Genomic DNA, 142,185 nt, shown 5'->3' with positions numbered 1-142,185 from the left:
GGACAGCTGGGGGTCCTGGGTTCAACCATGGGTACCTTGTGTGTGACCTCAGGGCGGTTTGTCATTCTACTTCGACCCTGGGCAGTTGTGAGAGCTGTTTTGGAAGAGCTGCAAAGCATTCTACAGGAATGGGCCGGGCACCCTTGCCACCGTGCATGAAGCTGCCCTGTGCTCCTGGCCACCTCCCAGCTCTGGGAGAGTGAAGTCCCTGTCTGGCAGCAGACCAGCCTTCCCCCAGCTGTAAGCTCTCCTCCTACCCTGCCTGCACAGAATAACCCCCTCCAGAAGTCTCATGGCACGGCTTTTATGCTCTGTCACATTTTTGGAACATATGGTTTTAAATAATTCAATTTACTTTTTCATGTATTTTGCTGTGACTTTTTTTCTGCTGTCCCTTTTCTCCTTCCTCCTCACTCTGCATTCTCCTGGGTGGATAATGCACAGATGACTGGATAAGGGGGTTCAGTGACATGAGACCCAGTCCTGCACCCTGTCATCTTGTGCCCCACAAGGTGTGCAAGGGAGGCCTCACCATTAGCATTGGGAAAGAGGGGTCAACAGAGGAAATGTGAAGATTGGGAAGGGAAAATATGACATGCACAGAATGCAACCTTAGATGTGTGGGCAAACTTTGGAGCAGACCAGCACAAGGTCTGTCTCTGGTACCTGGGGAGCAGGATTCAGGCCAGTAATAGCTGCTCTCTATGTGAGATTATTCCCAACCCTCATTAGGATCCTCTTGCATGGAGGAGTGCACTGGGGTGCATGGCAGTGTGGGGTACAGCCAGGAGCAGGAAAGCATTTTGTACCCTTGTGGAGTCTGAATGTCTCGTGCTGGACCATGTTCTTACCCAGTTTTTGTGAGTCTTGGCTCTTACTCAGGTCTGCCCTGTGTGTTAACTGGATCCTTTCTTTTCTCACTCCAGAATGAAGTGAATTTAGAGCTAAAAACGAGGCAAGAAACAAGGCCTTGAAATCTCCGAAAGGTAGGAGAGACTTCAGACTGCAATGGGTATGTCTCTATGCCCTCCTGGGTTCTCTTTTCCTCTCTGTGTCTCTCACACTTATGGCCTGCTCACTGTGGCCACGTCTGCACTAGAACTTCTGGGGTTGGACTGTTGTTACTCATGAAGAGAGATGGAAACAGAAGAAGGTCAAGTGCAGACATGGCATATGTGTGTCCTAATCCTGTCTTTGTCTTTGTACAGCAGTTGTTCTGGGCACCTGGTTTTGTCACTGAGGGTTTTCCTCAATACCTGCTCTGCTGCCTCTATCTTTACAGCTAAAAAAGTGTGCAAAGATTCTGGTGAAAGGGAACTGCTTTATGCTTATGCTTTATGCTTTGTGCTGGGGGAGATGGATATAAGGTCCTTTCACTGAATAGGATGCAGTCTCCATCTACTGTGAAGTTTTGCTGAGCTCAGTTCACATAATTCAAATGGTGATATTCATGTTCTCCTCCTCTTCTGGCACATTTTTAGCTATTCAGACTGCAGAACCATGGTGGTAGTGTGGAAGCATTTCTGTGCCTCCAACAGAATCGGGGCTTTCCTGGGTTTTCCCTTTACCTAGACCCCCATGGGCTGTCTTATAAAGAAAAACCCCAGCTTCACAGTCTCCTAGAGCTGGGTGGTCACTTAGTCTGTGCCTGGTAAGAGTTAGAGGTCTAGAGCCCAGGGGAATGGAAGATGATATTGTCTCTTAAATGCCTTATCTCCATGTGCTGGGTAAGACACTCCCTATGCCAACCTCAGATAATGGATACTGAGAAGTCCCTGCCATGCTGAGGCAGTTCCTGCTGTCCCTAGCTCCTCTTCCTGGCCCCAGGAAGACCATAAAGTTCCTTGAGTGTCACCTGAAGAGTTCCCACTCTCTCCCCGTGTCTCTGCTCTGTCCCCCTGCATCACCAACCACATCTGGCCTCTTGCATTGTAACATCTCATGCTCCCCTCCATCCCCAGGCACCAAGACAGGTCTGAGGGCAGGAGAGGCCGTGGGGAGGGTGGGAAGTGCTCTACCTTGTGAGACATTACTCAGAGGTGCCAGGAGCACTCACTGCGGTGTGTGCATTTGGAGCATCCCTGCAGCAGTGGGGACACCCAATGCCCAGTTTTGGGGAGCTCGTGGACTGAGTCCGAGCAGCATCTGAGGGGCCCAGGCTGGCTGGGGTGGGAGGGGGCCCCAGGCTGGGCTGGGCAGTGTCAGAGGTGACCGGTGGAAGGCCAGTGTTATGTAAATACTGCTGCTGTAACATGGCAGGCCTGAATGGCCCTATGCATCCATCCATCATTGCTGGGGAACAGAAGCCTCCCTTGGAGCACGGGGGGCCAGCAGTGTGGGGCATGCAGACACAGGCAGCATGTGCCCTACTCATAAACTGTTTGTTTTCTTTTTGTGTCTCTCGTTTCGGGGCACCCCACCGAGAGCAACTCTCTGTTTTGTCCTTGCAACCTCTCCCCAGCCTTCCCCCCACCACTTCAGGCCTTCCTTTTCCTCCCTTCTTTCCCCAGCCCTTAAAAAATGGAGGGGAAAAAAAGGGGGAAAAAAAGTCCCCAGTTCACATTGCGGCTTCTTTCTCTGACTTCAAAGGCTCCTCATCATTGTTTGGGATCGGCAGGCAGTGGCCCTGAAAACGTGATCACAGCCGGGCACAGTGTAGGTCACCACTGAGCGCCATGCTCCAAGTGCTGAAAGGAACAGGCAGATTCTTCCCTTTTCATGCTTCACAACCCTGGTTACAGCACTCTGCCTCGCCCGCGTGCTCCTCGCTGCATGGCTATTCTTGCTCTTTTCTCTTCCTTTTCCTCCTGCCCTCTCTCTCTCTGTTTCTCTCAGGTCCCTCGTTTCTCCATTTGTTTGCTCTCATCCTGCCCCTCTCTGTGCCTGGCAACCCACACTTCTCACACTTTCTTCTATTCTTTCCATTACTTTTTTTTTTTCTCACTGTCTCCTGCCTGGCATTGCTGCCACTTCTCTCTGTTATATGAATCACTATTTTATTTCTCCCTTTTCCCTCTTCTAAAGGTCAGGTTGGAGGTTGATTTCCTCATGCTCCCTGTTCCTGTTTAGTAGCAGTCTTCCTCTGACATTTGCCCGCATTTCTGTCTTGACCTGTGATATCTCACTTGCTGTGCCCAAAACTACGGCAGTTCTGTAATTTCTGGATTAGTCCTAGACAGCTGACAGCCTTCCCTGAAAAGGTGTGAGCCAACTGCTTTCACGTGCAGTGCGTTATCTTCCAAAATTTAGCCTGGCCTCACGTGGGGAGGTTGCCTGCCATCATTGTCATCTTCCAAACTTGCTCTTTGGCTTTGCTGGTTAACCTGAAGGAGTGAGCAGGTAGGGCTACTGTTGTAGGTGGATTTGGAAAGCCAGGCACTGACTTCATATGTATCCCAGGGAAACATTTAAATCTTGTAGGTCTGATGTGGAACATGACATTAACGGTAGTGCTGAGGGCAGAGTTAGACAGGGATAAGGCAGAGGAAGACAGGCCCAACAGTTTAATGGGCATCCATTAAACACTACCACAGTGGATTTCAATGAGGGAGCAACACTTTGTTGTGCTGAAGCTTGGGCGTCTTTGGCAGCACAGTGAGGCACAGTCAGATGGCAACTCCTTGCCTGCAGAACATCTCCCAGCAATATCAGGAGCTTCATTTTGCTGCAGGGGAAGAGCACAGGACTCTGCACCCCTCCAGAACCCATGTAAGGAACAGCCGCCCTCTCTCCACCCCTGGAAGCAGAGATCATGGTGCTTGTGCCTCTGGTGATTTGTGAGGTTGTTTTAATGCCGAGGAGCCCACCAGGACTTGTCTCTTGCTAAATAGGCATATTAAGGGACATTGCAGCAGGGGTTATAGAGTAATAATTTGTTCTAATGAGCCGGTGTCACGTTCTCCCTGGCTGAGCTGTGCCCGAGCAGGAGCCGTGGTAGGAAAGGGGCTCTGCTCGCTGACCTGTCAGCCCAGGTTAATGAAGTACTGCTCTGCTTGGGGGTCAGGGAGCAGGAGTTCAGCCAGTCAGCAGCGACTCAGGGGCTGGAGGGGAAGGATGGGGCTCTTCCCTGAGCTGAATGCCCTGGGGAAAGCCTGTGCCGTGCTGGATGGAGCAGCAGGATGTGCATTATGGCACTGGGATTTCCATGCTGTGCTGATGGTTTGAGTGCTACAGCAGCCCGCCTCATCAAACTGTCTGCAGGCAGGTGTGAAACTGCTACAGCTGGGCACTGGCTGGGGCTTGTCCTCTGGCCTTGCAGGAAAGCCCCCTGGGAAGGAGGCTGGAAAAGTAAGAGAGCACCTATGTTACAGATGCTTACAGACATGAAGGGATAGGTGCAGGGAAGTGCCCAGTGGTGATGATCAGTGTCTAGCTAGGAAGTCCACAGAGAGATGGTGCTCATCCTTACCTTTGTGTGCAGAGAGTATGAACAGCCAGAAGTTTTCTTTGTCCTTCTTGTTGCCTTTTTCTCCTCCCATGATGCTCCCCCATGGCTTGCTGAGATCCCTTGCCTTGCAAACCTAATCCATTTTTTTCATTCCTTCTGGGTACCTGGGCAGGAAAGACACAGGAACTTTTGCCAGTACCCCAGTGACCACCCTTAGGGAGCAGGTTGGTGGCAGAACAGCCTGGGCAGCTGCAGTTTGAACAGGGCTCCACATCCTGCAGGAGACAGCAGGAAGAGCCACAAACAGGGGGTCTGGCCCAGCTGCTGCCTTGGGTATCCATGGCCTGCCTTGCTTCTGTGAATGACACGAGCCCATCCATGCTGAGGCAGGATGCTGCCCTTGGCCACCCCAGCAGCCTGAGGTCTACAGTGCAAGTCTTGTATACCATCTTTCTCCTTCTCCTCCTCCCACTCTTTGCTCCCCCCCTGCTTCTCTTTGCTTTTCCCTGTCTCCATCTCTCTCTCCCTTTCATCTACTCAGAAGGCTTTACTCTACTTCCTTGTCACCCTAATTGATTGCATTAACCTTTCAGCGTATTGGATTTCCCCAGCACCGTGCAGAGAGCACTGTGCAATATGCTGATAATCCGGGCTGTAATGGACAGGGAGCAGTCAACGAGCCCCTGCTCCAACAGGTTCTGCTGACAGCTTCTTCTCTGGGAGGGGGAGAGGAGTGAGCCAGGGGGACCTGGGGCATGGCTGTCCTGCAGCCCGTGCAGACCTGGCCTCAGTGCTCCCCCCTGAGCAGGCTTGTGTTAGCTTGTGGGAGTGGAGTCCTTGAAAAAGGATCCGGCTTGGGAAGCAGGGAAGAGATGTTATATTTGACCTATGACTGTAATTTCTCCTAGTGTTTGAGCACCATTCTTCCTTATCTGCTTGGTCTACAGCTTTCTTCCATCTGTTCAATACTAAATTAATGTACGCTTTACATTTAGGCACTTGTTGCTAGTGGCAGGATGAGACGACAGTATCACGGAATCTTCCTGTTTTCACATCATGCTTGCCTCTGCCTTTTCGTTTAGGATGAGGATACAAGGGAGATGGACGCTTTCCCTCAGATTTCAAAGAAAAGCGTAGGAAGATTGTGTTGATAAGAAAGACAGCACCAAGGTGCAGAGAGATCAGTAGAGAGAATTATACCTCAGGCTTGGCCTTGGATAAATCCTTTCGCTTTCTGGTACCTCATTTTCACCCAGGATGTTGGAGGTGTTTTGGTGCTGCAGTCTGCTGGAGGGTTTGGGAAGATGGAGGGCAGTTATTGCTGTTCACTGGGCAAGGGATGAGAAAGTGGCTGCAGACAGGCAGTGAAGCTACACAGCCAATTGTAGCTGCTCACACTGCCTGTGAGGCAGGAAATAAACCCACAAGATCAGTGGCAGGAGCATGTGAGCCTGTGAAAGGCTTGGCAAACTGCTGGTGGTCAGGGCAGAGCCAAGAGATGTTTTGGCACCCTTTATTTTAAAGAATTGGAATGATGGATCTGCCATAGTCTCCTGGCCATGGTTCCCCCTGTAAAGTCTCCTCACCATAGGCTCAGTTCAGCACAGTGCTTTGAGCATTAGGTTGAGTTTTGCTTAAGCCAGAATCGTTTAAGCAAATATTTAGGAGCTCCATTTGACATGGACCATAGGATGAGACCTAGACTCTTGTTGAGGCCCTTTTGTCATTCTCCTTTTCAAACAAGATTTAGCACAATATGGTTCTTCATTTATGGTTACAGCTCAAGGTGTAATAAACAGCAGTAGTGGAAGGGTTGCTCATCACTTCATAGGTCTTTAGCTCGTGTTACTTCATCTTGTTAAAAGCAGTTACTTTGAAGGTACCCACTCTCCCAAGGGGATGTTTAGAGCTAGCCTTTAGAAACTTGGCAAGTTCCTGAGCACACCAGGAGGAGGGGACAGGGCTGTACCATGCAAGGTAAAGGTAAATCTCCAGTTTTTCCAGGAAGAAGCATGAAATGACAGGAGTCAAAGGAAGGAAAAACTTTGTTCCAGGCAATCATTCTGAAAAGTGGGAGACTCCTTACAAGCTAGAGGGTAGTTAGAGTAGGGACTTTATTTTTAGGTTAAATAAAGAAGAACTAGGAGCAGGAAGCAAAGGATGAGAAATCTCAAACAAGCTAGAGAGAAAGCTTGAGGGAGAGCAGCAACTCCTAAATGGAAGGGTAAACAGGCACTCCGAGGCATTAACTTAATTGATTGTTCTGCAACAGGCTGAATGCTGTGTTACTCTGTCACCGTGGCAACAACCCAAAAAAATTGTCAGCCTGTTTGGATGAAGTGAAGCGAAACATTCTCTAATTTGCGGTGATCCGGGTGTTTGTTTTCCTTCCGAAGAGGCGGGGGCTCTATTGATCTATTGTTTGCACAGAGCTTTTTTTTTTTCACAGTGATAGGGGAAAGCAGGAGCCCTGGTGTGTGCTCCCGGGGCAGGTAAGGCAGCAGGGGTGTCTCTGCTGTCTTTCCAGATCTGCCCCTGCAGGGTGGCCATGCAAAGCCAACGGAGGCTCCAGTGGTAGGTGCTATCCTGAAGAAGATGGAGGACAGGAGAAGGTGTTTGGGTGTGAAGAATTTGTGCCAAAAGTGTTTGGCTCTGATAAACCTGTGCCAGACCATAAACTGCTTTGGTCCATCCTGTTCTCATCCCTTTGGGCTCTTGCAGTTCACAGAATCACAGAACCACAGAGTGATGGAATATCTGAGCTGGGGGGAATCCACATGGGATCATCAAATCCAGCTCTTGGCTTTGCCTTGGACAGCCCCAAAAGTCACACCAGGTCTGTCTGTATTGCAGTCTCTGGTGTTAGGTGGAGGCAGCTACAACTGCCTTGGGGACAAGAGCAGCTGTCCCCCTACCAGCTCTCTTTCCAGATCCATGCTATTCCATGTTATGTGTGCAGACCTGTGTCTATGCACAGCCTGTGCTTGTAGGAACGTATCATTGCACACCTGGGGGAGTGACAGGAATCGTGTTTATCCTTATCCCATGGCTGTGGGAGCATAATGAAGTCCCCGCTTTGAGCTCTTTGTTACAGCAGAGATGAAATCCGTGGGCCAAAGGAGGAGGGATTTTGTCTCCTGGGATATGGAGTCAGTGTACTCCAAGGGGCTGTGCAGGACAGGAGATGGGGATGGCCACAGTGGGATGGGTGACTTGCTGCAGGCACAGCCTGGGGCAGAGCGAGGGGAGCCACACAGATGGGAAGAGGTACCACAAGTTGAGCAGTGACCTGTTCCCCTCGTCAGCAGTGTCTGGCCCTGCACAGCCCTGGGGGCCAAGCAGGAGCTCTTGGGGATGCCACTCACTGTCAGCACATGCTTGGTTTCAGAGTGAAATGTCTCTGCAGTACTTGCTTTGGCTGGGATTTGTTCAGTCAGAGTGGGAAAGTGCAGGGGACAAGGAAGCAAGCCCACATGGCCAAGGGTGAGCAGCAAGGCCTTGTGCCAAAGACATGATGCCAAGAGACAGGGGCTGTGGCAGGGGGGGAAAGCTGGCAGAAGGGTGTGTTACAGCTCTGCAGTGGGGGGAACAGGCAACAGTGGCTTGGAGCCAGTAGGAGAATGAGTGGCAGAGGTGGTTCTGGGCCAGCAAAGGAGAGTAGAGTTTCCTTGTAGGGGATCAGTAGGAGGGACAGGACTGACCTTCCTTATGCTTGGCCCTGCAGAGAGGTTTCATCCTCCTGTTTGGGGTTTTCTGCACTCTTGCGGCCTTTGGGCACCCTGCAGGCAGTCTCACATTTCCCATACAGGCTGATCATCCTCATTGCTCCTCAGCAGTGCCCCAGCCCATGCATAGCTGGTCCAGCTGCTCTACGAGGGCTGTCTAGTTGATCCCTAAGATTTCAGGGAGAGCAGTGGAATATGTTGGTGTCAGCTGCTGGAGAGTGTTGTTTTGTGGGGTATGCAGGGGGGAAACCCCAGCGTGTATTCCTGTACTCTTCCTGCCTCCTTCCCAGATCCTTTCTCCATTGTCCTAAGGGGTTTTCTTCCTCTGTTTGTGCTGGTTTTGCTTTATCACCCTTTTTCTCTTCTCTCTCTCTCTTCCCTTCTCATCTATTTCATTCCTTCCATACAGTTTTTAACTCTTCTGCTCTGTTCCTCTTTTTCACAGCGTAGATGTGGCTTGGGGATAAGTGACTGTGGCTGATGGGTGAGCAGTGTTCTGAGGCACTGTGTCCCACTAGAGCATCTGCCCCTGTGCTCCTGGTGTGTGTGTGGGGTAGGGGCACCATGGGCATGGGAGAGGGGAGCGCTACATGTCTCTTGGGAGAAAGCTGAGCTGCCAGTGAAAGTTTGGTGGTTATCAGTGTCAGGAGAAGCTAAATAACCCTGTAACTGGTATGAAGGGGAATTCACGGTCTAGTGAGCGCTGAAAATTTGAAAGGACTTTGAGACAGACAGAGTGTGGAGAGGGGAATACGGCTCGCCCATGGCTCAGGGAGTGGTGTGTTGCTGGAGCAGTGCAAGGACATGTGCTAATGCCATCCAGATCATCAGCCATGGCAAACCACCTTTTGGGGGGCTGGGCAGAACAGGGAGGGTGCTCAGGACTACAGGTTCAGAGACAAATGAGACACGCACACATTAACACGGCAAGAACACTCTCAGAGAATGTCTGTGGGCAGCCACATCTGACTGCACAGCCCTGTACACATGTGTCCACTGCCCACACAGTGCCACAAGGCCATACCCACGCAGGCAGGTACACATCTCTGCGTGTCATCCTGTGTGGAGGTGCTTCCACAGCTCCATAAACATGGGGTCACAGGCACACCCAAGCTGCCAATGCAGTGCTCTGCCGCCTGTGTCAGCTCACAGTCGTGCCAAATTCCTTTTTGGTGTAACTGCACTCCAGTCAGGCAGCACAGACAGATTTATCCCAGCTTATCTTGGACGTCTCTGTGGTTACCTGCTCTGAGCAGGAGAAGACTTGTGGGAAATCTATTCTCCTTCCAGCTGGAAGAGGCTGATGTCTTAGAGAACCAGAAGATGTGCAGAGAGGAAACCCCCTTCAGCTCTTCACCTGGAGCTGGTAATCTCCTGCACCAAATCCCTGGAACAGGGGAATTGCATTTGAAGCTCAGCCAGTGGTGATTTAGTGTTAGACATTTGCAAAAGAGACTTTGATTAATTCGCAGTAAAATCAAGTAGCACTTGGGTGCCAGCATCACATTCCAGGGTGAGACAGCGACCAAGGTGCTCGCTGGGCAGGCTGCCAGGTGCCTGAGCAATCCCCGCGGAGGTGGCAGCGCCATTCAACCCACAGCCTCTCCCTGCTTGGGCTTCTTAATTATTAATTTATTTTTCTCCCTTCCTTGGCAAAAAAATACTATTTGGTAACGACCTCAAATTGCAAAATGCTGATGATTTGGAGAATGTGTCACAGAAGCTCCAGGGTGATAAAGGGGAGACGAATCCCAGCCAACAATCCGGCTCAGCCAGTTTGCCTATTTATTAAAGAAAAAGCCCAGATCATTAACTTTTTTGTTGTTGTTCTGTTTGCGGGCAACTCCCTGCTGGCAACTTTCGGGTGCCCAGTAAATTAAACCAAGTATCGGCCTGGTTCAGGGCAACCTGAGCTTCTGTTTAGAGCTGTGAGAAAACTGGCTTCGTTTATGTTAGCACGTGAATAAACCCTTTAGGGTACCATGCAAAAGTGTTCTCTGGAATATAAAAGTAGTGTCAGAAAATCCTTACTCTTGCTGCCTCGTGGAGGGTCAGATATTGTAACTGGAGAGCTGAGCCTCTCTTTTCCTCCCCCTGCTTGTTCACACAGTTGATTGCCCCTCGACACCTCACTGTGCCATGCTGGTCCCCAGAGAAGCAGGGCTGGAAGGGAGCATCTGTAGGCACAGGCTTTATTGGTTTCCCCATTTGCCTGCTTGGTTTGGTTGTTGAATAAAGAACAGTTTAGGGATGGGCTTGCCTGCCTGGTGCCTCTGTGAACTCCAAGAGTTCCCTGTGCTATCAGGGAAGGGTGATTACGTCCCCCTCCTCTGGAACATCCCACGTGTTCACTGAAGTAGTGCTTCAAGCTAAATCAGTTTGCTGAGGGCTCCAGCTTCCCTTAATTCAGTGTCAGGACCAGGCTTGCATGCCATTATTCAAGAAGTTTTATCAGAAGCACAAAGCTAGCATCTGCCCTCCTGCTTCCCTCTGGGCATCACCAGGTCTCCTGCCCTGGCTTTGGCACACGGAGACTCGAGGGACTGCCTCACCAAGCCCATTTGCAGGCAGAGCTCGTTCCAGCTCCTAGAGAGTCTCGGCTGTTTCACTTGCTGAAACACCGGGAGCACAGTGGCTTGTCACTGGTGCCTGGCACAGCAGCTCAAAAAACCTGCCAGAACCGAGGAGCTCGTGTGGGAGAAGGGAGAAAAGATGCTGCTCAGATTGCTAGCCTCTCCCCTTCCCTCTTCCAACCCAGCTCAGCTGAACTAGGGCTGGATTTTAGGTTATAATCTCAGATGATATCCACACACTTTCTCCCAGAGGTAGCCACCTTCTTCCTTGGCCTGGCTCATGTCCCTCTACACTCATTTATCTGGTGAAGCCTGCCCAGACCCGTGTTCACGTGGATGCTGATGGGAGGAGAAGGGTATTTTTCAAGGTTTCTGCTGGGTTTTTTTCTTCTGAAATATAAGGATGTGCAATTTTTTTAGTTTCAATTTAGCATTGGAGAATTTTATAATTTAGTAATTAAAATCTCTGATAGGCTTTAGAAATTGCAGCTAATTGAATTTAATGGGAAGATGATTTTCAATTTTATTTGATTACCCAGACCCCTGGCATTGGTATTTATGGGAAAAAAATGGGAAATGTGCTGTGTGGGCTAAGATGGCATAATTGAATTAGGGCTAATCGGATTTCTTCGTCATGAATTTCACTATAATTTTCCTATAATTTTCCATTAGATATCTAGTTTACAAATATTCACAAAGAAATGAAGCTCTTTCGGAATGGAGATTGCTGGCTAACAGGATTACAGGGACGATAGCTCGGCACTGCCAGCCCGGGCTCCTTCAGTAATGCAATCGCTGCGTCTGCCTCACACTTACCGCCCGCCGCTGCTCCCGCACCCCGCGCTGCGCCAGGGCTGGGCAGGCTCGGCACGGCTCGGTGTCCCTGTGCCCTGTGTGTCCCTGTGCCCTGTGTGCCCGTGCCCTGTGTGCCCGTGCCCTGCTCGGTGTCCCTGTGCCCTGTGTGTCCCTGTGCCCTGTGTGCCCGTGCCCTGCTCGGTGTCCCTGTACCCTGTGTGTCCCTGTGCCCTGTGTGCCCGTGCCCTGCTCGGTGTCCCTGTGCTCTGTGTGCCCGTGCCCTGCTCAGTGTCCCTGTGCCCTGTGCGTCCCTGTGCCCTGTGTGCCCGTGCCCTGCTCGGTGTCCCTGTGCCCTGTGTGTCCCTGTGCCCTGTGTGCCTGTGCCCTGCTCTCTGTCCCCGTGCCCTGCTCGGTGTCCCTGTGCCCTGTGTGTCCCTGTGCCCTGTGTGCCCGTGCCCTGCTCAGTGTCCCTGTGCCCTGTGTGTCCCTGTGCCCTGTGTGCCCATGCCCTGCTCGGTGTCCCTGTGCCCTGTGCGTCCCTGTGCCCTGCTCTCTGTCCCCGTGCCCCTCGGTGGCACACGGATCCCATGCCCAGCACTCAGGTCCCTGCGGGGCCGTGCGTCCTGCCTCTCTCGGAGCCACGGGCAGGCACGCTGGCACATCCCTGTGTCAGCAGCGTTGAAGCTCAGGTGGCCCCGTTGCACAAGCAGGCCCAGCCCACGTGGATACACGCGGACTGCATCTCGGGCAGCTCCCGGAACGCGCCCACCACCACTTTGCTTGCGTACGAGGGGACACTTTGCCTTCCCTCCCTGCGCTCTGGTGAGGATCCTGCTGCCACATCCCAGAGCAGGAAGAGCAGTGAGCCCCACTGTGTGCAGTCCTGGGTCTGCTGCTCATTTTTTACCTCCTCCATGATCTCCCCTCACTGTCACTTCTAATGAATGAGTGACTGCTCTGCTGGGGACAGTCCCTGACAGTGCTCTGTACCTGCCTCAGTGCCCCGCATGGGAGCAAGAGTGACATAGCCTCTGCCTGTGATGGGGAAGGTAGAGCAGAGCAGACAATGTGCCAGGTTCCCTCTGCTTTCCCTCCTTTCTCCTCTTGCCCCTGCCCAAGCCACATCAAATCCAGAGTGAATTTATGGAGACCAGGCCTACTCCACAGTGTCAGAGTCCTGTAAAATCCAGCCTGTCTCCTGACCTGCCCCATCTCTCTTGCATGCTGGGAGCCTTTACTGATCTGCCCAGCCCACATCAGGACAAAGTTGCTGGGGCAGCAAGTCATTGGCCTGTAGAGTAGGTAGAATGGCAGCGCCTCTCTACCCAGTGCCCCTTGACATCTCCATGCCCAGTAGGCCTTCCACATGGGTCCAGAGCAGGACAGTCTCTGCTAAAACATCCATGACAATCCAGCCCTGTCCTGGGTGCTGCAGGACCATGTACAGGGCTTCCTGTGTCTGTGCATTTACATGTGACTCCGTGTGTGCCACATGGCATGTGTTCACGTTTTCTTTTGCATCCAAGCATGTCTCTGCAGGAACACAAGCTGCCTTGCAGATCCTCTAGTCAGAAATCACCATTTCGCTTTGTGCTTGCCCCATGCACTGCACAAATAGGTCTTTGCCAGTCTGGGGACCATCTTTGCACAGCAATTTCCTATCCCAGCTGCCTGCTTTGCCAAGCCCATGCTCAGGGGCTTTGTGGGGTTCAGGATGGTTCAGGGTGGTATTTGCTGGTTTTGCAGGCAGAGCACCTGCTTTTGAGTGCCAGGTACCTTCCCTATTGGACCTGCTGCCTGGGTACGACTATGCCCTTACCTCCTCACCCTGAAATCCCCAGGCTGCACTCTTAATTGCTGCAGTAAATTGTAACTAATTGTTAGTGCATTCAAACCCCTGCCACTCCTTCCCCCCAAGTCTTCCTGGGCCCCTGTGGAGCACATGCCCTATACGTTCAGTGCTGTATGCCCCGTTCCCAGCACAGTCATTCCCTCTGGGCAGTGGTCAAGAAATGAGCAGCGTTGGCTTCCAGCAGATGCTGGAAGCTGTGGAGTGTCTGAAAAAGCAATAGCCACATGGTGGGGAGCTGGTGTCAAACAGTTTGAGTAAGGCCAAAGGAACAGTAAATGGCAGAATCGCTCCCAGCAGAACCTTCCCCAGCACGCTGAGACTTAGCACAGCTGCTTTGGCAAGGGGTTCTGGGAGCCATGTGCCAATAATGTGATTGAAACTGAATTGAGAAGGAAGGAGGGAAAGAGAAGGAAAGGGAAAGAAAGCATGGATTGTCTGCTCCTGCCGCCCAGGCCCCGAGGCCTCTGGGCACCTCCCTTGACGAAACAGAAATCAAACAAAATTACAGAAATAGGGCAAGAGCATTTGCCTAATAGACTCCCCAAGCAGGAGCAGGAGGAGGGGCACAGCACTGCCAGATCTCCAACCTGCAATCTGAGAGCCAGCGCCCTGATCCCACATGAATCCAGAGCATAGTCCCAAGCCCCCAGGCCAGCTCCAGCTAAGGAGGGAGAAACTGCCAAGAAAGTGGGCTAAGCATAAAAAACAAAGGTAGAAGAGACACAAAAAGGGGGATGTCCCACATCTCAGTGTGACTCACCCTCTGCTCAGCCCTGGCACACTGTCTGCGGGGAAAGCATTAAACTGTAATAATAATAAATTAATCATCCTTCCCCCTCCCATTGCACTTTTCATCTTAGGATCTCTGAGCACCTGGCAAACATTAATTACCAAGAGCTCCTGTTGCCCCTGGGAGGGTAGAAAGGGACACCGAGAGATCTCTTCACCTGCCACAGAAGGGCAGACGTGGCTGGAGAGGGCAGGGCTCTCGCCATGGCACGGAAGTGCAGTTCAGAGCAGGGTGAGGGGTGCTGACTTCCCTCGGGTGCTCCTGGAGAGCAGGGGGTCCAGGAGCCTCTTCATGCCAGGGCATGGTCAGAGGCAGCTTTTCCTCAGAGCAGATCCATACCCTGGAGGAACAAGGGAAGGAGGGGAGATGCTACCCTCATGGGGGGCACAGGAGCAGAAAGCTTCAGAGCCCTTGAGAGAGGAAAGAACCAACTCTCCTTGGGTAAGAGGCAAAGGAGGGAGTATGGGGAAATAAAAACTGATCCTGTGACAGGAGATCGCTGAGATAGGAAATCAGGCCTTGCCATTGCGTCAGCTGCAGGGCGTGGATTTCACCTGAAAAAACACCTTGGCAAGTTGTTCCTGCAAGGAGGAGTGGGAGGGACAGTGGGAAGTCTGTGGAGGGGATCCTCCAGGTGTGTTTAGGTTGTGTATGTGGGTTCGTGTGTGTCATGGTGTATGGATATGTGTGTATTTGAATGTCAGTGAGCACAGAGTATCATTTTCTTTGTGGAGGGCATATGCATGTTGCATGTGCACGCTGGGATGGGAGGGGTAGGGAGCTTTGTATACTGATGTGTGAACGTGCTCAGCTCGGAGCATGTAGAAGAACAGGTATGTTTAGAGGGTCTGTGGGGCTGTGTATGTGTAGTCAGATATCCGCTTTAGAAAGCGTGTTCCTCTTTATGAGAGTTGGAGATACAGCTGAGGCCCACTCTCAGGCAACAGTGGTGGTGAGCAGAACTGCCACTCCTTAAAATATAAAGGTCACAAGAGAAGCAAAAATGAAGACATCTGACATAAAGTGCAGTGAACTTATGGGACCTGTCAGCAAACTCAAACCTGGAAGGAAGTGTTGAGTCCAAACTGAGCTATTACAGAGCCTACACAAACAATTCTGGTTCTGTCAATTACTTTGCAGGGTGGGATATTCCTTGGCAGGAGCTGTAGTGCCTGACTGAGGTGCAGGGACCAGGGCAGGCTCTGCTGAGGTTTATGGGTGATGTTGGCTGGTACTTGTGTTGGGGCCGAGTGAAGTGCAGACAGGCAGGATTTTAAAGGCAGCACTGGATGACAGTGCTGACCGGAGCTGATGGTGCGGTTAGAAACCAGCAAGTGGGGAAGTCGGGGCAGTGCTGATAAAGCAGGAGCTTGACTGCACCAGGTTGGAAGGCGAGTCCCGTTCAGGGCTCTGTTGAGGAGTGCTGCTGGCTGGGCAGCCCCCAGGCAGGGCACACTTGCCTCGTGCCTGACACTGCTGTCCCCGCGTGCTTCCAGACTCGGAAGGTCCCTGGGTCGCTCCATTTCACTAGACTTTGTTTAGATACTTTTTCTGAGAGAAGCTAGAATATTTGTGGTTTCCACAAATTACTCCCCTCTCCTCTTCCCTCTCCCTGCCCTCTGGCCTGCTTCGCTGCCTGTGCATTTTTGCCCATGCAAATGCAGCACTACTGAGGTGATGAGCTACAGTTTGTGTTGCGTCTCTGGGCTCAGGACACTATCTGGGTGCAGCACATCCTGGTGCACGGAGCCAAACAAACCTGGGCTCCTTCCAGCCCTGCGACTAACCTGTCCAGCCACTTCTGGCAAGTCACTTCCCTCACTGGTGCCTCAGTTTCCCCATCCCTAGTGGGGTAATGATGCTGGCCTCCTTTGGGAAGCACATAAAGTTCTGCTTATAAAAAGGATTTAAGAGCCGGTAAGTCCATGGGCAGCTCCGTGTGAGCCCCGGAGAGGAGCCCAGCTCTGCCAAAATCCTGGAGCCAAACGTGGTGTGTTCACAAAAACAGCCTACAACCTGCTCAAAATACCTATTTAATCAGGTAAATAATCTGCTCGTTTGTTTTAAAGAAAGAGGCTTATATCTGTGTTTACCCAACACGCCTCTCAGAACCTCCCTCGCATTCTTTGCTACTTAGAAAAATAAAGCCCAAAAAAAAAAAAAAAAAAAAAGAGGAAAATCACTGCAAAAGAGGGGGGCCCCCCCACCTCCCGTGTGCCCGGTGTTCAGGGGTAGAGCGGCGTGATCTTCCTGAGGGCCACTGGGCAAGATGCGCCCGGGCTTGGGGCACCCGCAGGTGGCGGCCACCAGTGCCCCGAGGGCTCCCGTTCTCTTCGGTGCGCTCGCCGCACCGCACGGCCGAGCACGGACCCGCGCGGGACGGCGGCGCCGGGGCACTCCGCTGAGCCCAGTACCTGGGGCACCGGCACCGCTCGTCCGGCCCCCTGCGCCCCCCTCCATCCCCTCGCGGTTTGCTCCGCGCCGGCGGCTCCGTCCCCGCCGCTCCGGGGCTTCCGGAGGAGCCAGCGCCGCGGCCGCGGGGCGGGTGGCGGGGACGGCCGGCAGCGATGGCAGCGGCGGCAGCGGGGCACCGCGGGACCAGGAACCAGGCTGATCCCGCCGGGCGGCCCTGCGTGCGGGGCAGCCCCGCGCTCCTTCCCCGCCGCGCCGGCACCGCCGCGGGCTGCGCGGGGGCCACGCTCCGGGGCCGCCCGAGGTAGCCCCGCCGCCGCTGCCCCGCTGCCCCCGCAGCCGGCCCGACCCAACCCGGCCCGGCCCCGCACCTGCCCCCGGCGGGCCCGGAGAGGGGGCGGGTCCGGCGGCCGCCAGTCACCGCCCCCCGCGGCGGCGCGCCCGCCCCCGGCCCCGCTGCCAAAGTGACTCGGGGAGGACCGGCACGGCAATGACATCAGTGCTTTAAACAACTTGTTATTCGGGAGCAATCAGCTGCAATTAGGTATTAATTAAGTATTATGAAAGTTGATTATTTAAGTGAATTCGGCTTTCGTCTCTCCGACTATGGTAAGTACAGCACAATTGTCCTTTTCCTGCCCCCAGCCCCCCGCCCGCCTCTCGGCGGAGCCCCCGGCCGGTGCGGCCGCCGGTGCCGGTGGCCCCGCGCCGGGCGGAGCGGAGCGGAGCGCTGTCCGCCCCGGCCGCTGCTCCGCGGTTCCGCCGCCCCTCGGCCGCGGGGCCGGCGCTGCGGGCAGCGCAGCCTCTCCGGCCGCGGGGCCGCCGCCGCCGCACCGAAACTTTTGTTGGCGGGTGCGCGGTGCAGAGCTGCGGGCCGGGCGGAGCGGGGCGCGGGGGCGGCACCAGGTGCGGGGCGCTGCGGCGGGGGGCTTGCCGCTTCTTTCACTTCGCTTCTTTCACTTATTTTACGGAAGTTGCTCCCGCGCCCGCCGCCGCTTCGGCCCCGCTCTCCCGGCCGCGCCGAGGTGAGCCGGGGGCTCTGCTCCCTCCGCCGGTCCTTCCCGGCAGCGCGGCCCCCGCGGGCCGGGGCAGCGGGGCGAGCAGCGGGCTGGCCATGAGAGGATGCCGAGTGGAAGTTTACGGGGGTTTTTTAAATTATCCTGCCTTTGTATTTGTTGTAAGTTGTGTGGGTTGTTTTCTCTTTCATTTTTTCCCCCCCTCCTGAGCTCTGGCGTGTCGGTGGTAAAGGTTGCTTGTCAGGTTCCTGTACTGCCTAAATGAAAAGGAATTTAATTTATTTGGGACAAGGCAGTGTCAGATGAAGAGGCTGCTTATTACATTTAATGAGTTGTTGTTTTTTTGGCTTTTTTTCAGCCTGGGCATATCTGGGATGGGTTTGTTTTTGTCCTTCCATGTGAGGTGTATGAGACCTCCCCCACCCCTCACATCATGCAGGGAGGAGGAAAGGTGGCCAGGCTGGGGCAATGTTTTGGTTTTAGATTACAGGCCCTAGTATTGGGGTTGGGCGTGTTTTAGATTGTAGTTTTTTGTGGCTTGTCCACTGGTTTTTGATCAGGTATCAGGATGGGGGAGTAGGTGCTGGGCTGGGCTGGGTTAGGCTGGTAGCTCTGCTGGGTGTGATGGTGGACAGGTGTCCAGTCCATCAGGCTGGAGTGTGATTGCAACCAGGAACTGAGGGGCTCAAAGTATTGGTGGTTGGTTTTTCAGTCCTTGGACCATCTGGATCAGAGTCTCATTCAGATTTGACAAAATGTGCAAATTCAGAGTTTGGTAGGAATCAGTCCCTTGGGTGATGATACCTTGGCCTGTACTGGCTAACACAGCTGTACTTGATTCTCCGAAATGGTGTAAACTATTCTTTGCCATGTAAAAACCAAATGGCAGCCATGAGCCAAACAGGCCTGTGCTGGCGATGGGCCATGGTCCAGGTAATTACTGCCAGAGTGTGTGTGTGTGTGTGTTGGTTTTTTTAATAAGGAATAAGATGGTAATAAACTGGTTGATGATTGACCAGGCCTGAACTATGTACTCTGATATTGTGAGTGAGAGGATAATTTTGTCGTCGTTTATTCCATTTATTTACTTATTTATACCATTGATATCAGGAACCGAGTGGCTCCGGAGCCACTTTCACCATGAGCACGACGTGCCGGCTCTACTTGGGTCCAGCCGTGGGCGAGCGGCTGCCTCCCTTCTAGATCAAGGAGCTGGGATGCTGCGTGGGCAGCCCGGGAGTTAAGGATGTGGTGAAACTGCAGGAGGGCAAATGCTTTAAAGAGCGATAAACAGTGATTTACCCCGATCTCCATCTCGAGGGCTCGGCCGGGGCGGCCCCGGCAGGGCAGGGCTGTGCCCCGGCCCTGCAGTGCCCTCTGCCGGCTGGAGCGCTGCCCGCTGCCCCGGGGGCTGCCCCGAGCTGGGGCTGCCCGGGCGACGCCTTCCCCTCCCCAAAAAAGGGACCCTCCTTCGCCTCGGAGCTGCTGTGGGTGCTCGGCCTTGCCGCCCAGGTAACACGTGGGTCTTGGTCTCTGGTATGGGAACCGAGGCTGCAGTGAGCCATGGAAATGAGGATCGGGGAGATCTCTTGAAGTCAGCATTACAGTCTGTGTGTGGGTGAACCCGTCTTGTCATGATCTTGGGGCAAAGACCTGCCCCATAATCACCACCTCTAGCCCTTATCTACTTGGGCCAGTTTATCTCCCTCGGTCGCTGCCTCTTGAATTCTCTCCAAGCCCTCCGGCAGTGACTCTCCAGAGGCAGTGCCCGAGGGCTGCTCACAAGAGCTGCCAGCTGGCAGAGGCAGGTCCAGAGGGGTTTCATTCCCAGAGGACTCGGTGTGTGGGGTCTGACAGTCTGCTCTTGCTGAGGGCTTTCTCAGCTCAGTCGATCCTTGCATGGACCTTCTAGGACCAGAAGTGTTAGTAGTGGTCAAGGGCTGAAAAGAATTTGTGGACTGAGTCCATCTGCGCAGGAATGTGGCAAGATGTTCCCTACATGTGACTTTCTGGGAGTCTGGTTTTAAATACCTTGACTAACCGGGTACTTGTCACTTCCTTTGGGAAGCTGTTCCTCCGCCTAGTTATCCTGGATATGAGATTACAGGAACTGATCTCAGAATGAGGACCAAGACACCTATGGTGAATGGATGGAAGACTACCCAATTTCCCACTCAAAGGGTCATTTTGTGTCTTTGTCAAATCACTGCTGTTGTTTGAAACACCCAGTGGATAAAAACACCTTTGGGCTGGTGACAACTTTTTCTTTTTCCTTTTTTTTTTCTTTTTGTTTTTTGACCAGATTTTTTGGGGGACATTGACTCAGTCAAAATCGGTGTCATTCCTGAACTCATGCTCTGCAAAAGGTTCCCAGGGCAGTTGGTTTGGGTGTTCATGTCCTTTTCCAGTAGTTCTGTGAGATACTTGTTGGGTGGAAAGCATTCAAGGGCTAAAGCCTACCGAATGAAGATTGTTCCTTGGGAGAAGGATTTAGCAGGGCAGGGATTAACCTTCCCATCGTGGAATAAGCAGCACCCAGCTTTTACTTGGAGAACATGCTTCAAAGCTGCTTGAAGTCCATAGCAGTGTTTCTACTGCTTTGGCTCTATAGAGAGATAACTCACAGAAAGGCCAGAAAGTTGATCTCTGAAATTAACTCCTGTTTCCTTACCTGTATTCTGTCTGCTGGGTCTAATGAGTCCTTTTAAACCAGATCTGCCACTGACAGAGTGGGGTCTGCTGATATGTGCAGGTACTACACAGTTCTGCTCTGAGACACTGAGAACCAGAGGGGAAGAGGCAACTTGTACTGAAACTGGCTGGGAATGGTACGGATACCTTGACTGGAGGTGATCACATATGGAAACTACATATTAAATATCATCAGTTTCTGTTTTCTTGAACTCCTTACGCTTCTGGACCTGGAGTACTCCTTCCTGCGATTGGAAAATACCATCTGAGCTTGGAATTTATCTCAGGGCTTTGCCTACACAGCCTTTTCTGCCTCACCTTTTGCACTTGGCTATCCTCACAGCGAGAACCTTTGTGGCCACTTTGACACTCCCTCTGACATCAAATCCTACCCCTGGGCTGCTGGGCAGCCTACAGTTTAGGTGCCCTCTGAAAAGTTGGTTGAAAGTGTCTGGAAAGTAATGAAAAGTCCTGTAGTAGGTGAAGATAACCAGTGCCTGTGCTGCATCTCCCACCTCCACCTGGGCTCCCTCCCTCCCTCCCTCGCAGGGTTTGAAGATGCAGCCGTTCCCAAGGTTTGGAGAGCTCAGGTGCCACCCAGGGCTCAGCTCCCAGAAGTGCTGACATTGCTGGGGCTGTGCTAGCTGATCCAGCTGAGGTTTGGGAGAACCAATGTCCTCGTCCTCAGCTGCACTTTGCAAAGCAAAGAGGGGGCAGAGGAGGCTTGGCTGGAAGCAGGGGAGGGGCAGAACCTCCAGCCAAAAGTCCCACGCGGCCCCGTCTCCTCCCCTCCGGTTCAATGCGGACTGGATCAATTTGGACGTCTTCAGCAATAAAAAATGCCGATGTCGTCCTAATTCACTAGGCCCCGAGATGACAGCAAATTTACATTTTTTAATTAAACTAGCAGCCAGTTTTTATGAGAGGGGGCTGGGTTATGCAAATCAAATGGTTGTGTACGAAAGATTAGGAGAGTTTGGGAATAAATTCCACAAATGCTAATAAAAAAAAGAGAGAAAATGAGAGGGGGGAGAGAGAGGGACATTGTTCCATTAGCCCCTTTTAGGCTGATTTCCCTAGGGAGAAAGCTATGGGGGGTGAGAGATGGAGGCAGCTTTCAGAGACAGGTAAAATCCATTTCAAGGATAGAGAGCCCCTTGGACCAGGACCTTGTTGCTCCCTGTTTCCTCTCTGAGGGCTTGCAGGGGAGAAGGAGGCAGAAATTGGTGACAAAAGAAAAACTTGCTGGTTTCTAATCCCCATTTCTGCTTGACCAGTGATCTACAGGCTGGAACAGCAGTCGGGACTGGCCTGAGGATGTGGAAGGTGCGCAGTGCTCAGGTGCTGGAGGGGCTGGGTGGGTAAAGGGCTGGGCCAGGTCACCGTGGTGCTGCAAGAGGGTGGATGTGGCAGGGTGACAGGGCAGTCCCCATATGGGCAAAGCCCAGGGGCTACACAAAACTTCTCTGGATAGGGCCCATCTTTGAGCTGACAGATGGTCACAGGGCAGGGCTACAGCTGGGATTGGTACCCTTGGGCTTCTTCTCCTTTGTGCAGCTCTTGTGGGTGGGCTTCTGGTCCCTGGCAGGAGCTGCTGGTTGGAACAGGCGGTAGCACTGATCAAGGTGAGGGTCTAGGCTGCTGTTCCATGTAAATGTGGGCTTTATCTGCAGAGCAGAGTGTGTTTTGGAGGGGGATGGTGATGCTTTTCCCTCACCCAAACTGTGGAGCCTCTTTGTTGCCCATCTGTAGAGCTCTCAAGGCTGACTCCAGCTGTCAACTTCCAGTGTGCTAACCTGGCACCAGTCTTCATCTCTTTCTCAAGACACTTTCCATCTTTCTTCATGTGGTGATTCCAGAAAATAAAAGTTTGTCAAGTCCCTTCAGGAAGAAATAGTTACAGTGAATAAAAACCATGCATTTCGCTCATGTAAAATATGTTCTTGTAGAAGTTTCCCAAAGAATTCCAAGTTCTCTTTGCTTTTGGGAGTTTGGTGTGGTGGCTAGGTACCAAAGCAATTGTTTGCTCTGTTATGGAGAAACAAAACCAGAAAATTTCTGGAGGCTGGGAAACTGCTTAAAGCTTCCAGTCCTAAGGCAGTTTCATGCTTGGAATAAAAGCTGAACAACCCATGTAGGCTGGCAAGAGAGAGCAAAGGGTGGAGAACAGGAGATACAAGGAAAAAGGATGGATGGGAAGACTAAGGTCACTGGGTGCATTTTATGACAATCCCCTGAGGATTTGGTGCCTCGCTAGAGAGCTTTGCCACCCATTCCTGGTTTTAGGGTGTGAAATGATGATTCACCAACGTGCTCATGTTTTGCTTTGGAGAGGTGACATTTTGGCAGAGCCTCTCTTGTGAAATCAGTGAAAACACCAAGCTGTGGTGGTGCATTTCTGGAGGTGTTCCCCACACCCAACACCTACATCCCCCTCACCCTGTCCTGAACATGCATGTCTGCCCCAGACACTCACCCGCCTCCACGCTCTCGGACACTGAGGAGCCGCCGGTGTGCTTGAACTTTGTGTTCCCCAGGTTGCTCTCTCAAGACATTGCTATGATGATCACTCTGGTTCTGTGCACTTGCATCATTGTTGCATCTTTCTTGGCCGCAAGGGAAATGGAGTGTGGTCTCTGCCCTGTGTGTTGGGTGTCTCTGTGCTCCCACCACTCTGCAGTGAAGCCCTCACGGTTCTGCTGCTGGGGCTAGCGGTGGCTTTGGCGTCAGCTTGGTCCAGAGCCTCAGACAGGCTGTTCAGGGGCTTTCTGTAACACGAGTTTCTGAGCTGAACTAGGGCCAAGTTCAGCCTAAATCTAGCAAAGAGCTCCAGAACAGGTCTGTGAGACGTGGCAGAGTCTGAGGATTTGGTGTAGGATTAATAACTCCTAATCTATAACGTGGGCATAATCATCCTCCCTTGTGCAGCCCAGAGCCAGGGCTGGGTGCTCGGGGATGGAGATAAGGGAATGAGGCCTGGCTGCTGTCCATGGCTGGGTGTGGGGGTCGGGCAGGAGCGCTCCCCCCTCCAGCCGGGGTGGGGTGCCGGGGGTGTGGGAGAGCCGAGCCCGCTCCGCTTCCCGGGAGCTCCTGCACCCGCCTGCCCCACGGCACCCTTGGCATCCCAGCAGCCCTGGCCCAGGGTGGGTTGTCATGGACCTGCCAGGGGACCTCTCCAGGACCTGGGCTGGCAGGTGAAGAGCTCCAGCTGGGCTGTTCTGTTGGGATGGTGCAGTGGTGTCAGCCCTGCTCCCAAAACTGGATGGGCCAGGGCAGAGCAGAGGAAGAACCAGGAACTTTCAGCTTCCATACATGGGAAACTGTCAAAAGCCAGGTAGCAACACCAGCTTTTGTCTGGTATTTCCAGAAAAACCCGGCAGGACCTGGCATCCCAGGGCATAATTTATTATGGAAAAATAAAATAATAAAGTACCAATCCCTTTGAGGCCTGAGTCATAGAAGCATCCTCATTAAAGCAGCTCCACCTCTCTGCCTGGTGTTTGCCAGTTCCATGCCTGTATGAATCCATTCCCTGAACTGCCTCACCCAGGGCAGTCCTCCTCCTCCTCCTCCTGCTGCTGTCTGTGCTCCCCCAGCCCACCTCTCTCTCCTCCAGCACCCCTTCCCCTGTCTGGAGGAGCTCACGCAGTCCCCCATCTCAAGCCAGCTTTTCCCCATGCCCCCCTTCTTTGGGCCAGGTGGATGTTTTGTTGGTGTGCGTTGTAGACAAATGTCTTCATCTTTTCACCCACCCGCCTCCTACCCCTGTGCTATCAAGTTCTCTGGGCATGGCCCTGGCTCCCACATGCCCTTTCTCCTGGCCATGTGGTGGTGTGAAGGTGTTTGTGGTATCTTCCCATGGCTCGAAGCTCTCTTCCAAGTGGCCCTGTGCAAGCAGGGAAAGGAGAGGAAGCTGTTCTGGGGTAATTACCATCTGCATGTCCCGAAGGCAGGCAGCAGATGTTAGCAGAGGAGGTCTGGATTGGAAGAGGGTGAGGGAACAGAGGCTGGGGAAGGGGGGTCTGATTTTTCTTCTCGATTGCATATGAATATTTCTCACTGAAACTCAGTAGGACAAGAATCCCATTTCTGCAAAGTTGAACCATGCGCTTGGAAACTTGGGGGAAAGCTCCTGTGCTCGCTCTTGCTGTGTTTTCTGTCACTCACTCTGCTTTTCTCAGCCTTTTTTTATGCTGCACTATTTAACTTTTCTTACTAAATAGCTTTCCTTTATGTCCTCCTTCCTTTCCATATTCCCACAGACCTGTCACTCTTTGTCACTCTCCTGGACTTCCATTCTGTCTTTGATTCTGTCTTGCTTTCCCTTTCCTTCCCCCACCCCTTTCCATTGTCTTACTCTATTTTTCATTTTCCCATTTGTCTCTGGGCTGATATTCAGATGAGCAAACTTCTTCCAGTTAAAGGAGGTCATGAATATTAGGATTTTTCTATCAAACAATGAAATATGGCTCAAATTACCCTAAAGAATAGGGCCCTTTTCATAAACCACCTGCTGTTTTTTTTTGAAAGAAAGCACAACCACTCGCCTGTGTGCTCCAAGCAGTTGTCTCACATCTCTACCTCGCCAAGCTTTGCTGTTCCAATTTCTCCTGCTGAATTTGTTGCTCTTGGTGGAGTAAGTCTGCTCTTCCCAGACTGCCAGCACCCATTGAGTCTGGGTTTGGACAGGTTGGGACAGGATAGGGATTCTGGCAGGATCCTCACTACTTTAAATGTTGGTTTGTGATTGTGCTTTTTTGATTGCGGTGTGCATATTTTGGGGTTTTATTTTTGTTTTCGACAAACTACTTTCTGGTTTGAAACTCATTTAGTCTGAACCTCTTGACTTGAGTGAGGGCTCTCATTCAGATGTTGGCACCCAGTGGGGCATGGAAACACATGGACCCCCCCACCTTCTCCTTGTCTTGCTGCTGTGGACCAACCATCGCTCCCCAGCAGGAGGAGGCTGTGGCTGTCCTGCTCACGCCTGGACACCAACCCAGGCTGTGGTCATTTCCTCCTGGCTCTCGTGGTCCTGTCCCTTTCCTCCCTGCCACATAGCTTCAGGAAAGGACCTCTGAGCGCAATGGCCGCAGCTGCCTCTGGAAAAGCCAAGTTTGTGCTGTGTGAGATCCTCCATTCCTTGTGGTCCTGGCCATGCTTAACTGGAGAGTGCTGTGCCTTTACCAGGGCAGCACCAGTGCAGCTTGGCCGTTCAGCAGGGACGTGCAGAGTGGTGGAGCTGTGCTCCAGGGAGCTGGAGAACTGCAAGCAGAAGAGCCTCTGTGCTCCTTTGGGAGTTGCCACGGAGGGTAATGCCAGAGACAGGGACAATGGAGGACACCAGCTTGTCTCAGACTTGTGTTTTGTTTTCAGTCCAGCCTATTTATACTCTTCATCGTTGCTATTTTTTACCAGTTACATGAATGTGTCTTGTCCTCGCCGTCTTCCATCTTCCGTCAGCAAACCTTGCCATTTTCTGCGTGTCTTTGCTGGGAAGCTCATGGCACCATTCCTCCTGGGCAGAGACCACACTTCTCTGAGGAGGCACCTCTCACTGGTGTGCTCATTCCAGGAGCCTGGTCCAGCCTTTCTACCTTCTCCCACCTGCATTTCCCTGGACACAAACTGCATACACGGCCTGGGCTGTGTGAACACCAAGTTTGTTTTGCCAGGGTGACCTGTTTAATCATCTCATTTTCTGGTGGCCGTTTATTCCTCGTTTCCACGGTTACAGCCCCATTAAGAGGAGAAGCAATAAGGCAGCGAGTCAAACAGGTAATAAAAACATTAAAGCCATGTGCGCGTTGGGAGGGAGGGAGGGCGAGCGGCACTCAGTGAGACGAGACGGGCCGTGCCAGGGAGACAGAAGGGTCACAGGAGCCTGTGCACAGTGACACCCAGCTCAGTGCCCAGCCTCTGCAGGGGCCTGACAGCCAGCAAAGTGTCCTACAGCATCCCATAGCATTCTGCCCTGCTCTGCTGGAGCGTGCTGACACTCAGGACAATGTCACTGCCCGCCAGCGTGCTGCTCTCCCCATTGCTGTGCTGCTAAGGCAGAGTTGCAAGTAGACAAAAGCACTCAAAATTATAGTTATTTTATTCTGTATTTTCCTTCAGGGTTGTGACTGTCTGGCAAAACTTGTAACTTTCTGTTTAGTTCTCGTGATGCTGGTGGACCCAAACGTTTGTCCCTGTAACAGCTCTACTGTGGCACTTGCCAAGGTACCTGCTCTTGCTGGTGTTGGCTGTGCTGCTCCCCTGCAGAGCCATGGCTCTGCACAGTTCCTGAAGTGGAACTGACTGTTCCACATGCTACACCGAGGTTTTTGTGGCCAGCTACCTTAGCCAGCACAACCCAGAGTACTGTGACACTGGTCTGAGGCTTTCTGAGGTACAAATACCTGTTTATGGAAGGAAGTTTCTGCAGCCTCCAGGTGAAGGTCAGATGCCATGGAAACGGGATAGCCAGTTTCTGCTCCACAGCAGCCACTGCCAGCAGTGGGCTTGGGAGTGGGTGGGAGCTGCTCACCTGGGAGCAGCAGGGGATGCCTTCTAGGCCATATGTAGAAATCAGGGGAGAGCTGTGGAGGGCAGGCAGCACCGCTGGGAATTAGCTCTCTCCTGCTAGGAGGAATCCCCAGGTTTCTGGCTTTTTAATGTGGACTCCTAAAAGGAAAGTAGCAAAATGAAGAAAACTAAAGCAGCGACGCTGGAGTGAGGAGAAGGCAGAGCCCTGGTATCTCAAGAGAAAGAAGAGAACTGTTTTCAACTCACTTCCCTCCAGGCAGTGGTCCTCAGTGGAACCCTTCAGGCCTCTTGGAAGGTGGGAGCCTCTTGATACTATATGTTTGTTATCCCAAAACTGACTTGGCCAGCAAGGACATGGTGGCCTCTCTTCCTTTGGGAAATTTTGGGCTAGGTGTGCTCCTGGATGTAAAACCATGACCTGACTGGCAAAAGCCAGCAAAGTTACTTTTCCCTATAATTTCTCAGTGGCCGTGGAGGCCAAGCAGCATTGGATCTTAGATGGTGAGATGTTTGGTCTGAAGTGGCAGGTCGCTGCCATGAAGGAGCAGGTGCCCACAGGCTGAGAGGATTCTGACCTGTGATTAAGGGTGAGTTTCACTGTGGATGAAAAGAGGTTAAATATAGCAGTCCCGCTCATATAGGTGGCACAGCACTGACAGCAAAACAGAAATATTCAGAAAAGCAAACTATAAAGAGAGCAAGAAAATAGTGACACAACTGCAGTGAAATTGGGTGCTTTACCTGCTAGCTCTCTATTGAAAGAGTCTGCCCTGTCACAGCCCCGTTTTGCCCTGGTGGAATTTTTTATTTATTTCTGACATTGTTTTGGGTTTTAGAGTTTCTTTTCTCCAGGCTTTATCAGAAAGCATATTTGTGGTGAGAGCCTGTGAAAGGACCTGGCTTACTGAGTAAATGTTCAATGTGGAAATGAGCTGCATGACCTTGAGGTGGGGGAGAGGGAGGAAAGCTGACAGAAATTCATAAAAAGCTGAAAAAGTAAAGAACAAGGGGAAGGGAGGAGAGAGGAAAAAAGATAAAAGGCCTGGCCAGACTGGGAGAAGTCACACAAGAGAGGAATAATGGTCTTTCTTGTTACAGCAGTGACTGGACCTGTCGTATTAGGCATCTTAAAGAGCCCAATTCTAAGTCATGCTGAGCACTGACACTTTGAAAAATAGGCCCATTTAAGGTGACTCAAGTTGGGCAACAAAAGTCAGTAGTCACTTTAGATCATCTTGGACTGTGTTCAGAAGGGTGAATTTTATCCTTGGCAAAAGGCCAGTGGGAGGCCCTTCTGTGTACTGTTCCCATTCCCAGAATAGGACTTGGGGTGGCTCCTGGAGCTTGTGCCCCTTTGGGGCAGGGGCAGAACCCACTCTTCTCAGGTTTTTGGCTGAGCCCTCCCTGTGCAGGAGGCAGTGGTCACTGCCTGGGCTCATGTGTCAGCCCAGTTGCCTTTGGGCACAGAAACTGGGCTTGGATTTATTTGTGGAATTTCTGGGGGGGGGGAGGGGGGCTGAGGGTGTCCGGAGAAGGAGCTGGATGGAGCAAAGCATCTGTCCTCAGTGCAGGAGTGGACAGGAGCAGCAGTGCAGGTTTCCCAAGCATCCCTGGAGTTCCTCAAGTGTGTGAGATTGAGATGGAGACACTTGCTTTTGAAAACTAATGAGGATGTAGATCAGAAAAGACCAACAAAACACTGTTGCAAGGAAGAAAATTTGAGTGGAAACACGCTACTGTCACTACCAGAGATGAAAGTGTGGGGTCCAAGTGTGCTCTGGGGCTTGGCTTTCCAGAGCTGCCTTGTGTGGGCTTGATGGTTTTTACTTCAGTCCCACATCTAGTCCTGGAGGGTCTAAAGTGGATTTTAAAATTGTGTTGTAGGGATTGGAGAGAGATTGAGCACCAGGTTTCTGCAGGTTTGTATTCTTCTAGTATGTCCTTAGTGTCTGGATGACACCAGCTCCAGCTCCCCATGTCCTGCAGTCCTTGGCTCTGGTGCCATTTCCATGGATGGATCTGGGCACACAAGGACCTGGCACGCAGCAGTCAGGGGGCTGGAGCAGAAACCCTTGTGTTCTTCAGGGAACCAATGGCTTCCGCTACTTTTTTTGTTGTTTGAACGCATGAAAAAAGTGTAAGTGCGCATAGGCTCCCCTTACAGCTCATTCTATTGGAATTTCTTTTACTCCCCAAATTCCCTTCAAGAGGGAATTTGTCTGACTTCAGTGGCATCAGCTGGTGTGTGGGGCAAGGACTGTGCTGAAACAGAGCCCTCATTTGTGTTGAAACAGGGCTAATCACCATTCTTTGGTTAAACCTGAATAGCTGCACTAATACACATATACATAATCATATACACATCTTTAAATTTTAGTTCATTTAGGTGGGGGGGTCGATTTCTTTCCATAAGCCTGAAAATTGTAGAGTAAGATTTTCATCTTTGCTGCTGGTATGGGAAAGCTCTAATGTATGGAGGGGAGCATTTTTTGTTTTCTTTCCAATTGGAGTGTGTGAAATAGGGAAAAGTCTTGTCTAGTGATGATCTCAAAATAATTTCTCTAGCAGTGCAATGTGATGTCAGACAGACATCAGTATGTGACTGGGTGGGAAGTGCAGACAGTGGGGGCACAAGTGCCTGACACAGGGGAAAACCATCAGTCCATGACTTTGGGAGGAACTGGAGCAAAGTCACCAGCACAGATGCCAGAGCAAGGAACTGTAACTGTACATTTAATAGCTTTGGATGTTTGCTTTTATGTGACAGTTGCTGCTCAAGCAAACAGATTGGAGAATTCTAGACTTGCCTGGATTTCAGGGATTTTATTTATATGTATTCAGCATGGGACATGAGTGGCATGGGAGCATAGGGGTTGTTTCAGTAGGAGAAGGGCCCTGTACCCTGCTCCTCCCTGTCCCTGTGTACCTTGATTTTGTGGCCTGAGCCTTCCCCTCTCACTCCTGTCTCTTACTCTTCCCTGAGGTCACTGTCCCTCCAAACCCACCTCACTCACCTGCACCCTCTGCCCCCAGCATCGTCCCACACTCCCGGAGCATCCTCTGTCCTATTCTCCCGCTCCCTGATGTGCTGACCTGCTCCTGCAGAAGCCCTGCCCCGTGCCAAAAGCCCCATCTGGAAGTCAAACAACCATGCCTGGAGTGCTGGCCCTGCCCGGCCTCCCCTGCCCAGCTTGGGGTGCAGCTGGAACTGTCCCGTGAGAGCTGCAAGGCAGAGGCATGTTTTCACAGTTTATTCTCCAAAAGGAGAGCCTGCAGGGGGTGAGGGGCAGACTCCTTGCAGCGAAGGTGTTAACAAATAGCAGGTGATTAAACATGACAAGCAGTGACATTTCTGTGTGGGGTTCTCAGTACCAGCAATGCCAAGAATGAAGCTATAAACCCTGACATTTTGTGTTATGCACTGAGGTTTTTAATAGACATCTTTCTCTCCCTCACCCCTGTTTGTTTCTTTTATTCCTCTATTCTCTTCTTCTCCCTTCCTCACTCTTCCTGATCCTCACCCTGGCTCTGCCCCATCCCAAGTGCCCCCACCTCCATTTCCCATCCCTCCCTCCCCGCTCTTATCTTTGCTCTCTTGCTTCACCAGACTCATTTGTTCGATGTCCTTCACTTTAGCTTTGTTTCTCTCTTCCTCCCTATTTTCTTGTTACACTTTCCCAAGATTTTTTGCTTTTCACGGCATCATTCACCCTTCCTTACTCTTCTCTTCCTCCTCTTAGCCGCGGTCTGTGCCATATGCACACGCTGGCAGTCTCTCACCGAGGCACTCCCACACTCTTGCACGCACGCTGCTTCTTCCCGCACACTTCCCTGCTCCCCCACGCTCCTGCTCTCTCCTGCTCTGTCTCTCACATACGCTCGCACTTGCTCTTTTCTTTCTGTGCTTCCCCTCTCCTGCTCTTCTTTGTTACTCCCTTCTGCTGTCATCCTCCCTCTGTCTGTTCTTTTCCACTCTCTCCCCTTCTCCCTCCCTTTCCTTTCTCTTTTTGGGGTCTGATGTAATACTCTAACCATGGACAGGCAGGCCAGTTGCTTGTCAGGGAGCAGGTGTCCCACCCGAGTGATGTTTTTGTTAATAACATTTTTTCCCTGACTCAGAAGCCATCATTTTGGAGATTGGTTCGTGGGGTTTTTTTAAGGACAGGAGATGAGGAGGCTGAGCTCTTGGGAACAGTTGCTGGGTTTGTACTAAAAGGACTGCAACAGTTGTTCTGCTGTGCAAGAAAGGTTGGAACAACTGCAGATTCTACCCCCTCCTCCCCCCCCCCCCCCCCCACAAAGGGCATTTGGAGGTGACACCCAGTGCACCGTCCCCCTTGCAGCCAGCTCTAATTGGAGCTGACAAGCTGCCAGTCATTCTTGGCTTTGGAAATGGGGCACTTGTGCCACTGGAGTTGGCCCTACCCAGCCCTCACTAATAGAAAAAGCAATTTCCTCCTCTTCTGCCTTCTCTTGGTAGTGTTACAGGCACAAAATTAGCAAAATTCCAGAGTGACCAGAGCAGCCAAACGTGGGGCTCTCCTCCAGCAGGTCACCTGGTCTCGGGGGCTCAGTAGTTGTGGCCCAACTCCGTGACCTGAACACAAGAAAGGGGTGGGTGGTGGTCACTGGCTCCTTGGTCCATAACCTGTCTGCCTCACTGTGTCTTACCAGGCTGTGATCCCTTTCATGCAGAGGCTGAGAGGCAGGGCAAGATGCTTCCCAGTAGGCAGGATGGAAATGGTGTGGGCAGGCCCATCAGAGCCCGTCCTCTCTGCTGAATCAGCCGTGCTATTGCCACCAATGCCAAGACCTTCCTGTCTGGCTGGCCCCAGTGAGAGCCACACTGCAGAAGCCATCAGGAAGTGCCTCCTGGGGACTGGAGGCATCTCCAGAGGCTCTTTGAGCAGCACAGCGATCCTTCTCACACAGCTGCAGAGTCTCTGTCTCTCCCCAGGTCCCTGGGGAAGATCTGTAGGGAGCTGCTGGAGAATTACCAGGCTCTGTGCCGTGCACCTGGGATGTACCATCCCATCGCTGCAGCTGACACCTCTGCACTGAGAGCACCCAGGGTGGACAGAGAGGACAAAGGCTGGGGCAGCTCCTATGGGCAGGAGGTCTCCAGGTCCTCAGTGCAAAGGGCTCAGCAGGTATTTGAAATGAGTTCAGACTAAACTGCAGCTTCAGTCCCAGTATTTCCTCTTCCTTGACTCTTCTCTCATTCTAAAAATCAAAATACTTCCCCATAAAGAACCACCTTCCCATAAAAGGGCCTCTCCCTCCCTGTCTGCCCAGGTCTTATTGATCAAGCACCACAGACGGTGGCTGCAGCTTCAGTTGCCAAGTAGGGCAGATCAATAGAGACTCAGGATGGGATTTTTGGCAGCTGGAACATATATTTGTTTCTCCTTCCATCCCACCATCCCTCTGGGAAATGGTCGGTGTCACAGTGAAAGCAGGTGGAGCAAAGCTCTGTCCTCCCACTTTCCGCTCACCTTGTCTGTCCTCTGTGCTGCAGCCCTGGGACCAGAGGCCTCTGTGGGAGCGTCTGCGAGGCTGCAGAGAATGTGGGGCATGTGTGCAGACAGAGCAGTCCCACGCTGTGCTGGCTCCCCTGGCCCCTCTCTGCTGCTTACCTTTGGCAATGGCCAAGTTCACTGTTTTGTATACTGGGATAATCCCATGGGTCATTCCAGGCTCCCCAAAAACAGTATTGGCCTTTATTGTTTGCCCAGTCTCTTTCCAGAGATGGGGAGAGCAAGGCACACTGATGGGAAGTGACTTCCTGAAGGCCAGAGGGACTTGGTGCTGGAGTTGGGGTTCAGGGCCGTGTTTCTGGCTGTCCCTTAGCAGCACTCAGCCCCTTGGCCATGGGCTTGGGACAGTGCTTCTCCACTCAGAGCTTTCCCAGGCTGCCCTGTCTGTGTGGGACCAAAAGCTGTGGGCTGGTCTCCAGCATGAACTGGGGGAATGAGATGCAGAGGGGGGCACTGGGGACGACAGGGGTGCTGTGAAGACTTGCCTTGCTCCATGCTGTCTGAAGAGCAGTTGGCTCTGCCATAAGATATCCTTAACCCTCACTAGCTCTCCTGGCTGCCCAACCTCTGGCAGGTGCTGAGCGCCGTGCACAGAGAAGTTAATGAAATGAGTATTTTGGGGAGGGGGGAGGGAGGCTCTGTACTGCACCCTGGGGCCCTGGGTTTATTAATGGTGACCTGCCATTAAAGACTAAAGTGCTAACCTGGTCATATTTAGCAGCTTTCAGTGGTATCCCAGTGGTCTCTGCCTGCAATATCAACTCCTGCTTTCCCCCGCAGCCCCAGCTCGGCAGGAGCTGACTCCAGAGTTTCTCTGCTACAATGAGTCTGGTGGGCAGCACTAAGAAGTCTCTGTGCTGCTGCTGCCAGAGAGATTTCCACCTCCTTCTGCTGCTTCACATAGCTTCCCCCTCTTACTGCCAGGTCTTGCCAGGCGGCGCTTGGAAAAGAGGACCAAGTCCTGGCATTTTCATGATCTCTTTTATACAGACAAAGCCTGGGGGTCACTAGGAGAGGGAGATGTGCCAGCATGAAGCTCAGGGGGTTTGCCCATGAAGAAGAGGCATTCTCCAGCTCTGCAAAGCATTTCCACAGAGCTCTCTGAGAAGGCGCTGGCAAATTATCCCTCTGAGGTGGCAGGCTGGGAAGCGAGGCAGCAGCTCTGCCAGACCTGATTAAAACAGGACTCGAGGCTAACAGCTTCAGGTCAGACAGGAGGGCTGCTCCCACTGCCGCTGTCCCTCTTGCTCCAATCTAAGAGGGATGTGGAAAACCCAAGCTTGGGGGGGGATGTCCCCTAGGGGATATCAGCAGTTGGATATTGCAGTGACAGGCACTTTAGAAAGATGCTGGGAGCTGCTGCTGCTGCTGCTGGTCCAGGCAGGGATCAGTGTTAGCAGAAGAAAAAAAAGCCCTAGAGTTTCCTTGAAGCTAATTCTGCTCTTGATGCTCCCCCAGAAGCAAGATCCTGCTGTGCTCTGTGTGCCAACTGAGATTATTGCTTTCCCTGATCACTTCTTCCTGGATTAAAAACTCAGCACAGAGTATTTTGCAGTGTGTTATTCCAGGATACCCACTAGAAGCTCGACACGGTGCAGACTCTGGCAGAGATACCAGGGAATCATGAGGCAGCTCCAGCTCAGGCTGCTCCTGCTGCTCAGATCAGGAGGTGGGGGAGCACCTGCCCCCTCGCACTCGTTTAGCCTGAGCTGAGGGCACAGAGAGCAAGGCTGTAGGGATTTTCCTCTCTCCGGAGAGCCCCGTAAGCCCCAGATCCCATGTCCTCGCAGCCCTGGCCTTCACGTGGGCATGTTTGTCAGCGTGGGCTGCAGGCCATCCCCAGCAGAGCCAGCGAGGGCAGGGGCCCTGTTCCAGCACTGAGCTCCTGCCTCCCAGCAGGACGAGTGCCGGCTTGGCAGCCAGGCTGGGGGCAATCCTCGCTCTCTCCTTTGGCTCTGTGCCCCAGCTGATCTGCAGCCAGGTTTTGCTGTAATCCCTACATCCTGTTGCAGGTCCTTAATCAGCTGGAAAAAACCCCAAAACTGTTGTGGTTAAAGCTCCCTGCTGCCAGGTGGTGGGGAGGGGTGGGCAGCAGCCTTTCCAGGCACCAGGTGGGAGACTGGAAGGGTTGGGAGAGATTGCAGTTGCCTTGGTAGGGGATGGAAGCAGAGAAAAGGGTGTTTGTTTCTGCTGGGGGTCTCTGCAGACCCACTCGTGCTGTCCCCCTGCCGAGTGGATGGGTCTGGGTTTGAGGCACTGATTGCTCCTGTTCTCCCACTGCCAGCTCAGCTACAGACGCTGCCCCTTCAGCCCTCACTGGGCAGGATTGGAAACTCTCCGGGTTGTTGTTGAGTTGGTTTTTTCACATTTAATGCATAGAATAACACTGATGGGTCTGAACAGCTCCAGCCAGGCGACGAGGGGAAAGAATAACAAGCTCCTGAATGTCAGGCAAAATTATGGGCCATTGCTATTTAGGGTGAGTCTGGTGGATTTAGGGCCTCTCTGTTCTATTGTCCTGGCTGCTCTGAGCATTGGAGCAGGCGAGACACAGGTCGGGAATTTTATTGCAGAGCGTGTTCAGGGGAAGGCTGGTTCTGAGCATTTCCGGAGTGAAACAGCAGCAGTGGGGGAGAGGGGACCGTTTCTGTTGGAACGTTGGTAGGATGTGATACTGGAGCCTGGAGACGTGGTTATCCACCAGAGAACAGAACCTCTGTGCATCGTGGTTTCTGTCTGGATTCAGCTCCAGATGTTCATCACACTCCCCAAGTCTGTGCAGGATTGGTCTCTGTTTGTCAGACCTGGGGTGGCTGTCCAGCTACTGCATCCCTTGGCAGACCCTGCTGGTCCCCACTGCATCTCAAGAGCACATGGCTCCTTGTCTTCCCTTGTGAAGCATTCAGGAATGTAGTTTATATGAAAAACTGTTCCTATATGTATTTGTTGAATGGGAATTAGGTGTTTTGGTGTCATCTTTTGGATTCCTTTTGGCTGGCACTGGTGATGTAACCAGGGCTGGCACTGCACTCACATTGCCTGGGTTTAGGGTAAGGGCCCAGCTGAACACCATAAGCATAGAAGGAGGCTGAAAGGCTGAAGAAGGTGTTAATACAGTGTGATAGAAGTGGATCATCCATGGGAAAGTGAAGTCTTCACAAATCCTGAACAGGGTGTACCCTAAGTTTCCAGATTTTGGCAAATCCATTCTGTCCCATGACAGGTTGGGGAGGAGTGGCAGAGAGCAAGAAAGCCATTCAAGCCTGGCTGTCTGCATAGGTGTGAGGCTCAGCAGGGTGAATTCTTTGCTTCTTTGGGGCTCTTTTTTATTTGACTGGATTAAAAAGCCTGTTTGAGTTTCTTAAACCATTTAATCTAAAATCCCCAGGTAGTTGCGCCATTGGATTCAGTTTTAGGCTTATAAACAAAATAGGTCTGTGTTTGTCTCTTCTTCATTTTGTTCTAAAGAAGAAGGATTTGACCTGTCCTCCCTGGAGCTGGGCAGGAGTTGAGCTTCTGGTGCCTGTGAATCCCTGCGAGCTTTCTGAAGGGTGGGAAAGTACAGAGCCTGGTGAGACCTTCCTGCAGCTCCAGGTTAGATGTACATGTGCCCTGGGCAGGTGCTGGGAGGAGGGAGCAAGGGCTGGGCTCCACTGCCTGGTCCTCAGGGCTCAGTACCTGCACAGAGTACTGAGTGCAGGTAAAATTCCAGTAGAATCACTGCTCTGCTATTAGTTTGGGTACGTGGAAAAGGAGAAGACTGTAGGAGATGGGAGGAAAGCATGGAATGGTCTGGATAATTCTAGTTCCTGTAGTCCTTTGAGAGGAGCTGCTTCTCCTCTGCTCCCAGAGTGTCCAGCTCCTACCAGGGTTTCCTCCTGCTTCCATCCTCTCTACCCAGTCTCCTCTTGTCTTCTCTACATTGCCATGTGGCTTATTGCTGCCACTGCCTGTGCTTCAGAGGAGGTTCCATTGTCCCCAAAATGGGACAGCTCAAGATTTGTTCACAGAAGAGAGGTACTACTGATGCCTGTGGCAGCTGCAAGAATGTCACAGGTCTGTGGCCCACAGTGCCAGATGCTCCAAAGGAAGATACAGAAAGAACCCAGAGCAGGCAAATGTAAGATGATCTGTCCCTGTGTCCCCTCAAAGTGCTTTCCATGTGTCAGAGATCACCTCGAGTCAGTGATGCCTGCACACGTTTATGGGGTGACAGTGGCAATGCTCAAACCAACTGCAGTGGGAGCAGTGTCCCTTCCAGGTCCTGTCCCCAGTGCTGGGAGCACAGCAGAGGTGCTGGACCATCCAGCTCCCTCCTGCAGCCATGGAAAAGCTCGTTCCAGCATGGCCACAGAAGGGCCAGGAGGGCAGGCTGTCCTCACCTCTTGTGGTCTTTGCTGCCAGCAGAGAGGCCTCCCGTGTCCCGGGCTCTCCGGGAGATGCTCTGTGGAAGGGGAAGGTGGGAACAAGACTGTATCCTTCCCACCTTCCTTCTGCCAAGGAGCTGAAGACAGACAGAGAGACAGGCATCTGTCCGATGGCAGCTGGAATAGGAGGGAACCCTGTTGGCTTTGCCGAGGGAGCCTCTTTCTATATGGAAATGAAGAATTTAGGCTAATGGAGCTCAACCATCTCTAATTTTGCGATGGCAGGAGGATTTTGATTGAAAGTAATTAAGCAAGCTAGCTGTAAAATTAATTAAAGCAAAAGGGGGGGATTTTTTTATTGGATTGGATAGCGATATAGCGGCTGTCAAATGGGGGACGGATGGGGGTGACCTGAATTCTCTGCCCTCCCTCCTCCCACTCGGGACGTTTATGTCACTTTAATCTCCTTACAGCGGCTGGTGTGCATTTGTTTGAAATAATCAAGGAAATATGGTCAGAAATTGTCAGCTTTCAGATCTAATTTACCTGACAGCCCTGCGCAGACCAGTAAGCCTCTGTGTGCGCGTGTGTGTGTGTGCTACATGCGGCTGTGTGGTCATGGAGGACTCCTTGTCTCCCCTCTCCTCTGTTTTTGTTCATTGTGTCTTCTCTTGATTCTTAGCAAAAATAATTCTGACATATCTGGGGCCACCCAGCACCTTGCAGGAAAAAGAAATAAGTTTGACGATTTTCCTGCAGTCCCGTCTCCACCCCCCCCTTCCCATCACTATCTCCTCCCAACCTGCTGCCTCATCCTTGCGCCATAACCAGCTTTAGGGTTTAGGCAATATAGGATTAGGGGAGGTGGCTGTAATTCTTTATTCCAGATGGCTGGCAACTGCTAAACCCACTGTCACAAGCACCGAGTTATAAAAATACTTAAATTAGGCCCTTTGTTTCAGCCCATGTCCCTGCCAAGCAGCTATCCTGGTGTCCTGCCGGGAGCTCAGCTTGCACAGAACAGGTGGGGGACTCTGAGTCCAGACTGTAATGATGCTGGGGAGAGACTTCTCCGGACTCACACCTACCTGGATTCCCTTGCTCAGCTCCATCTGCTTCTTTTTGCCTTTAGCTCTTAAAGAGAGATCTGCAACAAGAAGGAGCTGGGCATGAATTGGTGTGTGCTCACTTAGCAGATGAACATCCCAGTCCAGGACATACAAAGGCTGCTATTCGTACCCAACTGACTGGGTGGGTAGGGGGTGTGCACATTCCTGACAGAAATCTCAGGCTTCCCCCTGGACCTAACCCTGCAAGAGCCCGGTGACCTGAGCTCAGCGTACTGGAAACTGGGCAAGGAGGGCAACTACTACAGGACCAGTGTTTCCTCAGAGCTGCCCTGGTGCCTCACATCTGTCTTGCTAGATTGGCTCGTAGGGATATTATTTACTATTTATTATTATTCATTAAGCACGAAGAGAGTTTGGGCTTTTGTTTGTTTTGTTTGGGTCTCCATATAGAGGCCTGTGCTGAGGCAGACTCTGGTGCCAGGACCTCTGGCACTTTTACAATTACAGCCCATGATCCTACTGTATTGTTTATGTAATGACTCTCAGTCCTGAGGGATTCTGCAGCTTTTCTTAGACCAGAGCACCCAGCACCTGCCAGGGAGAGTGCAGGGCAAGTGCTGGACCCTGGTGCCAAGGAAAATCTCTGTGCATTATGTCCGAGGGAATCATTGATACCTAGAGGGCTCAAGCTGGACCTGCTGTGAGGATCCACATGCAGGGGAGTTGATTAAGCTACTTCTGAAGGAACAGATGATTCATCCCTGCCTGGTCTCTGTGGTCACAGGGTCTCTTCATAGCTCAGACCCGAGGTTCTCGCTGTTGGGTGTCTGTAGCCCACCAGACTGTCTCACATACAGGGAGCTGAGCTTGACTGGTCCTTGTGGGCCAGCTGTTGTGACCAGTCCTTGAATGTCCCAGAGCACCCCAAACCATCTCAGCATGGGGATTGAAACCTTTAGTTGTTAAGCAGGTGTGTGGAGGGCTCCACAGCAGCTCTGTAACCTGCAGGACATGGGTAGGACTGGTCATGACCTGCTGCATGGGGCTGTGCTGAGGTGGGTGATGAGCTCATCACCATGATTCTTGGGTTTAATTCCAGCTTTGCCACTGATGTGCTTTGTGTCTGTAGCCATGTGAATGCATAGCTTTGTGCCAGTGCTTCCTCATCAGTATAATGGGTATAATTAGGCTTCCCTGATTGAAGATGGCGCTGAACACTCAGTGTGCTGGCAGACTGTTTGCTTTTGTTTAAAAGTCCTTTCTGAAAAAAAGGAGTTAAGGCTAGATTTTAGGGAGCTGTTTCCCATATCATATTGCAGACATATGTGGGTTAAGGTCTCTGACAATACCCAACCCTTTCCTTGTGGGACAAGTCTGCTCCGAAGTGTTGGCTTCCCCTAAACCTAACAGGACAGACTAGTGCTTCTAAGACTAAGTGCTTCTGAGTACTCTCTCCCCTGTATTCAGCAAAATACAGAATGTGGCACTGCTGATCTTCTGTGTTAATTACAAATAGAATGCAACATGAAGAATAGTCTAAATAATTTCATGGCCTGTTAACCAAAAGAGAGCTTAAGTTCTGGGACATGGACCAGGCTACCACTGATAATGGTATCTGGGCTCTGGTGTCTGGAGGAAGGGTCATACCATGCTTGCTGCTCTGATTTCCCACTGTAGATTGCAAGACCAGATGATTAAGAGTGCATTAGATAATCTTCTAACATAACATTCCCTACAGGCAGTTACTGGCATTGCTGTAGAGACATCCTGAACGACGTGTTGGAAAAGGAAGTGCACAGGACAGTCTTTCTGCATTGTGAACATATTTGAGACCCCCATGCAAAGCTGTGCTCTGTTCTGACTCCAAGTCTCCTCAGACATGGCCGAGGAAAATGCATGTGAGTGCTGACCTGGGGGCACCTTCTGTTCTATTTGCACCTGCTTGAACTTGTTCAACACCTCTCCCCTCTCAAGCACTGCCACTCTCACTGCGAGTCTGGAGACCCTGACTCCAGCACAGACAGAAGTTGAGAAACATCCCATAGTTGGGTGAATGGGATGAAAAGTTCATATTTGGGTGGTGTTTCTTTTTCTCTCAGTTTAGTGTGAGTGGCAGTGGAAAGGCATAAGCTCCCTTCTGTTGCTGATGTGGTGTCAGCTGGGAAATGTTTCTCCGGAGCCAAGCAGAATGACATGAGCATAAGATCAGTCAGAGAGGGATCAAGCCCAGCAAGTTGGGAAGACCTGAGGCACTGGGCTGAGTGTCTGGAGATGAGCTGCCCATCCTCACTTAGTGGGGAGGAGAGTCCTCCAGAAAGGGACTGGCAGCTCAGCTAACATTGGTTCAGAGGATGGGCATGTGCAGAGAGACCTCAGGAGTGAGTCAGGAAGACAGACACTTATACCTGCCTTTCCTGTGAACTGCTGACCCTCACACAGCATTCTGCTCCAGTGCTGAATCCTGGCTGCTGCTCCTGTGCTGCTGGCTTGGGGCAGCAAAAAGAAGAAAAAAAAAAACCAGAGCCAGCAGCTTAGCTGATCAGGGTTTCCAGGCAGAAGTTGCCCTGCCTAACTTGCAGTGGATTCAGGAGCTTACTTTGGAAACTGTCTCTAGGGCAAGTCTGAACAAGCCAGTGACACCTAATTTCCCAGGGAGGCAGAAAAGCCACAGAGAAAAAAAAAAAAAGTTGCAACAGAAGTTTGGGGATTAAGAGGACATAGTGTTGCTGGCCAAACAAGGCTGTGAATGAAGAGGTATCTGCCACATCCCATTTACCTCCCTGGCAGTGGGACCCGAGGACTTCAGGAGGATTCAGGAAGGCTTCTGTGAACACATCCTGGGCAGGGAAGGTGATGGATGTCTCCATGTGTGTCCTCATGGCAGTAGGACAGTCCCCAGGGCAGGTCAGATCCACCCTGCTCCCCAGACAGACCAGGAGCCAAGTCCTAGATTTGGAGAAGCTCAGGGCAGCACTCCCCGAGTTCCCTCTGCACAGAAGATACACCCTCACAGAGCTGTCGTTTTATTTGCAAACTGAGCAGTTGTACTGGAAGAGATTTAGCAAACATGGGACTACACAATGCTGTGTGTACTGAGTCACACATCAGGGCTGGAGCCAGCTAGCACTGTGAGCTACTGAGGCAAACATTTGAGAATAGCTACAATAGGCACCAAAAATATCGTCAGATGTGATATTTCTGAGTTGCTGCATGTTGGGTAACAGGGAGAGCTGACAGCCTAAGCTTAAACTCTACCCACATGCTCTAGAGCTCGTCCTGGGCAAGCCAAGCTACTGGGAATGGGAGCAAAACGGGGGGAAAGCAGGTCTTCTCCTGTAAAGGGAAGGCTGATTAGCCAACTTCGTATGGGTTGGGAAAGTTGTGGCTCTGGCAAGGCTCTAGGGATTGATCCTGTGATCCTGGCTCTGGCTGCATTTCAGGAGGGAATGACCCCAGAATTTACACCATGCTGTTGGATCTGCAGCTCTCACCTGCACAGGGCCAGGGCAGGATCAGTCCCTACAAGACGTCTTCTGTCTGTTTTTAAAGTTCCCAGGCAAGGGGCCCGCTCTTGGAGTCTCCTGTAGAAGGTCTCTATTGCAAGATTTTGCTCTGGGGTTTGCTCTGGGGTTGCTCTTTCCTTTCTACTACTCTTTTCAAATAAAGGAGCCACTTCCCCAAAAACCAGCTGTGGCTTGAGACATGATTCCCTAAATGCAGATTTCTGGGGGCTTGTCCAGGCCATGCCAGCAGAACAGGAGAACGGGCAGTGGAGGTTCTGGATGCTGTCTGATGTGCACATGGAGGGCAGGGCTGGTGGTGACCCCTGAATCTGATCAGCCTCCTGCCAGGTGCCCCTTTGGCATCCTTTCCCCAGTCCCCCAGACCCTTTCCTTGCATCCTGCAGCTCTCTAGCCCCTCGTGCTGGGGTCGTACCTTGGCCTTGCTGCCTTCCAGCACACTCTCTCTCCCACTGGTTTTGCAGCCGTTTTTTCTGCCAGCACAGGGCACTGAAAAGTGCTGGCACTGCCAAAAACCCTGTGTGCACTACGACTCCCCAAACATCCCTTTATTTTTATTGTTCTGTTAATTACTGTTTAAACTTTAATAAGTCACTTCGTCAGGAGGGGGGACCTGCAGTGAGGTTTCTGTGCAAACACTGGGCCCGGCGGTGACTCTAGTGTAACATAACCCTTTATACAATGTGGGAATGTTTAGACTGTAACAGAAACTTGTTATTTTAATGACAGTTAAATGGGGAAAAAAAAGAAAGGAGCGAATGAAAAAGGGAAGCAAGTTTGTTGGGGAAATGGCTCATCTCAATCTCTCTGTCTGGCCTCTTTTCTCTTGGCTTTAATGATATCTGGATAAGGAGGCTTTATGGCTTCAGTTGAGGCAAGTCTTGTTCCCAGAGATGCCCTATACAAGGCAGTATGTGATCCTTTCAGTTCTGCAGGGTGAGGCCAACAGCAGAGAGATGCTGATGGAAGCAGCATGGCTTGATTTTGCTCAGACACAGCAGCAGATGCCTAAAGCCAATTTGAGCTCAGTCTAATTATTCCAACCCACACAAGAGACTTTCCCCTTCTATTCAGAGCTTCTTCCACTGTTTAAGTGGCTGTGCTGATACAGATGCTGGCATGTCATACATAGGAGGGTCCAACATCTCATGGAGAAAATGGACCTTGAAGCAAGAAGATGATGTTTCATTTTGACTCCTCAAAATGAGGAATCGTGGAGAGCTGAGAGAGGGAGAGAGCCTGGCTCACACTCTTGGCAGTGGGAGATCAGAGGATTCACAGGCATCCTTGGTTTTGGACTGTGACTTCTGACATCTGCATTGCTTTGAGGTGGAGAGTGACTGTGCAGTGGCTGCTGTCCCCACACCACAGCACTGAAGTCACCTCCAGGTTTGGCTTGGCTATATTTAGCACTCACTATAGACAAGACCATATAGAGTGATATATAGGATCTGAAAACCTTCAACTTCTGCTGACCTGTGCTGCTACAGTGAAATCCCCCAAATCTGTACAGTCTGAGTGGAGAGTGACGTGAGACCAGGAGAAGGGAGAGCTCCCATGTTTTCCCTGAAAGAATTCCATGTTCCCCCATGCCCAGGCTGGTGACCAGTCCCTGGAAGGGTTGGTCCACTGGGAAGTCCAGTTTTTCTGCCAGCCCTGGCTGAGGGTAAAGAGGGTGTGAATAGGGTATAGGGGTGCAGACTGGGGCACAAGAGCTTTGGCAGGAGATGCTGGGAAGGAAAAAGGTGGAATGATGATGGGAACTTGAGGAAAGAAGGTGGGAGAAGAAGAGCACCCTATGGCTAAGGCCATTAACTGGGCTGGGAATGGGGGCGCAGAGGACAAAACGTTGGAGGGGAGGAGAGTTTAGGAGGGTGTGGGGTGTAAGGAGCACTTTGCTGGGAGAAAGAGCCTTCCTCAGGTGCCAGCTCATTCCTGGGGGTGCAGTTCCTCTGTTCCTCTCTCCTCTTCGCTAAGTTTCTGGCCAGAACAGGAGCCTGGGGGACTTGCACTCCATAAAGCTTTTTGGTGAGGTTGAGTGTAGGGTGGAGTGGGAGAGGATGAAATCATGGGCCTCTGGGGAGTGTGTGTTTTCCCAAGTGGGTGAGCATGCAGAGAGCAGGCCAAAACAGTTCATGCTTTCCTCACCCACTGCTGGGGTTGTGATTGTTATTGATTTGGTTTGCTGTTCTCGGCACTTTGTGTTTTTCCAGCTGAGCATTGGCTGCCCCTGGAATTTATTTTTTTTACCCTCTGCTTTAATTCAAATGCCCACAAACATGGCAGATGGGGCAGGTGTATGCCTAGCTCTGTGCCAGCCAGCACTGCAGGGGCTGAGCTTGCACTGGGGCAGCACAGGGCTGGGACAGAGCAAGGGTCTGTGAGAGATACCAGTAATGTGCAGGGCTGCTGTCAGTAGGATTAAATTCATAGGTCTGTATTATCTCTGGATGTATGCCATACAGAAAAGTAAAGAAATCTGCTCTTGTATGAAAACCACTGTCAGGGCTTCATGTTGGAGCAAATAATAGGGATTCCCATGCTTGGGCATGTATAACATATAGCTGGCTTTAGGTGCACAAATGTCAACCTCAGAGCCAAACGGCCAAGAGGACGCTAGACTGGAGAGAGAGTTTTGTTTCATTTCCAACACATGGTCATGACTTTCAGACCTCACCAAGCCCCTCAGGCTGGGCTGTTCTCCCTCCAGCCGTGTGCTCCTGTCCATCCTCTGCAGAGCTGTGCCTGCTCATGGGGCCAGTGGCAGGAGCTGTCCCTTTAGGAATGGTATTTTCCAGGTTCCTGTGTGAGGCCAAACATGTCCCAGCTGCAAAAATAACTAGTCCATATATCCTGTGGAAACAGGAGCAGCAGCGACACATCTGTCTGGTCTGGGCAGAGATGGCGTGTAAGTAATGCCCCAAAGGGGCATCAGGCAGCTGCAAGCTCCTTGTCAGTGTGCAGAAACCCAAAACAGAGACCTTTGGGGAGGGCTAGCCCCTTGGAGGGTGAAGCTCTGCAGTGGGCAGAGCAACAGATAACCTCTGAGCCTCTTGCAGGACCAGTGTGTTCCAGCAAGACATTAATATCGACTGGCTTCCCTGGCCCCGCTCGGGGCGCGCAGGCTGCGGGCATGGCTGGGCACACGCATCCCCCAGAGCAGCCCCAGCCTCCTGTGGCTCCCTCCTGCCTCCCCCGTGGCCACTGGGGTCACTTTGCTTGGAGAGCACAGGCAGAGCTCAAGGATAGAGCCCCCTGGACGGAGCCAAGGAGCCACCGAGTAAAAACGCTGAGGTTTTCCTTTTCTGTACAGCGCGTTTCCCTAAATTGCCTTTGACTGTGTGCATCGCTAATGAAAGTTTATGCCCTTGTTAGAAGGACAGGCAGGTCCATTCCAGTTAGGGCTGGGTCTATCCTTCTGCCAACTGCCCTCCCCAGCACACACACACTCTCACTCACTTGCTCTCCCTGGTGAATAAGTAGAGGCTGTTATAAAAAAAAAAAAAAAGAGAGAGAGGGAAAAAAGAGGAGGGGAAAAATTTCCATATTTGTGTAAGTTGCTTTAAAAGCATTTTATCATGTCATAAAAAAAAGGAAAGTACTCTCGGAAATTGATCCTGCACAAGAGCCCATTGGACAGAAGGACGTTGGGATGTTAATGGCTATTTTGCTCCAGGGTGGCTTATTAAAAAATTTATACATAAATGCTTAAAATTGCATAAATTATTAAAAAAAAAAAAACATAGTAAGCAATTTGCAATCCACATCTACTTTTCCTTTTTCTTTCCCTCATCATTCTTTTCTTCCATTCTTTCCTACAAAAAGAAAATACTCCTTCCCACTTCTCTTATCCTTGTCCCCTCCCTGTCTGAAAATGTGATGTGCCCAAAATTGTACATGTCTATGGGTAAAATATATACGATTTTAAATGCTACCTGCTACTGACCAGCAGAGCTATCTATGAGGGGAAAAAGAAAAAAAAAAAGGAGAGAAGAAAAAAGAAAAGAAAGAAAGAAGTTTGGATATGATGAGTGTTTCTCGCAGGCGTGGAATGTCACCCACATATCCTGGAGATTGTACTGGGGAGGTTTATGATGGTTTCCCATTGATTTGTTTCCCCGACGCAGCTGCCGACCTCTATTGAGGGACAAACATAATCAGCACTGACGCAAATTAGATGGTTATTCGTTTTGAAAATTGACAGAAAAACAATAAAAAAGATGAAATGCTCCCAAATCAATAGATATAATGAAATTCAAATAATCCGAGAGATGAGGTCTCCATGGCAACTGATAATGTGGAAAAGAAAACAATTTAATAAAGGACAGACACACTTTGAAAACAGATTGGGCAAAGGGAAGGCGGGGGGGCGAGGGAGCAAGGGGGGCTGTGGGTTGGGTGGTGGTGGGAGGGGGCAGTGGGAGGAGGTGGTGGTGGGGAGCCGGAGCCACTGCCTCTGCGGTTGGTTAGCAGTGCTGTAGTGAAGGATCACTGTCCATCCCAAGGACGCTTGCCATAATTAAGAGAGGCTTTCGGTCCAGAAAGTGCAGATTCAGGTTTTAATACACAAAATTATTTCAGGAGCACTGAATCGGAAAGTCGTTTGTTATGACCTTCCTGAGAGGCCTGGAGCAGGGCATGTTGGAGGCGCGGCGGCTGAGCCAGCTGAGTTATGGCATATTTGTGTTTTTATAGTGCAGAGGGGAGGGGGAAGGGGGGAAGAAGGTTAAACAGTATTTACAGCTCAGTTGTTTTCAGAAAGGAAAGAGAAATAGAGTTCATGAAAAGATGCGAGTGGAAGAGGGAGAGGGAGAGATCCCCTGCCCAGCACACTCACTCTGCTGGGACATCAGCTCCAGCGAGACATTCCCCGGTGCTCTGTTTGCCTTGAGGTGTGAGGTGCACATGGGCTGGGGTACAGAGGGGCTTTTTGGTGGGATGGGGAGCGTGTCTGTCCCTGCTGCAAGTCTGGCAGGGTCCAGCTGGCAGTCCACTGTCTTCTCACTCCAAGCTGCAGAAAAAAACTGCATCTGGCGTGCGGGCTGGTGCTGAGCGTGTGCGTGGTGTGAGTGCACACGGGTGCTCTGCTCACACCAGCACTGCCTGTGCTGGCTGCACGTGTGGCTGCTCCTGGGCTCTGTGTGGCTGCTCCTGGGCTCTGTGGGGTGCTGGTGGGCTCTGTGGGGTGCTGGTGGGCTCTGTGGGGTGCTGGCTGCGTGTGCAGTGCTGAGCAGAGCCAGGTGCATGCAGGGTGCAGGTGCTGTGTCTGTATGTACATCTATGTATGTGCAGATGTGGCACCTGTACAGTCACAGCTACACAGGCTGGTGTGCATTAGCATGTGCATGTAGTTGTGTGTGTTTGTGTGCTGGGTCCCGTGTGCCTCTGCATGTCACAGTGTACCTACACAACCACGTTTCCATACACGTGTGTGTTCCCACGGCTGGGGGTTTGCAGTCAGTGATAGCACAGGCACATGGATGGGCTCATGAGGACATAGGAGATAAGAAGATAAGCCCTAATGACCAGAAGGAACAGCAACAAAAGGCAAGACAAGGAATTAGAGTGGTGTGAGCACTGGGAAGCACAGGGTGAGTGCCCACATGGCCCAGCCATGGGGTTGCTCTCCCGTGCTGCTCTGACAGGACTGCTGACTTAACAACTCAGGCACGACCCACTGCTTTCACACCAGAGCTCATTCTCCTCTGGCCTGATCATTCCTTCCAACAGGATGGAAACATTTCTCCTGACCATGCTGCACAATATTTGCTGGTCACAGACATCTCCAGGGACTCCAGAGCCCTTGAGCTCCCAGTGCTATGTGTGATGGGTACCTGCTCTGGATTCACAAAAGAGTTCAGCCACACTTGGGGATCACAGAAGCCTCTAAGGTCACTGGCTGCCCCCGTTGTCCACCCAGCCCACAGCAGTTACCTGCTCACATACAGCTCAGGCAGCAGCCAGGGGCTCTGGGGAGGATGTAACACAGGCTGGAAGGCTGGGATGCTCTGCTTTGCAATTTGTATGTCGCCCTTGCTGAGGTTTCACTCACCTCCTGCAGCCTGACACACTGATTTACTTTGCAGGACCTTGAAAGACCACAATAATGAACTTTCTCTGGCCTTGCATTTCTTAGTGGTGCAACAAGCATTCAGGCACCCAACTCGTATATAGCTCCCGACTTCCCACTGCAGTTAATTAGCAGCCTGCATTCTTTGTTGGGTCTGAGTTTAATAGTGCTGAAAGGGATTGCAAATTGCTCTTAAACTGCCGATCAACTACCAAAGGGTCAGAGGGACCCTATTTTAGGAGCTGACTCACTTAACCCCTGCCCTCGGTCTTCGATGAGTCCAGCCTGACACCAGGGAGCTGCAGTCCACTGACTTGGGTCATAGTGGTTTTGGGTTCCCTGTAAAATCACTCATTAAAGACAGTCACCAGTGGGAACTGATGAAACATTGAGCAATTCCCTTCTGAATCTGTGAATCTGTCCTTCAAGAGCTCTGTTGTCTCTCCTTGGTCCTTTTTGTTTCCCCAGCGTTAGGTATTTGCTGTCCGTCTTGATCACACCTCCATGTTTCCTGCAACCCTTGCCTTGACTCCTTCAGCCTTTAGAGAGGGTGTGCAGTGTTTCCAAGAGGTTCATGTCTTGGCCTCGTCTTCATTCCTTGAGAGCTGGCTCCCACATGAGGTAGCAGGCTTTGCTCCAGAGGCTTCCCAGCCCTCTGCTTCCACCACCCCCTTCCCTCCCTCTCTGCGTCCACTCTGTCCTCCAGGCACAGCACTCCAGCCGTGCTTCTGTGCTATGGAGAGGTGAAGTTAGACACTGTGTTTGCATTCAGTCGCCCAGACAACACGTCTGGTTTCACAGGGAGTTTTCTAAGGGCCACGGGGAGCCTGCAGGGACCTGAGGGTGATGAGCTATTACTCTTCACTCTCCCTTTCATGTCTTTTTTCCCTTAGTTTTCTTCACAACCTGTGGGGAGATTGATGGCAGGATTGTGATGTAGATGTTAGCAGTTCTGCTTGATTCACAGAGTTACTTAGGCTGAGTGAGGCTACTTATGCTCCTCTGGATAGTAAACCTTTGAACCAGACTAAAAAATTAATAACAAATAAATAAGGCAAAGAAGAGAAACTGGATCAGAAAAGCTGATCCCCTTGGCTTTATATTATCTGAAAGAAAGATGGTGAGGACAGAAGGCTGCCAGGGAGCCGCTGCTCAGCCTGGGGAGCCTGAGACCCTGCTCACTGCATTGGGTTGGAGCACTGAGAGCATGTTTTCATAGGAAGGAAACTGCTGAAATGTCTTATCAAAGATCCTTCATTGACAAATGAACTAGGAAGTTTGCTGCAGGACACAAGGGACTTTGAGCTTCAAACTGTCATCTATCAGTGCTTTTCCTCTGCTGTTAGTTGATTTGCAATAGTACCTAAAATTGCAAAGGCACTGGGCCCACTAAGGTGGGCAAGAAATCCTTTCTCAATGGGTGATGCATGAAGGGGACCATGGCAGAAGGGGAGCCTGCATTATATGTCCTTTGCCCAAAGAGAAGGAATGGTAGCAGAGTGGAGAGCAGAATCAGAATTCCTGACTCTGTCCCCTACTTTTCTTCCCGCTTCTTTATACTCGGCTCCTTCTGTTAATTGTAGAAGCTTCCTGTGTTACTTGTATGCAGAAAGGCATTCTTTTCTAGTCCTTTGGACATTCCAGGGCACACAAGTGCAGAGCAAGGCAAAGGGAAGGGCAGAGATGAGGAGCTTTGCCTTGGCACTTGGATGAGAAGCAGACCCTTAGTGGCTCTCCCAGTGAGGAGCTGGGAGTAGACAAGATCAAAGCACATTCAGGGTAATTTTTGAGATCTGCCTAGAAAAAGGTTCAGACTGAGTTACTGAAGAGCTGTGAAGGATTAGTCCCACCCTTACTCCAAGTTGAACCTTTCCCCACCAGCTGTGCCAAATGCCTGTGAAAAGCTGGTGGAGCAGGTGGGTGAGCAAGGTGTCAGAGGAGGCCAGTGGGGTGAGGCAGAGGGCTGGGGAGGCTCCCAGCATTCAGCCATCGAGAGGAGAAGGGCAATGACCTGGGATGAGGCAGCACAGTGCTGAGCATCCATCCTGCCCATCCTGATCTGCTGCCTGCCAGCCAGCTCGGCCCTTCAGCAGGGACTCTGCGGACTCTGGAGCACTTTCTGACTTGCAGCCCATTGCACCATTGCAGCAGGACTGGCTGTGCTATGGCCAGCTCACTCCTAGTGTGAGGTCTGCACTGCCTTTCTCTCCCTGGCCAGTGATATATGGCATAAATTAGGCCTCTGAAGGGGGATACTGCATCCTTAAGAAGAAATATGTCCTCATTTTTCTTAAACACCGTTTGCACTGAGTGAAATGTTTAGAAGGGACGCTGAGGGATAACTTTATTTCTTACTAGGGAGTTCAGAGCCGTTCAGTTAAACCCATAAAACACTGGGAGTAGGGAAGCTGACAGCCTGCCCGTGCATTAGAAAAGCCATTATTCATCTAGGGGAAGTTCACCCCATGCTAGAGCCTTGTGTTACCAATGGGGTGGTCCAGGAGAAAACATGGGATCATCTCCCTTGGCCATCTAAGGGGTCAGTAGGATGCTCAGAGGTGGAAAAGACTCTGTAAAAATCCAACACAGTGACAGAGTGCTGATACAGAGACCCCAAAGCACTGGGCAGGGTTCACTGGTGGGTAATTGTCCTCATTCCCCCTCCCCTGCATGGGGAAACTAAGGCACAGAAAGCTGGGGAGACTTGATGGTTACACTGTGGTTGCAAACCAGGCTGGAAACGAGCATTTCTGGATCTTAATCCCCAGCTTGAATCACCATAACCAAATTCCATTCCAGAGGCAAGGAGTGGAAGTCAGGAGGCCTGACCTCCTGTTCCGCTTCTGTCACAAAGCCATGTTCCCAAGTGGAGTTGGGAGTCCTGATTCCATCTTCATTGCACCAACATTCAGCCCTTTCTTCCCAACAGGATTTAGAAAACCTCCTGGAAGATGAAGGCAAGGTCTTGTAGATAATAGTAATGGGAGTTCCTGTCTTGGGTGGTGGTTGGTGCTGTGGTGGGCTGCATTACAATTGGGGGTGTGCAAGCTCATGCTCGTGCCCAGGCACCTGGCCAGTGCTGGCTGCCTCATCCCCCAGTAATGGCTGTTCCATTACTGGACAGGGCCACCCAGGGCACCCAGAGTCGTGGCAGACAAGGCATCGGCCATCAAGGAGGTGGTGACTTTATCTTTGATATTTTATTTTTGGAGGCTTGACACCAAAAGATTTAATATTTGTTTGAAATGAGAAACAGTTCTCAAGTGAATTTGGAGAGCCTGGGAATTAATGTCAGATCCCCCTCCCCTCCTTAAACATCCCTCCTCCCCGTCAGCTGAGTCCCCCCCTTTCAATTTCTGAAGCTTGCTGATTTGAATATTTATAAATATCAGTAAATTATTTATTGTAGCAATCTGCTGTGCCATTTCACCAATCGCCGTTAACACTTTAGGGCTTGCTCTCCAGGAGGATGTGACTGGAGGAGACAGGCACCTGGGGGCTCAGAGCAGGCACTGGGGAGGGGGCCCTGCCTGTGTGCCTGTGATGCCAGGAGGGATTCTCTCTGTGGGCAGCACGGCAAGGGGTGAGATGTTTGTAGGAGAGGATGGGGACCTTCTGTGTCCAGTACCAGGGGACACTGGGAGAGGACATGGCTGAAGAGAGAGGCTTTTGTGTTGATGGGGGAGGGCAGTGAGGGGGTGGCCTAAGGGGGTGGGCTGTTTGTCCCCTGTGGCATACAGGGACCTGGCCCTGACTTACAGCTCAGCACTCACTGCTCTTCACCTGTAGTGTCTGTTCCCCTGAAGAAAATTCCTCATGGTTTCTGCTGTCCCATTCCCTCCCTTCAGAATTGCACCCCTGCACAGGACATACACACTGCTCACAGATGCTGTGGCTGTTTTCTGCTTGGGGAAAGGAGGGGCTCCCAGTGTTCATAAGCTTTTCTCCCAGAGAAACCCCACCAGCAGCATGGGAACAGCCAAAGGGCCAGGTGAGAACCAGGAGCAGCCAAAGGGCAGGTGAGAACCAGGAGCAGCCCAGCCGGCTGGCAGCCCCCGCGCAGGGCACCAGGGTCTCCAGAGCCCATGGTTCCCCTGCTCTCAGGGTGTTTCATCCCTCACTGCCCAGGGCTGATTTCTGTGCTCTGCCCCGCACTGTCCCCAGGCAGTCACAGCTGAACTCTGCAGCTGAGAAGGCTGAGCAAAGGGAGGCAGATGGGCTTGCTGAAGGGCACTGGCGCTGCTCTCTGGCCCGTTGGGCCGGGGCTGAACCAGGCTCTGGGAGCTGCAGACAGGGGGAAAAGGAGCCCCTTGTGGGTCTGTAAATGCCCGTGTGGCAAGCAGGAGAAAGTCAAGCAGGGAGGACTGCAGGCAGACTGCTCTGGCAGGCGCTGGCAGTGGGGACCAGAGCAGAGTCCCCAGCCTTTCCTCTCGGGTTGGTGGATGGGCTGTGTGGGGAGAGCCCTTCTGGCTGTGGGAAAGCAGGGAGTGAAGCTGGCAGCTCTTGAGGAAGGACACCCTGGCTGCTCACTTCATTTCTCCTCCCACACGTTTGATTCTCCTTCTCCTGCCTGCCCAGTGCTGAGCTGGAGCCTGTCGCATCCAGCTCTGCACCGAGGGCTTTCCCCAGCTCCTTGCAGACACGCTCGGGCGGGATCCATGCTTCCAGGGCAGAGGAGCTTGTTAAAGAGCCTTTGTGGACTCCCCAAGGTCAGCCAGAACAGACAGCATCCACTAATCCAAGGTCATTTCCTGGGCTAAAAGCAATAAAATGTTTTATTGATAAACTGAAGAAGGGAGAATACGCACTAAATCCACTCTCAGACATTGTGAGCCATGCCTGGCATGTTCTATCTTTGCCCTGGCCCTGCCTGGGATAATGCACAGGTCTTCATGCTGGAGAAACGAAAAAAATGTTTCTGGTAGGGGCTGAGGATTTGGCTGCCTTCCCTGCCTCCTCCCAGCATGTGGCTGGGCAGTGCCAGGGCATTGCTCCTCAGGAGCATGTTCCCAATGCTCCAGTGGCGTTCTGCTGTGAAGCTCTGGCTCCATTTTAGGGACTGCAGCTCAAGTGTGAAGGGGCTCCAGTGTGCAGCATCCTCACCTCCCACCCCAGCGAGCCCTGCTGCCCTCCCTGTTCGGGACTACTGGGCAGACCGGAGTCTCTCCAGTCACGTTTGCACCACAGTGGTAAAACAGAAAAGGACAGTGCATGCATGTCAGCCCTCCTTTCCTCCCCCTCCCCGCCCCAAATAATGCTGTTAATAATTAATCGAATGAGAGCTTGCAGCTCCTGGAAAGCTGGCACTGGGACCTCCCTCCTGAACGGAGCTGCTCAGCTGGGCTTAAAACTCTTCAATAGGAATATGAAAGCTCCATCTGTTCGACGTACCCGGCCGTCTGAAGTGACAGCGCTGTCCCTCCCCAGCCAGCAGCCCTGTCCCCCCAGAATGGCCCTGCTGCCCCAGGGGCAGGGCTCTGCCCCGCACCCAGCTCTTCTGCAGCAGAACGCTCCTGCTGTTTGCCCCCACCCATGCCAGCTGCTTCGTCCAGCTCCCGCACGCCCTTTTTTGTCCAGCTGGGTCCCCTTCCTCTCCTCTCCTCTCCTCTGCCAGGGTGTGTTTTCATTAACCCCACGCTAAAGCCAGGCTCGGGCTCTCTCGTCCTCTCCGTGCAAAGCCAGACTTAATATTTGTAGCAGATTGCCCCTTGGCTGGCCTGTTTCTGTCCAGGCTGTAGATCCTTTTGTTCTGCACGCCGTGTGTCCCCGCAGCCCATTTCTCCTGCGTGGGAAGCAGGGCAGAGCTGTGCCCAGCTTCGCAGCACCCCACTGGGGAGCTGGTGCTGAGACTGGAACAGGGGCTGTCTCAGGGCTGCGCCGAGGGAGAGAGCCAGGGTTGCATGCGAGGGGCTGGGGGTGAAGCAGGGGCAGCAGTTGGGCCGGCAAGGCAGCCAGGTGAGCTGTGCCCACCTCTGTGCCAGCCCTGGCCGCAGCAGGCTGTGCCTTTGCTTTGGAGGGAGGATTGCCACCACGATGGCAGAGCGATGGGTACAGAGGGGGAAGAGCCTGTGTCTCCTCGGAGGGTGTGGAGGGGGGCAAGAGGAGTAAACTCCCGGTGGCATTGTTTTCGGAGGAAGGGCTCAGTGTAAATAGAGCTGGTGGGAGAGTTTGTCCCGGGCAGAGATGAAAAGTCCATGTGACAGGCTCAGGTTATAAATGGCTTCCTTAGATTGATGTGAAATCAAAACATTTCTATTTAGACGAAGAAAATGAAGGGGGATGTTTACTTAGCCTGGAATCTTTAAACAGTGATTTGGGGTGGGGAGCTCGGCCTGGGGGGAGGGTGCCTCTCCTGGCTTCGGGCATCTGGCAGTACTGACCTTGGGCAGATACAAAAATCCCTCATCCAGCTGCTCAGCTCCTCTCCCTCTGCCTGAGAGAATCCAACACAGGTGCTCTGGTCTCCTCCAACCTGAGGGTCATGTTCAGCATTTCTCTTTAAGAAGGGTTTCCCTTCTGCTCGTGGACTTGACAGCCTAAAAGAAGGGAGCAGGAATGTTGATAGAGGTGGTGTCCCTCCCATTCCATAGACAAGGAAGTAAGGGAATGGAAAGATAAAATAATGTGTCCAGACTTGGAGAGAGGCGGTTGCAAGGTTGGCAGGAGAAGCTCAAAGTTCTGATTTCCACCTATACTGGAATAGGTGAGATGTAAATGTGCAAGAGCCCTGGTGTTTCAGAGCAAATCCCATTCCATGAAGGTCTCTGGGAGGAATAGTTTTATAGATCAGGGAAGTGGCATGTTCTCAGAATTTGCTTTCTTTTTAGATTAAACTTTAGGAAAAGATTCTCAACATGTTAGAGAAAAAATCCCAAACACAGGAGGGGAAAGGAAAGATGCCAAGGGAGCAGGGCAGGAGCTGTGGGGCAGAAGCTGGGGAGGTAGAGGGGCAAAGCCAGGGTGTGTGAGACGGAAGGAGGCAGAGCAGGAACAGAAGACAAGTTGCAGGCTCCCTGGAATTGCTGCATACGCAGCAAGTGCAGCCTCAGGAACGTCTGTTCCTCTTTTCCTTTGAATAAATATTTATATATTCATTTGCCAGCTGGTGCACACACTTGGCTGCTCACCTCCAGACCAGAATAATGGGATCTGCCTTCCTGGCAGAAAGGGATAGGGCAGTGAGGAGTTGTGCTGCCGAATGTCTGCCTCCCAGTTGTCTCCAGCTGTGAGCAGTGCTGATCTCACCAGCTAAGTAGGGCTGGCTATCGTGAGAACATGGACAGGGAATCACCAGGCAGTGTTTGGGAGAGAGGCTGGTGATTCCGTGCTGACCCAGTGCCCTGGCCCTGGCCAGGCACCGCATGGAGGCTCCGTCCCAGCCACCTGCAGCCAGCGGGGTTCTCCTGAGCCCACAGGCATCAGCCATAGGTGTCCTGGCCAGGCTCCACCTGGAGCTCACAGCAGCCTCCTGAGCTTCCCTCTGTGGTACCAGCTGGGCATAGGATTTGCCTTCACTTTGTGCCCTAAATAGTAGGAATTCAATTGGAAGGGAAGCTGCCAGCAAATAGAGACTTGCAGCTTTATGGGCATCTGCCTGTGCCCATCTGTATGTGTGAGGGCTGCAGGCTTGTGTTGGGGAATGCATGAAAAAGGAATGTGTGGGGGAAGGCACAGGAATGTATTTTGGGGAGATGGGACTTCTTAACCTGTACATGTAGGACTGTGTTTACGGAGTGTGCCAGCGCATACACACAGCTCTTTGAACAGCTGTAATTTCTGGATGGGGAGGGACGTGTTTGGGAGCATCGTGTGCTTTCCCTTCGTGAAAGCATGATTGCACGTAGGTGTTAGTGCCAGGGGGTGCGTTTGCAAAGTGGAGCAGTACATTTTGCCTCCCTTTGTGTGGGGGGCTGATATATTTGTCGGGGGGTTATTTTTCTTGGAGTCCTTGACAGGAAGCGTGTCTGAAGCTGTCAGGAGTTTACGCTAAGCAGCCACTCTCTGGCTGTTGGATAGCAGGTCTAAAGTTTCAGTCTGTTTGTATTGGGCTGTCATGTTATGGGATTAGGGGCTGTCACGGTGGCTTCTGGGTGCATTGTAGGGGGTCTGATTAATCTCACTGTGCTTCTGTGGAGCAGCACCTCTGTGCTGGTGACAGGGAGGTGTGGGCTGAGCTGCCACGAGGGACTCCTGTGCAGTAAAGGAACCTGTTCCCATCATTTGAGGTCTGGAGACATGTTCTGTTTGCTCTACGTGTGGCCAGCCCCTCTTTCAGCACAACATAAACTCCAGGAGCCCATTCTGGAGGGACCTCCACTTCCAGCAATATCCCCACAGTAGCTCTTGTGGCATGTGTTACCAGCAAGTGTTTTACTGACTGCTCTTCCTGAGCCCTGGAACGCAGGGCAGGGTCTGCCTTGGCTCTGCTCTGGGGGAAGAGCCAGGCTGTGTGCCCACTGCAGCCTCTCGTCCTTTAACCCTGCTTAGTCTGAGCATCTCTCAGAGGTATCAGAAATAAAGAGAGAAATGAGACAATGCAGCTGCTTTAGAATAATTATTTTGCTTTTATTTGGAATTGAACCTTGTTAATTGTTGGTGCAATAATTATGCAAGTGACTCTGATAGAGACCATTTAGTTCAAGATTCTCCATGACCTTGAAGTTAAGACCTTACCTTCTTCCTCTCTCCCCCCACCTTCTCTCACCCCTCCTTTACTAGCTGTCACATATGAATAAACTACATTAAAATAACAAACTCACACTAATTAGCTGATTGTGCTGGGATGTATGAGAGCAGAATTTCCTGTGTGCAAGAGCAAGCAGGCAAAGGGGCCTGATCAGCCAGTACCAGCCTACAGCAATTTTCTCCAGACTACTGTGACACACCAGTCTAGTTCTGGGGCTCCAGCACACACAATTTGCCAGGGCTCCTGTCCTCCATACTGCTTCTTTTAGGTGCATACTGGTTCTCTTCTCTGAGACTGTGCACAGACTCTTTCAGGTGAATTCCTCTCTGTCCATAGGGTTAGGCTTGGGAAGCTGTTGTCCTTGCTAGAGGTGCTTGGGTGCAGTTGCTGGCTAGTGTGGTTTTGGCACCTACTGCCTCTGGAATAGAGATGGGGACCTAAAGCAGGTGGTGCTGCAGTCTGAAGGAGAGGGAAATCCAGACTTTTAACAAATTCATATCCTGCCTCAGGCAGGAGCAAAGGTTGGTGCCTTTGTGCTCACCTGCCTGAGATGTTTGGGGCCTTTCGAGCCTAGTTTTGTCCCAGCACCAGTAAGTGCCTCTTCCTTGTGGCGAGTGGCATATTTGGGTCCCAGCAGGTTCAAAGGATGCTTCTCACCAAGCTCTTCTGGCTGGGCTTCCATTCAGAGCTTAGGAAGCACATAGTAGCTCTACTTTTCTGAGGTGGCCATGCCTGAAAGCCCTTTGGGGTGGCACCATCCTTTTGCTGTTTGGGTTCAGGTTGTCAGATCCCACTAATGCCCTTCCTTGCTTCCTTCTCCTCTCTCTTCCCAGCTGAAAGAACTATATGCACTGACGCAGCCTCAGGAAAACCCGCAATGGCTGCCAAGCGCAAAGGCGGCCTGAAGCTAAATGCCATCTGCGCCAAGCTGAGCCGCCAGGTCGTCTTCGACCACGCGGGAGCTGAGCAGGCACGTGCGGACAAGGGGCCACAGCAGGAGAGCAGCATCAAGGACCTGCCCCAGCCTGGGACCAAAGAGCTGGGGACAGAGTTTTCAGATGGACTCAGCCGCGTGCAGAAGATCGAGGAGGACAAAAGGAGGGAGGTGATCGAGAAGTGGGTGAATGGGGAGTACAATGAGGAGCCCCTGCTGGGGCGAGCAGAGGGCAAAGAATGTAAGGGCACCGAGAGCACAGAGGTGCCCCCTGAAGGGGTTTACATGGTGCAGCCCAAGGGCTGCAGCGACGAGGAAGATAACGGGGACGAGGCAGATGCTCTGAGGGGCTCACAGGATGGCAACTTCTTGGATGACAGGGATTCAGATGGGCCAGCGAAGGATGATGCCTACCGGTCCTCCAGTGGCGAACCAGGCTCCAAGCTGGGGGCAGCAACCACCTCAGGTAAGCCCTCCATCCCCTCCATTTCCTGACACAGGGCAGCTTCAGGGTTACGTTTTCTGTGTCCATGCCAGGTCCTGCAGCACCTGGCAGCCCAGGGGAAGGCTGGTCCCCTGGCAGAGGCCTGTCATTTTGCTCTAGGGATCGTACGGATTCTGCCTGTGGCTTAGCCTCCCCTTCCCAAGAAGGGTTGTGTGAGAGTGGACATGGCTGGATAGCTCTTTTCAGACCACAAATCCCTGGGTAGGGCAAATCTCACCCTCCAGACTCCTTCACACCACTCAGATGGCCGTAGCTGTGGTGAGTGCTGGTATTCCCACGAAAGCGAAGAGAAGCAGAGATTCGTCTTGTGACAAAATCCCAGGTGGATCCTGCAGGGTGTCCACACACGGGCTGGCTGGGTTATCTAAGCACACTCGTGGCACCTTGAGGAGTAATTCCTGACAGCGGGAGCCCCGGGACGAGCTGGGACAGGGCCAGGAGCTCTGGCAGGGCGGTCTGTCCGCAACCGGCGGGACCCCGGGCAGAGTGGGCGGGGCCTCACCTGCGGGATGGGCGGGGCAGGGCGGGGCCTCACCTGCGGGATGGGCAGGGACTCACCTCTGCCGGACGACGGGAGCCTGCAGGAGGCTGAACCGAGCCAGGGCAAGATTGGGGTGGTCCCAGAGAGCCCCCGCAGAGCCCCCCAGCACTGAATGTCCTGATCCCTTCTCGCTGGTCACGGCCCCTCAGCCGGGCCCAGGTGACACTCGTGTCGTGGGCTCAGGTGGCATTTGTGTTGTGGGGCCCTGGTGACACTCGTGTTGTGTCGTGGGGCTCAGGTGACACTCGTGTAGTGTCGTGGTGTTGCCTCCCCTCAGGAGGGGCCCAGTCCTGGAGCTTTTCCCACCCTGAGCTTGGGATAGAGCTGCTGAAAATTCCACTCCCAAGCCTCAGTTTGCCCCACTGTCTTGCGTGTTCTTCCTCCAGCTGAAAATTTCCTATTTTCAGATAATCTCTGCTTCATTTTTGTGGTTCATTCAAAAGCTGAGTTCAGCATCTTGGGGAAAGCCTCAGACAACTTTCTTGCTCCGTTTCTGATACCCAGGTTTCCCCCAGATTTATTTGAGGGGGTGTATGACTGCTAAGCCTTGATAAAAGCTTTGGGTGAATTGAATTCTCTCCATTAGGGCACAGCAGCTCCCTCCCCATTTGTCACTCAGCTGGGCTGGATCCGTAATTGAAAGATCTTCCCCTAATCTGCTCCACCTGCACGCACCCCTCCCCTGATCTCAGCACTTTGTGAATCCATCAAACTTTTCTCCTTTTGTGTGTGCGCGTGTTTTCCTCCTCCTGTTAATAATGCAGCTGAAACTCATCTCCGTCTGTCCGTTCCCCTTCTGGAGAGGCACATTCTCTAGTCTTCACGAGTTCAGTGGCAGCGCACATAATTATGCATATAAGATATAAACAGAGCTGTTTAATTATCCTTCGCCACATCAGTGACAGAGTAATTAACAAACATTGCAAGATCAATGAGGGAAAGTGTGACCTTCAGTTTCCTTTGATAGGAAAGCCCTTGTCGTTCTCAGACACAAGGTGATTGTGCCTGGACTCTGGTTTAGTTTGTTTTAATTCACACCACTCCACCCCACCCCACCATTTGCAGCTTTTATTTGCTATGAAAACTAAAAGGAGGGGAGCTTAAATGTAAAAAATAATGTTGCCAAACTAGGGAAAATTAAAAGAAGCTGAGCTTTCTCACTGGGGGAAGTGATTTCAGTAAAATACCTTTGCAGGGCTGTATTGTCAAAGGATTATGCAAAAAATGGGTAACTGCTTGGGAAAGGGGAGGCGGGGGGGTGCGGTGCTGAAGCTTCATTTATGTCTAAGGCAGGTAATGGCACATGAGGGGTCCAGTTTACATATAGAACCACGTGGGATTTGACTTGCAAACAGACGTGCTGCCACGTCTTGAGCGTCTGCTTCAAGAACCTTGTTATAAATGTCATTTGCAACATTTCCCTGAAAGCAAAGAAACATTCCTTGCTTTGGAAAGGACAAAGTTATTTTCCTTTACTTTTTCTGTCAGTGTTCAGGAAATTAATTTTCAGCTGTTCATCACCAAATCTTCTCAAGACCTGATGTTACTGGGTGTGAGATTTGGACCTTCCTCTGTCAAAGAGGAGGGATTTTTTGTAGGAGTTGGGGGATCACGGGAGTCAGATGAAAGGAGAGGAATACAGCTCTGCCCTCCCAGTCAAAGTGGCTTTGGGGGGGTCATCACAGAAACCTAGATTTGAAGATTTTGAGCACCAGTTGCTCCCTATGAGAACAGAGGGTACAGAGCTGACAGTGCTGAGCAGTGTTTAAAACTGAGGCCATACCTGCATCAGCTGGGAACTGGTGTGAAAAGCAGGAGCCACACAGAAAACCAAATGCTACATCTAACAGGCTTTCTTGGTCAGTGTCAGGAGATGGGTGTCAGAAGCTGATCTGGATGTGCAGATATGTTTCTTCATTCATTCAGGCCCCCTGTCTTGCCCACTGATGGGCCCATGCTTCTCTGTGCACATTTATATATAGCAATGAGATTTCTCAGTGCAGTCTCTGACAGAGATCCCTTTCCACAATCGCTCACTGACGCACACATACCCAGGCAGATTTTCCTACACATGTTCTTCACTTGGTGTGTTACATAGTGGGCCAAAGCAGTCAGCAGGAGCTTCCCCCTGTACAAGCTTTCAGATCTGCCTTTCTTTTCTTAGCTCCTTGGCTAGGTCTCTTGGAATATTCATTGGCCGTGTTTTCAACCAGGAGAGTTTTCCTAATTTCCTGGGGAGACTCCACTTAGGAGATCATACATTCCAAGTGCTGGTTTCTTGCTCATCATCCTGTATCCCCCAAGTCTGTGTATTTTCCCTCCCAAGCAGAATAAAGGACAGAGCCCTGGCTGGGATGTCCCATCCCCCAGTATCCAGACCTTGCACTCCATTTGGGCTGTTTTGCTTTTCCTTCCATATATAGTGTGCTGCTGCAGGCTATTTTTAGCGCCTTTTTTGCTAGCTTCGGATCCTTTGTGATATGATAGCTGCTCTGAGACACACAGATCTCTGCTCTTTGGCAATGCCCACAAATGGAGAGCAGAGGCAAGGGGAAAGGGAGCCCTTTATTATCACACAGGAAAGGAGAGGAAAATGTGGTGCAGGGAAGGGGGAGGAAAACACGGGGATAATGCTTCCTGTGGCTTCCAGAACTCCTCACAGGGAGTGTTTCCCAACTGTTGTCCTGCTTTGCTTTTGTCTGTTGGTGGATATGAGGAGGGTTTTCTGTCAGGTAATATCAATTAACTCTTCACCTTTGTCTGAAACTGTATGTGAAGTGAGGTGGTTGAGTCTCATGGGAGTCTCTCAGTTCCCATCTCTAAGGTGCCTCCACTGGAGGAGCCTCTGTCCTTCATGTTCGGTGCCCGAGCAATTAAACACAGGTTGTTTTAACTTCAGGGGATGTGTTGGGCTTGCTGGGCTCATGCTGGATGAGTAGAGCTGCACTTCCTGGCAGTGAGAACTGGCCAGGGCTTTGTCTCCAAGGCGGACAAGGAAAGACTGAGCAACACCAGCAAAGCTGTTGGTCAGGGTGGGTGTTGTGATCATCTGGAACCAAATCTGAGCAAAGGAAAAGCAGAATTCAAGGTGGGTTTGGGGATTAATTCCATGACAGTGAAAGCTGAACTCAGACTTGACAAAGCTCAAAAGAATTTCTGAACCATCCCTGACCCCTGTCTATAGGCTTGGATTTTGCACCTAACTGTTTACACCAGTTGAGGTATAGCCATATGGTACCAAAGATGGGACACACTGGCTTTCATGGCAGTGGCTAAAGGTAGCAAAAATCACATTTAATAGTTTAATTTTGTATCAGATCCTCAGTGTGGTATTCTTTTTCCCCTTGCAGCTTGACACAGACCGGCTAGAGTTTTTCTGTGCAATGCTTGGAAGTCAGGGCATTATGAGGGAAGTTGGGAGTTGTTTTACAGGTCCAAAAAGAAAGGAAAAGCAGAACAGGGAAAGCAGATTTAACAGAAACAGGAAATTGTTAGTCCCAGAAGGGAATTTATGGGTTCATTCTCTTTTGTTGGGTCATAGGGTTACACCGAAATGGAAGTGGGCAAAAGAAAGAAAAAAAAAAAAAAGAGGTGAAGAGGAGAACTGCTTTAAAGCAGAATGAATTTTTTTAAATACACTGTGTGTGAAAGATAAAGTTGTCCTTCGGGCAGGTCTTTTTACTGGACCCGGTGAGGAATGGTTCTGCATTTAGCATCCTCTCATGTTCATACCAACCCATGAGGTTGTGCTATGCCCTGAGCCTGATACTGCACGGGCATTGCTACCCATTCTGTGACTAACAGGGTGTTTATTCTGGAGTCAGGCATTCCAAATCCCATGCAGAATGCTGGGCTTAAGTGCCCGGAACTGGAAGGTCATTTTGGGCTAAATGAGATCCCTGCAGGTGTGGCTTTGTCCTTTGCCTTGCAGGCTCCAGGCATGTTCTTCACATCCCCGCCTTCCCCCAGAACCACGTACACAAGGAACCAGTGCAGCAGCCCTTCTGCTGCAGTGGAACAGCTATTCCAGGCAATCCTGGAGCAGGAATGTGACCTTCATGGTCTTGCCCATTTAGTGCCCATCACAGGCAGTCTTTTCCTCCACAGAGTCCTGTGAAAACTGATTTGTGGGAGCTGATGGCTATTGAACTTCGACTGCGCTCATTGATAGGCTCTCGTGTACGTGCCTGCCTATGCAAGTGGCATCCCTGGCTGTCAGATTCCCACATCTTAGGGATCCTTGGGATCTACTGTCCTGTTCTGTGGCAGCGTCTTGGTGCCTTCCTTTTCCACTGTGTTTCAAGGCAGTGTTGCTTTGTTTTGAGTGGGATCCCATGGTCAGAACTTCCCTTCTGCTGCCCGTGCACCTCCCTGTGCTGGCTGCCTGGGAAGGAGTGTGCTTGCCCATTAGGACCAGAGCAAGTGTTGAGTAAAGATGACGAGGGAGGTTTGAAGGACTCCCACACACAGTAAATCTTTACTCTGCAGGAGAAAGCAAGAGGCAGAGGAGGAGGAGCACTGTGTCAGACTGGAGCCCAATTGAGGCCAAGCCAGCACATCAGAGCAGCCTTTATTTCCTCCTTTACATTGATATTGGGTGACCTCCAGATGTGTGTTCTTCCCATCCTGGTGGGCTATGAAACTGCCTGAGGGAGTAGGGGAGGGAAGAAGGGAGGGAGACACCCAAGGAAGGACAGCTTTTGCTCATTTTTCCTCTCTGTAATCAGGCTGTTAGACTAACCCCTTCCTGCCCCTTCCCCAGCCCATGCTCCAGAGCACTGGCTTTCTCCCCCTCCCTGGAGCCCTCATCAGGACAACAGCTTTTCTCCTCAGCCTAAATCCTGATGGAGGAGAAGGCTGTTCCTTACCTATTTTTCACCTGTGTCGACTTTCCCCTTTTCTGGTGTTAGTGGAAGCTGTTCCTGGCTGCATGAGGGGCTGGCTGTAGATTTCCGTAGCATTCACTGTACTGTGGCCCTTCTCCACGTGGCAAGTGTAGCTGTCCGGTTGTAGGGATTGAGAAGGAAGAGAGCAAGCTGAGTGTACCTTTACAAAATCGACAGGGAACAGAAGGACTGCAACAGTGATGGGGAGCTGTCCTGTCTTTGTCTTGCCTTCTCTTCTCCACTCCTCCCTACTCTCCTCATTGCCAAGTTTCTCAAGCACACAGCCTTTGCTGCTCTTCCCCTGCCTTGGTTCATCTCCACCTCCGATGCTTTCCTTCCCTGTGCCCTGTTGTATTCTGCTCCACCCCATACATTGCCTTGCCCGTATCCATTTCACACCATGCTGTCCTGCCGGCTGTCAGTGCTGCTTGCTGTTCACCAACACACACAGCGTTTTCACGTGGGTTTTCCCCCTTACACATGCTGCCATCTATCCTCTGTGCACCTCTTTCCATACACAAATATACACAAGGACAGATCTGTACAAACCTCGGCGTATTGGCATTGGTCTCACTTCCAGTAAAATTACTTTTTCTTCATATTAGGCCAAGGCAAGAGTGCAGAGACATTTATGAAACTTTGTTTAATGTACTGAAAAGCCATCGGCTAGAACATTTAGGAAATTGATTTTCCTGGCATTGATGAACTCTTTTTATTTTACCCCAGTATTAATTACTTTTTTTTTTAAAACAAATTAATTTAAGAGTCATAAAACCTAACAAGTGAGCCAAACGTCAGTAGATCATGTTCCCCTCTCCCCTTCCTCCCCCCGTCCCTGCTACTAGTGCTGGTATGGGAGGAGAAGAAAAATCAGTGCCTTGTATGAGTGTCTCCTCTGGTTTCACTGCAGGGGAAGCTTCATCATTGCGGGATTACGCCGCCACCACCATGAACGAGTTCCTGGGCATGTTCGGCTACGACGACCAGAACATGCGGGACGAGCTGGCCCGCAAGATCAGCTTCGACAAGCTGAACGCTGCTACCTCAGAGGCCGCGGCCAGCGCCGCCTCCCTCCCTGGCGAGGATGCCATGAGCAAGCGAGCCCGCTTCTCCAAGTACGAGGAGTACATCCGCAAGCTGAAGGCTGGAGAGCATCTCTCCTGGCCCATGCACTTGGCCAAATCTGAGGAGTTGGGCTCCAAGCTGGGCAAGGAGCCATCCTCGGTGCTGGCGCAGCCCATCCGGGTGCCAGGTCCAGACGCCTCCATGCTGACAGAGACCAAAGCCACCATCCTGCCACTGCCCTCTCCCAGCAGTTCCCAGATGCAGGGCTTGATGTCACGGGCCTCCAAGTATGACTTCTTCATTCAAAAGCTGAAGACGGGTGAGAGCATCAGGCCACAAAACGGCAACACTTACAAGAAGGCCTCCAAGTATGACCTAGAAAATGTCAAGTACTTGCACCTTTTCAAGCCTGGGGAAGGAAGCCCAGACATGGGAGGAGCCATCGCCTTCAAGACAGGCAAGGTGGGCCGGCCTTCCAAGTACGATGTGAGGAACATTCAGAAGCTCACTCCAGTGAAAGCTCCAGTCCCCAGCCTGGCCCCTGCTTCCCTTGCCAGCACCCCCAGCAGCACTCCAGTGGCCGGGCCAGAGCAGTCCATCTCATTGCCATTCAACACTCCTGAGTACCTGAAATCAACTTTCTCCAAGACAGACTCCATCACAACTGGAACAGTCTCTACTGTAAAGTAAGTGTACTCCCCTTTGTCTTACCTAAGTATTAGTGGGGGATCGTACCGTAAGTCTGGTACGTGTGGTTCAGTGGGCGATTTCAAATTCTTGCACTGGTAAATACTGCATTGTTCATGGGATGGTTCTCTTTGCTCTCTGTCAAAAGCGTCTGTTCCTCTTTTACACATTACATCTCTATTTATCTGGCTTGCACCCAGGCTGTGACCAGCCATCAGCAGTCATAGCCATGAGTCTGGAGTCCAATAGCTCCTGAGTTTGTATGTTAAAATGAAAGAGGAGGGAACATGGTGCTGTCAGCACTCTTAAGGTCAATGTTGGAACTACTTTTGATTTCTTCTCTGTCTGGTTTCCCAGGCATCTGGATGTGTCTGTAGGAGAACCTGATTCTTGTTTCCATTTAACTCAAAGGCATGACTCTGCTGACTTCACTGTTAGCAAGATGGGGCTTTTTGTTTGTCCCAGAACTCAGAAGACATTTTGGTGCCTAATTCCCATCAATTTTCATAGGATTTAGGCATATACCTACTTCTGTGGGACCAGGCCTGTGTCTTCTCAATTTGCTTACACAAATAGAGGTGATTCAATTACCCCTCAGACTGGGCAAACTTATTAGGCCAATTACCACTAATAACCTCCTGCACATACATTGCCAGCAGTCTCTGCAGTATGCTGTTGACTGAATGGAGGGAGCTGAAGGCCTTGCCAAACCTTGGATTACTTTTTAATGTGACTTCCAGAGGTGGGAGCTGTAGAAGACGTACATATGTATGTCAGCCTGTGGCAGGGAGGGAGAGACTTCTCTGCTTTTTTGTCCTGGTTTGGGTTTACTTGTTTCTCAGTGTGAACCTGGGGCTTTTGTAAGCTGTGAATCCCAAAAGGTCATTTGTAGTAAGGGCAGAGCCTTCTGTCCTGCCCTCTGTGCCATCACACACACCTACTGCTTGGTCCTCAGATGAGGGAAGAGGCTTGTTTTGTGTTTGGAATGTGGATCTAGGAGACCTTGGGATTGCTTGAATGCTTTTTGCAGGCCCAGCAGTCTTCATCACCCACTTTCCCTGTTTACCCACGTGGAAGGCAGAGCCATGTAATTGATACCTGTCTTCCATGTGAAATGGTTGTTTATCAGCTGCCTGCAGACAGATGGGGAGCTCCATGGTGAAGGTGTATGGGAAAGGACAGAGGATTATTAACATCTGCATTTGCTCAGGATGCTCAGGGTCCTGCTCAGGATGAACTTGTATGTGCCACAGATGACAGTCAGGGACTTCTATTGCTTAAAAACACAATACTGTAAATACTCCTGTAGGCTCAGTGCCCTGTTGTGGTGGGTAACTTGGTCCAAGACTCTGTGCCTGAAGTGCCTTGAGAATACTCAGCTGCCTGGGGCTCAGTCACCATCCTAGAGCTGTGCCTGAAGGCACAAGCAAGATTAGCAAGCCTCTTACCTGCTGTGGTGTTGCACTGGGATCCCAGTTTGTTTTCCTTTCTCTTGCTCGTTTTCTGCCTCTTGCCAGAAGTGACTTTGCCAGCACCATGGTCATCCTTCCTCTGGCCACAGGACTTCCTCAGCTGGGGCATCACGATGGGGCTGCAGCTGGAATGGAGATGACCAGGGCCTTCAACCTGGCACTTCCCCTGTCCTGATCACACACTGCAGGGCAGAATGGGCTCTGTTCCCTTCTCCTTCAGGCTACTCACTAGATACAGGCTCCCATGAGGAAAGACAGTTAATTGTGCTGGTGAAGGAAACTCTGACTGCAGTATCTGGGCCGTGGCTTCCCATTCCCAGTCCCCACTGGGTTCAATAACCTGGCAGGAATTACCCTTTACTCTCACACATCTGCACATACACCCTTGCCATGGGTTTAAACTCTCTTAGATCCAGTGCTGTTAACCTGCCCTGAACTCATCTACCTTCAAGTGAACTCTCTGTGAAAGTGTCCTTGTTTAAACCAGGGTTTAAACCAGAGCTGCACGGAGGAGGAGTGGAGGTTGGGCACAGGCAAAGCTCACAAAGAAGATGGTGTGCAGCCTGTCTGGAGGTCCACTGGGGTGGCCCTAACTTCTGGGTAGGCTGGAGTCTGGCCCTGCATCTCATTTTCCCTCTTCCCGAACTCACTAAGGGTGTTATTTTTCTCTGCTCCCTAATGATGTAAAATAATCCAGGCTTATGTTACAGTTGGGATGGTTTTCTCATTGATTAAAATACATAATCTGTCTATTGGAGTTTTGGGGTATCTTGTGAAATAAAGAGTCATCTGAAGTCCCATCCAGGAGCTGGAGCCACTGTTCCAGTGCTGGTCATAGAGCACCAGGGCTGCTGACCACAGAGAAATGAGCAATAGCTCACAGGGTGGCTGGCAGAGAGACTCTTGTCCTGCAGCTGAGCCAGGAGCAAAGCCTCCATGCACACGGGGGCAACGCTGCCAGGTGCCTCAGAGAGGTGTTTGCTTGCATGTGGCCATCACCTTTTTGTATAGGCATTTCTTCTATAGAAACAGGTTTTTGTGGTTGATCTTCTCAGTTTCTCCAACAAACTGCTGTGAGTCCTGCAGAGAGGGAGCATGCAGGGAAGGGTGGTAGGCAGCCTCGGTGTGTTTCCCTAGGAAAAGAAGGATTTGAAGGGCAGAGGGGAGGGAATTTAAACATACAGGTGTCTTTGCTGGTACCCTTCCCTGGGCCCTCTTTCCTGGTCTGTCAGCAGTGTGTGAGAGAAACAAGGAGTTTAAGCTGTGGCCTGTTCCTGCTAACCAGCTCTGCCCTGTGTGTCTCTCATTAGGAATGGATTACCCACTGACAAACCAGCCGTCAGCGAAGACGTAAATATTTACCAGAAGTATATTGCCAGGTAGGCAAAACTTTGGACTTTGCTGGGGAGAGGGCTGGGAGTAAGAAGGTGGAGTGGTGGTGGGAGAGACCAGGTCTTGTCTGGATCAAGTGTTTAAACCAGACATTTTCACTTGAATTTCCCATGGCATCTGTACTTGTTCCGTCCCCCTGCTTGGGAGAGCAGTAGCTGTGAGAGGTATACAGTCATGCCAAGAGCATGCTTAGCTCCCTGGAGCTGTTAGACTTTGTGACAAATAGTGGAAAACTGCTTCACTGAAGAAGCCCAGGATTTAAATGGGAGTTCTGCCTCTTGGCTGTTGTTCTTTCTATCCACTGCCTTTTTCCCCTACCATGTCCAGTGTCTGCAGGAGGCAGGCAGAGAACATCTCAGCTCTGAGAATCTAGGCTGGAGAGATTCTCAAGTGACTTGAGTTTAGGGAACTCTTGGCATCAACATGGGATATTTATCCTAGAAAATGTTTGCAGCTCATTTGTCTGACAAACCCTCACTGAATCAGGTGCAGAGTAGGGCACCTTATCACAGCTGTGGGCGTGCTGAGGTCAGGACAGTGATGCTGAGATGAAACTCAAGGCTGTTGTGGTGGGACAGAGTCAGTAATGCCACAAGAGCCAGAGGGACAGAGGAGATGATTACATAACACCTGCCTGGTTTAGAGCTCATGGTATAGAGGGTACATCAGGCTTTACCCCCAGCTGGTTGAATCCTGCATCAGTAATGTGAGAAAGCTCCCAACAAAAACCCCTTGTATCCCGACAGACACGAGGGAAGCGAGCAAACACTTCTCTCCAGGGAAAACTCTGGGGGGTTTGGGCACTTAATAATGAAAGGGGAAGGGAGTGTGTACTGTGCTTTCCCACCTTACCAAAGCCCACACCGAGTCTCCTTGTGGGACACAGTCCACTGCTAGGAAAATAAAGGGAACATTTTGGCAGGGAAAAAGAGTGGGAACAGCATTCTCCTAGCTCGAGAAATGACTCAATTTCCTCTCTTTTGCCCAAATCCCAGATGTAGGAGAAGGGGGCAGAAAACCCCATGGGATGAGAGGACAGTTGTGCCACCACAGGCAGCTCCTCAAGCAGCAATGCCTCAAGTGCATGTGGGAATTCACTGCCTTGGGAGACAGTATGTAGCAGAGTATATAGAGTACAGGAAGGAAAGCAGGGGTTTAAACCATTCTGCGTGGGAAAGAAGGAGCAGCATCCTTCTATTTCTGAAATTGCAGGAATTGCAGTGGGAGAGGAGGTGGCACCTTTCTGTCCCCCATTCCCCTCTCAAGTAGAGAACTGTAAACACCTCGGCCACCTCCACTGCTCGTGGAGCTCTGCAAGCCCCTTCCCCTGGGTCAGGCAGGTAGCTGAGAGAGGACTGGGAGCTACCTCAGGGACACCACATCGTGCTTAAAAGGCTCCACAAGCCACCCGTTGGCAGTGCAGCCACTTCCCTTCAATTTACACACATTTAAAAAAACAGTTTAAAGCCTTAAAATCAAGGGGTGGGGGAGAAGAGACACAACACTCTTATGTCTGTACTGCATAATTAGCTTAATGAGTTTGCCAAAGCCACTGCCAAAAGCTGCCCAGGGATAATCCATTCTCTCACACAACAAAACAAAACCTCTTACTTAGCTAGTTTGGGTTGGGTTGTTTTTCCCCCTCCTCCTCCCTGTATATTTATAATTAAAAAAAAAAAGACCACAGAAAAAATTATTATTATTATTATTAGTGCCTCAGCAGATGGTGCTTCTGGCAGCACTTGCTTAAATATTTATTTCTGTGTGGGTTTCCTCCCCCCTTGTAATTGGGGTGGGTTTTTTTTTTCTTCTTTCACATCATCGTTACAGAGTAATGAGTCTGTAAACACTCTCTAAGCATGCTGACTTCTTTATTTATTATTTTTATTATTATTTATTTATCAACTCTTGCCAGATCAAGACTTTCTGGCCAAAAAAAAAAAAAAGAGTGAACCGATTAATGTAAAGGAAGAGGGAGTGGGTTGTTCTTGTGCAAATGAATCTATGCATCTGTATTGACAGTTTAGAAGTGTGGATTTGTGTATCAGTGTGATGAGCTGGTCTGTGAGTTTTCTTGTTTCAGGAGTGTGTGTTTGTGTCTGTTCTTGTAGGTTCAGGAGGTGTTGATGTTCTGCAGAGTCTGTGCATGTAAATGTGCACGTGTGTATGTGTGTAAGTGTGTGGTGTGTAAGCTTTCCTGTTATGAAAAACCTAAACAGATGCTGTGCTTTAAAAATTAATAGCTTTGAACTGTTTCAAGTGTCAGAAGAAACACAGGATAATATAACCCTTTAGGAGCCCAACCTTGCACACTGAAGAAGCAGAATTTCCCCTTTGTGCTGTGTTTGCCACTTCCCTCCTTCCCCCAGCACAGGCTTGGTGGAACACTTGTCTGTCCCTTCCTGTGCTGCAGACACCATACACACCTTTCTGTGGCACATGGCGAGGAGGGTAGGAGTTGGAAGTGCTGGAGCACTTGTTCAGCTGTTTTTCAAACTGAGCCCTGCTAGGATGCTTCAAATAACTCGTCTCCTGGAGTCAGATCTCGTTGGTGTCTGGGCCTTCTTTTACTCCAGCTGGTATCTCTGGTCATTTTGCATCCTCATTTTTGATAATAGTTTGAACTGCTTTGTATTTGTCAGCAAGGTCTGTATCATGCCCTTCTCTCTGCCTGGCCTGCTCCACACAGCTCTCCAGCCCTGCACAGCCCTTTTACTCTTTTTTCCCCATCACATCAGTGGCACGGAGAGGAAGCTTCTCACAGGGCACTTTCTTTCCTTGAAGAGCTGCTGGTGGTGCTGCTGACATACAGCCCTGGACTGGCAGGACCAGTTGGTTACGTGTGCTGTGGAGCCACAGGTCCCTGGTCAGTGCCACGGTGGCTCTGGAGGCTGCCCTGGACAAGCCCAGCAGCTGCCCAGGCTTTGAGCAGGATTCTCTTCCTCTGCTCTCAGTTCCACACCTTTGTTTGTGCAGCCAGCCCTGCTGTTTGCCCTGTGGTTTGTTTCTTCTCTGCTGCTGAGGTTTGTTCCAGTTTCTCAATCACCTGTTCTGACGTGATCCTGATTTCCTGCAGTATTTCTTCTCCTTCCCCAGGGAAAGGCATGTCTGCTCCTGGCATCTGTCCCTGTCTCCCTTTGTGAATGCTGAGGCAAAGAAGTCATTTAATTTTTTAACAATGTCTATCTTTTCTGTCAATTAAGTCCCCTTTCCATCTCCTAGAGGCCCTGCTGTCTCCATAGTTGACCTCCTCTTCCTTACTGTGCTTCAGAAATGGCTTATTTAGTATTGCTTTTCATCCAGACTTTTTCTAGCCTGTAGCCCCGTGTTACCTCACCTTACGATGATCTGTAATCTTCCCTGCTCCTGTCCCATTCCTCGATTGCCCCAGGACACCCTCACTCCTCTCGTTTTCCTTTTTTTATCTGTTGCCCTTCCTCTTTTCTTTCCCATGCCCTTTATCATATGCACTCCTGCTGTGTTTAGCACTTAAGTGACGTGAGGAACCTTTGAGGAACCTTTGAGCAGATGGCACTTTATCTTTGAATGTTTCCCCTCTGAGTCCCCTTCCCTCCACTGCTTTTCCCTTTCAAGCTCTTCTATGGTCCTCCAGAATTTACACGAGGGAGTTCATTGCACTGATTACCCCATTACTGGATCATCCCCCTGTGCCAATTCCTGGTGTGGCTGTCAGTCAATAAATTCTGCGTACTGACTGTTTGTATGTAGGTATTACACAGCATTTCTGTCTTTCTGGTCTTTCTTGCCACCCTGTATGTCAGGAGTTTACAACTTTGCTGTATGCAGCTTTTCTGATATCCTACTAGATGGTGTTATACCTAAAATTTAGAATCCGTATTTCCCCAGCTTTTATTTGTCTCCGTTATGGGAAGTTTCTGAAACTTGCTGGTGTGGTGTCTAAACTCTGTTCTAGAATTGGGTAGTGTTTAGTTCTAGGGACCCTCCTTCCTTATGCTTCCCCAAGTAAACAACTTAGATAACGGAGATGAGTTTCAAGGGGAAACACAGATTAGGGATGTACAGGACCCGAGTGATCCGGCTCAAGAAGCGCCTTTAAATAGTGACAAATAAGCAAGGGAAGGCACAAGGGTCACCATCCTTGGAGGGGATAAAGGAGGTGGGATTTAATGCCATAAACATGTGAGATGGAGGGCAGGAACAGGACTTAGTTTCCCTTGCTTACAAGCACTGCTGCCAGGACAGGGGTTGATTGTCTGTGCTCTCTCCTGTTTGCAGGTTCTCTGGCAGTCAGCACTGTGGCCACATTCACTGCGCGTACCAGTACAGAGAACATTACCACTGCCTGGACCCCGAGTGCAACTACCAGGTACAGCAGTGCTCAGAGCACAGCACGTGGGGACTGCTCCTCCTGTGCCCTCTCCCACCTGCATGCACATGCCTTTGCACTTTGCTGCTCTGAAAGAGCACGGGATATGTTCCGAGTTCAACAGAACTTTATTTTGCTCTCATTTAACTCCATCTAATACCATTTAACCAAACTCAGACTGCTGCAACAAGGAGCAGAATATAGATCAGCTCGAGTCAGTGGGAGCTACTCCACATTTATATCAGTGAAACACCAAGAGCATAAATCGTGCTGTGCTACAAACTGTGCCTGGAGCCGGGGAATGCTGATTTGTTAGTCTGTCTCTTTCCCTCCTGCTGCCCCAGTGACTTCGTAGCAGCAGTATCTGCAAAAAAACACCCAGTAGGACCAGCAGCGGTGTGGGATTTGTGGGGAAGGCAGGAGGGTAGGAGCCATGCTGTAATTGCTGGGAGCATTGCCAGGGCATGCACGTGGAGCCAGCAGTCATGTGCTGTGTTTGTTTACCCTTCTCCCAGGCCCAGAGTTGGACACTGGCACTCCTGTGGTCAGGCTGGTGGTGAGCAGCAATCCCAGAGGTTGCCTCTGCCGTGCAGAGCTTCAGCCCTGCCCGGGGAGACCTTTGAGTCCCCTGGGGATGAGTCTGACCACAGCAGAGGAAGTTGATCTGGAGCTGCTGGGCTTGCCTGTGGGGCTTCTATTGATCAAAGGAGGGTTTCTCTCCGGGATGCACATGCTGGTCCTTCCAGCCCAGCGTCAAGTAATCAAGATGAGTCTATCCCAACTGTGACACAGATATCCCTGCACCAGAAAGAGAGGAACACAAAGGATGGAAAAACAGAAAAACCTATTATTATGATTGGCCTCATGATTATTTCCTAAGGAGTCTGGAAGCTGCTTGCAAAGGAGCTGTCTGGTCTCGCAGGGAATAAGGATTTAGGCTGCTTTTTAAAATGCAAATTATTTTATGGCTGAGATATATTTTAGAATAAGTAACGCTTTGTAATAAGTGGGCACAAATTAACAATGATTGGCAATAGCAATCCTGTATGTACGCCCTGGGAAATCATAGCTTCAGCCTCCAAGGGATTTCTGTTGAAATCTATATCCATATATTCCCGTGCCAATACCAACGAGATTGATCAGGATTGATATTATAGGAGGAAAGAGTGGAAGCGATAATCATTTGTTTCCTATGAGGCAGACTAGAAAAGTTGTTAAACATTAGAATACAGGCCTTTTCAATTACTGCTCAAAATAAATGGATATTGATTTCTTTTTAAAAAAATCAGATTTACTTTCTCACCTTCAGTGGTAAATATTGATGTCTGTGGGAAATAGAAATAAAAAGCTTCATTTTAAAGGCACTTAGCCTGCTCTGACAATGGGGTACCCCTTCATTGCTTCAAGCAGGTAGAGAAAAGGATATTCTGGTCATACAGATGTAGCTCTGAGCTCTACTTTTCTGTAGAAAAGCATCTTTCTCTGTGACTTGAAGAAAGTCTTGTGTCCCTGTTTTCCTAATAAAGCCATCATACCTTCTTAGGGGACACAAGAGACTTAGAATTGGTGTAAAAGAGCAAAGGGTTTTTCCCCATTTCTAGTCCAACATGAATGTGGCAGCCAGTGTCTTGCTAACCACTACAGTGAGTGACTTGGAAGCTTGGCTTACTTGCTTGTAGGCTGTTCAGTTCACTGGTTTGCTTTCTAACTATAGCACTTCTTGAGATAGTAGCAGCTAAAATTATGTTAGAAGAACTGCAATCTTAAAGCTGCAGGGAGCAGATTCTGGGCATCACCCCAGTGTCATGTTTACTCTAGAACTTTTCATGTGTATTTGCTTTCCCTTTACCAAGAAGATACATGCACACAATTCCTCTTTAATCTGATTCTCTTCGGGTGATTACTGCCAAGCTTTCAACTCCCGGTCCCCTAAGTTTATTAACAACAACAAAAGACACCCACCCTGCCCCCAGGATTACTCACCCACTGGCATCATGCGTGTGTGTGTGTGTGTATCTCTGCAGAGATTCACCAGTAAGCAGGATGTGATCCGGCACTACAACATGCACAAGAAGCGGGATAACTCCCTGCAGCACGGCTTCATGCGCTTCAGCCCCCTGGACGACTGCAGCGTCTACTACCACGGCTGCCACCTGAACGGCAAGAGCACTCACTACCACTGCATGCAGGTGAGCTCCCCTGGCACGGGCCGTGCTGCTGCCCCGGGCAGCGCTCACAGTCCCGCTTGCTCACTTGTGATTCAGGAACCTGGCTGACAAGTCTGCCCTGGCCTCACTGCTGCTGTCCTGCCAGCTGTTGGGAATGGCAAGGGGAGGCCCCGTTCTCAGTTTTTAGAGCCCTTGTCCGTGCAGTGAGGCAAAGCAGCTCTCAAGGTTTTCTCATAGTCTTGGACTTGTTTGAGCAAGTCCCGTTGTCTGAGACTCAGGGACTTTTTTAAGGCCACTGCAGTGTCTCTACTCAAACCTCATCTGTCCCTCCCTCGAAACCAGATTTTCTTGTGGTACACATGCCCTTTAGCATTGGGTTAATTTCCTCCATAATCAGTTTCTAAAGTAATTAATCTTTAATGTCACATATCTGCACTTAACACCCCTGGTTTTCCGTGTCCTTTGCCAGTGGCACTCGTGTGTGGTGTAGGCTGAGCCATGTTTCAGGGGCAGCCAAGCTTCAGCAGCAGTGTAGGCAGAGCTGGAGCTGCTGCACAGATGTCACCGTGGTGCCTTCGCTGTTTTAGACGTGAACACACCACATTGTTCGGGTCTTACCCTGACCATTCCTCAGGTTCAATGGTCCCACATGGACTTGTTTTAGTAGAATTGGGCCTAAATTATTGCCCTGAGAAAGTGCTGCAGTTACAAGCAGAGTGATCAGCCAACCCTCAGTGACAGGTTTTCTGGTCTGAAAAGTCAGGCTCACTTCCTGACCTGTCCCAGCAGTTTAAGACCCCAGTTAAAGTCACAAGGCCCTAATCACATGCTTAAATACTTTGCTAGGATAGACTTCAGCATTTGTTCAACTTAAAGTCAGGTAAGCTTTCTGAAGTCAATGGGGCTTAAGCACATACTTAAATGTTAGGCATGCACTCAAGTTCTGTCCTGAATAGGGGCTGGTTGAAGCATGTGCTTGCAGCATTTGATAAATTGGGAATTTCATGTTTCTTTCTCTTGAGGACATTTTCTGTTACACTTCCATAATATTGATTATTTCGTTTCTTCCGTTGAGCAGGGTGGGATTTGTTTGATGTGTTTTAGAGTACGAGGAGTGTTGCACAGCCTTAAGCCACTCCGAGTTGGAATAGAGACCCTCGCTTACACAACTATATATGGCTAATTCCATCCTGTGCCCACTGTCTTCCAGTAAAGTAATGCCCATGTAAGCAGTGTCTTACAGGAAAGGTGTCAGAATATAAACTCCCAATTAAAGAAAATACCACTTAAATGGCAGAATTTGTGCCATCCATCACATGGGGTTTTTTTTCTTTATGTCCATAATTGGTGTGGATAAAATTCAGTTAGTTGTTTATATAAACTGACATTTTTTTAGGCTTTCGCACCAAGAGCTGCATTGCAAATTATTCCTAAGGACGCTTTTGTTTAATTCTTTTTTTTAATGCCATGCAGGGCCTGTCTTTTTTCAAGGTGTCAGTGTGGAGAGAGAGAGGCTCTTTTATATTGGAAATAGCTGGAGATCCTTTTTATTTTTTTCTCTGGGTATTTGTCATGGGTTTTGTTATTGCCTGTTTGAATCAACCTGGGCTGAACTAAGGGGTGGTGTTTTCCTTCTCTTCATTTCTGAGATGGTGCAGGCATTGGCACATGTTGTGCTAGAAGAAAAGGAAAAAAAATCCTCCCTCAGCAGGGCTGAGGACGTTTTCAGATTCCAGTGGGTTTTTACTCAATATGGCAAAGTTGCCCTGCTTTAGTCAGAGGAAAGCAGGTTTTCAGCATTCCGTCCTCTTCACAGCATTCCCATTCACTGCACAAGTTTAAAATTATTGAAGTGGGAGTCTTGAACAGTGACAGGGAAAAAAAGTCACCAGTTTGCTAAAATCAGCTGAACATGGGGTTTAAGATTTGCTAGAATGAAACCGTTTATTACATGCTCAAAAGACTGGTTGGCCTCATGTTGCACCAGCATGCCTTACCTCCCAGAAGGACTAAAGAAGTAAATAACTTATTCCCACTCAATTCTGTATTCCCCAAATAGATGAAATCCTACTTAGTTCTGTGTCACTCCCAAGATAACAAAAAGCAGCAGCATCTGTTAGTGTTCTGTTCTCTTCAAGAGCCGGAGCCCTACTAACTGCTTCCCCAAGCAGACATGATTATCTGTAGCTGGTGTTTTATCCCTCCAATCCTCCTTTTTTCCTACTGTTTCGTGCCCAGAGAGTTGGTTTGGGTTTGGGTTTTTTCACAACTGCTCTATGCTCTATCAGTCTTTAGACTGGGAATTAAAGTGATGACTTAATACCGCTAGGAGAAGCACGCAAATGGAACTATTAAATGTATGTGTGCTGCTCATGTATTTATTGCTGCTGGTAATAATGTCAGGCTGTTAAACTGCTGTGCTGATGACTCCTCTTTGGGGCTGGGGTAGGTGGGTTGTAATAAGGTCTATACAAGCACCTCTGATGTGATGACCCATGAGAACTTTCACAAGAAGAACACACAGCTCATCAACGACGGGTTCCAGCGGTTCCGTGCCACGGAGGACTGCGGCACTGTGGAATGCCAGTTCTACGGGCAGAAAACCACTCACTTCCATTGCAGGTGAGACAGCAGGGGAGGGGAGGAGTCCTGCCTCAGAGCTGTGTGGTCTGTTTGCCTCCTTCTGCCAAGTCATAATTTCAGGAGTATGCACAGGGACTTGATTTGCCCTGCTGTGACCTTCTCAGTACTGCTTCTGGGAGAACTCGTGTACCAGAGCAGATGTGATTTCCAGGATTGTGCCACAGACCGTTCTGAAGGCAGGAGTATGATCTGAGGAGAGGATACCCACTAGAAAATAGAGCCTAGAATTGTTTGGGAAAGAGACCACACTGCTCTTCAGAGTGCAACTGAAGTAGACCATTAGTACACTGCTAATGGCACTTCCACAGTAGGGTTCTCTCCAGCCAGCTCATCCCTTTTGGGACGAGACTTAGCCTTCTGTACACAGCTGCTCATCTGTTGATTTCTTATGTTTTCAGGAAGAGTAGGAAAGCACAGTTTTTACCTTAGACCCCTTTACTTGCTGGATTTTTGGAACTCTTAGTGGAGGGTGCCTGTATTCCCATGTTCCTGTGGCAGTTCAGCAGAGTGGAGTGAGCTTCCCAGCTCTCCCTTATTGCAGAAAATCTGCTTGTCTGGGTGTCCCAGGTTAACCCACAGACAGCTCCTCAGCCCCCCTGCAGATGGGTCTCATTCCAGCCCCAGTCCTTGTCCTAGAGGGAGGTGGGAAACAGCAGCTCTGCCCACGCAGCCAACCACGCTCTCCTCGATGCCCTTGCAGGAGACCTGGGTGTACCTTCACCTTCAAGAACAAGTGTGACATTGAGAAGCACAAGAGCTACCACATCAAAGATGATGCCTATGCCAAGGATGGCTTCAAGAAGTTCTACAAGTACGAGGAATGCAAGTACGAGGGCTGTGTCTACAGCAAGGCCACCAACCACTTCCACTGCATAAGGGCAGGCTGTGGTTTCACCTTCACCTCCACCAGCCAGATGACTTCCCACAAACGCAAACATGAGCGCCGGCACATCCGGAGCTCAGGAGTGCTGGGCCTGCCTGCGTCGCTCCTGGGCTCCAAGGATAACGAGCAAGAGGAGTCCAGTAACGACGACCTCATTGACTTCTCTGCCATGAGCTCCAAGAACTCCAGCCTGAGTGCCTCCCCGACCAGTCAGCAGTCTTCCGTTTCTCTCATCGTCCCAGCTGCACCCTCCTCTGCAGCTGAGCTTGCTTCCTCACAGGCCACCAAGTCTGCCAACAGCATGACACCAGCCACCAAGATCTCTGGCCTGCTTTCCCAGGCTCTTCCCAGCAATATACCCCTGGCCCTGGCACTCTCCAACTCAGCACTTCCTGGAACAGCTGGATCCTTCTTCCCCATCATCCCCAGTCGGGTCTCTACACCACTTCCTGCCAGCTCGGCTAATCTGATGACTGCTGGTTCTTCTGGCACCAATCCAGCATCATCTGCTCCTGCAGATTCCTCATCCCAGGCAGTTTCAGGATCTGGTGAGCCAGTGGCCACTTCTTCACCCGCTCCAGCAGCCTCTATAATGGAAAGGATCTCAGCTAGTAAGGGATTAATCTCTCCTATGATGGCCAGGCTGGCAGCGGCTGCACTCAAGCCCTCTGTGGCACTTGAAGCAGGTGAGTTACCTCATCAGCTGTGGTAGTGGTGGGAGGCAGAGCAGTCCTGATGGCTTGAAGGAGAGTGAATGAGAAGCCACGCAGTTGTCCATGGGGCTGCAGTTGGAAAGGGGGTAGGAAAAGAAAATAAATGGGAGAATGAATTTGGTTGTGTCTAATTAACCTTTGAGGAAGGCAGTCTTGGCAAGGTTTCCTGTGGAGCCTGGCTATGCCCACATGGCCAGAGGAGAGACAAGAAACATCTTTGCCCATGAAGGGAGTAGGCTCTTTGCAGAGCTGAAGAATGTGGCCGTGTGTAATTGGCTATAGGCTGAAAAGAGAGAAGCACTGTATTGAAAATAGAAATTAAGAAAAAATACCTTACCCAGTACTTGAAGGCTCTACTGAGACTGCATGGAGCTTTAGCTGGACCCGGGGTTGGTGGTCCTGCAGCCCGTGGCCAGTTGTATTCCTGATCTGGGGGGCTGTTCTGTGCTTCAGCTTTGTTGTCCCAGCCGTAGATTTGGGGATGGTGTTGACCTTCTTCTTGGTCAGTTCTTGCAAGCCGTGCTGCCCTCTCCCTGCCCTATCTGAGGGGTAAAAGCTGGGAAGGAGCAGTGCCCGGGGGCAGCGCAGAGCTCTCCTGCTGCCGCCCGCACCTGAGACAGGTGAGTCCCAGCGCTGGCAGATGGATGTGGGAGCACTGGGCAGCTCTCGGTGGGCAGCAAGGGCCATGCAGGGGAGGCTGTGCTGGATCCCTCCCGGGGCTCTCCTGGATCCCTCCCGGGGCTTCCGGCCCGTTCCTCCCAAGAGCAGATGGGGGAGTAGAAGGAAGTGATCTGATTAAAGAGGGAGGGGAACCTTCACATACTTTAAAAATTATTGTTTGAAAAATTGTTTCCTAAAACAGAGAAAGGTCATTGAGGGAACTATTTTCCTTTATTTTTTAATAAAATGCCACTTGCTGTCTGAGAAGCAGCTCGCCGTCAGCTGTACTGCCGGAGGGTAAATTAATATTTTAGTCACTTGGGGATTGTGGAAAAAAGCTCTGCAGACATGTTTCTGTCAGCAACTTTTTTCCCCTCCTTTTTTCTTCGCTGCTTTTCCTAATTTTTTTTCTTCAGTTTGCTCTCCTTCTCCCCTTCCCCCCCCCCCCCCCCATCCCTCCCCTTCCTCTTTTCCTCTCTTCCTTCAGTTGGAATTGTTCTCTCGCGGGCTCGGCGCTCTAAACCTGCTCCCTGGAAAGAAGCGTTCCCGGTTTCTGGGGGACGGGGCGGTGGCAGCGGTGGCACCCGGGCCGGGGCCGGTGCTGTCACCTTGGCTGGTCCTGGCGGGGCAGATGCTCCGGGCCAGCGCTGTCGTTACGGCAGCGCTGGGGCTGGCGATGAGCAAGGGGGCTTGACTAGCAGTCGAAAGCTGCCACATTGCCTCAGCATTAACAGAGTCTTTAATAAACGCTTAAGAGGCAGCCCCGCAAATTAGTTGTGACAGTTTGTGCAGAGAATCAGGTCTCCCCCACGCTCCTTCCGCCCTTCTCCTTTAAAGGGCCCATAGCCTGGACAACTTTGACATAATTTTGCAATAATTATCACTTGAAGAATTTCCACGCTGGAGTGGACGTCAGAACTCATCATGTCAACTTGGCAATAAACGCTGACCAGCAATCCCAGTACTTCCCTCCCCCACACACTTTTTCTTTCCTTTTTCCACTTAGGCACTGATGCCAATGATTTAACTTACTTATTTGCTATTGTAACCTCATTTTAGACCTTTGCTTTTAATTTATTCTTTTGCACTTAATTTCACTGCAGGGAATGGGCAACCAGCACCTCCTGGACGGTTCAATCCAGTCCAGGTGAAGCAGGAACCTGCAGAGGCCATGGGACCATCATCTGCCACCAGCCAGGATCCCTTGCAGGAGCAGAGCTTGGACCTGAGTGTCAAGGACCATGGGTGAGAGAAGTGGGTTGGCAGGCATGCTCAACACTTCCCAGTATCAGGCTTTGGGAAGTTTCCATACCTGTAATTCCAGAGGACACAGCATGTTGGTAAAAGGCAGAAGGCAGCTTTGCAGTGGTAGAGTTGAACACCCCAAAACTGGAGGCAGGCAGGCTCACTCTGCTCCCCATTAAATGTATGTTCTCCAGATGTTTTTTTGGGCTCACAGGCACCTACTGACTCTCAACCAGAGCTTCACTTCTTGTGCTCTCTTCTGAAAATTGAGCCACTGGCAAAGCTGTTTTCACTTAGTCCTCTTGTCATCAGTTGCTGGTTGAAGCTGCCCCAGTGCAATACCTCAGCATGCTCCGAGCAGCATTTGCACTGCTGTAGTCTGTTGAATGGGGGCTAAGGGAAGCACATTCCAGACAATGTGGACACGCAGAACAGCTGGGTGTCAGGCTAACTCTGGGTCTGGCATAGGCTGGTCTGCATTCTGGTGGTGGTTGTGCAGATGTGAATGCACCTCTCTCAAATCATGCTTCCCACCTGCCCAGCATCTCTGCTGAGAACAGGGCGGGTATTGTGCTGTGTAGAAAAAGTGCAGAGGAACTAATCTTTGGGATAAGTGAGCTCCACTTTGACCTTTGCATCCATTCCTGTCCATACCTTATTTTAATAAGCCTCCCTTTGGGAGTCCAGCACAAGGAACCAACTGCAGAGATCCTAAGGCTGCCTTTCAGTGGCTTTCAGGATTAAGCTTTGCCTTTCTTACTGCCCAGGGCAGCCCTGTCCCTGGCAGTGTGAGCCTTTGTCAACATCCCCCCTGCTTCTGTGGTAGTCTTGTGATATTTGTGAAAGTTCTGACAGGAAGAAAGGATAAAACCTGGGGGAGGTCATGAGTTAACAAATGAAGTGTGATGCAGTGGACACTGAGGGAAGAGGTCTGGGCCATTTAGTAGTTGAAAGAACTAACTTCTGCAAACCTGGGACCCTCTTTCAGTCCCTCTTGGCTGTCACAAGGACGCGAGTTTGGCCTGCCCAAGGGAGGGTTGGCATCATTCTTTTTCCTCTGGATGTAGTAGGTGAGGAGTGAGGCAGCTTGAAGGGAGAAGGATTAATCTCAGTGCTCACAGTCCCTGTGCACATCTTAACTAAAGCCCGTTGGTTTGTGTGTTTCAGTAATGAATCAAATGGCCACACAGTCTCGGCAAATTCATCTCTTTTATCCTCGCTTATGAATAAGGTAAGAGCCATCCATCAAACGCCTTTCATTCCCCCCACCAAGAGAAATTAAAGCTGCGATAGCGGGGAAAGGGGGGGAAGAGATGTGTTTGTTTTTTAATGTTTTGCCTCTAATAAGATGAGTTTGTACCATTTAAATTTTGAGACCATTTTTCATCGGGTATAATTTCAGAGCCACTGCTTACGAATTAATTTAATGAACTGGCTGAAGAAATATATTGCCGCCTCTGACATCTTTTTTTTTTCATCCTTTCTAGACAGAGGAGGGCTCCAAAAGGTCCTTTTCTTTTCTTTTCTTTTCTTTTCTTTTCTTTTCTTTTCTTTTCTTTTCTTTTCTTGTTTGGGTGTTTTAGGGTTTTTTTTTTTTTTGTTTGGTTTGATTTGGTCTTGTTTGTTTGTTTTTGGGAGGGTTGTTTGTTTTTGTTTTGGTTTTGTTTCCAGAACCTGGCAACTTCTCTTTCATTTTCCTTTTTTACTTACTAATTTTGTTTACTTACTTAAAAACATTTTCTTTCATTTGAGGAGGGAGAGAATAATCTGTTTTTATGAAAGAGAATAAAAAAATTAGAAGTTTTGAACCAAAATCATCAATTTCTGTCTCTCTCATGTCAGTAATGGTGTCTAACAGAGTCCCCCTTACTGTGTTCTGGAGTATTTATTTTAGATCATGCACAGTTTCTTTTTCCTTACTTTTTTGTTAAATTATACATCACCTCAAATGTATATTTCTCTTTCACATGATAAATTCTACTGTACCAAGATTAATTTTGCAGCGTATACAACCGCAGTAGAGATCAGGGCACCCTTTGAGCCATGCTTTAATATTCTGCTGTGTGATAGGTTTTATAGGCATAACTATTGCCATCCCCTTGGCTCTGGGTGTTACATGCATCAAGGCCATATAACCCTCAAGAGAGGGCAAAGTGACTTTGCCTGGTAATCTCCCACCTCCTTTCTTTCTTATCACTGTTTTTCTCTGTGTTGTTTAATTTCTGCATTTATCCTCATGTCCCTTTTCTCCTCCATTGGCTCTCTGTTACGTTGGGTTTTGATTTTTCCTTTTTAACTTAATTTCTTATTTGTTCCTTTGTGTTGTCCCTTTAGTGATTCCAAATATGCAGGTCTTTTTTAATGAGCAAATGAATTTAGTTACTCTGCTCTCTGGGGTCATGAGTCATTCTGAAGGTCCCAGATCAGGAAAATTCTCTTTCAGTGGAGACTTCACTTGAAAAATCTCCAGGGTGATAGGTGATTTAAGTGTATGTTTAGAAAAAAGCATTTCTTTGTGTGCAGTCTGACCTAAGGCTCTTTAAGCTGTGCAAAGCAAACGTACCACAGGTGCAAACCAGGAGTCAGGTTAAAGGACTGGGATTAACCAGTGAGAGAAACCAGCAAGGAGTAGAGCCCACTGTGTGTGTGATTGATGGAACCAATTCCAAGACTAAAGATTGCAGAGTCAAGCTCAGTCTGCTCTGGAAGACATCACACTTGCTTCTTCCACTTGCTACACACAATTTCTGTCCATGGGGAATCCTTCCTTGTTTTTCTAGGAAAAAGAGCGCTTTACCAAAGTTGAATTTCCAGTGGAAGCACAACCTGAATTTCCAGCCATTTCTCCAGCCATAAAGAGTTGCAGTCTCCACACAGCAGCAGGGGCTTTACCTTCAGGGGGCATTAAGAGAGCCTCAAATAACCAGGATTCCTGTAGCCTATTGCAGTTTATTTAGGGGGCTGTCAGACTTAATTAACTGATATTTATAAAGGGCTTCTAGACCCTCAAGTGGGTGGAGTTTCTATTGCAAGTATTGGGCTAAATTCTGCATTTTATTCATGCTGTGAAATTCACTGTTGTTAGTGGAGGTAATTGAGAGCACAACAGAGAAAGAAAGAGTCTGGGAAATTGTGCATTTATTCAGAAAGAAAATTTTCCCTCTAGGCAGGCTTGAGTAACTTCGTTTTTCTATCCTGCACATCATACACCTGGACCTCTAGACCTTCTCTGTGTAGATTGTATTTGAAGACTTTCATGCAATGCAGATTGTGAGTCTAGGTCCTGCTTCGTGAAGGATGTGTCCATTTAGCTCAGAAAAGTGACATGATTTTATTATTGAAGTTAGTAAGAATTTTCCAGGAACTTGAGACAGAATTTTTTCCCCAGCTGAATGAGATTTTCATCCTTTTACCCTCACACATACTTGATAGTCACTTTAAAGGAGAGATATCCTTGTGGCTGGGATCAGATGACTGAATAAACTAGAGTTTACCAGTTCTACCACAAGCAATTTTTTGGAGCTACACAGGACTATTACTACTGTTGAAGCCCAGACCCCTTTTCCAAAGTCAAAGAGGGGATGTCTCTCTCCAGCTCAGTTTCCTTGTGGATAAAGTAGACATGATGCTTCATTACTTTAACGAGATCCATGAAAAAATGTTCAGTGGGCACCTGAGTGCATTATGATGTCTGGGTGGAAGATGCAGAAGAGCAAACTTCTGCTGATGCAGTTGGAGCAGCCTGCACACTTTTTGTCTTCTCTTTTGATCTTTGAAGACACTGCTCTGTCTGGGACAGTCCTGGGGGCGGCTGTTGGCTGTGGCTGTGTGCTGGGCTTGATGCAGTGTCTGTGCTCTTGTTCCAGATGTCCAAGACCAGTGTCAGCCTTGGCAGCCTGCTGAACATTAAGACAGAAGGCGAAGGCAGCCAGGCTGGGGCTGTGGAGCCAACGCAGTACTTGGGCAAGGCAGTGAAGGCACTTGTCCAGGAGAAGCTCTCGGAGCCGTGGAAGATGTACCTGCGCCGGTAAGGGGAGGTGGAGCTGGGCACGGAGGAAAGGGAAAAGTTTCCTTTGCAAAGTGGCTGCCTCACTGGCTCACCCTGAACACAGAGTTCTGTTCAATGTAAAGGAAGGGAGACTCAGAAAATGGAGCAGATGCAAAGCTCACCCACGTACAGACATATGCACATGCATGCCCAGACAGACACGTGCTTTGAGCACACACAGATACACTCAGGCAGACACGTGGGTCTGTGCTCCAGCACAGAGTCACCTGCAAATGCCAGTGCACACTTTGTAAATCACAGGCTGTAATGGAGAAGACTAGAAGATCTTCTAGTCCACCAACCCCTGGCTGGTGTGAGATCCTTCCCTGCAGTCCATTTGCATTTTGTCCAGTCTGGTTGTTATTCCACCAGGCAGTGTGGCTATTTTCTGGCCTCTGGGAGCATTATTCTACCACCTAGAAAGTTTCAGTGTCACAATCTTTTCCATGGTAAGCTGCCTGAATTCCACTTCTTGTAGTTTTGTTGCAGCTGTTTATATCCCCTTGAACCACAGCAGATCATCCCTCTCTGCAGCTGGAGTTCAGCCCTTTCAGACACTCACAAACTTCCAGCATTCCATTTAACCAGGCTTACTTACTTCCTTTAATCTGTCTCTGGATTAGTCCCTTCTGCCTGCAGGTCCTGTTGCTTTCCTGGTGTTCCCAGATGGTGCAGAATTGCCCCCCTCCCAACAGAACAAGCTTCCTGCCCCCAAATAGGCAGCTCACAATTTGTTTGTGTCTGCACGGAGTAATGTAGGGTTCCATGTTCATCATCCTGTGACACAGAATTGCTTTTAATGTTGTTTAGTGAGTCCCCAGTGTGTAAAACACCCTCCATGCCCAGGTGTATTTGTTGTGTGTTTCCAAACATGATTCTCCTGTTCTGCACCTTCTCCCTTGTCTTGCCAAGCCTCTCTGTGCTCTTTTTCTCCTCTTGCACTGGTTCTGCCACCTCCTCCCAGTTGAGTATCTTTGTGGATTTCATAAACACGCCGTTTACTCCTAGATTACTAATTAAGATGTTCAGTAAACTCAGGCTAACCCAAGTCCCCCTCTCAGCACTCACACAATGCCTCCTCCTCCTGGCTCAGTGTGGTGCTTGTTGTCACCAGCCTTTGTTTATGGTCCCTCAGCCAGTTTCAAGCCATGAGGTGGCATTGCATCCAGGCCAGTTGGAATTAATTCTAAGCATATGCAAGACTGAATCAAATGCTTTACTAAAATCCAAATATATTGCATCCCTTCATCCACTAATTTTGTAATTCTATCAAAAAAAGCAATTAAATTTGTCTGGCAAGATTTATTCTTTATAATCCTGATGCTGTTTATTGCTCATGGTTCCTTTATCCTCTAGATGTTTAATGATTTTCTCCTCCCTCTTAATATTTGTTCCTTTACTTTACTGGAAGGAGAAGTTAAGGCCAGAGGTATGATAATTGCCAAAGATGACTTGTCTTTTTTTTTTCCCCTGAAAGAACCAGTACCTTGACTCTTTAATGTCTTTTTTTTTTTTCCCCACTTATGTAGTACCTCCTACTTCTCTATGGCTTAAAAACTAGCAAATGGTAATGTAATCAGTTTGGGAGTTAATTTCCATTGCACTTCAGGACATACATCATCCAGACTGACTGATTTGTGCATTTTTGTATTTTTTGCATAAGTCCCTTTATCTGCTTTTCTAGAAGATCTTCACTACATCCTAAAGTCTCTGCTTTGTCTTTAGTTTTCTCATCCAAAGCAAATTTTATAATGCAGCCATTTTTGATTCATCTCCCTTTTTCTGGGAGGCCTTCTTTCTAGGCTCAGCACTTCTTGTCTCTCATAAAACAGCCCCTTTAGTTTGCAATAACATGGTTTCTTCTCTCTTACCCCACAATTACTTCCCTTCTTCTTCTCCCTGTAAGCCATTACTGACAGCACAGGTTGTAGATCCACAGACCTTCCTTCTCCAGTACAAGTTTTTTTTCTCTTTCCTTTACCCTCCCACTGGTGAGAGGTCCCTCCTGGGACCATACAGGCTGCTGTTTGTTTCTTGCTTTCCTGCTCATCAGAGCAATTGTAGTTTGTTGTACCTTAATTATGCAAGATTCCCTTGTTAAGTTTCAAATCCTTCCTGCCAGTGTTTCTTACTTGTTTTCTTGATTCCCTGTGATTCTGGAGTTTCCTGATATTACATGTAATTGTGCTGCACTTGTTAAGTCCAGAGAATCTCAGCAGTGGGTGGGCAGTGACACCACACTGAGCTGGTTTTGCCCTCTTGGCCATCTGCCCCAAGACAAGACATGTCTTGGATAACGTGGTGGGTTTTACTCTGGGGTTTGCATGGCAGGGTTGTTGTTCTGTACATCAGGGATGGTGCTCTGCAGTATTTCTGCAGTCCAGGCTGTAATTGCTGCTTCCCTAAGATGTCTGCCTGTCTGTTTTGGCCAGGTTTGGCACCAAGGATTTCTGTGATGCCCAGTGTGACTTTCTCCACAAGGTGCATTTCCACTGTGTGGTGGAGGAATGTGGGGCCCTCTTCAGCACCCTGGATGGAGCCATCAAGCACGCCAAGTAAGCAGGAGAGCAGGAGGCAGAGGAAGCTCTGCAATGCTCACTACAGCTCCAGACCACCCCAGGTTGCTTCTAAAGGGAATGGAGTGTCCAAGGAGAGGATGAGTGAGGCCTTCAGTGGCCATCCATGGGCCTGAGTCTGAAGGGCCTCTAGGGAAGGAGACATTGCAAATTTTAAGACAGATCTGCTGGCACAGCTGATCTCTGCTGTTGGATGGTTCCCTGTGCTTCACTGCAGGAAAAGACTGGCTTCTCCCCACAGCTGATCTCAGTGACTGCAGTCATTCTGGGGTTTCTCTAATTGTAACAGGGTTTGGCCTCTGTCTCCACCCATCTTAATGATTTCCTTTCTCTTCATAGATGGTTTTGGAGGGCCCTAAATCTTACCTCAAAGTCACCAGAGCCCCTTTTAGGATTTATCCCCACCAATTTGTTTACAGGCTCCTGCCACATTCTCGTTGATGTTTAATCAAATTACATGAAATGGTCAAGAATTTATGTCTGAATCAGTATCATGTTTTGCAGTTTTCACTTCCGAACTGAAGGTGGAACTGTGAAAAGCAACTCTGAGTCTCCCTTCTCAACTGCTACTGAGAGTAAGGCTTCACTGGCCCCTTCATCACCATCTGCTGCTTCTGCCACCATGTCCAGTGTTCCTGCCCTCGACGTGCCCACTCCAAATCCAGCTGCTATGCCCTCTGCTCCCACACTACTTGCTTGGAAGCAGCTGGCTTCAACCATACCCCAGATGCCTCAGATCCCAGCATCAGTGCCTAACCTGGCAGGTTCACCCTTGGCAACGACTTCCCTGGAGAATGCCAAGCCTCAGGTCAAACCTGGATTTCTCCAGTTCCAGGAGAAGTAAGTTTTAGGAGCTGTTTGCCTCCTTCTATCCTCCACAGCCTTGCAATCTCCTCTGTACCTCTCCTTGGAGCTGCAATATTCCACTTCTGTTCCCCTCACTGAGGAACCTGTCTAAAAAGTACTCAGGGCTTGACCTCACAGAAAACTTGCTTCTGTAAAGTCTTGGAAATACTGAGAGCACTTTTAGGCATGAGTTTAGAAGATAAATAAAGGTTGTGATCTCTCACGGATCCCTGCTCTATCCCTTGCAAAAGCTGTGCAGAAATGCAGGTGTCTTTGCATTATGTTTGACAGTGAAGGGTTATTGGGCCAGAAATCCATGGACTGAGTGGGGGGCAGAAGGTACCCAACCCATCTAGCTGATGAGAGGGGCAGTGCTGGTTTTGTCAGATCAGGGAAAGCCCTGGCATCCTGCAGTGGCCGTGCCCAAGAGTTGTGTTCCCTTTGACCTTTCAGTTGGAAAAGTGGCCCTCAAAGACTACAGAACCCACCGTGCATTGCTGTGCTCTATTAATCCTGTTCAAGGAAGTGCAGTAGCTGGGTAGAATTGCAGTAATGTTGCCAGCTTCAATTTCCCTGAAGAGGAAGGTGGCTATGGGAAATCTGTGGGCCATGTTTGGAACAGAGACTTCAGCTGGGCTCCCCTTGAATTAAATCTTGGCAAAGAAACAAATGTGTGAAATGAGTGAAGGTGATGATTGGGTTTTGGATGTGTTCCAGTGATCCCTGCTTGGCAACAGACTGCAAGTACGCCAACAAATTCCACTTCCACTGTCTCTTTGGGAACTGCAAGTATGTGTGCAAAACCTCTGGCAAAGCAGAATCCCACTGCCTGGACCACATCAACCCCAACAATAATCTGGTGAATGTGCGAGACCAGTTTGCTTACTACTCCCTGCAGTGTCTCTGTCCAAACCAGGTAAGAGCCATTCCAGAGCAGTGTTCTGGCAGCACTGGGGACAAGGAGATGAAGGACCAGGTAGACTGACTCCCCAGCAGGATGTGAGGCTGTGTGTGGCTTTCTTGGCGTTACTACAGAACCGTGGAAGTCATAATTATGTGGTTTGGAAAAACATTTGGTTTCTATCAAATGGGAAATCATGATGCTTTTGTGCTTCTTTGACTCGGGTGAAGTGGACAAGGGAGTGAGAATAATCTGAGAAGGATGAAATGGAATAAAAATCTGTGATGAATTTGTGATGAATCCAGGGAAAGCCATGAGTAAGTTTTGGATATTTCAATGTAGAATAGTGTATTGCAGAGTACATGACAGCAATATGAAAAGGTTGTGGAAGATACAATGGGGTTTTGAGTATCAGTGCAGGCCCCTCTGACACGTCAGAAGGGAGAACAGTAGTAGCAGGCAGCTGAGAGTGCACTGGTTTTAGACCTGCCTAAAGCTGTCTGTCTGTGTGCTCCCCTCCAGCACTGTGAATTCCGGATGCGAGGGCATTACCACTGTCTGCGTCCCGGCTGCTACTTTGTCACCAACATCACCACCAAGCTGCCCTGGCACGTGAAAAAACATGAGAAGGCAGAGAGGAGGGCAGCCAATGGCTTCAAGTACTTCACCAAGCGGGAAGAATGTGGCAGATTAGGTGAGTTCTGTCCCGTTTCTCACGTGCCATGTCCCATGTCCAGGCCAAGAATGCCATAGTTGGAGCCTGCAAGTTATGTTTAGGTATTTGGTCACTAAATCACAAACCAAGAAAGGTAACAAAACAAAAAGCAGTTCCTGGTCTGTCCTGTTGTTTTCACAAATAGACCCAAGGTAAATGAATAGAAACTGTATTATAGAGAATTGTGTGTATGAATTTGTCTGGACATACAGCTTCCTCTTTTTTCTTCTTTATATCTAGTTGTCAGAGCCTGGTTTCTGTCTGCTTGTGTTGGGTGAAATTTAAGGGTGCTCTTAGGAATATTTTTTTTCCACAACCAGTGCTAGTGCAGTGTATTGAAAGTCAAATGGCCAGAGAGAGATGGACAGAACATGTAGTAAGCTACTCTCCTCTCTCCAAACCCATTCTCCACAGCCTCCAGTGTAAAGCTGGTAAAACAGATGCACAACAGAAAATAGAATGGATTCCTTTGGAGGTACCTAGAACTGAAATCCAGGACTCTGAATGGGAATTCCTAAAGACAGCCTCTATCCTGAACTGCCTGGGATTCACTTAAACCTTCTCATTGTGGTTTGGCAGCATCACAGACCCAGTCTTCCCTGTCACTCCTGCTTGGAACAAATGCTGGAACCAGACAAGGTTCAGAATTGCACCTCTGGGTGCTGTTCCTTCCCACTGCAGGAAAACAGCCACAGTAGCCAGAGCAAAACTTCTCAGCCTTGAATGCATCAAGAATTTGTACCCAAATGGAAGTTTGTTTGTGGTAACCAGGGTAATGAGTGTCAACACACCACAGCCAGTACCTACCTAGGTCCTATTTACACATGGCAGTAGCTGTTATTTACTCACCTTTTGGTGTTTCAGGTGATAGCAGGGGTTAGACAAAGCAGGACAGTGATACATGACACCAGCCCACAGGGATACCCTGGCAACAGGCGAGCCCTCACCTGCCCTTTGTGACAGTGTTCCAGTCCTGCAGCACTGTTTGTTCCCAGTCCCAGAGCACAGGGCTGGGGAGGGAAAGTGGGACCTGAACAAACACACTCTTGGCCCACACATGAAACACTGGCTGTCAGCTCCACATGAGCTGGGTGAGTCAGGAGCTGTTTGGCAGCGAGGCAGCTGCAGCCTTTGCATGTGTCAGCAGTGTTTGGTTTGGGAGGATGGGGTACAAGCATCCAGCAGCATGTGCACTTGCCTGGCTGGCCCTGCTGTGCAGTAGATACACATTTAACCAGAACCCTTCATTTGCCTGCATAGATAGAGGCAGCATGGTGGAATGGCATAGGTGTGTATGGTTTTACCAACATGGGGATTCATTTCTACATCTGTGTACGTCCCTGGAGTTTATGTTGTGTATTTATAGATAGCAGGTGCAGAAAGCAGTGACTTGTTTTAAGGGCTGTGAATGTTTCTGAACAAACACACAAGATAGATTTTTCAATGTATGTTTGTTCGTGTATGATTATGTAAGTGTGTATGACTGGGGAGGGGTGAAACATGCACATATATGAGTAAAGGTGGATGGATGTAGATAGATAAGTCAAAGCGAGCCTGTCTGTAGATCTCTACCTGCGTGTGTCTGAGGGTAAGGCCAAGGGAGGGTGTGGAACAGCAGATCCTGATCACTGATGTATCTGTGTTTGAACTGTGACAAGCCATTGTTTATCAGCTCTGCAGTGGGGCTGTTTGGGGTTGTTACTGGTGTGTGCACGCCTGGCACACGTGGCTGTGGCCACAAGGAGCAGAACGTGTGAAGTGCTGTGTGCCAGAAGCCATGTGAACTGCTTGTTGTTCAGTAGCTGCCTCTATTACACAACAGTTTTGGAGTGGTGGTAAACACTTCTGGCTTATTCTGTCTGACCTGAGCACACACACTGTCCAGAGCTAGAGCTGGCAGGAGACTGATTTTCTTAGAGCACAGTTAGAGGGGGGGAAACCAAAGAAAAACAACTTTTAATTTCTAATCTAATTATGAGCATGTATTTTGATTGTAGCTTCTATGATACAGCTAAATATCCTGGCTTTGGTCTTGCAAAAGAAAAGGCACTAGCTAAGACTGAAGAGCATTAGGCACTACTAGATGTAATGGCAATGTTCCTGCCTTTATAATGGCACAAAGAGGGATGGGACTAGGCTCCTGTCCTAGATTTCTGTATGCAGTAATCCTCTCTTGCAGTTGCTCGGCAGGCTGTAGATTGTGGGTTTGAGTTTTTTTCATTCAGGACTGTTCCTGAATAACCCACAGGCACTGATAATGTTCAGTCCATCAGAAATCCACGTGGACAGCAGCCTTGTCCTGTCCAATCATCTTCCCTCTCAGTACCTTCATGTGCAACATAAAATGGTTTTTGTGTCTGCAGGTTGCAAATACAACCAGGTGAACAGCCATTTCCACTGCATCCGAGAGGGCTGCCAGTTCTCCTTCCTGCTCAAGCACCAAATGACATCCCATGCCAGGAAGCACATGAGAAGGATGCTGGGGAAGAACTTTGATCGTGTTCCTACTCAGGTAGCTCCTTGCTGTTGAAGCTGTAGATCCACAGGCAGTGTTGGCCCCTTTGGTTGCAGAGCTGCTGCAGTGCCAAGGCTTGTACCCAGATTCCAAGGGATGTGTGTCTGCACTGGGGGATGCTATTGGGAAATGGGAGTACACCAAGATAGCTTTACCTGGCTGAACTTACAGATGAGTAAAGATGATGAAGCACAGATTGCAAAGCACTTCTAAGTGCAAACAGCTTTTCCTTGTAATTTTGTAGAAAAAATTGAGAAGGATAACACTAAAATACTCATATGTATAACTTGCACTCTCTCCCAAGTCTTTGAACATATACAAATACAATTGGCTTATTAAAATTAACGTGCTTAGGATGTGGAAGAATTGAACGCACTGGTTAAAGCAAATATTTCCTGTCATATATAAAGAATTATTTGTTCCTTCCACCTAGGATGGGACAAGTTGCAATCTTGACATTTCTCTTCCCTTGTTGATGTGGATTTAGTTGGGGCATTCCCTGTCCTCTCTGAGGAAGTAGCAGAGTGATGCAATTGTCTCTTTACTAACACAGAGAGCAAGTGGCAGATTAGGTCCGTTTGTTTCCTGAAGAAATGGAAGAGTTTCAGCTGCAGCACTGAGCTTCTGCTCCAAAGGACAGCATCCCTGCCACCACTCACTTGTTCTTATTCTTTAGATGTTTAGCTGCCATTGGCTTGGGAGATGAAACAAGCTGTCTTTATTTGAATGCCTGTGGCTGATCTGACCCTAAGAACATCATCTGGTATATGGAAAACAAAAGAGACCATCTGTAGAAGCAAGATGAGAGCCCTCTTTTATTCCACAACATGGGAATGAGAGGTCCTTGTTAGTTATTAACAACTGTTCAATAAGTGAACTGTTCAAGTCTAGTGCTGCTGGATTTAATGAGTTCACAGATGCTAAGGAACTGGTGTTGCTGTTGTGGCAGCTTTTGGTCTCTAATAAAAAGTTTGGGTACAAGAATCAGACTTAGGAAGATTTCACAAATAAAGTTGTCTTCACTACTCTTCTGGCATATGCTGAGTCTAACCCTAAGAGTTCTAGTGCATGCTGGGCAGAAAATGCTGTGTTTAACCTCCATCTTCTTTCACTGGCAATTCTGTGCCACTTAGCAATGACAAATAGGAGCAGTGGCCTGAGCAGCCCTGGGAGCACACAGCACTTGTCCAGATGTACTGCTGTGTTCAGCCCATGGAGCAGCAGCACACTGAGGGTGAAACCACAGCTCACAGCATGTGGCAAAGCTGAGCAGATTGCTGGACTGCCTTTGGAATTGAAATGAAAGCCTCAGTTTCTCCCCTGCCCTAGTGCTCTGTAGGCAGTTCCTGGAGTGTCTGACCTACCCATGGACCTGTCCAGGCCACTGCAGCTGCAGGGCTCCCCACACGTGGCCCTGGTGTCAGTCTGTGCTCCCCACTGCAGGGGCTCAGCACTGACAGGCTCAGGCATGGTTCCAGCATCTGACTGCAGCAGGACCCACACAGCGAGGGGGCAATGCCAACATTAACACCTCCTCTTCGTGAACCATCAGAATCCACACACCAGGATGCTGGTGCCAAGATTAACACTCCCAGCTCCCCAGTGCAGCACAATTCACATACCAGGATGCATGTGCCAGGTTTAATGCTCTGAGCTCCAAGTGCAGGAGGATTCATGCTGCTGGCCCCAGTGCCATGGGTTCCACTCACAAGCATGTGCCAGCTATCCCTCATGAACTGTGGCAGAGGGAGATAAGTGTGCAGATAGATGGGTTTGGTCCTGGTGTCTTGCTTCTGGTGTAAAAGCCCCTGTCTTGTTTTCCTGCTGCAGGTTATTGGCCACACTCCAAGAAATGAAAATCTCCCCCAGGTTGGCAGCATGGCACCCAGCCCAGCCTCATCAGGAACCCCAGCTTCCTTTCAGGGACCCCCAAGCATGATGGACACTGAAACAGAAGAGTACATGGATTACACTGGCTGCAGCCCTGGGGGTATCTCCTCTGAATCTTCCAACATGGACCGCAGCTGCTCCAGCACTCCAGTGGGCAATGAAAGCACCTCAGCAGGTAAGGGAGAAGGGTGTGTGTGAAATGGATCATCAGCTGCCTGCTCTCCTGGGAGATAAACTCATAAAAGGAGGCCAAGGGCCACTCGGGCCTTAAAATACACACTGTGCCAACTTCAGTAGTGCCTCACACTAACCCAGCTCTCTCCAGCACCCATGAAAATATAAACCTCGAGCATCCAGGAACTAGCAGGAACATCCAGGAACCCTTATCCTCCCATGAAGAGAGTTTTTTATCCTGGGTCTTGCAGTTGGGTCTACTTTAATAGCTGATTAAAAAAAAAAAAAAAAAAGAGATCTGTGGGCCCCTTCTATACTTGGCATTTCCTCTGGTACCTCTTTGTGTTTCCTCAAGCAGCATCTGAAGTCAGGCCCTTTACTGTACTGGTGAAGCACAACAGCAGATACGACATACACAGGGCATAAAACCTATCACATCTTCAGAAAGCAAAATCTAAAAGCAGCTCATTGAGCTCCCTTCCTCACCCAAACACTCTTGTTCCCCTTTGTGCAGTTGCACAGAGCAGACCCCCTTCATCCCCTCTTCTGGGAAGTAAGTTCCTGCCCTGTTTGCCAGGGTCATGCAGAGCCATTTCCCCCTGCCCTGCATTACAGGATCAACTTGTCAGGAGTCAGATACCTGGTAGGAATTCTGCCATCATGGAGTGATGACCAGGGATCTCTCAGCTGCCCTTCCAGGGTTAAATGGGATATTCTGCATGGGCTGCCTCAGTTTGCTTTAATTCCACACACATTTTCCTTGTTTTCTTTCCCACCCCAGGTAAAGGCCAGCACAGCAGTCTTGTTGTAGGAGCACTGCTGGGTCATGGCCCCATGATATCATGGCAGCTCCAGGGGGTTCTGATGGGGCAGTGGTTTCTGGCACTCTCTTCCGTGCCAGAAGTGGCCCAAGTGCTGGGACATGCCCCTCCAAGCTCTCTAGGTAGGGAGCACCTCCACCTGTCCCAGGTGCTGGAGCACCCTCCCAGCTGTTAACTGAAGCAGGCAGCAGCCCTATAGATGAGCAAGGACCAGAATGACCAAATGAATCCAGAATTCCTGTCTGAAAGCCTGTGTCTCTTCCCCCATAGTGTAGGCCACCTTACCTCCTGCAGAGACAACTCCCCTCTTCCTGGTGCTGTCAATTCCTCACCTTCTGTTTCTTCTCTGTTGCAGTTCTTTTCCATGCATTTGTGAATGTATTTTCCATTTTCATCATATGCTTCTGCTCTTGGGTTCTCATTTCAGTTCTTTTGTTTCTTGTTTTGTTGTTTTTTTTTTGGTTTGGTTTTGGTTTATTGTTTTTTCTTTTGTTTTTTTTTCCTTTTTTTTTCTGCTTTTTTTTCTCTCCACATTCTCCAGGCTGCCTGGTTCCTTCTACTGCTACTGCTGCTGCCGATGATGCAACCCACACTGCTCCACAACCTCCACCATCATCTCTGCCTCCATCTTTCTCACAAGCCCTGCTTAGGTCTCCCCTTCCCACCCTGCCCTATCTCTTCTCTCCATCTTGTCTCTCCTACTCCCTGCTCAGTGCCACTCTGGGAGCCAGCAGAGGCATTGTCATGCCTGCCGCCAGCACCGCTGGGTTCTCGCCCATCATTGCCACTCCAACTCCAGTAAAAAGTGACGTTCCCTTAGTGCAGGATGCAGCAGGTAACACTTCTTTGCTTTCTCTCCATGTCCTGTGCCCAGCTCTGTCCCCGCTCACCCTGCCCACGTTTTTTCTCTGCACCTTTGGGTCAGTAGAGCAGCAAAGGTCACTCTGTGCTTTATCAAATGTTATCCAAGGGCCCAGCCGTGCCTGCTCCTTTCCCTTGCTGACACAGTAACCACAGCCAAGGGGAAACAAACCACAGCAAATCATTCACAGACATTTGGATGGAAGACTGAGAGCAATTGCCACCAGTTCCTAACTGTGAGAAAAACGTAACAAAATCCACAGTTAACACTCATTTTCAGTGTCTTAGTAACCTCAAAGTGGCCACAGAGCAAATTTTTGCTCATGTGGCATTCATGGGACTTGGACTTCTTGGTTAGATCTTCCAGGCTACCCAGGCCAGTGCCTGCCATAGTGTGCTGCACACATCTCAGCAGGTGACTGTCTGATGAGGTACCCAGGTCCTGTGTGTCAACTGATCTTCCAAACTTCATATGAAGCCACAAAGTTCGGGGGTGCCTTCCCAGGATGAGGAATGAAGTGCAGGCAGTGTCACATGGTGACATCATCAGACAGGTCAAGCTGTTTCTCACACTCGTTATTTATATCTGCTCTAATCAGCTGCAGAAAATACAGATAGATTTCAATTTTAAACTGCCATGATTTCCATGTGTGACTAAGATCAGAGATGTCTCAGGCTGGGTATTCTCATTCCATCTGGGAATGGCTTTTAGGGTGTGTCTCATTTTTGGCTTCAACTCTTAGCTCTTTTCTAGTTAATTAAGGACATCTTTGTGCTTAAAGTTCACACTTAAGAGGCGTCTGGCAGCCTACAAATGTCCCAGTCATTCTTCCTGCCAGTTCTAGTAATATGTAAATCCAAGGTCAGTGGTTGGGAATATGGTTGGAAGGCCAACTTCACAGGTTTCCAACTCCAGTTCATGGGTTTTTCTCAAGGGACTTGGCAGGAGAAGTATCCTTGTCTTGTCCAGAGCAGTGTGTGCCAATTAACAAAGAAACTCTGTCTTTGCTTCTTTTTAAACTGAATTGCATGCAGCCTGAAACATTTTAACCGTGTGCTGTGCTTCCTCTAATCAAATATTTTTAAGTGTCTTCTGTTTTTACCTTGGTATAGTTTGGTGAATGCTGACATTATTAGTGGTTAAAGAAATAAGCTTATGGAAAACACCATTGAGATTTGGTGGGGATCAGATCTGAACGTTGGCAGAAGAGGAGAGTGCAGCAAGGTGTCATCTCTCTTCATTATGCCCTTACTCCAAAACTTTGCCTGGATGAGAAAACAGAACTGTTTTCAACTAAAGTTTTAAGCACATCTGTTCGAACTATTTCAAAAGTTGTCTAGATACAGAGTTTTAAAGTAAAATTTAAATTCTACTTATTTCCCATCCATAGTCTTTTCTCTAAGATGGGGTTATCCCATATTCCTGTCCAAAGACAAACAGTATGAGAATTAATTAATTAATGCTAAGGAACTTGATGGTCTGGCTGTAATTTTATTAAAATGAGTTAATGTGGACAGCAGTGACTTGTCCGGGCTCCACTGCACTTACACATGTTGGCTGGGAGTGGAGAACTGGATTTTACAATACCAGATGTTTAGCAGGGAGCAGAGAGTAAATTGGTCACAGATTCTGTAGTTAAGAGCCTGCCAATTTCAAATCTCCAGTGGCAGAAAGTTATTCTTTCCCTGGTAGCTGGTTAAATCAGCCCTAGCATGCAGTTTCCATCGTGTCACTCAGCTGGTCTCACCATGGATGACCTAAGTTGCTGTCCTGAGTCTGAGCTCAAGAGCCATTAACAAATGGTGTAGAAAAACCTTCTGTTCTTTTGCTTATCCCACAAGCTGTACAGCCCAGCCATGTGGGAGAGGAGGTTCCTGCCAGCACTGCCATTGGCTTGTGTGGAAGGTTTCCTTCAGTGGTCACCACCTTCTCCTGAAGGGTGGTTACCTGTAGTAGCTGTGCACCTGCCAGAAAGGAGGTGATTTACACCAGGCTGTCCCTTCAGTCCCCCAGACAAGGATGCAAACTGCTCTGGGTTCTCAGGGCCCATGCACTGTGTGTCACAAATTGTGCCTCTTTTAAGAAGATGGCAGTTTCAGCAGGAAGAGTATTAAAAAAAAAAAAAAAAAAGTACATGATAGTTGCAAGCTGTAATTTCTAATTACACTCACAGTTCTGCAGCTGGTGAGAAATTCTTGCCTCCAACCTTGTCTGTGCTGCATGTTGATACTGGAGATTGTGGGCTGATTCTGGAAGCAGCAAGCAGAGAAGAAAAAAAGTTAATAGGTACATTGAGGTTGAGTCCTTGATGTCAGTGGGATCCTAGGGTACATGAGCAGTAGCCAGTTATGCTGGCCCTGTGAATCCAAGTGGAAGATAGATGAGGGATCTTTATTTATACTAGGGGCATCATGGAATTTTTGAGACCCAAGGGAATGCTGCAGAACTGGTATTTTCTCTCAGAGTCCACTGGCTAGTGATGATGAGAATTAGCCCCATTGAACATCTGTCCATCTGTCTTTCTAAGTGCTCTCATTGTAATATGTAGGCTCATTACAGTGAGGGATGTTGCAGTCTCCTGGCCAAAGTCCATCCTGTTTCTATAAATTCCACACACCCCCCCTCCCCCGTTGCAATTTTAATCACGCACGGGATCTTCCTTCACTTCCTGCCTGTCCTTGGCAATTGTAGTGTATTCCAAGAGCCTGGGTAGGGGAAAACAGTGCACACGTACAAGCTTTTAGCACAGTGCAACTCCTTTTACCACCCCAGTGAACTACAGCAACGCACCTCAGCCCTTGGACTGGAACATGCCAGCTCCTCCCTATTAAAGCCCGATTTAAAGGAAAATGGGACTAGAGATTAGTTAAGCAGCAAGAGAAACTGAGAAAGTAGCAAACCAGAGATGCAACAGTTTAACATTTGTACAAGATCAGGTTTGCCAGAGCAGAGACAAGGCAGGGTGTGCAGAAAACTGAGGAAGTGATGTCCTGCAGGCAGCAGGTAGCCCCAGTCCTGGAGTCGAGGCTCACTCAGAGCTCGAGGGGTGAGCTGCGGGGAGGGAGCAGTTGCAGTTTTGTGTCTTGGCAAACACGGAGCTTGCCAGGACGGCTGGGAGGTGGAGAGACCCGGCTGTCAGCAACACCGCTCTGCGCTTTCTCTCCTCAGGGAACACCATCACTATGCCAACTGCCTCGGGGGCCAAAAAGCGTTTCTGGATTATTGAGGACATGTCCCCGTTTGGCAAGCGCCGCAAGACCGCGTCCTCGCGCAAGATGCTGGATGAAGGGATGATGCTGGAGGGATTTCGGCGCTACGACCTCTACGAGGACTGCAAGGACTCCAGCTGCCAGTTCTCTCTCAAGGTTACCCACTACCACTGCACACGGGAGAACTGTGGCTACAAGTTCTGCGGCCGCACCCACATGTATAAGCACGCCCAGCACCACGACCGTGTTGACAACCTAGTATTGGACGATTTCAAACGCTTCAAGTCTTCGCTGAGCTGTAACTTCCCAGACTGTCAGTTCTCTGGCAATAGCACACACTTCCACTGTCTGCGCTGCGGCTTCCGCTGCACTGACAGCACCAAGGTGACGGCGCACCGCAAGCACCACGGCAAGCAGGATGTCATCAGCGCCGCCGGCTTCTGCCAGTTCAGCTCCAGCGTGGACTGCGAGGTGCCTGACTGCAAGTACAAACTCAAATGCTCCCACTTCCACTGCACCTACCCTGGCTGCAAGCACACAGTGGTGGGGATGTCACAGATGGACTCTCACAAGCGCAAGCACGAGAAGCAGGAGCGAGGGGAGCTGCCTGCCATCTCTCCTGGCCCCGAGGGCCTTGCCCACTCCGCTCTTGAGTATGATATCCAGAACTCTTCCATCAGCCTGGACAGCTCCCTCAACCTCAGCACTGACAACAACAGCTCCCTCTTCTTCCTGCAGAACGCGGCCGGCGTGGGCCTCAGTGACTCGCTGGACCTCAGCAAGAAGGCGGCGGACGGCAGCGAGGGCCCGGCCCCGAGCGGAGCCGGGGCTGCCCCGCAGGAAGGGAGCGCGGGGACACCCGGCCCCGGCGACGGCGACGACGAGGACGACTCCTCCCAAGAGGATGAGGAGGACGATGAGGAGGAGATGAATGAAGAAGAGGAGGATGATGAAGAGGAGGATGACGATGATGATGAGGAGGAGGATGAGGAGGAGGAAGACCTGAACACAGATTCTGAAGAATCGCTGCCGGACCCTGAAGGCCTGGCCAATAAAGAAGATGGGGAACCAGAGGAGGCTGCTTCTTCCACAGACCGTGGCGATGCTTCCAGGCCACAGGGCGAGCCAGCTCTCACTCCAGCCCCAGCCCCTGCCCCTGCTCCAGCTCTGGCTGCTGCCTCAGCCTCCACCGCTGCTCCAGCAGCTTCTCCTTAGTCCTAGAGACAGCAACGGCAGTGGTTGGGTTTTTCTCCTACACAGAATTACTAAGAGGACCCCGTACGAGGCGAGAACAAAGATGGGGATGGCAAATGAAAAACGAACTCCGTGCCACAAATGAGAGAGAGGAAGGAAGGAAACCCCTGCTCCTCCCCAGGCCCCAAAAGAGATGGGCTTGCAGCAGGACTGGTGCTGCATCACTCCATCCTACAGATCCTGGAACCAGGGGGCAGGATGCAGCAAAATAATACCCTTTCTATGGACATGAACCCTGAGGGTACCTGCTGCTTTTCCTTGCTCCCTGCATGGTGCGTGGGGCCTGTGCCCATCTGGGGACCCTTTTTTATGGGTGGGGCTCTATCCCCCCAGTTTTCTTTCTGGGTTTTATTTTTCCATGTTTTCAGTTGTACGATAATAATAATAATCTCCACTTCTTGGAGGGGGGTGGGTGGGAACAAGAGGTAATGAATTATAGAAATATATATTTGTGTGTGTGTCTCTCTATATATAATGTACACACACACACACATATATAAAATTAAAGGAATTGGTGTCACAAAGACAAGTAGCTCAGCTTTTGCCAGTGGGAAGGAGGGGGTGAGGAGTGTGCTCTCTCTCTCCACCCTTCCCCCTTCTTTCTCCAGCATTAAATGGCATCAGGCAGCCAGGGTGGGAGTGGGTATTTATTGTCACATAAAGGAGGATGCATTAATGAATGAACAGGGGTGGGAATGGGACACTCCTCTGTTCTTCCAGATCCTTTTTACTGTTAATGATAATAATTTTGAATGCTATTTATATTATAAAACTTTCTCAGTCTACACTTTCTCTGTAGGACACCTCTCCTCATCCCTGCTGTTCTGACTGTCGGGATTTAGCTGAAGTAACCTGGGAAGAACATAGCAGGCAGTTTAAAGGGTCTGTCACACTGGAGGACTGGGGTTACTCTGCCATCCAGTTCCATCTCATCCCAACCCCTCGGTGCTTCCTCTCTGCAGAGGATGAGGCGTTTTTGTGGTGCTTCAGTATCCCCATCTCAGGAGGCTGTGAGCTGCCCCTGCCCACGGCACAGCACTGGGAGCACTCAGCTCGCACAGGAGCGTCCTGGTCACTAAAGCAGCCTTGAGCAAGGGCCCAGCTCTGCCCCAGGCACTCGGACCGGGACAGGTCGCAGCTCCCAGCCCTGGTCCCCAGCCCCGTGCTGCAGACCCGCCGGGCTGCGCTGGGCGCGGATCTCGGGCGACTCCGAGCCCCCGGCGCGCCCTGCTCAGCTCTGGGGTGGGGAGGGGGCAGCCCCGTTCTGCAGCAGGACCCGGGGCTGGGTTTTGCAGTCACAGACCCTGCTGCACCCCCAGCTCAGAGCCGGGCTGGGAGGTGCCAGCTCGGAACTGCTGCAGGTCTGGCCCATCCTGACGGGCTCTGGCAGGGCTCAGGGCTCAGGGCTCAGGGCTCAGGGCTCGGGCACTGCACAAGCAATTGCAGCTGCCCTGTGCTGGGACCTGCGGCAGCCTGGGCTCTCCCTGGCCCCAGGCTCTTCCCTGCTCTTCTCCTGGCCCGGCCGGGAGCACACACTACAGGGCACTGTCCCAGAGCCCGGCAGGTGCGACAGTCGCTGTTCGGCCCCGGATCCTTGCCTGAGCCTGCAAGGGCTTGTCTACACACACCAGGGCACCAGAGGGACTAGTATGAATTAATTCTGAGAGTTACTTTGGTGCCAGTTTTAAAGTATACCAGATTAGTCTGAGCTTTGTCCTTTAAAAAAAAAAAATCTTTTTTTTTTTTTTTAATACCATGCAGACACCCTCTCCCCTCCTCAGCTCCATGAGCACTTCAGCTGTAAGGGATCCCCAGGATTTGTTTTCCCCCTGAACAGATAAAGGCCTCATGAAGTTTTGGTAGCATTTTTTTCTTCTTTTTTTTTTCTTTTTTTTTGTTATTTCCCTAAGGAACTGGTGCAGATCAGGTCTGATTTATAAACAAGCAGCTCAGCTGTGTAAATGTGGGGACAGAATGTTCAGCTAATGTTTCAAAAGGAAAGGAAAAAAAAAAGTTGTACAGTATTTTTCCTGTAAAGGTTATTACTATATATAGAACAAAAGAGAAACCACCAATGCCAAGGGGTGGAGGGGGAGGTGTCACCTGCCTTCTGGATAGCCCTTACATATGGTTAATTGTGTGCAATTTTTTTTCTCCTTTTTTTTCCTCTCTTTTTATCCTTTTTTTTTTTTTCTCTCTTTCAATGTAGTGTATGTTTGTAGGGGTGGCAAGGGAGGGGGGCCTTAATGCTGTGGTTTGAGGCTGACTTCACACTCCCAGCACTGACCAGACCTGCACGATTCCGAACTCTAACTTGAATTTTGTAGAGATGAAACAAATGAAAACAAATGAAATATTATCACTAGTTTGTAGTTTATTTAATTCTTTGGAGTTCTTTTACTCTATCAGCTATTTGTGTGGCTTTTATTTTTATAGGGTTTTTTTTTGTTGTTTGTTTGTTTGGTTTTGTTTTGTTTGGTATATCCCCTGCCCTCAGCTGTGTGTTTCCTAGCACAACCCCATTCTTGAATAGAATGAAGCTCACGTTCCTGGGGCAGAATGATGAATGATGCCCTGGAATTTCTCAAAATGGGATGGGGCAAAAAGATTTTACTTTACTAGCATTTGCTGCAGGTTCTGTACCTGTACATTTTCCCTGTGTTCAGCTACTTAGATAGTATGGTGATGGGCTCCAGGAGGAATCCTTAGATTAACACAAGCCACATCTTGCAAAGCAGATGTGATTATTTTGTACGGCCAAAATCAAGAGGATCTCTGTCAGTGACTGTGGGAGCAGGACTGAGCCCCGCAGGGGCACACGGAGCCGGTGCCAGGGGTGAGCAGGGGGCTCCCTTGGGCCGCTCACGGTTGTGTGACCTCTCCCCTGCCACGTGGCCCCAGACTGCTGGGCTGCAGTGGGGAGAGCAGAGGGTGTGGAGGAAGGGGTGAGAGGTGTCCAGTGGCTCTGCAGTGCTGGACAGGACACCCCGTGCCAGGAGCAGCTGCTGGGGCTCTGTCCCTGGTCCCCTGTGGCTGAGTGTGTCAGAAGGGCCCGTGTTTATCTATGCACACCGTTTTCTTCCCCCAGGCACCCACCTTCTCCCCAACATCTCAGCCCTTCTCCCAAACTTCTGTCACTCTTCTCTAGGAGCTGGCGCAGGGAATGAGAGTTCTTTCCCACCAGGCTGCTGCTAGAGGTGACCCCTGAGCAGGGCTAGGGGACCTGGCAGGACAGTGGCCACCAGCCAGCCTGACCCCGTCCTTCTCCCAGTCCTGTTCCTGTAACTCTTACGCTGTCTCTGTTTGCAACAACAACAAAAGAAAGTGGAACCCGACTTTTATTCTGCCATGTTCAGGCTTTAATTCAGCAAAACCCTTAAGCAGATGACTCTGAGTGGGCCCAGGTTTAAGCCCGAGCTTAAGTGCTTTTCTGAACAAGGGCCTGGACAGCACAAGGACCCCATCAGAGCAGGTGGTTTGTCATTCCAAGCTCTCATATCAATGGGACTGCCTAAAGAATGACCAGAGAAAGAGAGGGAGATTCAACTGGCTCTATAAGGAGGGAAAAGAGGAGAGAGGAAATGGAACTGTTTTGTCCAAAACAAGATAAAAACCAAACAATAGTAAACCTTGAGATGGACCCTCCTGATTCTGCTACCATTCACTGCTGAAGAGCAAAAAAATTAAATAAAAACTATTGACTAGATTGTTCATTCTAGCCACAAACTCAACTGGATTAAAGTCTGCGTGGAAGGAATTTTGTAAAGAAAAAAAAATTTCAAAAAAATTTTCCAATGTAGCAAAAAAAAAAAACAAAAAAACCCAACTTTAAAAAACAAAAAATAAAAAAAAGACAATGAGGGAGGATTCTAGCCTTTTGTAATATCCATATTGCACACTAGGACTATAAGCCATTGCTAGCTCATTTTGAATTTTAAATGTGTAATTTTATTTTGTTTTGTTGTTGTTTTTTTTTCTTTCCATGGGGGAGGGGGGGAAATAAATGCTTGAACCACCAATGCTCTTTTTAATGTTTTATAAATATGTATGTGTATATATATAAATATAAAAATAATATGTATGCACATATATATGTGTGTGTGTATATATCTATATGTATATACATATATATAGATATATAGATATATATATAGGTTTTGAGACAAAAATGCAGAAAGTGAAAAAAAACACCCTAAACAGGATGGTGTGCTCTGATTTACTTGAATCTGGTCTCTTCAGCACCTGCGTTATTAAGAACTGAATATTTTTCCACTTGAATTTAGTGCTATTAGAAATTTAATATATGTGTTTTATTTATTTGATTTTTTTTTTTTTGCATGACTGATGCAAGGTTTGACATTTTCACTCAATAAAAACTGGAAAAAAAACCCCAAAATTTTAAGTGATCAAGTTGTCTTCTTGCTTGAGGATGTGTTTACATTTTGAAGAGTTTGGGGCAGGTGGGGTGCTTTGGACAGGCACTGCTGCAGCTCCATTCTCCAGGGAGGTGGAGTGAAGGGAATTCTCTCTGCATGGTGTTGAGGTTTCCCAGCAGCCCTGAGGTTTTATCTGAGTTGCCAGCAGGGCCCTTCACAGACATCATGAGAGCATGAGCTCACAGTTCCACAGCTTGCTAAATAGGACATGGAATTAGAGATGTGACTGTTCCCATTTTGACTTTTCCCTTCCTACTCTGGCCTCCAAGCTCTGGCTGCTGGGTTGGGGTCTGTGGTAGAACTGTCAGGCTGTAACCCCCCCAAAGCCTTATGGTGACAAATCAAAGCTCCCAATTAACACAAGTTTGTCACTCAAACAAGACGTGAGCGAGAATGAAATGTCCTGTCTGCATGGAACAGGTGAGGAGTAGAAAATCTACTCATCCCCACTAAAATGCTGACATCCACATACTTCTGACAGAACTTAGCAAGAACACAAAGCTGCATGCCAGGCATCCAACACCTAAGAGCCAGCATTCCTACCTGGCTGCTCTGTAGCCTTTTCCTGCTGCAGTCACCTGTGCACATCATGCAGTGGAAATGTCCAGTGGCTGCCATCAGGGAGGAGGATGTCCAGGCAGGAGGGTGTCCTGACAGCCCCACTGCCAGCACAGTGCCCTTGGGAGAGTTCTCCAGGAGCCAGGAGGGCTGACTGAAAAAGAACAGTAAAATGGCTAAAAAAACCTCTACACTCCATACAGCCAGTCCCCCCTGACTGTATGGACCCAGGAGTTAATCTAGACCTGGCATTCCCACACTGGAGGTGGGTCTAGCACAGGCTCTCATCACCAGCATTCCTGCAGAGTGGGACAGGCAGTAGATGCCATTTTTTATGAGAAGTAGGCAAGTTACTTTGGGGGAAAAAAGAAGGAACAAGGGCATGTTGACAGTTCATGTGCTCTAAAGCACATGAGAACTCGTCCTCTGTGGCAGGTCACTGCTCCCATCCCCAGTCCTGGTCCCAACCTTACTGTGCACAGGAGCTGCCCCCATGCCCTCCACCCTGCCCAAAGTTCTCTGTCACCAGTGAGGCTGCAGCACTGCCCGTGGACAGCACAGCTCCAGCTGCCCTCCTGGCTGGGCTGCAGTGCCCTGGAAGTGCAACTGGTGCTGCACCAGCAGCAGGGGTTTGCATGTCTGTGCACCCATTCCTGCTCAGCACTGCATGCTGTTTGTCCTGCTGAAGTGCATGTCAAAACATTGCTGCTCTACCCTTCCCCAAGCCCACGGAAGCAGCTGGGTCTTTGTGCCTCTCTGCCTTCACCAGAGAGCCCAGGAGCAGCAAAGCAGTGCCTGCCAAGCCTGGTGCACTGGCAGCAGCTGCCTCCTTATTAGCAGAGGGGATTAGACTCCTCTCTCTTTCAAAGCCCCCTCGTAGCTCTGCTGCAGCTCCCAGCCATCCTGTTTTCAGATGTCATTATCTGAACATGCTCCTAATCCAACCTTGGAGCCCAGAGGTTTGTTCTCACTGGAGCTCTGCCCACAGCACATGGAATATTTAAATGGCCATGTTTCCAGGTGGGGACAGGGGACATGGAACAATTCATTCCTGAAAAGATTTTGCTGGAACTTGCCTTTTCTCAGTGGGACTCTGACTGGACTTCATAAAAGAACGATGAAGTTGTGGGAGAAGCTGCAAGCTGAACAAATCAATGTCTCACTGTTGCATTCCTTCCAAGCCCTTGCAGGTGGTGACAGTGCAGTCTTGCACCCACAGCCCTGCAGCCACTGCCCCTGCACCTGGTGAGCCCTGGGAAGCAGCAGACACCAGGCAAGGTCACTTGTTCTAATGTCAAGACAAAAACTGGACAGTTGCTGCTGCTCTTGTACTTTGATACCTCAAGTGTAATAGCCTTCGAGTCCTCTGGCAGACACTCTCATGTGGAAATCAAACACTCAGACTCCAGCCCTCACCTTCTGGGTCTCTGCTGTCTTGAACAGATTCCATCAGTACCTGAAAGCTGACAAAACCTACAATTCCTACCTACAAAAAACAATTCCTACCAAACGGGTGAGGGAAAAGAGGGGAAAAAAGGCACTGAGCATTTGTAGGTACAGGAGGTGCTGGAAGGGATGACAAGTTCTTTATGCCAGTTCTGGGGCAAGAAGTGGGCTCACTGGAATCCCTCAGACACTTCTTCCTCACGAGGGTGAGGCATTGCTCAGAAGATGGGAGCATGGTCCATCCTGAAGCAGAGCCCTTCATGTTCCAGAGCAAGGCAGGGTGTCCTCACCCCAGTCCTGCTCTTGCCTGTGAAGTGCCCCAGGCCCATCCTAGCTGAGGAAGGGTGGCCAGCAGAGGCAGCTTCCCTTCTTCCTTTTGCTCTTTTTTGGAAGGAAAACTCTTAAACAAACAAATGAAGAAACACTGAGGATTTAAGTAAACAGCTGAAGATTTATCTGACAGGCAGACGGAGCTGTTCCCGGCCCCCTTCCCTCCCTTCCCACAGGGAAGTGGCAACCAGCAGCCCCTGCCCTGAGCCCCACTGCTGCTGGCAGCCCCACGGACCCACCTGGGATCCCAGGACACAGCCAGGCTCTGCCTAAATGCCAGAGCTCTGCGACTGGCACACTGACCTGGGCACAACTGAGCCACTCGGTCTGTGCCCGGAGCCAGGCAGCCCTCAGGGGGAGCCAGCACCTTCACCCAGTGCCCAGGAGCTCCCCCTGCAAGTCAGGTCCTGGGAAGAGGCAGCTGTGCCCACAAGACAGCAGGGGCTGTGTGTGACAACAGGCCCGTGGCTGGAGGCACCCAGTCCATGTCCCTGCTGTGCCCAGGCCACTCACACAGCCTCTGTGCACAGGGCTGCAGCCCCTCCACAGCCCCTCCACACAGCAGAGGGGGGACACCCAGTGCCTGGGGCATCCACCACACTTCCCCCTTTTCCCACTATTTTACACGGAGTAGCAACTTCTGCCTCCAGTTTTTACAGCCGGGGGCGGGGGGAGAGAGGAGGCAAGAAAGAGATGCAGTAGTGAGATTTTCCAATTCCAGGCTGCACCAGGCTTGTTCTGGCAAACAGAAGAGCCTGTCGAAGCAAGAGGGAGTCCCAAGCTCCATCTCACACCCAAAACCTGCTGCCGCTGCCATGGAAGTGTTGATACACTGCAAAAAAGCAGACAGGTAAGCAGGCAAACAGGCACACAGAGATGGGACCTGCTGCTACAGTGAAGGGGGCAGAAAGCAAGGAGTGATTCATCTATACAGGAAAGCTGCAGCATTCAGCTGCCCTTAGTGCATGCACAAAGCTGAAACTGCTTCAAATCTGCTCAAAGAGATGATGGAAGAATGTCCACCCCAAAATTTGCTCTGGTTTAATTAAATCAGTTAAAGAAATCAATTTTAGACAGGTGCTACTCCAGCTGTGCACACACTAAACCTCAGTAGTAGCTATAGCAGAGATACAAAGTGAAGCAGTCTGTGAAGTGTTAGAAAGGAAAGAGCTTGAGGAAGGTGAAAGGCAGACACGAGAAGGATGCTGCACAGAACAGCCTTGCCAAGCAAAGGGACTGGGACACAGGCAAACAGCCTGGCAAAGTGACAGGCAAAGAAAGAAAAATAGGCAACAAAGAAGGCAGCTGTACTCCTCAATCCTCTGAATCAGCCCTACCCAGCCAATCACCTTCTCACACAGGACACAGAGTCCCAAAGAAAAGCAAATACTTTACCTAAACCAATAAAATAATAAAAATGCAGTGTCAATCTCCTATTCCTCTTCAGGCTGTTCTTGCAGCCAGCATCATAAAACACCTCTCATTATTTGCACAAACATAGAAGAAACAAAATAAAACCCTGAAGGATGAATTCCTTCAGCAGATGCAGAAAAGGAGAGCTTGGTACAAAAACAGGGTGTTGTTCTAGGAGGCTCCATACTCTAAATAATCCCTGAGCAGTCCTTGAAAGCATTTGGGGAGATTTTTAGCCTGAAAGACACTTTACAGAAATAAATTGTAATTGAGTTTTAATAATCTTCCCCTTTTCAGAAAGGGCCTGACAGATGCTGCCTAGTGCTTACTTCTGCCCCATTTCAAATATTTTTACCTTATTTGGATGAAATATATTATTTTTCTAAAGAAAGGAGGTTGGGTTTTGTTTTTTTTTTTCTCCAAAGAGATGGTTTTCCCTTCGTCCAGCTGGTGCCTTTATTAGGTTAGTGCTTGCTCCCTTTTGGGGATGGGATTGTTTTTTTCCCTGATCTGGGACAGACCATGCCAGCCCCTCAATCTAAAAGTGTGCAGCTTGTACTGCACAGCAAGTGGAGAAGTCAGGCCCTGATCTCCATCTTCCTTCCTCCCTGATACCCCAAAATTCACCCTAACTACATTTCCAATTTTTTATATTCTTTTTAAGAGTGTAAGAAGTGGTGAGAGCCACCCTTTCACCAGCATAGAATGTGGACACAGCTCCAAAGGTGCCTACCCTGGCTGACTCCTCAGGAAGCAGCATAGTCTGGGGATAAGACAGTAAAAGGGAAAATGAAGAAACCTGGAAGCTCCCTCCTGTACCCTTAGGTAAATATTTCCCTTGTTTCACCTTCCAGCACCCCTTTATTTGTGTTTCAAATCCCTGGAGTTCAAACCTTTCTTTTGCTTTGCACTTGCAGAGCACTCAATGGTATGAGAGGGCTGGAAAACTCACAGCTCAAGCTCATCAGCAGTTTTTGGTGTGCAGGGTCACCAACCACAAACAATTTGTGCTTAACACAAAGCACCACCACAGAAAGGACCTTCCAAAGCTTCCTGTGTCAAAGCCCTTGGAAAACACTTAGATCTCCATAGCCTGCTACTGAAGGGTTTAATCAAGCATGGAGACCTTGACTTTAACAAAACAGGTTTGCAACAAAATGCTGCTCTGGCCATGCTGCCTGAGCCTTTGTTTTCCCCAAGCATGGCACTGGCCCAGCCCAGGAAAAGCAAGAAGCCTCTGTTCCTGCAGCAAGCACTGCCAATGCCAGCAATGGAGCAGACACCACCTGGGCTTTGCCACACCAACATACACCATGCTTTTTTCCAGCAGCACACACCAGGATGAACCTGCTGTAAAGCCTTCCTGCACTCTACCAAAGACAAAATTAAGAGAGACCAGTTCTAGGAGTGCTTACTTGCCAGAAGAACCCAAGCTGCACCAAGGAAAGGGCAGAGCCAAGTGTGTGTCTCAGAGCAGGCTGAGGTGCTGGGCAGCTATCACTCACACCTGCACAGCCCAGCCTCAGGGCCAGTGGCCACAGCTGGGTGCTGGCCAGAACAGGGTTGGAGCTCTCACTCTAGGGCACAGAGTTCATGGGGCTGGGGGAACTGTGGTTCCCAAAGGTGGCTTTCTCAGCAACTTGTCTGTGTCACAGCTCTGTATCTATCAGGCAGTATTTTTTACCATCGTGTGTGAAATCCAAGGCACACTTACAAGTAAAATACTTTGCAAAGTCATCATCTTCCTTTTGATCCCAAACACTTTGGTTTGTTTGGTTATGTCACCAATACACAAAAGACAGTAAGATTCTTCCTGCTTTTGACAAAGATGCACAGAGGACCAATGTAGCACATCTGAGGGTAAGGAGGGTTGGAGAGATGATCAGGAGATCCTTAACCCTTTCCTCCTTTTGAATAGCCCACGTTTCTCTTGCAGCTATTGAAAGGGGAGTTTTAATATTCTCAAATTACTGGGAAGTACCAGTCTGATATTGTTTCCTCTAGGAGAAAGCCCAGGGTCACAGGCATTCACTGAAATGTATCCAGATGACACTGTCCAGAGGAAGCTCCCTTCACCTGTTTTATGTATGCTATTAAGGTCCTATAGAAACTATGTTAGGAACCCACTGAACTCAACTCTATGGTGTATAATTCTTCTTCCTGTGTAAAATAGAGTAAAAATACAGTACACAGTAAAACAGCACTTGAATAAACCAGGTGGTAGGGAACTGCTGCTGCCATCTCATTCTGCAGATAAAATATTCTCTACCTGGTCATCTCTCAGTTAATGGGATGCCATTGTCAGTGCCAACAGGTCAGTGGGGTAAGCATTTCACAGGGCAGCTGAGCCAAGAAGCTTGTTTTAGCAAAAAAAAAAAAAAAAAAAAAAAAAAAAAAAAAAAAAAAATTACAAGTTAGTAGTCAGGCTACAAGGACCAAAATCCCCTTCCTGCAATGCTGCTATGATGGAAAGAGTAAGAACATGACACAGAGGAACAGAACTTGTGATTCATGACTGTACCTTCAGGTTATAAGGTCTGGCTTCTTCCAAATTCTCTGCTTGGATCTCTTCAGCAAAGCACACAAACACCCCATCAACAGCCAGAGGCACAGGGTTACATGTTCTGAGCAGCAATGGGGTTTTCTGGGGTTCATCAGGTTGGAGAAAGGAAAAACTTTACAACTGGCACAATATAAAGAAAACCTACAGAATTGGTAAGGTAGTAAGAAAGAAGAACTGATGGACAGAAAAGTGCAGTTAAAGAAAACTGCCTTTTCCTCTGCACCAGAAATCCTGAGGTAAATTAATTGAACACTGGCAACATGGAGGAAAAGGAGGGAAAAATGAACCTGCAGGGATGCTTGTACCATAAATCCTGTAAGTCACTCTGCAAGGCACATACCTCAGCAACATATTTTCCACATTTCACCAACTGCTGTTGTCCAGGCACTTTCTATTTTCAAAACCTTCTATGTATATAAAATGTATACAGGCAGGACAATACTTTTTTATCACATCCCCTGCGTTGTTGTGTTTTCTTTTCACAAGGATTCTTGGCTTGGACAAATGTCATCACTTAAGAAAAGCCTTTCTTTTTAAACACTTTCAAATTTTCCCTGTTTTAGCTAAACGTGACGTTCTTTGTGAACGTTAAACAGTGGAGAGAGAGACTGGGAGGGAGAGAGAGAGACACACACACACTCACTCACTCCTGGGGAAGATATTCGTCCATTTAAGGCATGAGAAATCATCACATTCAGCAGCAGGTCTAAATACAGTAATATGAAGGTCCCTTTCACTCCCCCGAGCAGGAAAATGTCACTGTGTACCAGACACCCAAATACTTGGGAATCAAGCAAATCCCTCATTTTTCAGAAGGGAGCCAAATCCTTCTGTTGAACAATGATGGAGCTGTAGTGTTACAATTTACTTGCTACACACCATCTCCTTCAGCCTTCTGGACTGGGATGGCAGGGTTAGACCAGTCATGGGATCCAGCACAGCATTCCCTCCTGGAGATAAGACTGAGGGGCCATGGGATATCTCACAGGCTCCCTTCAGCACCTCCTGCTGCTGGTGGAAGGAGCAGGACAGCATTATTGCACACCCTGCAGAGCCTCCTGCTGGGAGCAGAGGCACAGAATAACTGCACTGCACTCACTGGGGGGACATCCATCCCAGCCTCTGCACCATCAGAGACAAGGCAGCATTGCCACACTCCTGGAGCTACCTGCAGTGTATCTTACACTGCACTTACACCATTGCCTCCTGCTGATACTGCCTAGGACTGGAGCAGTCAGAAAACCAACCACAAATGCCCTTTGGAAAACATTTTAAAAGGACCAGATTTCTGCAACCATCCCCTTCCCCTCCCTTGACCACCATACATGAATATTTCTCCTGAAAATAAGAGCCACAGTAATCCAGCAATAGCCTGGTGTTAAATAGTGGTAACTCATATTTATTACAATTATATACAATCATATTTTATATTTGAATCTATACATGATCACACAGACGAGCACACTTGCTTGGTGAGGACAGTGAGATTCAGTTGTTACAAGAATTGCTCTGCTAAGATGCTCTGATGCAGTGAATATCATTGGACACCACCATTTACCAGCTGCAAACACAATGCTGCAAATGAGAGGTTGAGAATTCACTGCTTTGTGTACAGCCCAATGGGGCAAAAAAAAAAGGCTGGACTGGGCAAGAAGAGCCAGTGGTTAAACCTCAGAACTGGAGCTGTTCTCTCTGCTAGAGAGACTGATTTGCTAAAGCAGGTGCCTGCCACTGGAGAGGTACCATCTATGATCATTTTTCTTTTCATTTACGGAGAAAAAAAGGCTAAAAACCATTCCAAACGTTCAGAATTAACCAACTACTTCAGCATCTGATTTCACCCCATTCATTCATTCATTCGGGGCAGCTATAAATAAAATATGTCAAAAATTGATGTGAGCTCCTTGTCTTTGGAGAAGGAAGGGTAATAACTGGGATGAGTGGAGTCAACTTCTTCTAAAGCCTTTTACTGGGGAGCAATCATCAACAAAGCCACCTGTTCTCATGGATTTTATGGTGGCTGTGACACATGGGCTTGGTCCCTACCAACAGGCCACTCTGATGGATGTAAGCATGTGGGGTGGAAACAGCATTCCTTGGACCCCACAGAAATTTAGTATTTTTACATGCTAGGTAGTTTCAGCAATTTGAGGCTTGCCATAAAGTTTGGAAGAGCCAAGACTGAGATCTGGTGAGGAATTTGAGGTGAAAATGTTCTTTTTTTACTTTTTTTTTTTTTGATAGAGTATCAAGTAGTTTGAGAAATAAAACAGGGTTATTTTGGGAAACAGAGAACTGGTTTGGGCCTTATGTGGGATTAAAGGCTTGTGAAATCAAGGAGCTCAGGACAGACTGGTTTCTGAAATTGGACAGAAGGACTCTAGGATGCAGCAACAGGGCAACTGCTTCTGCAAGAGGGAGTATTCTTTAGCTGTGGTGCATGGTAAGGCCATCAGTCTGCCAGCCTAGCAGCGACCCCAGCTCACAGGAAGACGGGCTGGGAGGGGAGAAGAAGCCACTGCAAGACTGCAAAGCCCTGTGGTGAAACAGGGCAATCATGTTGTTCACCAAGCAATCATGACCTTGCTCAAGGTCAATCAAGGGAGAATCACTGCAGGGAATGGTAGCTTTTCTCTCCACAAAACGGGAGAGGCACTGGGGACAGTGCAGCAGGCTGGGGAAGATGTGCAGCAGCAGCAGCAGCCAGGGTGTCTTAGTCAATCTCATTCTCATTGCTGGCCCCCTCAGGTCTTCGTAGCTTTTCCACCTGCTCATTAATCTGACCATCCCCTCCTCGCCGGTCCTCAGTCTGGACACCCAGGCATTCCTCCTCATCCACATGGCTGACATCATCATCCTCATCGTCCTCTTCCTCCTCATCATTCCTTTTGGTTTCCCGTTTCTCCTCCTCCCCCTGCACCTCCATCCGCACCTGGCCCGTGACGTCGATGGCCTTGGAGGCCTCCTCGGGGCTGAGCAGGTGGCAGCTGACCTTGGAGCCCTCGGGACTGTGGCTCTCCTTCACTGGGGACGATGTGGTGGACTCGTTGCTCACAGGTGAGATGTCACTGCTGCTGTTGTGGTTGGCAACAACAGCGCTGGAGGGTGAGCTTGGCTTCACTGGGATCTGCCATGACGGGATCTTGGGAGCTGAAGGGGAGGGAGGGAACTGCCTCCTTGGGGAGGGGAGGGAAAGAAAAGGAAAGAAAGGGGCTTTTATTATAAATACTGAGGGGTTTCAGCAAGACTGAAACTGCAAGTTCTTCACCATAAATGAGCAAAACCAAGGCCACTTCACTTCTCCAGAGAGATCCTCCAAGTGCTTTACAAGCACTCAGCAATTGAGCCTGTACACAAGGAAAATATCCCAGCTGGGCAGCCTGAAGCATTAAAATGATCTGATTTGGCCAATTTCACAAAGTAAGCTAGCACTGGTATGCTGCCAGTGAAAAGACATGGGTGTCCCCTTATAAGACAATCACTAATTAATTAGTACAGAGAATTCCCACTGGAGCAAGATGTCAGACACACCAGGTGCCTGAGCCAGGGAATTTCACCACTGTGATACACCACTATTGCATCCTGGCTCATTGCAACCCAGAGCCTCACTCCCAGCCCCAGCACACACTTTACACGTTTGGGCCACGCTGCCACAAACTGGTTCAGCTCCTCTGACTTGAATGGAGTCATACCAGCTTGCACCAGCTGGAAAGCTGGCCCCGAGTCCTTTCCTGGTGGATTTTAAGAGTATGATACTAGCAGGCTAATGCCCAGTACTAACAGGAGATTCCAAGTGCCAAACAGGACAAACACAAATGCAAGGGGAGCACTGGTGCCCTCAGAGACTCATCCATCAGGAAGGGCAAAGCACCAAAGCATGTCTGATGCAGTACTCCCACGCATCCTTGCCTGTGTCTGTGAGAAGTGGGAGTATGAAGAGGTGTCAGATCAAGGTCTGCAAAGGTTGTGTGCCAGGGGGTCCTCATGGCCCTCAGGTGAGCTGGTAAGTGCCAGAGCAGAGCAGAGGAAAGCTGGCTGCTCTTCTGCAGTGAGTGCTCACACTCAGCGCTGCCTTCCCTGAGCCTTAATTGGGAACAGGAGCTGCTCTCACCTCCCCTGCTGCTGCTGCCACCAGCAGCCCCTGCAGAACTGGGCTCAGCTCACCCCATCCTCTGTGAGTGCTCTGTAGTGCCATGATTCTTTTCATCCTGGCTATGCCCTGACCATGAGCAAGGCAGCTGAACTGCACCCACAAGTGAGGTTCTAAAACAGAATACAGGTGCAAATGCAGTCAATTCCTCCAACCAGATGAGAGGCATCCTGACTGTGGGGAAAAGCAAACAAAATGGAAAAATCTTATCAATTCCCTACAGCACACTGTGATTTAAGGCCAGTTTGAAAAGCATTTTGAGACCTGCAAACAGAAAGCGACAGTGAAGTGCAAAAAGGTATTATCAAAACAGCAGTAACAGGATACAGAGGTAGTTCCTGTTGGAAATGCCTTTCCTCTCCACGACTAAGGGAATCCCAGAGTGCAGCACTTCCCCCACAACAGTCTGCTGCTGTATTGCATCCATACCGGTTCAGGAGAAGTCCTTTTAAAGAGTAGATCTCAGATTTCAATTCATTAATATTCTGTGATTCCAGAATCCAATTGGTAGAAGTTGTAGCCTAGAACGTGAAAAACAAGACATAAAGATCAATGTCTGAACTGGAAGATAGTTCACCAATGTCACTTCTTCCTATGCTGCTCTTCTGCTCCCATCTGGGAATTTCAGGTCCTGTGGATAACATTGAGAAGCTCCATCACTTAACATCCCTCAGATCTGAGCAAAACAACTTCCACACTAAGAAGTACTTGAACAGATCCCCACGATGACCACAAACAATAATTGTCTCAAGGTGCCAAGACTATTCAATATTTGCTTTGTGTTTGGGAGACTAATTAATCCTGTCTCCAATCTTGCCTCCCATGCACAACCACTGCTAAAGCATCTCCTCTTTTTTCAGGAGGTCAGCACTTGTGAGAATTCAGGCACAGCTGGGCCCACATTGGATGTTTTCCACCAACATATCAGACAGAGAACAATACACAGAGAGATAAAGCAAATCATTTGGAAGTGGCTTAGTGAATGATTTCTAGACAAGAACTAGAACTAGGATTCTGAACAGTAGTGGGAGGTCCTTTACTTCTTCATGTGACTAAACTTAGCTGAGGCAACAGATTTGAATATTATATATTAACAACTGTTTTAAAACTATTTGCTCATTTCTCCTAATCATTAAAGAACAAATCAATTATCTGCATTCTGTAGCACTTAGAGGTGGACTGATAAATACATACTTGAAAGTTGCAAATATTTTCCCTACTTGATCTGAAGAATTAGATCTATGTTTGAGTTACCAGGTCGTACCTCCAGAAGCAGCTGGACTAGGGACTGTCTCTTAGATAATTCAAGGCAATGAATGCAGTTTTGTGGAGAAAGATAACAAGTAACTCATGGAAGCCTGGTACAGCTGCTGTCAGAATTGCATCAGAATTGCCATGGGATATCAGGCAGAAATTAGAGTAAGTAACTGAGGATAACATGCTGCAGACAATACTGTTTGCACTCTTTTAACCCTTCTGAGAATGTGAGAAATGGGACTTTTCTAAACACAGATCATGATCCATGGTTATCCCATCCTTTTGCTCCAGTAATTTCTGTAGCCATGAGACCAAAGAATTACCTGTGGGGTGTGCCATGCCTGGCACACCCCACAGTAATTTCTGCTAAAAGCCATTAGGAACAAACACATTGAGGAGTATTACTTTAGAGACAGTTCTAATAAATTCCTCACCAAAGGAAACCAGAACTGGAATAAGTAAAAACTTCTCCTCAGCAGTTCCCACTAGATGTAGCCAGAACTGCTTGTTCCTACTCTTAAACAGACTTGAGCTACTGCAGAGTAACCCTGCAGCCAGCACTGCTCACAGTGACCCACAGGGCTGGGAGAGGCTCGGGCTGCAGTAGCTGCGTTTTCCACAGATGTGTTCCCTCAGGATTCACACTCCCAGCCCTCAGACAGCAAGAATCCAGGAGCCACTGTTCTGGCTTTCTAAGACCTTAAAAGCTACAGCAGCACATTAACAAGGGAGTGATTTCCACTCATTGGCCTGCAAAGGACTCAAATTTCCAAAACACATATGGTGCCAGATGCCTAGGATTTAGAAATAAAATCTGACATCTGGGGCTTTTTAGCCAGTCTCTTTAAAAACAGTTGTAGAAAATTCAAGCCTTCAATTTTTATGTACGTTTTTTAATTACTTAAAGTCCCTCTTTTTAATTTTTTACAGCATGCCAGTAGGAGTTTGAAAAGCAGATATAAAAACTTACATTACAGCTGAGAAAACACAGCTTTTATTCTTTGGTTTGTGGGGTTGCCTAAGTTTTTCTTTGTACACATGAGGTTTAGATATCATAACAATGTGTGCTACCATTTCAGTGCAGGGGGTAGAGAGGGGGGAAGGAAAACTTCTTCAAGACTCTCTAAACCACCAAGACTTATGGCCTTTTTCCTTCTTAAAGCTCAACATGTGTTCTTAATCCTAACACTTAAGACCTGAAAACAGTTTTCCAATTTCCGGACTGGCTCCAGGCCACTGTCAGGCCACAGTTCCCAAGGAAAATTGAAGCAGAGTGTTGTGACCATAAACTGGCTTTCATGGCTGCATTTACAGCTGTGCCACTGAGGGATTCCTCCTACACAGTGTGCACAGCACAGAGTCAGCTGTGCCCCACCAGTTACACACCATCAAAGGATTTGCATCAGACTCAAGTGTGCTAAGGGGAGAAGACGACTGCTCCTGCTACAGGTAAAGAGCTGTAACATTGCCTAAAGGATTTCATCACAGGAAAATCTCCCTGTCCAGAGAACACCACACAATAACTGTGAACAGTCTTGGTCTTGAACAATCCCAGTTAGTGAGTCAAAGGAAGACTTCATCTCCATGAGACTGCTTCACATTCACTCTGCCTCACACATCAACAGTTACTGGCTGATAGACTGCTTGGGCCAAGGAGTAAAGCACTAATTCTCATTGCCAGAAAGAAAATCAATTTTGGTTAAAAGTGGCTATTTTATTTACACATGTAACAACACAAACTAGTCAGATAGTTTTATTGCCAAAGTCAAGAGTCAAGGGGAATGGGTCACTGTGTGTCATTAACAGGGCTGTAATGGAGCCACCTGTAACTGACCAAAATCATTGAAACAAAAACCCAAACAGTAAGAATACTTACATTACATGGATCTGAACAACTGACTTAAATACAGCCTTTCAAGTGTATGCTTGGCTGAACAGGATGTACAGGGTACAGGAGAAATACAAACCTGTAAGTGAGTACCCAACTCATATCCAGTGCTCTAACCACACCACCCATGAAGAAGTGAGATGCAGAGAAACTGTTTGGGGATATATGGCAGAGCTGATGGCTGGTTTGTGAACCCAACAGGTGCTTTTCATGTGCCCACAAAAGAAGCCATGCATGCTCCAAAACTGATGATGCTCTAAAGGTGAAGAGTTGGAAGTTAGTACCTTAGAAGCAGCCAGTTCTTGGGTGAGCTCTTGGATTTTCTGTTGCTGCTGGATTAGCAGCTCTTGGACAGCTGCTAAGGTTGTCTGTAACTGAGTCACTGTAAGGGAAAAGGCAGAAGACTTAAACTGAGATACACCCACATATACACACACTCACCCACGCCTTTCCTGCTGTCTAGCTACAAAGATGCCTCTATTCCTACTATATTTAATTTATCTATGCCCGCCTGCTCACTTTAATCCATATGATTTATTTTCACTATGGGTAATCTACCTGCACTGCATCTAACCTCCAGTATTTCTAGTTTATCTTTCCATTGTATAGATGTCTATAGCCCACAGTATATCCGTCTAAAACCTCTCCCTTTTAATTATATTGGTTTATGATTTGTACATCTCCCTGAACTTACACAATGTTTGTACCATTTATCTATCTCAGGGCTCTTGCAGGCAAACACTGGGGCTAGCTCCAGTCTGGGAAGAGGCTGCTCTCGGGGTTGACCTTAGGGTATCATGAGAAATGCTTTTCCTCACCCTTCAGTGAAAAGTGTAATTAGCATCCTCCCATTCTCAACCTACCAGCTCCTTCAACCCCAATATCTTTAATAAACCTACTGCTGAAAATCATAGGGTTTTTAATCCCAACTGAATATACTCTGCACTCTTCCCCTTTTATTTCAAGAGAGCACCCTCTATTTCCTTCCTACACCCCAGCAAACACTGAAGAACTTCTGCTGGACTCCATCTTTGGCTGTAGAACTTTTTCTACTCTGACACTTTATCCAAAGCTTCCAGGGAGTAAACAAGCTGATAAAATAAATAAAATTTAAAACTGCATTGCTATGACAGGTAACAGCTAATCCAGACCATCATTAGGGCTTTGGGTAATGAACAGATACCCTATAGAGTCAATAACATAGAAGGTGGCTAAGGTCAGAGAGGCACAGTAATTACAGACTCTCCTGACCCTTCCTCGGATTTTCAGATGGAAGGTGGGGATAAACCACCAAAAAAAAAAAGCCCCTGAAAACATCAGAGAAGCAGAAATTAAAAATGAACTTTACAGCCCTCCGAAAGGCTGTCATTTTATTCCCCTTATTAATATTCTGAGGTTGGGAGCCTTTCCGTAAAAACATAATTAATTGAGGCCATGCCGACAGTAAACAAGCAATTTCAAATTAAACCGAAATGACGGCGGCTTCATTTGCAAATGTGAACAGATTCTCAGAGCAGATAAATGAAGTCACCACATAAAGTGGAGATGGAGGGAAAGAAAAGGGTGGGGGTCTTGGCAGAATGGAGGATACAGGGAGAAAAGCTTTGAGGGGTGAATTGATGGAGTCATTAATCTTTACCTGTCTGTGTCACACTGCCACTCATCTCAGAAATGTTGGACTCAATCCTCTGAAGTTGTTTCCTGTCTTCTTTGCCTCCCATGATGAGAGGGACCAGGTATTTCTACATGGGGTACAGAAACTTTTTCAGGAAATAGGGATGTGCAAAGCACTATTTCTAATCTACCTGAAACATCCTCAAATCCCACCCCCCAAATCTCAGCATTTATCACAGAGTTAGTGATCATTTATCCACACATCTGGCTGAGAAAAGAAATTCCCTCTACAGCAAGTGTTAAAAGAAGTTGGAGAAAAAGAGTTTTGTGGTTACATTTGTCAGGGTGCTGAAAACCAGTTCCTAAGTCTGGACACAGCCACAAAATCTGCCTCATTCCACCCTTGCAGAGGGTGGACTGGATATAATAGGTCACAACTCTCCTCTAGCGACCATAGAATCTTCTGCAACCTCATCCTAGGAATGGAATATGCTTCAGCAAGAGCATACACAATGGAAATTACATTATTTCTAGTAGTTTGACATACACAGCTAAGTGGTTTGCTTGCCACTTTCTGACTCTGCATTTTCATGTTAAGTGTCTACATTTTTCAAATACACCAACGGCAGTGCCAGTGAGAACAGAGATGCTTCACCAGCTTGGAACCAACATGATCATTTGGACACAAGCAGCATAACATGTTTCTCTCAGAGTACAGAGGGGAAGTGGCATTACCTTGTAGAGCTGGTGGAACCCAAAGGCAATTCCTGCCATGATGATAGCCAAAGCCCCATAATCTCGCCATCTGGAGCCAGGGGGACCTAAAGGTCCGAATCAAGAAACAATCCGAGTCAGAACTGCAGGTAACGTTTTTGTACATCCATTTTATCAGAGAAAAGAGTAATGATTAACACATAGTGTGCAGGCCTTTGGCTAAGGACATTTGAACATCTGGCCAGACCTCTGGCATTGACTCTGGCCTTGTAGTGTCACAGGGAGAGAAATCACAGCAGCAATTAAAGAGCTCCATCAAGACCCAAGAGGGTCCATCCTGTTTTGCCCAACTCTTTCCTTGTAGAAGGCACTCTGAAGCCAGGTAACTGTCTCTGGGGCTGGTACTAGCTAAGGTTAACTCCTTACCTGAATATCTATTTTCTCCACTACCATAATTTTTGAAAATGGGGACAGAGACAGAGACGCAAAAGAGTGCAGGAGAAAGGAAAGAAGGGAGTGGTTTAGGAAAGAAGAGAAATCTATCAGGGCAATAAATGGGTTTATGAAAACTGTGTCAGCAATTATGGACCATTTCAATGAGGAAGGATCCAGTGTCTTTCAAGCTTAAATTACAAATAAGGACCAAAGCACACATAAAGAGCAGAGAGAAAATATGCAATTAAACATCTACAGAGAGAGGTAAAGAAGTAGATAAAAGCTTGAGATATTTAACACACAATTGTGCACAGAAGCTTAGAGGCTCCAAGAAGAAAGCAAAGTTATGGTATGCCCTGCTCCTTCAGCAGAATCACAGGATAACCTGTAGTTTTCCACCAGCCTTATCCTGTCACCTCCCTCGCAGTTCCCTGAACAAGCCTTGCACTGCCCCCGGTTTTCTTTAATAACAAAGAGGATGCAGAATGATCTGCCTAAAGTTCAATGGCAGGATGTGGGCAGAACTGACGAGATGGAAGACTGGTGTGGTCTCCAAATCTACATGTGACTACAATGCCTCATAAATGCATTATGTTCTCCAAGGCCTCAATTTAGGAGGTTTAACTGGCTGAAATGGATGGCCTCTGGTCTCCTTTCTGCTTTGCTCACCTATTGCCATTTTGCTTGTTGCTGAATTCTTCCACAGGTATTTCATTCCAGAAGTTAGCCCCAGTCCCAGCACTTAGGGTCTAGAATATTTGGGTCTGACTCCCAAATACTGGCTCTCAAGAGATTCTTGCTATATTTTAGGACACAGCTCCTGAAATGATCCTCTGGCTAGAATCTGAACAAATTAAGGCATCTCTGTCAGAACTGGTGAATACTGTCACCAGGAGTATTTTGGGTTGCTGCAGTTGCAGTTTTGGAGCTTAGGCACATGATCAAATTATCATAACTTTTTAACTTAATGAGTTAACACACGTCAGCCAAGCTGCAGTAACTGGCTGTGTACATGTCAGGATTTAAAATGATCTCTTGCTAATCTTGCTGCGAACCCCAGATCTCTATCCCCCCTTCCCCTCTGTGCTGTGCCCCCACTGTCACTTCTGGGACCTGAAGTCTCTTGGTTGTCCAGTTCTCTCTCCTGAACTTCTGATTAAAAATATCCTTCTATGACAACACAATCTGTTCCAGGCTGAGCTGCTGTTGCACAGGGTTAATTATCTCCGGGGTCTGCGAATGCAGCCCATGGCTGTCCTTGATGGGCTGTCCCAAACTCCCTCCCAGCTGCACTGACCTCCGAGCAGGAAGGAGACACACCTGTAGGAGTCCATCTGCTTTGCCCTTTCACCTCAGTCATCTCTCCCTCCATTCCTATAATGCTTCAACTAAGAACATTTTATTGCCCCCTGGTTTTCATTATTAATGAAAAGGGACCAGAATGATCTTTCCTAAAGTTCAGAGAGTCTATAAAGACAAGAAGCTGAAATGCCATTTTACTCATTTTAGAGATGTGTGAAATCTGTCTTGTGACCAAAAAAAAAAAAAAAAAAGTGTGGGGGGTGGAGAGAAGAAGTGAGCAAGTGAGGGACGCAGTAAAGGCTCTGCACTGACCACAGCAACTTCACAATGTTACAAAGAATGTCACAGCTCTGCCTAAAATCCACACTCAACCTTTCTTTTTCTCCACAATTCTCTAATCTAAAGCATGAAGAGGCTTAGGAGTTTCTCCATTTTAAGCTCCATGCTCACACCAACTATTTGCATATCCTCAATTTCTCCACTTGTAAAACAAATAAAATTCAGATAAAGTGAAAAAGCACTGACAGCCTGGTTACTTTAGGCACTACAGAAGACACAAACCATTCTACTAAGAGACCTTCAAAAGTCAAATGGAAGGGACACATGTTTTCTCCAGGTATAAATCTGTGTTTTCACTAAGTATATTTAATTTCCCCAGCAGTCACTGTAAATGGCATCTCCAGAATAAACACTGACTATTTTTAAGATCCCCATTCACCTAAGAATTCACTTTCCTAACAGTAACTAATTAGGCCTTGTGCATCCAACCTAAGGTCAGCTTCACTAGTATCTGCATGTAAAACTGTAGAAACTGATGCTGGAAGAGGTGATTTTCCAAAAGGAAACAGTGAATCCATGGAAAGGTGTTGGGGAAAAAAATAGAGCTTGGATTCTAGCTACCATTTTTAATGGTAAGAGGAAACAGTGTGTATTCTACAGACTTCCACATAATGAAGATACAAGGATGCGAAAGGAAGATCCAAATGGCAAGAAAATCGTCACTGGAGCTGATTTTTAAGCAGGTGTAAAATCTGCACAAACCCCCTTTATAAATGGAGCCCATAAAGACCATGGGGAACAACACAGACAATACCTGGATGATAAGCACGCAGCTTTGCACACCTTGCTCAGATACTCCCCTGAGTTTGCTTGTAATTATATGGGTTAGAAAGGTAAAAAAAAAAAACCCAACAAAAATAACAACAAATTAATCATTTAAATATTTGAAGTCAGATTTTTGTCCTCTCTGCTGGATTAGTGCATTTCATAACACCAATAGCAGACAGCCCTGGTTTTTTACTGGGGGTTCATTTTAGAGCATGTTTAAACTAGTCAGATTGAGTGATGCTTCCAGCAACTAATCGCATGTCAAATAAAAGATACTTTATGTAATAAATTACTGCTACAAGTAATTCAAATGTCATTTATCAGTTTTATTATCAGTCAGGCAAAGTCTTGTTTCTCTATATTAATCAAATTCAAGCTTTCTTTAAGCTTTTTTTTTAAGCAGTTTTGACACCTCTTGGCAAAAGCACAAACTGGAGAGAAGGAATTACTCCTCCAGAACAAGAGGAGAAGTAATAGAGATGGCATTGACCTAAAATACTAGAAATTTAATTACTGTCTCTTGCCCAAGAAGTTTTTATACTTTCTCTTCAATCAAACCCAGAAAGGGTTCAGCATACAGGACATATGCTGCTCTGAGGGCTTGTAAGTGTGCTTTTTTCTTGTTAACTCTTCAAGAATTAGGAAGTATGTCTATAACTTACAGGCACCCCCAATAAAGCAGTAGAACATTGAGTTCAATTTTACAAAAGGAAGTATTTAAGTGGTATGAATTTAAGAAATAGAACTAACTGTGGTGCCAACAGCAGGAGATCAAGGAAGCAAATTCAAAAGGGGCACCCAGGATTTACTGCTGTGACTCACAGGAGTGGGCATCTTACACTGGCGTTACTGGCAAGATCATCAGCTTGGCTGTTGCTTCATTCCTTCTGAAGAAATGCTTGAGATGGTTCTGAACCATCCCGAACTTCTGTACTTATAACCCACAGTTCTAATGTAATTTTTAAACAGGAAGCAGCATCACCTTGTGGGAAGAGGGTGCAGAGAGAAATTAAGATTTCGTAAAACGCGAGACTGTTTTCAGCAAAAACCCTCCTCACTTTGTGTTTCGTGTAGAGGTGTCAGGACTACTAAAAAAAAAAAAACTTTAACCAAAAACATCAAATATCAAACACAAAGTGGTTCACAGTCTTCAAGACTTAAACTCAATCAGATCAGATGTTGCTTCTCAAGAAACTCAATTCTTTGGGGAAGGCAAATACAGCTTGCGGTCTTTTTCAATATAAGCTCCTCAACGTGAGCTGCTCCCATCACCAAGTCAGTGTACAGACTGAGAGCCTCTCTGTCTCCCTAGCCATTGAGATATTCTTTCAAACTTCAAATCTAGCAGCATTCCAGCTCAGTGTCACAAACACTCTGTGACATGAACAGATAGACAGAAAAAGAAGTATCTATCTTCTTCTGTCCATGGCAATCCCTGACGAGACTGATGAACTGCCTTAGTAAAAGATGAACTCAGTCAAAGATGAACTGACTTACTAAACTATCACAGAAAAAAAACTGTCCCAAAGCAGATTTGGAGCAATTCTCATGTATTCATTACAGGATTAGCATCCAACTGATGAAATAACCTACAGCAAATGACACACCTCCAAAGAGCACTGAGCCACTGCACAGTCTCATCCATCAGGTGTAGAAAAATTTCACATATTCCTTTTGCAGTTCTGATACCATGGAAAGCACTTAATAGGAAGACAACAAAGATGGATCTATCATTAACACACACCAGGACTACACCAGTCAAGAACTAGAACAGCACACAGATGAGAACTAACCAAAACAAATATTTTGGTCAAATGAATACCATATATGTCCAGCTATTTCTTCTTTTTATGCATCCATTCAGAGGTTAAGCCTAAATAGAAGGTCTATAAAGAATGGTTAGTGTGGGAAGGAACAATACATAATGAACTCATTGCCACCCCTTCTCCAGTTCTGGGGGCTCCTGAAAAGGACTGCCTCACAGGGAAAAGCTTTGGAAAATTATTTAAAAATTAAAATTTTATTAAAATTATTTTAAAAGCAGCAACCAGATCACAAAGCCACAGCACAAGTTGGCAATTAGAACCCCCTTGAAGGCTTTTATTTGGTGGTATTTTTAGTCACCTTTGATTTCCAAACACTACAAAATCATACTTTCAAAATTCTCTTTCAAGCTGTTAGTGGGAACATTCTGATGTTGAAATTTTAGTTAAGATTCTTACCTAGCAAGAAGAAAAGGGGAGCTGCTGCTGCTTTGAGGAAACCCAAAATAGCAAAAGGAAAACAAGCAAAGAGTGATAAAGCTGCCAGGGTTAACAGTGGTGATGGTGTTTCCCAGGCTGAACTGCATGCTTCTTCCCTGCTCTATTCATACCAGTGGAACACTGAAATAAGGGAAGATTAACTCTTCCAGTACTGGGTTGTGGTAAGAGTTATCTGAATGAATGAACAGACAGCACCAAGAGGGATCTGGCCCGGCTTCTGCAGCCTGGCAGCAGATTTCACTTTCCTGGCATTGTCTGCGGACCACAGTAGACAGGAATTAGCCCAGGAGGCAGAACTCAGCCCTAGACTTCACCAGCACACACAGTACAACAGCCAGAAATATTCCAGTTCTGAGCCCAACACTATAACAGAAGTTTTTTATCTCAAACTGTGCCAAACCAGAGCAGCTAAAAACTGAAAAAGCAAGTCGAGTATTATCTCCAGCAATAGCAAACCTGTGCCATAAACTAATAAACACAGCTCTAAGTGGAGTGTTACATCAGTCAATATCTGCCATAGAGCTGTTTAAGAGCAGCAACAAAATCCTATTCTTTATACTTGGCAGGTAAGTTAAGTGATTTTCAAACTACCAGACACACATGTGAGCTGAACAGCTTTTTTTGATGGATTTTTAATGGTGTATACTTTGGTTTTTATTGTTTGGAGCTTAGATACTTTTTTGCGAGGTTTATTTTAAAATGCAAATATATATGTAAATTTTGAGTCTACGCAGATTATGTTGGGACTCTAAAATTTCTTCGAGAGTGTATTTTGTACACAAAAATCATACAATCATATCCACATAGTCTACACAGAATTTCTGCTGTCACACCTCAGATTATTTAAGAACAGAGAGAAAAGTTTTCCAAGTTTTAGAAGGGATCACTGAGTCCCATGTTGACAAAGTGCTTTTCTGACGTCCTTACAGTGTGTCAGAATCTAATCTGCATTGACTATCCACCTTCAGGTCAGGAGGCATCACAGGCTGGTATGGATGACATTTGTTTGTAGACAGCGATCATTTGTATCTCATTTTCCTTGTGCAACACGATCTTGTCACAGGCATCAACAACCACCAAGTGCATTCAAAGTAACACTTGGTGTCCCATTCTGACAAAAAGTATGTCACCAGGTGAACTGAAATCCAGAATGCAGCACACGAGTCAGTGAAAGCACTGCAGAAATGGCAGCAGAAAGCAGTTGGGAAGGTATTTCTCAGTGGCACTTACTGTACACCAGGGGCTGAGGAGGCTGAGCCGGCGCCGGCTGCGCGGCAGGACCTGGGGACTGCGGCTCATCCGTGCTCGTGCCCGACTGCTGGAAAGCCAGGTCGATTTCTTCATCTGTCAGGCCTGGGGGAGCACAGGAAATGAAATCAGTTTAGCACCTTTACCCACTTTAGGCACACATAATTAAATTCTCAAGCCAAGCAGAAGCCTTTCAAGATGCGAAGAATTTTGGCACTGACTTGAGCAGTAATGCCTCCCCAATTTTGGATTCACTGGAATGTCTCCCTCTCTCTTTCTCTGTTGCAATTTAACCTTAAGCGACAGAATATTAGCCTCAACGCGGCTTCCAAATGTGGCTCATTCAATTTCCTTAATTTATCCTTGAGTTTATTGCTGCTTTTGAAGTAGCTTTCTATTGCAATTCTCCATTCTTCCCCCGAAAAAAAGATACCATCAACTGCAAATGTGGCTCATTTTAATCTGTAATGGTGTAAAAAAAAAAAAGAGGGGAAAAAACTAACAATAATGCATGAAAACAGACAGGGAAACAAAAAACTAATTATTGGGTTAGACGACTAATTAGTCTAGATCGTTTCCGAAGACGGGAATAATTTGCTTTATTTTATGACAAATGCAGAAATAAAAAAGAAAAAAATCAGGACTGACTGTGATTAGTATGAATGGGACACAGAATGTAAGGAGGAAATAAAACTATAACAAAACAGATCAAAATAAGGCCAAGCCCAACTTTCAGCTGAACATTGCCCTGGCCCATTGGTGCATGATTAGATTGCCCCAGGGCAGCCTGGTTTTCATTTCACAGAGCTGCAGTAACACTGCACACATGGTACATGTTGCTGCAGTGACTCCTGCCATCAGGAAACGCCAGGATGACCATCTGTAACTGGCCACAACACATGGAAAAAATTTGGCCAGCAAGGAGGAAAAGAAAAGCAGCTAAAGGATTCACGATGACCAGCACCTCTGAAGAAGGAAGCACAGCTGGATTATTTTTTCCAACAGGCGAAAACATCCTCTGGAAAAAGAATTTAGTACTCAGATGGCAACCACGAAATGGGAGCTGGACAGTTATGTATCATCTGTTGTGTTACTCTCTCCTGCACAGAAGTACATAAAAACCCAGTGTCCCTGGAGCACATCAAGGCATTCGGGACCTTCCACCATCCAGTGTGTGCAGAAACACTCAGAAAGGCTGGAAGTGAGAATATGGATTTAAGGAAAGAGATTTAGAAGATAAGAGGCAAGCCACTTGATTCTCACATGATTCTTGTAGGGACTGAGCACAGTGAGGAAAATGGTACAAACAGGACAGCAGTGGGAAAAAAATGGGGGAATTCTTTTTTTCAACCACCCCCCCTCAAGATCCATAAAGCATTGCTGAAATGCTTTCAGATTAAATTCCTGAACTTAAGACTTTAAAAAACGTATCTCTTTCATATTACAGTGAGATGCAATATAGAAAATGGTCAGGCCACTGGGCATATTTGCAAAGTTGCAAGAAATTTTTTCAGGATCTTTAACTTCACCACATACTGGGGGGTCTAGACAGAATAATCTGTAGCACAAACAATATTGCCAGAAATAAATACACAATTCTGTCTCAGAACTGTTATTTAATATCATAAGCACTAACACAGTGCTTGTGGTATTCAGAAGGCTTTGTAACTATTAACAGATCTTCTCTCTATTCCTGTGAGCATGTGAGAAACTGTGAGTTCCTGTGAGACACTATTCATCTACTCCACAGAGCATTTCAGAGAAGTTCTGTGACTTCTCTGACAACAAAATACTGTCAGTTAAGAAACAGTATCAGAAAGGGAAAGTTCCTGATCTGACAGAATCACTCCACGACTTGTATTTGATGCATGGCTCAAACAGTAAGGAACCAAAACCACACAAAACAATATGGAACAAGACTTGCAGTGAGAGTAATAAATGGCAGGTAAACACAACTCAGCATATTGCTCTACTCACAAAAGCGTATTCTGCAGTGTCTAATACACATTAAAAAGGCAAAGTCCAATCAGAAAGAAACTGTTTTAACCAGCTACTAATTATCCAATGTAGAACCCATAAACAGATGCCAACACTGAAGATCACCAGCAACTACTGGATTTCATAAAGATGGAGAATTAGTTGCTTGCTGCAAATGTGGCATTTTGTTCTATTTCCATGCAAATCTGATAATACTTAACACTTCGAAACATCAGAAGTAATGGAGAATCTCCATTCTGCAAAAAACATACATTCATGCTGGTCATTTCTCACACACAGTAAGTAACAAAAATGGACAAGATATTCTAAAGCTCTCCTCAGGCAATTATAGCCAGCTCATCACATTTCCCTTTGGAATGTTGTTTTTTTTTTTTTTTTTCAAATTCACCACCTATGTATGCACACAGTATGAATTTTCCATGCCCAAATTATTCAACTTGGATATATTCGCTACATACAAAAGTGTGAATTTTTAAACCAGATCTAAGTGTCATCTGTTCCAATATCTCATCTTGCTTTATTTTATCACAATCCTATCGCTGCACTACATGAAAAAGTATCCATGTTCATTCATTGTTCTAATCTAGCAGGAAATTGGCAACCCAAAAATAATACCACTGCCCTTGGATGCAGACACAGTGTCACAAAAACTGGGGCTTTGTGTCCAGTGCAGCTCTCAAACAGGTATCTCAAGAAAATCACCTCAGTTGAACAGTGGAATTGCTCTAAATCCGCTTTACAACACTTTGGAAAATAAACATTTTCCTTGTTCTGCGGCTGCAGTAAGATCAAGTCCATGCAGAATGCAAAAGGTTAAAAGGAACAATAAAGGAAACTGCCAATTGTAAGTGAATTATATTTGGCTTTGAAAGCTGAGCCACGGCTATATTATAAAAGGCATCTCTTTGCGTTGTTTACCATCACCCTGACTAATGCAGACCTTTTTTTTGTTTTAAATAATCTCATGCAAATTAGACACACACTTCCTTCCAGTTGATTGCTATCTGCAAGGAATAATCTAACCGCAGAGGGTACTGAGCAAGGACTGAGCTGGGGAGAAGGCTGCACGGAAACTGTCTTCAGAGCCCCACAGAATGCAAACCTGCTCCCTTCCCCCAGCCATCCATCTCATTCCTCTACAGCACCACAGCCATTGCAAAGAATTAGTCATAATTTTCACAAAGCTTTAAAAATTCCTTTTCAGGCTTCAGGGTGTTGATTTGGATAATCCAGCACCCATGATTGTTTATACTTAAAGGCTCTTGCTGACCCTCTTTTTTGATTGTCACTGCTGCCACTCAACTTACAGGCATCACTCAGCCTCTGTAAATTGTAGTCAAACACAGAAACAGAGCAAGTCAGAAAATGAAATGGGGCTGTCACAAGCATCTCTTGGTACCTGCACGTTGGGTGTTGTATAAAGAGCTCTTTTGCACAAGAACTTTTAAGACTTGACTGTTTATGTCCTTTTATAATATCTCTTGCTATTTAAGGACCTCATGTACATCAAAACACTGTTCCTCTTATGACCACTCTGAAGGAAAGGAGTACCTACAGCACCATTACCCATATGTCACAGATGAGGAAGAGGTGAGACATAGAGACATGAGAAGTGCTCCAAGGTCAGAACTGAACCTTTGGCAGACAGAAAATAAAACTCAGGAGATGTGAGTTTTACCTATTTGCTGCAAAACACAGCAGCAATAATTGCAATGTAAAACCCTTCCATAAACTTAACTAGATGAGCCACTACTTTTTCTTCTTCTGACATAGGCTCTGACATATTAGTGACAACCCTTTTCCTGTCCTATGCACTGAAAATATATTCTTCTTCATTATATTCCTCCTTACATTGCTCAGTCCAGTAATTCACACAAGATATTCACAACCTGAAGGCTACATCAGTTCTGGGAGACATTTCTGTTGAGGTGAAATTAAGAAGTCTACCATAATAAGGAAAGGTGGAAAGAATTCAGTTCCTTTGTGGGTTTCCAGAGCCAGCTTTATTACCATTCTAGGAGACCACCCTGAAGCAACCCCCAGCCACCCTTGGGCAGGGACAAAAGGCAGGAGAGGGTGTGGGGCAGGGGCTGGCAGCTGCTGGCTTTTTCCCTCACACTTTCTATTAAGGAGAAAACAAAGTAGGACAGGACATGTTCAGCTACAAGAACCTGTAGGAGCACCTGAAGCTAGTGCTGGCATCACATGACTAAAAGGAAGATGTGCTGCTCGGCACCCTGAAATGACATTACCCTGCTGTTCCTGGAAGCCACTGAGTCAACTCTGCTCAGAAAGAACATGGCCACATTTTAAAAGAATCATCATAAAATCCTTCTGGGATCTGATCCAGACTAATGATTCCACCTGTTCAGTCAGTGACATGCAGTGCTGGGTGACTGTTATCAAACCTGTCTGTACAAACTATCTGTGCTCAGCTGAACCTATTTCAAAAAGGTCAAAGGCAAAGTCTCCTGACCCATTTTTTTTTTTTCACACATGGTCATTCATGAGGTTGAGCCCAACCCAACATCTGAATAAAACCCAAGGTTTCAGAAACATCACTCTGATTCTTTGCCCTTGACTTACACTGCATTTGAATGTAAACATCCTGCTACTGCACTCCCAGCTCAAACTTCAGTAAAGGAGCCCACAGTCAAAAGGGACATGGACTGGTCTCAACTGTCAGGCCAAAAAAAGCAGAAATAAAAGTAATTTGAAAAGTTGCTTAAAGGGCTTTGAATTCTTACAGCTCTATTAATCTAGGAGACTGTTAATTATGCAAGTGCAATCTTTCAGAAACATGATACACTTTAACCCATCAGGGTGACTAAGCAGCAATCAGAACTCATAAGGGTGCTCTAACCTCAGCTGCACAGCACTAAAATAAGGAAGGAAAATCAGACTAACAGAGCAACGCTAGGAATTGCACAGTGAATCACCCAGGAATGAAAAGGTTAAAATAAAAAGTATTTTGGCATAACAAGTATAAATAAATAAATAAATAAATAAATAAATAAATACAGCAGCAGTTTTTCTTCCTACCTAAGCTTTTTGGAGTCTATAATAAAATGAAGTGTAATGGAGGAGAGGAGGGCAATGTCAGAGGGTGAGGGTTTGGGAGAGAGGTTGTTAAGTATCTCCCTCTCCTCAGCTGTGTTTACTCCATTTACAGGATCCCGGGTGATTGATAGACAGACAAAAGAAAAGCAAGCAGATAGTAACCCCCCCTCTGGGAGCACCAGCAAAGGGGATAACTCCTGACATCATCCAGAGCCACAAGCTCTCCTTAGCCACTTGTAATTAAAAAGACAGAGCAAGATATGCAAACCAGAGAAAAAGTAAAAGGGGATTTTTTTCATTATTTATTATTAACATTTTGTTGGAACAGTAGAGTGCAATAAGGACTCTCAGAGCCGTTAAAAGTCGTCGGGTGACCTGCAGACCCCTATTTCCCAGAGCCTTGTATAAAATTGAATTTTTTAAACATAAATTACACGTAATGACGACACTGTAAAAACTAACAGTAATGGAAAGCTGTGCTGTATTTCATTAGCCTGTATTATTCCGTGCCACCTGATCCAGCCGGGCCTTGTTTATGAGTTAGTGTGTTAGCAGATGCCGATGGAAGCATTTGCTTCGACCTTGCTCTTCTCATTGGGGCATGAAATTACGACGGCAGCACCTTGATATTACAGCCATAAATACAGTAAACTGCAAATTTAAGCCAACGGCTCCTATTGTCTCTGAACATAAAGCTGATCGGTATTTATTTAAAAGGAGAACGAAAAAAAATATTATATATCACCTTGTTTATGGGTCCAGTGTCCCCCCTTCCCCTAATCTGCCTTATTCACTTGGTTAAATACTAAACAAACAAACTAAATCCTCCCTTTTTTCTACTGATTAAATATTCTTATGAAATGAGTATTGTCTTCAGAAAACTGGATCAAAGTATTTTCACTCCGAACAAGGAAGGGTAAGTGACTTGCTCAGCATGTCTTGGAATGGAAGAAACAGAACAAGTACTACAACTTTTCTTCTCAGTTTTATATATATGAAAAGTTCAAAATGGAAAATGAAGAAGGTGCTTCTGGTCACTCATTCACATTTGTGTGTAATGTGTATACATATGAATAAGAAACAAGTTTTCTTCCAGTTTTCTATTAAAAAATATCTCCCATGTTGATACTATTTCAAAACAAGGAGGAAAAAAGACAGAAAAGAAATTGCAGTGAGGTTAATTGTGAGGGGGAAAAAAATCATGGGATTCCTTCTCTGAGGCAGCAAACAGCAAAGAGAATGCCTCACTCTCCTATGGGTATTTTGGGTAAATACCCAGTAAAATTTATCAGAGGGGGAAATATCAAACACAAAGGCAAAAGGACATTGTAATATCACAAAGCACACCACAGCATAAATCACAGCATTATAAGTCAGTTCAAAATGCATTTCACTGGTAGTTTCAAGGCAGGGAAAATACAGTTTCAGTTGCAGCAAGAGAGGTCAGGTCTTCCTCTTCTAATGTAAAGTAAGCTCCTTGTTTATATGAGGGAGGGAGGGAGGGAGGGAGGGAGGGAGGGAGGAAGGAAGGAAGGAAGGAAGGAAGGAAGGAAGGAAGGAAGGAAGGAAGGAAGGAAGGAAGGAAGGAAGGAAGGAAGGAAGGAAGGAAGGAAGGGGGCACTAAGAGGAAAACTGAAGGAACAACATGCAGGATGAAAACAGGACTCATGCTCAGGATTCTGCAATGCCAAAGTCCCAGCAGATGCAGGACTACCACAACCTCAAAGGATTTGGACACCTCTTTTTAATTAATCTACAACAAATCTTCAGGCAGCATACAGCATAATTCAACAGGCATAATTTTTGCTCCACAAATAGTTCAAAATAGAGAAAAAAAAGAAGAGAGCAACATGACTATAAATCAGGCAAGACAGGTCCAGAAGTCCTCACCAACCTGAATTACAGAGCCAGAAGTTTTGTTACAAAGCTCATTTACATTCCTACACGACAAGTATAAGCAAAAACACTGACTAAATTCAAATTTGGGTACCTTCTTCTGAAGATCTATTACAGAATCATTCTCAGAACACCATGGTCAGCAAAAAAGACAGAAGAAACAAATTTTTCAGTAACATAAATAAAAATCTCTCCTAAAAACGGATGGAGATTTTACTTTCTTACCATCTGTGATGGTGATATTTTTATTTTTAGGTCTCTTGCCTCCAGCTTGTCCTTTCTATAACCACAGGAGCATCAGCACAGTAGCTGATGGAAAGCCTCCCTTGAGTGGATACTGGTAGAGTATGTGCACTTGTCTGCTGCGTGGCTGGAGCTGGAGACACAACGTGGGTGACTAACCTGCAAGGCAGTGCTGTCACACAGGAACACAGGACAAACCTTCAGCCAGCTCATGATGTCAGACATAAGAACAAAAACCTCTGCATATTTGAAATTATTTCAAATTAGTATCTGCTTGGGGTTTGGAGGCTTTGAAGATTATGCCAGGACACCAGTTATAAGGTAGTTTATCAGGAATAGTACATAAGCAGGGCTCTGACATTTGTTTAAAAGAAGTCCTTAGAGAGCAAAAAATCCAGCTAATGGAAGAGACACTACTCCAGTAACCATAGTGCTGTCATGAATCATTATCACAGCTGACAACTCCCTAGAAATAAGACCAGGCATTCAGAGAAAACAAATAGTAGGTACACTAAACGGGTACATCTCCAAGCACATCCAACCTGTGACCTGCAAATTCCTGCTGCTATTCCTGCATAGAAACAAGTCTTACAGTGATGGCTCCTGATCCTCATCGTTTGTATCAAAATACTCCTCAGAGATCCCAAAAGGCATTCCCTGGGCAGGTATGGGGCCAGGTACTGTGCAGACCACAGAAGGCAGTCAGACCCAAAGCATCCAACAGTCAGTATGAAGCAAGGACAGGCTGCAAAGGAAAACCCTGCACACAGAAATGAAGTAACTTGCCCAGAGTACACATCAGGCCTATGCATTTTCCTATTAAATTGGAAACTACACCATGAAACATACTGTAAGGGTGAAAGAATATTAATTTCTTCTACATGCTCATTGCCAAAAGCAGGACAGTTTGGTACACGGCCCTGAAGAAATGCATGCACTACCATAGCTTATAAAGCTTACCACATATTTTAATAGCAGCAGTGACACAAAACATTTGTGCTTCTGATCCATTTATTTTCTGTGAAGGAAATATATTTTGTTAAGCAGCTTCTTGAGCAATAGTAACAAAACGATTAGCCTTTGGCTACTCTTTGATCTGTGATATTATCTTTAGGAGCTTCTAAAGAGAAAGCCAGAGGTGGTCTTAAATTCAAATAAGGTAAAACACTGGCAGTACAGGAGGTTTGGTTTTGATCTACCTTTGGAACACCAATCTTAAATTGTATTTCCAACAACTTGAACCAGCATGTCACAAGTATTTCAGTGCTGATGCAGGAGCTGGCCAGGGGGGATTTGCAGTCAACCAGACCTTTGTAACTCCAACTTGTTACAGCAGTGAAGAATCCCCAGCCTTCCTCTGGTGTGGGGGTGAACACAGACTGTATTAGGCCTGACCTCAAAGCCCAGCCCTTACATGGAACTCTGGATCACTCATTGCTGATCTGGGATTACTGGACTGGGCTGGCTTGCAATTCTAGAACCTGCCACTCTTTCTGCCCAACTCAGCATTCAAAGGAAAGCAATCATGTAAAAGAACAACAATTTCAAGCCATTATATGAAATTCTTTAGCCAGGTTTTTCAGAATATCTGAAGGATGACTTATAGTTTTATATATAAGAATGGGGAAATCTGTCCTGATGCACCATTTCCCCTTCCTTGCATTACTCTGGAATTACTGATTGCCCCAAACACACTAACAAGAGCACCTGGCTATTTTCTACCTTAGACAAAACCCAAAGCAGCCTCTGAAGACAAAGATGAACTGCAATGTGAAGAGCAACTTGCCTCAATGCTATTTATTTCCTCTTTTACTTTAAACTTTAGAAAGGAACAAAACAAATCCATTTGTACAGACTTATCTCAGGAAAAATCATATAAAGTGTCTATAAATGAAGTCTGAGTGTTTGAAGAACACACAATGAAGCACTGAACACACAGTGTGACACACTGGACACTCCCTCTGTCAGGAAGCTGCTAGAGGGAACATGGAGAACTCATGGAGCCACAGCTGCACGTTTTAAGAAAATGCAAAAATACATGAAGTGTGTATGGAAAAACATATGGAAATGCAAAGAGACCAACACTGGGTGAGGAGCCATGAACCCATGCCTTTTTCTGACAGGTGTCTTCTCACAGCCTTATAGAGCATCTTGGCTCCTCTAACCCAATTTCTATAAAGTGGAATCAGTGTTAGACACCTGTGAGTCAGGTAACATCACATTAAGAAGATAAGTTGAATTAAGAAAATGACATCTAAATGCTACATATTTGATTATTATGGTACAAATGTTTCAGGTAAATCTGGTTTGCACTTCCCCCAGAAAGACAGAGATGCTACTACACTATTATAAAAAGACAGGTCAGCAAGAATTCATTATAGATTATAAATCACCCTCGTTCATCGTTATTCTGTTTTTGAGAAATTTTTTACATGCCATTAAAATATTTGCTGAATGTTACTAGAAAGTAGCCACCTGTAAAAGTAAAGGCTGATGCTGCCTGTAACAGTGTTGAAATACCTTCTGTTTAAAAGACAAACCTACTTTGTAATTTTTAACACAAGTATATAAATATTTCTCCACCCACCCTACACAATTTTGTTGGTTACGTCACATCCATTTAGACAACAACTATCTATGTCATCATACAGGATGTTAATCTTGGGTGGGGAAGAAAGAAACAATAGTAAATTAACTTTTAAGAAACCAAGATTAGACATTTAAGCAGAGTCCTTCATGATGAAAGAACAACAAAGACAAAAAACATTAGGGGACAAGTCAACAAAATAGAAGAAGTCTCAAAAGTTCATTTTTCATCTTTTGGTTTGTTTATTGCTTTTTTTTCTCCCCTTGTGGCTTCCACAGAGCCTCTTCAGGGCTCTGGAGAAAATTAAAGAGCCTGGATTAAACGCCCAAAGGACGACTAATGCTAACAATACTAAAAATAATGAGGTTAAGTGGTGTAAAAACTATGGTGACCACACACGGAGAACTGGAGTGGTAAGGTGGAAAAGGAGTTTCATCATTGCTCCCTCGGGACATGCACAGAACATACTAACTGCTTCTAGTTCTCTGGGGTTCCGATTACCATGCCAAACACACCTCCAGAGTTTCCTTATTAGTATAATAAAAAGCCTCTACACATTTGTGTTCTATTCCCAGCCTTGCTATTGACCTTGTGTAGGCCATTTAACCTCCATCTGCCTCAGTTTCTATGTGTGTGAAAGAGAAATAATATTGCACAGTATCTTTTCTAAAACATTTCGGATTGCCACAATCATCATGTGCAAAGACTGACAGGTTTGAAAATCTACACATGCCTTATCTGCACTTGAGTTAGGTAAGGCATTTGCAACAGATAATTTATTCAAATAACATATTCATACCTTTTTTTTTTAAGATCATCTATGGAAATAGTTTCAGATTTCTAACTCTCATCTAGGGCTCAAATTCATGAATTGATTTGACTGGGTGCTAAAATGCATGGCATTTCTCTGGTCTCCTTTTAGCCAAGTGCTGCCCACAAAGTCCAGTCACAGGCTGAATATTCAATAAGGAAATACAGAAATATCTATATTTTTAACACCATCTGTTGTCTTAGCCTCACAAAAATTCCAGTCCAGGAGATAAAATGGGAGCAGCTATATAGAATTCACACAGAAACTGGAGTGAACATTGAAAAACACTTAAGTCCATGTTCCTGCAATATAACTCAAGTCATATCAGAAGGAGAGGCAGCCAAAGCAGTTCAAAGTATGAAGATAGCTCTTGGGAGGTCCTGGGCTAGGAAATATTCCCTAAACAAAAGAATCACCATACAAATAAAAAGGGGGTGAATAAAAGTGGGAAGATGCTCCCTTCTGAGCGCTGCACAAGCGTGTGGCTCCCCTCTGGCGTGCCAAAAAGTGGACCAACATCACTGTACAGGCCTGCCCACAGGGCTGCAGCAAGCCAAGGTCAACGATGAAGGGCCAAGGCTGCCCTTAGCAGATCCCTGGCTCTGCACCTGGCTCTGCACCCTACAGTCCAAGGCACAGGAATCCTGCCAGGCACAGGAACAGTGCTGGGCAGGGAAGCGATGTCTGATGAGCTGTTTAAGGGTAGATCCCTGAGCAGCAGCTCCATCCTTGGTCCCCAGGGATCCACAGCCCCCAGACCCCGGAGGGCCAAGTGTAAGGACCACACTCAACAACTTACCCCTTCCAGTCAGCACAGGATAAAGCTCACAAACTGACACTGACTCTTTTCTTCCTCTATTTCCTCCCCGGTTTTCTTTTAGTGCTACTGCTGTCTGCCTCAGGTGGCCTGGCATGAAAAAAAGCTCTCATTTTATGATGAAATCTGTGGGACCAGGTGAGGCTCTGACTGCAGAGCACCCAACAAATGGGCAAGAGCAGCTTGTGTTCCTATTGACAGTGCATACACTGCTAAACACCACTCAGCTCTTCCAGCTTTGGAGACACACACACAAGCACTTGCTTTACCCGACACTAAACTCACACCTCGCAAACAAATTATTTAACTGCTCTATCCCCCAAGGAAGACAGTGATCATTTCAGATGCAGCTCCCTGCTCGTCTCTCACATACACGCAACGGCCTGATAGGTTAAATGCTGCCATTTAATTACAGTAATGGAACCTGCTATTTTTTGGTTCCCTTGAATCCTCTCTCGCTCTCTTTTTTAAACACATACAGAGTCATCTTTTAAACATGTATTTTATATCCTGAATTTAACAGCTGCATTCTCCTGGTTACTTGAAGAGCAGGAGTAATGATATTCTGATATTCTTCCCTGTACCTCTGAGCAACAGTCTTTCAAACACTACATAAAAAACACAGGCAGGGGGTTGCTGTAAGAAGGGATCCAGGCTAACACTGCAGAGGCCAATCTGCCCCTTCACTTACTTAGATGGTTTGTTTTGATTTTATTGAATAAAACTAGCTTAACCTCTTCCACCAACCTTCAAAGCAGCTGGGGCTGAAATGGTGGATAAACATGAAAATGCTTTAAGTAATTTTACTGAAAATTCTATACATCAGTACATCACACTGACAGTACAGCACAGGGTTGTATTTATAGATCTGTGGCTGGCAGTCAGAATTTTCTCAGATCTAACTGTTAATTCATCTGCCTCAGTGTTCCCACCTAAAATTCCTCTGTTTCCCACTAAAATGTGGAGTTTGCAAACTGTTTCAAGAATGTAAAGGTCGAATGAAAAAAATTATCAGAAGTGCTTTAAATTAATCTTATAATCTTGCCATTTCATGAAGGGTGTCACAAGCTCAGTCAACTAATATTTGTAGAGTACTTTGAAGATACAAAGTGGCATAGAAATATGGGATATAGGCGTGTTAAATCCTTGAGCACGCTGCAAAACACCTTTTTCTCAAGTGCATTCAGGAAGGAGGCTGTAGGTGGCTAAAGCCCAGAGAGTTTTATGGTTATTTTTGAAGGAGGGCATGTAACACAGTATTACGAGTAACACAACAACTGTAAGTGGATTTTACATTTCATATTGCATTGCAATTAGAAAAAATACAGAAGCAACGTGTAGGTACTTCCAATTCAAAATAAATTCTTACCTATGCTAAGGCCACAACACTCCTAGAAAAATACCCATATTACACCTGTCCTCAGCTTTATTTATTATGTTTTATGCTTTTTATGCTTTATTTATTATGTCCTCTAAATGTGAAATGCTTATTTATTTGTTCCGTGGTAGCTGGCTCACAATCAGCCAGCCAGCCATGCAGGGATATTGCCCATCTTTGCTCTCTGGTATGGATATCCAGTGGTGTCTCTAAAGGATGGAATCTTAAAAGGTGAGGCAAGGCACAGACAAAGACAAATTTAATTTTATCACTGTAAAAAGGGACATTTCCACATGGACAGCAAGGACATGAATATCATGTGTATGCAGGGGTGGGGGGATTATAAACGCATTTTTGGCGAAATTCAATAAAGCTGATTCCACTGCATAAGGTCAGCAATTTACTTTTAAAAAATGATATGATTGCAACTTTTAATATAACCCATGTATTTGCTGCAAGATGCTCTAGAAGATTGTGTAATGTAACCACCTGACCTCTCCACAGGAGCAGAGATCACCCCATTTACCCTTTATTGTCTTGCTAAAAGCAGTGCACATTTGCACGGTATGACAAAGTCAACAGCTTTTACTTCACAGCGCCTCAGGTTTCAAGAGAATGTATTCTCTGCTCTGCTCCTGGGGAACTGGAGTCACCTGGACTAGGCTCCAGGAGAAAGAATAGCAAGGAATGAACCAAATTAACCTCTTAGTTAAAGAAAGAATGATTGCACTCCAGACCAAAACTAAGAGGGGACAGTGTGCAACAGAAAAGCAAACTGTAGGATTTCACGTTCACAGGGACCCAAGACATCATTTTAAACAGAACAGAAATGTTGTCTAAGAGATCCAAGAGAATTATCTCATACAGGAACTTATTTTATCTTTCCTAGCAGGAAAGTATCGTTAGGTCTGAAATGGATTTCAGCAGAAGAGCACAGATTATCCTAACTACACTCGTTTTAGCCTCGAGAGGGAAGACTCTTTAGACTTAGAACACCAGGTTCATTCTCAGAGCAGGCCAGAAGCTGAATTCATTTACTCGCTCTGGGAAGACTGTGGGGAAACCCTGGGCTGGATGACCACGAAAAACAATTCCGTCTGTCACAGAAATATTTTTATACAAACATACATGGATTTCTTCAACCATCCCAAGGTGAATCTTTCTTCAAAGGTCAAAGCTTCAGGGCTGGATTAGGATTGCACGCAATCTGCCTAAGCCTTGACATTGTGACATTCTAAAGTTTGCAGCTTTCCCCTCCCATACACAGCTGATGGAAGTAAACTCTTAATCTCTCTGAAAGTGTGGTGGCTTTTACTGCAGTACCTTCAAAAATCACACACGGCAGCACCAAGAACTCTAAACCAAGCATATCAGAGCAGTTTATGAACATAGCTAACATAAATCTTACTGAGTCAATAATGCAAAAGTGGTAATTAACCCCATCTTACAGATGGGCAAGCTGCAAACAAGAAATTTTCCCAAAGCCAAGGAAGCAGTCATGTGTCAGCTCTCCCATGCCTGCTCTTAGATTCTAACTACAGAAGTGACTTTGTTTTGGACTTGGCATTTAATTTCACTCAAAAGCATTATAAATAAATAGTTAAATTTACAAGTCAGACGTAGGGGAGGGGTACTTTTGGCCCATCACTAAAGCTAACAATTTCAGGTCTTGGAATATAACTGGCTATTTTAGCATTATCTTATAGGATAGACTTCAAGTCACTCTGCTGTAATCATATTGTTTTTTTCAGTACTACCAGAAATGGAAACATTACTTTGTCAGTAAACAAGGCAGATATGGCTCAAAATACACTCAATGAGCAACAGGAGTTAATTTTGCAAAGCCATTTTTAATGGCTCTTTTACATTACATAGTTACTGTCAGATAGCCAAGTGGAGAGACATCATTAAACCCATGACATTCCAATTATTTCTTAAAATTAAGCTTACAAACAGCATTTTGTAGCATGCACAACTGCCTAAGCATCAAACCAGTCTGTTCCAATTTATCAATAATTTTCAAGCCAAGAAAGGATTGGCTACCTTTGTACACTGCATCACATGGGCAGTTATGTCTAACCTGGTGTCAGAGGGCTTTCTGCCCTCTCATAAACAACTAGTGCCTGGAACAATAGTCAGAGACAGCAATAAACTGAGTTCTCCATGTGTACAGGGACTAAACTGGCTAGTTTTTTCAAACTTCCTTTCAAATCTTGAGGAATGACAGTGAAGGGTTTCTTCAACTATATTCCTACCAAAACCCTTACAACTGCAAAGAAGTACCATATCTGATTCCCAGGATGTCCTAAGGCTGAGCAGTTCACCACATTTTGTTAGCACTACTGTACAATCCTTGTCAAAGAAGCCAAGAAAATCCGTAAAGTTCATGACAAGTTCAGACATCACAAAGAGTGGTAAAATTGATGGGGGAAAAGAGTCAGCATGATGAATAGGCTGGCACTGAACAGAAGGTGACAGATCTGCATAGCAAAGAGTGGCAGGACAGGAAGACAACTCCTTCTCAGCAGATGGATAGAGATCCTCAATCATTTTCAGGAAGCAAAAAGAAGGCAACTAATACCAGACACAGAAAGGTGGAACTAATTTCTGGATCACGAGCACATCCATTCTTCTGCATTATGACACTCCAGGAGTGGAAATCTGTATGTTGAACATTATCAGCACTGGGCAAAC

At 48.1% G+C, this 142,185-nt stretch overlaps 2 protein-coding genes across 2 annotated transcripts; one reads left to right on the top strand and one right to left on the bottom strand.

The window, feature by feature from the left end:
- The first annotated feature begins 44,168 nt into the window (after window positions 1–44,168).
- On the top strand, window positions 44,169–99,937 carry CASZ1 (castor zinc finger 1). The gene is made up of 19 exons (XM_062507689.1): window positions 44,169–44,175; window positions 56,857–57,423; window positions 63,800–64,640; window positions 67,424–67,492; window positions 71,763–71,853; window positions 73,878–74,042; window positions 76,471–76,643; window positions 77,365–78,233; window positions 80,024–80,165; window positions 81,333–81,396; window positions 84,032–84,192; window positions 86,646–86,768; window positions 87,294–87,629; window positions 88,353–88,551; window positions 89,059–89,230; window positions 91,615–91,763; window positions 93,597–93,831; window positions 95,193–95,486; window positions 98,682–99,937. The coding sequence occupies exons 1-19, from the start codon at window positions 44,169–44,171 to the stop codon at window positions 99,935–99,937; spliced, it is 5,913 nt and encodes a 1,970-aa protein (XP_062363673.1).
- A 12,176-nt stretch (window positions 99,938–112,113) lies between these two features.
- On the bottom strand, window positions 112,114–126,835 carry PEX14 (peroxisomal biogenesis factor 14). The gene is made up of 6 exons (XM_062507637.1): window positions 126,684–126,835; window positions 120,367–120,452; window positions 119,657–119,759; window positions 118,302–118,399; window positions 115,302–115,393; window positions 112,114–113,898 (listed from the first exon to the last, which is right to left on the bottom strand). The coding sequence occupies exons 2-6, from the start codon at window positions 120,403–120,405 to the stop codon at window positions 113,436–113,438; spliced, it is 795 nt and encodes a 264-aa protein (XP_062363621.1). The 5' UTR covers window positions 120,406–120,452; window positions 126,684–126,835; the 3' UTR covers window positions 112,114–113,435.
- Window positions 126,836–142,185: the final 15,350 nt, after the last annotated feature.

Source organism: Cinclus cinclus, chromosome 23, assembly GCF_963662255.1.
Source record: "Cinclus cinclus chromosome 23, bCinCin1.1, whole genome shotgun sequence".
NCBI lineage: Eukaryota > Metazoa > Chordata > Aves > Passeriformes > Cinclidae > Cinclus > Cinclus cinclus.
Note: the sequence above shows the minus strand (reverse complement) of the source record. Positions and strands in the feature narration are given on the sequence as shown.

What these genes read in the sequence shown, in the direction of transcription:
- CASZ1 (XM_062507689.1), top strand. An exon ending in ACCCCGAGTGCAACTACCAG is followed by an intron (nt 71,854 to 73,877) that starts GTACAGCAGTGC and finishes GTATCTCTGCAG; the next exon opens with AGATTCACCAGTAAGCAGGA. An exon ending in TTTCTCCAGTTCCAGGAGAA is followed by an intron (nt 87,630 to 88,352) that starts GTAAGTTTTAGG and finishes GATGTGTTCCAG; the next exon opens with TGATCCCTGCTTGGCAACAG.
- PEX14 (XM_062507637.1), bottom strand. Translation starts at nt 120,405, where the DNA reads ATGGCAGGAATTGCCTTTGGGTTCCACCAGCTCTACAAG. An exon ending in AAGAACTGGCTGCTTCTAAG is followed by an intron (nt 115,394 to 118,301) that starts GTACTAACTTCC and finishes TTCACGTTCTAG; the next exon opens with GCTACAACTTCTACCAATTG. An exon ending in AAAGGACTTCTCCTGAACCG is followed by an intron (nt 113,899 to 115,301) that starts GTATGGATGCAA and finishes CCCCTCCCCAAG; the next exon opens with GAGGCAGTTCCCTCCCTCCC.